The sequence below is a fragment of the Anser cygnoides genome, chromosome 3 (genome assembly GCF_040182565.1).
Source record: "Anser cygnoides isolate HZ-2024a breed goose chromosome 3, Taihu_goose_T2T_genome, whole genome shotgun sequence".
Taxonomy (NCBI): Eukaryota; Metazoa; Chordata; class Aves; order Anseriformes; family Anatidae; genus Anser; species Anser cygnoides.
In genome coordinates, this window is record NC_089875.1 from 116,477,190 (window position 1) to 116,621,368 (window position 144,179).

General features: G+C 40.1%; 2 protein-coding genes and 1 long non-coding RNA gene across 11 annotated transcripts; 1 reads left to right on the plus strand and 2 right to left on the minus strand.

The window, feature by feature from the left end:
* Positions 1 to 11,934: 11,934 nt before the first annotated feature.
* On the minus strand, positions 11,935 to 25,911 carry ADGRF4 (adhesion G protein-coupled receptor F4). Of its 4 annotated transcripts, none has more exons than XM_066995037.1 (9): positions 23,644 to 25,911; positions 21,139 to 21,240; positions 19,778 to 19,814; positions 19,478 to 19,638; positions 18,531 to 18,821; positions 16,399 to 17,763; positions 15,666 to 15,707; positions 15,507 to 15,566; positions 11,936 to 13,318 (listed from the first exon to the last, which is right to left on the minus strand). In XM_066995037.1, the coding sequence occupies exons 2-9, from the start codon at positions 21,214 to 21,216 to the stop codon at positions 13,313 to 13,315; spliced, it is 2,040 nt and encodes a 679-aa protein (XP_066851138.1). In that variant the 5' UTR covers positions 21,217 to 21,240; positions 23,644 to 25,911; the 3' UTR covers positions 11,936 to 13,312. The 4 variants fall into 4 exon arrangements, with proteins under 4 accessions (XP_066851140.1, XP_066851138.1, XP_066851139.1 ...); XM_066995038.1 differs by having other exon boundaries at positions 22,103 to 25,911; XM_066995040.1 differs by having other exon boundaries at positions 11,937 to 13,318; positions 19,778 to 20,399; positions 21,139 to 25,911.
* A 146-nt stretch (positions 25,912 to 26,057) lies between these two features.
* CD2AP (CD2 associated protein) lies at positions 26,058 to 101,929 on the minus strand. Of its 3 annotated transcripts, none has more exons than XM_066995041.1 (18): positions 101,761 to 101,929; positions 79,953 to 80,113; positions 62,070 to 62,223; positions 59,378 to 59,478; positions 54,683 to 54,803; positions 52,842 to 53,026; positions 49,554 to 49,662; positions 46,136 to 46,227; positions 45,302 to 45,406; positions 43,743 to 43,779; positions 43,295 to 43,354; positions 41,418 to 41,577; positions 39,113 to 39,255; positions 32,331 to 32,446; positions 31,467 to 31,556; positions 30,625 to 30,815; positions 29,459 to 29,522; positions 26,058 to 28,396 (listed from the first exon to the last, which is right to left on the minus strand). In XM_066995041.1, exons 1-18 carry the CDS (start codon positions 101,762 to 101,764, stop codon positions 28,355 to 28,357), a joined length of 1,935 nt encoding a protein of 644 aa, XP_066851142.1. In that variant the 5' UTR covers positions 101,765 to 101,929; the 3' UTR covers positions 26,058 to 28,354. The 3 variants fall into 3 exon arrangements, with proteins under 3 accessions (XP_066851142.1, XP_047921629.1, XP_066851143.1); XM_048065672.2 differs by lacking the exon at positions 101,761 to 101,929 and adding an exon at positions 80,792 to 80,807; XM_066995042.1 differs by lacking the exons at positions 79,953 to 80,113; positions 101,761 to 101,929 and adding an exon at positions 76,462 to 76,641.
* A 273-nt stretch (positions 101,930 to 102,202) lies between these two features.
* On the plus strand, positions 102,203 to 112,395 carry LOC106044488 (uncharacterized). Of its 4 annotated transcripts, XR_010830678.1 has the most exons (5): positions 102,203 to 102,823; positions 102,955 to 103,000; positions 106,271 to 106,359; positions 107,134 to 107,190; positions 109,828 to 110,234. It is a non-coding gene; the product is annotated as an uncharacterized lncRNA (long non-coding RNA). The 4 variants fall into 4 exon arrangements; XR_007163949.2 differs by lacking the exon at positions 102,955 to 103,000; XR_007163951.2 differs by lacking the exons at positions 102,955 to 103,000; positions 107,134 to 107,190; positions 109,828 to 110,234 and adding an exon at positions 112,079 to 112,395.
* Positions 112,396 to 144,179: the final 31,784 nt, after the last annotated feature.

Consider the following 144,179-nt stretch of genomic DNA (forward strand, 5'->3'; position numbering starts at 1 on the left):
AAGACAAGAATATTTAGCTGCTCTATTTTGGAAAATGATTGAAATGTCCATTACATTATGAAATACATTGCAATTTTCTATGCACAGCCCTTTTGTCCTCAGCTTGAGCTGGCAGCTTGGGGACAAACAACAAAATTTCCCTTGGGGCTGTGGTGCCCAGATTGGAGTAAAAGCAATCGAACACAATTCATGGGGAGGCACCACTACCCCTGCCTCTGTGTGCTAGCATGTGCCACAGTATACAAAAACACATGAAGGGTAAGGAAGTGGACCAACTTCCCTCAAACTTAGTGCTCCAGAAGTTAGGCATCCCGTCCAAGATAGTGCATAATCTCCATAGATAAGGTTGACACATAGGTACCTCCAGACTGAGGTTTAATACCAACTCAATAGGGAACTACACCAAGATATCCAAAGAGAGAGAGATTGTCCCAAGATTACAGTTCATAAATAAGGCACCATGACACAGGGGGCTTTTGGATGAGCTTGTAAGGAATGCAAACCATTTAAAATATGGAAATATTTTGCTTGTCGTGCAAATGCAATTCCTGCCTCACAAACTCATTAGCTAGGAGGTAGGAATTCATGCAACAATAATTACGTACAGGTACTTCACTGACCTTTTCTTAAATGTGCTTTGATGTGCTTTCTTAATTGTGATTTAATTAAAGACTCACAGACGTTGAAGAAAAATGTTATCTTCTTATAGCCCAAATTAATTTTGAAATTATTTAAGTAATAATTTACTATACTCAAGATAACATCCATTTAATTACAGGCTGCCTGCTTCCCATTTCAATCTCCTCGAGTTTTTTGGAGCCCTGAAATACAGATGAAATATTTCTACATTTCCAAGTCATTGTAGAGAATACTACAGAAGGTGGTATTTGTCTACACTCTTGTGATTGCACTTGGGTTTTCATGATTTTGCTAAACATAATTAAGGTTTGTTTAATTAACAATTTGCCAGCAAAATTAGTGCATGCCAAATTTATGCTAAAGTTCAAGATGATCAGTACATATGGATGATTTTTTGGAGAAAAGTTCACAGTCAGAAATGTTGCCTCGAGAATGTTAATTTAATCAAGTCACACTGACATTTTCCCCTAAAGAGAAATCAGATAATAATAGGAAAAGTCACATCACCTCATATTTCAAAAGAAAACAAATAAAACCCTTCTAATAAAACACTTCTAATACTTTTTAATATAAAAGACTTGGCTGCGCAATACCACCAACATAAAATGTTTAGATGATGCAGCGATTTTACACAACTGTAAAAGTGAAATCATGCATTAACTTGCTAAGACAAAAAGATGTTTCCATTATTCTCCCTGAAGAATTTCTTTAAACATTTTTCCTTAATATGCGATGACATCCTACACCAGAACAGACACCCCAATGAAAAAGGATTTCATAAAATCCCAAATAGCACAGAAAACCTAGGGAAAAAAAAAATAAGATGGGTGATTATCAGAGAGTATATTTATTCCCAGAGGCAAATCACCAAAATCATGTCTTGATGTAGAAAGAGAGGAGAATGTGACAAGTCTGGAGAGGAGGAACACTAAGGATTAATTAGGAAACATGCAAATTTGTTCAGCTTAGATACTTTGACTAATGCCTTCATTCAGATACAAAATTTTATGTGGGAAGGGTCTGGAACTAATATAGCTGTCTAGGAAAAAAATGGAACAAAAGAGGAACAGCTGATCAACTGGCTCTCTAAACATCTGTTCTCTGTCCATAACAGAGAACAAAAGAGGAGGTGATATTTTTTTTTCCACAAAAGATTGTTTCCATGAAACGGAGCAGGGTCTCAGTTTTATTCAGTCAACCTTTTTGTTCTGTCGGATTTTGAAATTTTAATTGTCAATGAACATATAGAAAGAAGACTCATTGGTCTGGTGTTGGACAACATCCACACCAAAAATGAATGAATCCATATGTGCCAACAGTGTACCTTCTTGTGCAAATGACCCAGGGCTTCCTTCCACTTCCCTCTCCCTGTCTATCATGCAGCGCACTCTGTGGTATCATCAGAGGTACACAGTGAGTATGAACGCCCATGGGAACAAACCGCAGCTACAGCCTGGAGCAAGACCAGGCTCGTTCCGGCAGTAGGACAAGACAGACATGCATTTTTTTTTCCAGGGCAACTGCATTTGGCTTGTATACTGCTGTACAATCACTCATACAGCTGAGGAAGGGAAAGAAGAGCCCTTGACAAAAGAGAGGAAAGCACTCAGCTGCAAATTTCTGCATTTCCTCCAAATTTCCCCATGGGAAAAGGTGATAGCCTTTATGAGAGAGTCCCAGGGAAGAGGATGGCGAGATGCAGAGTGGATTTTTTTTTTTTCTTGAGCTGGATGTGGCTTGGGTTTTCGTCTTGCAACCCCTGCTCTAAACAGTTCGGTCAATATTTACATAAATATGTAAACAAAAAGCCAATTTCAGGCATCAGAATTTTGTGGAAGTTGCCAGTAAAACACATCTAAATTTACACAATATACATTTCATACCAACAGTATCAAAATGCTGTATATGAAATTAAAAGTGATCGCCTGTACTTTTGGATAAGTTTGTTGTTTGTTTTTTGTTTTTTTTTTGGGTTTTTTTTTTTGTTTTTAATAAATTAATTGGAAGTTATGCTGAAGGGGTGACTATTAAAGACTTTGCAGTGATGAAAATCCTGACATCTTGGTTGAGGATTTGTTCAATAAAGAGGACAAGTTTGGGGAGGGAAGCAGCGTTATCCCTTCAAATATGTATTTTTGTAGCTTGGAAAAAGTACCTTTTGGATTTCCTCGATGCAGACGATAACTGAGGTGGGGGAGCTGCTTTGCAGGAGGGAGATCTCAGAGTTTGCACTACACATTCCCCATGGGTCTGTGCTAACACTGATGAAAAAAAGGGGAAAATCTATGACATTAAGATGACAGATTCCATTATATTTGCACCTTCAGTGGCTGTCTGGTCAGGAAAAAGAAAGTGTGAATGTGCTGAGCAAGATGACTTTGACTTTTAAAAATCGCTTTTATCAAGGTCATGCAAGCAGCCCAAACTTTTAATTACCACGGGGAAGGTTTCCATGCCTGTAGCTCAACACTGGTTTTACCTGGGAACGACACCAGAGCATTAGCAAGGTGCTCTCAACGTGATGGAGAGACAGGCTGGCCATTTCCAGAGGTGCTCAGCTCACAACCCAGCTGGGAAATCGTAGAATCAGAGAACGGTTTGGTCAGAAGGGACCTTAAAGTCCATCCAGTTCCAACCCCCTGCCATAGCCAGGGACGCCTTCCACCAGACCAGGTTGCTCAAAGCCCCATCCAACCTGGCCTTGGGCACTTCCAGTGTGTTTTATTAACATGATTTTTTGTAAGGAAAATGCTTTAGTTATTTGTTTTCTGTATTCTTTCCATATTTTCACCCTCCCATTTGGTTTCCATTTTAAAAATTCTTCAGTCGACCTTTGGGAACAAATTTCTGTCTTCATCTCGGCCTCTCTGAGAAGATACTGTCTGTTACTCTGATGACAAAAAATTAGAACACGGTAATTCATTTGCACATCTCCTCATCTTTCTCTCACACGAATGCAGGAAGCAAATAGCCTCATTAGTCTGCAGCCCCAGACATGCGTGCTCTAACAGATATCACAAATTTGCCACTGGCCACATATCGGTGAATTTTAATCCTACCAGAGATATTTCACTTCATTGGGTTGGTTGTTTATCTTTAATAGCTCTGTATACCTAGCGCCCTATAAAGCTGTTAAACAGTAGAACTTATTCTATGCATAGCCTCTACTGATATTGCATGGACAGATTTACCCTTTTTTTCCACATATAAAGGATATATAATGTATTTTGATACATGCACATACATATACTGTTCCTTAAGTCTGGTGATAAAGCCAATGACATACCTTTCATCCATAAATCAATCTAACACTTCCTATCGTTAGAGCATCTTTGTGAAAAAAAATTAAAGTTAACACATTGGGAAATGTGTTATTTGAGAAAATAAAATCATATGCTGTATCTGAAAGATGCTGCAAAGGTATGCAGCCAGGGACAGCATATTCAAGGTTACTCTTTGGGTGGGAAAAACCTAAACCAGTACTCAGTGAGTATTTCTGAGTGCCTAATCGAGTAGCCCTACAACATTGGCTCAGAAGCAAATGTCAATGTGCAGTCAGAACAACTCTGCCCAGGATACTTTGTGGGCCAAAACTTCCCCAAAACTAGCTAAAATGATGACTCTCAATTACCTTTCAATGGCAAAGCAACAGCACAGGAAAAAGGCTAAATCATTACATGGACATCAGCTCTGCAAGAAAGGCTCTAGGTTCACTGGGTAGCCCAGGAAAAGACTACAAAACAAGTTGAAATTCAGAAGGAACTTGCCTCAAATATTATTTTCCAAATCAATAATTTGTTACACTGAAATTGTCTTTGTTTTTAACTTACAGAGAAACTGGGTCGAACACACGCCAAGACAATCTCGATAATAAAAGCAAGATGACTGAAGTTTCAGACTTCAGCAGGGCAAAGAAAATATTCTACAAGTGCCCAAGTTTTTCCTTCAAATTTAGAGTTTTTATTTACTTATTAATATGATTGCAACTGTGTACAAATAAAAGAACTGAAGAAAGCCTGTTACTATTTTTTTCTATTTTTGATGTTTACTTGGTTAATATTCATTGCACCAATAAAATAACCTTGTTTTAAAAAACGCAGACAAGTACCACTGAACCCACTTTGTCCGACATTTGTAGACACACTGACGAAAACGAACTTCTTTTCTAGATGTTCACCCAAACATACCTCTCAGCAGTGCTACTTTTAGAAAGTCTTAGCAGTTCAGCCTTCTGGAGTCAGATCTCCAGACAATAATTCAAGAAAGAAAAAAAAAGACTTGCAGATACTAACTATATTTCAAATGTCTCCCTTTATGGTTCTCTACTGCTGTTAACATTTCTATTAGATTGTTGTTTTTTTTCTAAGTACATTGGAATTTTGGTGAATAGAAAATCTTGGAAAATCATTTCTGCTGTGAAATATGTTAAGGATGTTGATTTACAATGTATCTTCTTTCTAATGATGACAGGAATTTATTTTGGAAATCATGAGTTTACCCCTAAGAATTATCTCATTATCTCTGAGAATTAACTCATTTCATACTATCTGCTTTTATTTACATTGTCATAAGATCTGTCTCAGACCACATGACTTGTTTTAATACACTGGAAACAATGATTTAGTTATGTCAAATCTTATCGAGTTATCTTGAATTCAAGCCCAGATTTCACCAGTTGAAAATAATACAATTTTAACAAAGTTTCTTTCATAAAAATGCATGACTTCAGAGGCAAAAAATTGCCCTTTTCCCCTTGCATCAGCAAAATTAACACCTTCCTAAGAATTAAGAATTTTGGTAAATGATTGTTAATTACCTGATTTCCTGCAGTGAGAGATGACTACCTTATGGTACTAAACCGCATCACTTCTACTTAGAACCGCACAAGGCAAAGACTTTTTATTAGCAGGTACCTATCTGCAAATATGTTTGTCTTACCTGTCACCAACATATTTCAGAGTGTAATTTCATAAACACATGCATAACAAAATATTCAAGAGGAAGCCTTCAGTGTCACTGGCACTACTGTTATTCTGTTATTCACCTATTTTCTGGCATCTTGCAGGATCTTGAGCCATAGTCCAGGACTCCAGCATGCCGAGCTCTGTGCAGTAATAGCATGAAAGAAAAACGAATAGCTCATATTCTCAATATTCAAATTTGGTATTTAGGTCAGGGTTGTGTTGCACTGTTTCACCAAGGGAGAATTTAATCAAGGTCAGAAAAATATTGTTCCCAGTGTTGAGACTTTCAGGAAAGAAAAGGCAAGGTTAGGTATGGCATGCCTCAAGTAATCATCCACATCAGTGATTGGACCGACCAACTTTTATGAAAATCAAGTTATCACCAACTTTCACTAATGTAAAATATAAATAGCATGTGTGGATTTTATTTTCAACAGAAGAAAAACAAAATCAATCATATGTAAATGCCTCTAAAAAATACGTAGGTAGATACACACTTGAAAGCATCAATGTCTTGCTACAAAAACAATTAGATTAATTAAAACATTAAGAGTCTGAATGGAGTTAGTATGAGCGGTGGATTGTCCCAGCCCTGGTTGCATGGAGCCTGATGTGGCATTTTCACAATCAGTAAAATGTTTTGTCTTCTTTCCGAAACACTGCCTCCTGACCAGGTGGATACACAGCGTGACAGGACTTGCAGACCAGCATTGGACCTTCCCCATAGCAGTCTGTGGTTGTTGTTGTTTTATCTGCAATATTTTTAGAAAAGGAGGATTCAGGCTTATGTCCCACTCACTTCTTGGGGTGGCCCAAGAGAATTTACACATTGGGAGAAATTAGGACTGACTGACAGCAGTTCAGGTAACCTACGGGGAGAGCTGACTACTCCATCATTGGATCAATTACATTTGGGGCATATTTCAGCTGAAAGTCATGCTGATTGTACTTACAAAACTTTCCTGTATATTTTTCACCTCCCTACGAACTAGTCATAGAAGAGCTGGAAGGAACAACAGTGCTTCTCACACAACACATCTCCTTTCTCCCCTCTGGCTCAATTTCCATTTCCATTTCCATAAAGCACATTATTTTTAAGAATCTTGTGGTAGCTCACGTGATCAGGAACACATGCCAGCTATTTATTCAGCTTTGTAATTTATATATCCAGGCCTGCGTCCAGCAAGAAGGGCAACTAACATTCCTTTAGATGGAAGCGATCATGCATGCATCAGGCGCATCCTATCTTGCATATGCAAATGACACTTAATTGCAAAAATGCCCTCAAGGAAATAAATTCCATAATTCCTTGCAAACCCTCAGTGGTAAAGCGTCCTACAAACAGACTGCCTTCTGCTGCTGATAAACCGCAGAGCTCCAGATAACTGGGAGAGCAGCCTTTGGATATCTCATCAACTTCTGCTCCGAGTTTTTGGCAGCTGTTATCTCCCATTGCCACATACTAAACCCTAGATGTCGCAAATGCCTTGGGACAAAGACCATGTGAAGATCTCCATGGCAGTACTTGCTAATGGGCTTTCCACCCCCGCCCCACACCTTCACACCAGTGCAACCTCTGTAGGTCTCACCATAAAATGGGTCTGGCGCAGTAAGAACTGCAACGCTGTAGGAGGAACCACACGACACGACGTGGGTCAGAACAGCCCAACGGGGAGCTGCACGATGGCACGTACTCATGCGAAGCCGCCTGACGGCTAAAGCCTGGTGTCCAGCTACTATTTGGCTATTAGCAGGACCCAGGTGGGGCTTGAAGGGCTGGTTGCTGAACCACAAAGTCTTCAACGAGGTAGTAAATAAATAAATAATAGTTTTGCGGCCTTTTCTTTATCACCATCACAACTAAGTTGTCTTGTGTCTGTTTCAGATGACAGTCACTAATTTTTACGGATTTCCTTCCTGTATTTGCACCTTAATGCCCATTAACCAAAAGTCTTTTTCTTTTTTTTTGGTGGGTTTTCACACATGTTCATTAAAGGAAGCAGACCCAAATAACTATTAGTTCAACACAGCTTGTAACCTGACGGATGCATCCGTGTACTAAATTAGTTCTTCCACCTACTAGCAAGAAAAAAAAAAAAAGAAATCAATACAAATTTAATACTATGACTCCTCTTCTGAAAGGAAAAAGGCAGGTCAATCTATCTTGGTTGCACAAAAAAAGGTGGAAAGCTTATTTGATCACATCTGAGGGAAAGCTCTAGTCAGCCTCAACAGTTTCTTCTAGATTAAAAATATTAATAAAAGCTGATTTATATATATATATATATATATATATATATAAGTGAAACTTTTCCCAAGAACAGGTACTTCCAAGACATTTATTGCTTGGCAGCTCATTATAAGTCAGTGAGAATTTTACTACTAATGAGCACGCTGCCAAGTCAGCCTTCAAATCTTGTCTTCAGCAGATCTTTGGGCAGATCCTGACACATTATGCTCAAGTAGCTTGACAGCTTTTTGATAAAAAGGTCAAAATCCTCTGTTCTACTCTCCTATTCCTGTTATGCACAGCAGCACTTAGCTTGCAGTACAGGAGATAAAGGGAGATTTTCTGCCATATCTCTCTGACTGCCAGAGATTAACATAACATTTTGTAATAACGCAGAAGCTAAGCTGGAAATCCAGGCTGCCCCAGAACTCCCAAGCCAACCATCCCAGCAATGTGAGAGATTTTCAGCCACCCCACGACAGAAACGAAGGTTGCATGAGTAAGCATCATTAACTAGAAGAAATGAATCCTCAGTGGTGGAAATAGCAATTACTCAGAGACACTCATCAGTGTTACGGATCTAACATGATTTAGACAGGCGAGGGGTACCCCACCTCTGCTCTCTCGTACCATTGGGGGTCAGGATTAACTACTGACGTCAGGGGAGTATTTCTGGAAGGAAAACACTCCAAGATGTGATGCGGACCAAAGCTACTACTAACAAATAGCAGGGTTTATTAAGAAGGTTGGCACTGATATGAGTACATTGGTGCAATTATCCCACCTTATTTTTCGTAGGACTGCCATAAAGGTGCCAGCTAAAGCAGAGAGCTCTGCCTGGGGATACCTACAATACCAGGTATTCACATCTGGCTACTGATACCAATGCAAAGGAAAGAAAGGCCTAGGATGATTACCAAGCATTAAGGCCAGAAGGAACTGCTTTACAGGCTGGAGAGCTGCTTTTCACACCACTGTTCTTATCCCAATAATTAGAGTTTACCAAAAGCCTGATGTAGCAACACCAGAGAAAGGAAAATCCTCCGCTTCTCAAAATACTTTGTTCCACTACTAACTTACCCTTCTTACAGAAGACTAGTCGAAGCCAGATAAATTCAAGCTAAATATAGCTTGATCTTCCAAGAGCCCACTAATTGGAACAGTCTGCCTGTTCCCTGACCAGGGACACTGCAGCATGAATAAGAAGTAAATTATAAACCTCGACTTGCATTCCCAAGGGTTGGAATGGTCTTTCTGATCAACCCATTGTTCAACACAATCTTCAAAGAGCCCAAATAGATGACTTATTATTGGTCTCAACCTGAAACAAAAGTATCCAAAGGATACACATATATCTTTCATGGGGGCTGAAGGACTGTAATTAAACACTGATGCTTAAGCAAACAGGAGAGCACTTGGGCTTCTCAAGTTTAGCACTGCTGAAAATAAAAGTGAAAAATCCATTTACCAGCTGTAGCTAAGTAAATAAATTAGCAGATGACGACTTTTTCCAGTTGTGAAAGAGAATGACCACAGCACATGGCTGCAGCAATTAGCGACAGATGAGCTAGTTTTGTAGAATCAGAACAGAGCCGACCAAGCCCCAAGTGAGAAGGCGTTACTAAAGTTGGGCTGGGCTTCACATACAATGGGAGCTGGAAGGACCCAAAGGGGCACAGTGACCAACCAAATTTGACCTGCAATGAAGATTACACATAAACAAGCTTGCAAACCTTACACCATTAGAAAGTTTTTTCTTTGTTAAATAGAGATGGAAGCCATTAAAAACAAACAAAATCTTTAACTACAGAAAAACCACGGAAAGAGTTGATTATGTCAACAGATAAGAGAAAAGCTAAAATTATATACAACCCCAATGGCAAATCAATATTATTTATATCCTCCTTAAGAGAATGAATAAATAAAAAGCTGTCTGATAGTGCAGAATATATAGGAAATGGTAAACTAAATCAACTGATGCGATACTGCTTGCATCACTGCCTACAGGACACAAATGGGACATCTGACCTGGAAGCCAGGGAAAGGAAATACTGTCCTTTTTAGGATTTTGACCAGATCACAGACAGGCTGAAAACACATTCACAGGTGAGTATAGGAAAAGGAAAAAAAAAAAAAAAGGAAAAAGGGAAAAGGAAAAAGGAAAAAAAAAAAGAAAGAAAAGGAAAAAAGGAAAAAAAAGAAAGAAAAAAAGGAAAAGGAAAAAAGGAAAGAAAAAAAAAGAAAAAGGAAAAAAAGGAAAAAGGAAAAAGAATAAAGAGGTCTTAAGAAAAGTTCATTTTTATCAGATTCCCATCCAAAGTTGTAATACAAAGTGCGAAGGAAGGAGTTTTTCTGATTTCAGCATGACCCTCCCACCTGCGGGCAGTCTCTCTGATCCAAAAGACAAGAAGTCCGGACCTTGCGTTTGTGGATCTTTCCCCAGAAAAAAAGCAAATCTCGGCACACAAGCCTCGCTCCAGTATTTTTCTGTCATCTGTCCAGGGTGAGGCTGCAATTGCCATCATTGCAGCTACCTGCTGCCACACTGCACAAGGCAGAAGGTCACAAGGGGACCATGTCTCAGCCTTCAAAAAAATGGAAGATGGGCAGGAGCAAAAGACAGACAGACGGACAGTAGGAAAATGAAAGGGAAGAAAACCCAGAGAGATAGAAAGCGGCAAATTTTGCAGTGGAAAGAAGGTTGTGAGAGGAAACTCCAATCACTGGGAAGGTAAGAAAGAAAGAGTTGAAGAAATGTTGTGCATCCAAAACTGTGCTTCTTTCCATAGCCTGAAACATGAACTAACTTCAGGAAGGATATTATCCTACTACCCCTACTTGTCTAGCAAAACATACTGTTGACATAGAAATCCAAGCAAACCACAAGGCAGCATCTGAATGCTTCTTTGCCAAGTGACATTTCCACAATTAAATCACTTCCTGATGCCCTGCAGAGCATGACTGCCTAGATGCTTTTGTAGGCAGCAGAGGGACTTCTCCGCAATGTGGATAAATTAAGATTCTGCCCAATAACTTGTTTTGGCTTCGAGCTTGATGCAAGAGAATTCAATTTGACCTACCCAGCCAATGAGCTCTGATATTTGTCTACACTTGGCCGTGCAATCAACATTGCAGGTCCAGGGGAAACTATGGTTTGTCCTATTAATTGCAACACCTGGTGAAGAAGAACACTTCAGGTTTTCAAGTCTGACCACATTGGCAGGCCTGCTGGAACAGCTCCAAAACAAACTGCTGTACATTAATGGGTCTATCTCATAATAATTGGCACCGACATTAATCTGTTACAACAGAATTTCAACTCTAGTGATTTTTCTTCCCCCTCTAGCTAGGATTAAAACTTAGCCATCAGCTCACAACACTTACAAAAAATTACCATTTCACAATGCTTAGAGGACAGCTACAGCTTTCACCTCTCAAAAAACATTCATGAAATGTCCTTGGTCAGTTTAATTTGGGGGTATAAAAAATTAATCTTCAGTCCTTACCCTCCTCCTGTACCATTAACTGGTTCTCTATAAAACCTCAGCTATTCTTAATTAGCTAAAGGATAATAAAACCCAGGGCAAGATACTCTGGTTTGTGCCAGCTTCTGCAAATCCACAGCTATAAAGAACTGTGGTCTGACACACACCTGGATGTACATATGAGGGAAGGGCAAGGTGTTCGGTTGAGGCAAGTCCTGTTGTATTTGCAGGTACTATAAAAATCCCAATGTTTCATTAATAAAATTTCACTGTTAACAGGAAAACAAACAAGTGAAAACAAAACAACCAAAAAAAAATCTGAGTTAAATGCAGCCCTGGAAAGAAAGCCGACAGGAAAGAGAGGTGTTTTTAAATATATTGCACAACTCTATGACACATGCAACTTGCAGGGGGGGAAGAGGGGAGGTAGGCAAGGAGTAAGCTCTATAATTGCTTCAAGAAGAGAAATGTCAAGCACAGAAGATGCTGCTTGACACTAAGAAGTGGACTTTGGGGGCAATACTCTTTTTAAATTTACGTTACACAGGATCCCAATTTTATCTCCATTTAATCAAAGCTCTCCAGCACGCAGATACACTGTAAAAAAAAAAAAAAGGAGCAGGGGTAGCCTCTTATAATGAGTCTATGTACAGACAAGACAGGAGTGGAAAATGCAAAGCAGCAACTGATTCCTGGGGACAAGAGCAACCATCTCACGGCCCAGACCAGGGCTCTGCCCTACAGGTCACCATCTTCACTGTCCCAGCTTCTCTCTGTGATGTTAGCTGTGGGTTTGTCATAGTATTTTATCACATGCCCCACAACCCACAGTTCATCTGCCAGGATATTTTTCTCCCTCTTCAGTAAAAGGGTGCTGATGACATAAGCCACCAGTACGCTAATTAAATCAGCTATATTTCAAACGTATATGAAGAACTGTAGAAGCCAGAATACGAAGACACATTTTTGGTTTGAGTAATATTAGCTAATTATAAAGGGTGTTTGTCTACATCTTTTGATAGAGGAAGATAAGGACCACTTACTAGAAACAACGACAACATTTCAACTTTATTTCCATTTGAAAGCATCAACTTGTCCTGACAAGAGACAACATTTCCATCAGTCTTCATTATTAAAGGTTTCTTTCCAAGGACTTTTATTTCTTTCTAATAAAACCAGATATACAATCATCTATGGATGAACTGTTTCCTTGGTTAGTACACCACATGTGATATGGGAGATCTCCATCTACCTGATTCAACTCCGAATCATATTCAAAGCTTGCTTTCCCACATCTGAAGAGGGAAGCTAGATATTTGCAGAGGGCTTTTCCTTCTTCATCTGTCCATTTGTTGCAGGACTAGAAAAAGAATGAAAATTCTGTCCTGAAAGACTAAAAAAAAATGTTTTCTACATTTCCTCTGACATAGAGGTACTGAGATGGAGAACAGAGCTGTAACACAGAAACAGAGTTATGCTATCCCTCAGCCTGAGAGTACAGACATCGGATGAATACAGTGCCCACCTAACAGAACTACTTGTGGTCAAGGACAAACAAAAATAGCTATATAACACTCAAAGTTATTTCACTTTTAATGTGATGTACAAACGTTCGAACAGCCCCACATGCTGTACAGCTCCTTATTGCACTGATGTGGAGAAAAAACAAAACAGGAAGAACTTGAAGCACTGAAATGGCAAATGAGGACAAACTCTCCTCACAGCAGTTTTCACAAAGGTGAGAAACAACTTTTACATGTCACCGTGCTTTCTCTGAGGGTTGCAGCAACGCTGATGGTTTCTTGCTCCTGACAGCAGGTTCAGGACCTTTTCTCTTCTGGTTTTCACGATGCTTCCTGTGGTCATGCTCCAAGACAGTGCTGTCCACACTCTGAACTGGTCACCACTAAGGCTCATTTCAAACCAGAATTTCTCTGCAAGAGTTGCTCCTTGTCCTCTCACTGGTCAGATCCACTGAAGACAACCGTCCACTGCTAGGACTAGGAGAAAAATCAGCAGCTCAGATTAGATACATCTTCCATATAGGCAGAGGTTCCACTTCAAAAAGGAGGTGCCTTAAAATCCTCTGAGAAACACCACAGTTAGCTTAAAATCTGAACCAAAAGAAATGAAATGCTAGAAGACCTGAAGTAAGTCTGGGGTGCATCAAGCACAGCACTGCTAGTCGGCTGAGGGAAGTGACTAACTCACTCTACGCTGGTGTGGCCTCACCTCAAGTACTTTGTACAGTTCTGGGCACCGCAATAAAAGGAGGACATAAAACTATTAGGGAGTGTTCAAGGGAGGGCTATGAAGGTGGTGAAGGGTCTGGAGGGGAAGGCAGTTGAGGTGCAGCTGAGGCCCCTTGGTTTGTTCAGCCCAGAGCAGAGCAGGCCGAGGGGAGGCCTCATGGCGGCCTGCAGCTCCCTCACGAGGGGAGCGGAGGGGCAGGCGCTGAGCTCTGCTCTCTGGGGACAGCGACAGGACCCGAGGGAACGGCATGGAGCTGGGACAGGGGAGGGTCAGGCTGGGGGTTAGGGAACGGTTCTGCACCCAGAGGTGGTCGGGCACTGGGACAGGCTCCCCAGGGCAGTGGTCACAGTACTGAGCTGCTGGAGTTCAAGAAGCACTGGGACAATGCTCCCAGACATAGGGTCTGGTTTGGGGTGGTGCTGTGTGGAGCCAACAGTTGGACTCCATGGTCCTTGTGGGTCCCTTCCAACTTGCCATATTCTTTGTTTCTACAGGAGTCTGCATAACCCTAGACGTTTTAAATATTCACCACTAAGACTCCAGATATGTAGTCCCATTCTGAAGCTCTCTGAAGTGTCTTAGAAGAAAAAAAATATATAGAAAAATGTACCGTGACAAACTTTTCCAGCTTTGGTGAGTCAAGCTCCATATTCACAAACAACTTTACAAGTGAGTAACTAACATTTTCCACCCCTCTCTGTTATGCAATGGTAAATATTTACATGCGGTCTCTTCCACCAATGTGAGTGACAGCATCAAACCAAGTGCTTAGCCAAATGCAGTTACGGCTTCCACAACCAGTTTTGCTCACTGAGATAACACCTTTAGCAAGTGTTGCTTAGTCATGGGATTAGTGTTATTTCCACCTCTTTTTTCCAGAATATTGTTGGTGGTGACTTGAGTGGAATTTTAACTTTCAAACCTGACCTAAAGCCTCATAGGAGGATTTACATCATCAGTTATTCAGATCCTGGGACTGAAAAGCAGGAATTGTAATCTGAGTTTATTAAATAAGGAGCAAATCAGGCACTTCCCTTCTTTTTCTTGTTAGACAGGGAAATAGTTAACTTCAGCAGAACTATTTTATTTTTTCTTTTTAAAAGGGGACCTTCTGCACTGCATTTAAACTTAGCACGTAACAGCAAAGCTGGATGCAAGCGAAGACTACATTGCAGAGGAAGGATGCAGTGAAGTCCCAGGTTGCACAATCAGCTTTCTCTAACACCAAATGACCCAAAGCACACCAGCAACGCTAGTAGCATGAAGGAAGTATTATCTTTAGTGCCTCTAAAGCCTTCATAACGGAAGGTCTCTATTTAACAACAGACAAAAGTTTTCCAGCAGAGGTAGGAAATACTAACTCAATGATGTCAACACATCTATTCTGTCAACATTTTCTTAGGAAGCTACTGAAACACAGTTGTTTCCTTTGGGTTTAAACATTTCCTTTAAAGAAATTGCCTTGATACTAACAACATTAATTAGCACCAGATATGCTGGCTGAGCTCTGAGTGGTTTCCTGAACTGACATTCAGCTGGAAGCAGAACAACCTTCTTGACACGCTAGAGATGCTGTCATAGAGATATTTTTGTGAAGAAAGCAAACAGGTCGTTACATAAGGATTTTGGATTCCTAATTCTGTATCTTACTTTGTAACCTCAAGATAGATCCATTCTACTGAAGGGAAAAGTCATACATATTTTCTTTCTAAAGCACTTTGGTATCTACGTGTGAAGAGAGAAAACCAAAATACTACTTTTAATTTTGTAAAAACAACAGGAGGTTATGTAGAGGTCACAGATTGCCACATCTACTGTTTAATACCTTTACCTGCAAAATACCTTCCATGTACAAATGAGCAGGTGATATAAATTCTACTTATAGAATTGGCATAAATCCTAAATTAAGCCACTAAGGGGTGAAAAAAAAATTACCTTTGCTAGACTACACTTCCGCTTTGATGAAAGGCAGTTTTTCTTTAAGGCTTCTCTGGTCTGTAAATTAAAAACAACCCCCTAAAATTAGAGGTTACAGTTTCTAAGTGTAGAAAATATTCATATAATGCAGGATTAGAGTCGAAATGACCCAAGTACCTTTCTGTCCAGAAGTGTCCCAAACAACAGGATGAAGAATCCCTAAAAAAAATGGAGATAAAAAACAGTTACAAAACACCATAACCACATGAAGTTTCTTAAATACTTCTTCTAGCATAGATAAAATAATGCTTTTATCAGTGCAGAACATCTCATCACCTATGACAATGATAGCAATGCCCCAAATGAGTTTACCCACCCAGGTCACATGGACTATCCAGGAATGCCAAGAATGGATATATAATTCATGCTAATTCTCATTACAAACTGGACTGATGGGTTACATACCACAACTTTTTCAACATACTTAATAGAAGCATTAGCCAAGAAGAACCAAGGCAGTATGGATATACAATGGTATGTCAGGTAACATTGGACTTTGACACTGGTGAGTTAATCGAAACTATCCTTAATGGCAAGTAAGATTTTCTGGGTATTTGTTGGGTGATAGGGATTAGATATCTTTGCAGTTACTCGACATTAACCCATGTATTTTAATATAAATTCTTCCTCTTAATTTTTCATTAGACTCTGTATCAACTGGTTTGTTCTATTGCCCATCTGCATCCATGTCAACGCAGAATACCTAGTGCAGCTACTGCGTTAAATAGATAAGATGCAAGGAAAGCCTGCTTTTCAAGCACAGCACATGCTGCCAGCCCCTCTTCGATCTGCTACCTTTTCCCAAGGTCAAAGTTTGAGAGGGCACTATGCCCAGACTTGCTGGGTTTACCTGGAAGGCGTTCAGTAGTGCGAACGTAACATGGAATGCCAGAGAGTGACTATCAATGATTATTGCTAATCCAAACCCCCAGGTGAGGCCCAGAAGAGGTGTCAAAAGGGCAACGTTTTTGCTAATTCGGATCATGTTGCTCAAATCTTGTGACTTGCAGCCATCTCCAATAGAGGGTCTTCCCATCTTCACCACAACCACCATCACCACCGCCAAATTGACAACAATGATGCCCAGAGCAGGTACGACAAAGGCCAAAAGGGCTTTCGTCTCATACCAGTTGAGCCAGCAGGCTCCACTCCTTAAATATCCATTTTTAGGTTCAGTAATAGCAACAGTGAGGATAGATATGAGTAATGGACATCCATATCCAATAGAGAATGCTGTAGCTATGAACACAGATCTTGTTATCTTAAAAAAAACTAATAACAATCCATAGAGAATCAAAAGACCCAGGGTAAACATCCAAAAAAACAAGGCAAGATAGAAAAAGTGAAGGAAAAAAGTGGCTGCTACACACAGCCGATAGTTTAGGGCTGTGTTGTGCACAATAGCTGCTACGATGAATAAAATATCAGCAATAAGAAGTGACGTAGCTATGTTCACCAAACAAAAATGGCGCATGTAGGTTATCTCAGTTTTTGTAACGTGATGCCACACAACAGTCTCGATGGTAAGGCACAGAACCAAGCTGAAAATAGAAAGGCCTAACCCCACACATGTAACGTAATCCAACACCATGTTTCGCAGCATGGTGGGGGACATCAAAATGGAGAAGGATTTGAACGTCCGGCGGTGGTGCTTGCACATACAAACAACGCTGCTGATGTTGTCTGACTTCATTTTGCATGCCTTGCTATCCCATCTCCTCTCAGCAGAGTGCCATCCAACGCACTGAGCCTTGACGTTCTCCAGTTTATTCACCTTTTCAAAGGTGAGCAAAATATGCTGAAGCTCTTCTGGAAGAGACACAGATAAAACCATTCCGTTCACAAAAACAGGGTCCAAGCGGCTGGTTTCTATAATGGCTCCAAGTGTGGGAAATGCAATGCTGATTGCTTTGGAAGTCCTAGGCAACTTCAAAAGTTCTTCTTCTGGAATGGCCACGCGCCCACTTATATTGCTTGTCTTATTTAACTCCATAGAAAAATCAAAGCTCTTCCCTGAAGTATTTTTATATATGCTGTAGCCTTTAGTAGAGATGAAGTGTTCCTGTATACTTTCCGACCCATTCCTTAGAAGAAGTTTCCCAGCAAATAAGTTCACTGAGTCCAGTAATGTTGAACTGGCATTTCTGTCCCTGACAAAAGCCCAATTGGAAATGATGGAGCTGTTCAGAATATGGTTTGCTATCCTGCTATAACTCTGAAACAAAGAAGAAAAATAAGTTAATTTTCATGTTAAAAGAAAAGTTCTATTATTCCATTGGCAGTCTGCAAGAAAAAAAAAAGCTAATTTAAATTCAAGATTAATTTCTATAAAGTAAATATATGTCTTTGTCAATAAACAGGTTCACATGACCCATCTCAGTCAAGCCCACACATCTCACTGGCATGAGTCACCAACAGAATTGTACTATCCTCTTCACATCAAAGCTCAAAAGGTACTGAGAAGAACGGTAAAAAATAAAAAAATAAAAATAAATATGACACCACTTCTGTTTCAGATTTTGACCCGCAATGTGGCTCTGTTTACATCTCCCTCTGCACCGTTCTTCCCCCACCTCTCTGATTTCTGAGTTCGTCAGGGAAAGATTTCAGTTTTTATCGTGCAACATGTGAAAACGCAATCGTGATCAGCATCTCCAACACTGCTTTTTCTGCCATATAATACTTTAAAAATGAAGTCTTCCTTGTACTGCTCTCCCAAGTCTATAAAACTGTTGCTGCAAACATTTGCTTTTAAAGAAAACGAATTCCGCCAATGGGAACTGGAGGATTTCTGCCATACGTGAACAGGTGAAACATTTTCTCTGACAGCAAAACATGGCCCCCCTTTGGAAACTCGTTCCAGGTGATCTCCATGTGTGACTTGCAGCTACCACTTCTTTGGAGAGTGCCTGCAAAGTAAGAAACTGCACGGCTGCTCTGGCAAGCTCAGATCCAACTCTTCAAACCCATAAAAGTAAATACCTGCATTTTTCCTCTATTGACATTTTCTGACAACATCAGGGAAATATTCTTTAGCAGTTCCACTATATCAGCAATGTTTCCTGGAATTGCTGGTGAAGACAGGATATCTGGGATGATGCATGAAAAATCAGCTTGGCAGTTGCTATTCCCATGGTCATCAGCACCAAAATGTTTTGCTTCATCTCCTGGCTTCCCGTGCACTGGCTTTCCTCCTCCTACAAAGGGCAGGTGTCCTCCAGCAACACTAACATGTCCTCCAGAACTTGGAAGAGGTTCATGTTCAGAAATCCTCTAGAGGGAGAAAAATAAATTTTGGAGAATTAATGAACAGAATCAAAATGATGCTACTGCTACAACCTGCAAACTGTACAGTGCTGGTGTGTTTAACTAACATGCAGAAAGACCTGAAAACCAGGACCAAAGCTCCACTGAGAAAAGTTTCTTTCTTGCACAATGCATTTGGAGGAAGGGGCAAGAACTGAATATATTGCCTTACTCTTCAAGTGACTTGGAAAAAAAAAAAGTTTTTTATTTTGTAGTTGGGGAAGAATTTACTACAAATCATCTAATTACTACAGACCTTTGTAGTAATTAGAATTTGGAAGCGCTTTTGTACAGCTGTTCTCTCAAGTTCATCCTAGAGTATCATTGTCTTGGTTTAGATCTGTGTGAAAAAAAATTAATCAGGTGAAGAAGATAAGTTCATTTCTGAACTGTTTCAACATTGGAAGTGAATTTGGGAAATTCCTATTACTTAATTTAAGATGAAGTCAAAGCTTCACAGTAATTTGGTTTCTAGGATCCCATCTTCTTCTCACAGTAATTTGGTTTCTAGGATCCCATCTTCTTCCCTTTGCTCAAAATTTAAAGTTTGCGTGGGAGGGAAATGTGTCTTCACAACAAATTATGACCACAGGGGAAAGTAGATGCGTAACTGTTAATGTTACCTGAAAAAGTGACTGAACATCCAGATTTGCACAGGCATCTATGAACATTTGCCACTTTCTATCTTTGCAGACAAAACTCATCTCTCCATGGAAGGAGGGAGAACAAGGCTGAATACAGATAGCTCCGCTAACTTCACAGGGAATCAGATTTATACACCCATCTGGAAAAGAAATCAAGCAGATATTGTTCTAATGCGCATGACAGCATACTACGATCCATGAGGCGAGTATCGGGGGCGTAAATACTGATAATGGATAACATTTCAAAAAAATTACAAGACACGTAGCTATTCACTGTACCTTGCAGATTGCCAGTTTTTGACTCCTTGCTGAGAACCTGAAAAATAAGGTAAAGTGGAATGTATATTGAATGTGAAAATAAATAAAAGGCAACTACCTGGAACAAACTAGAAAGGTGACTTCAATGGTAGAGTAGTCCTTCTGAGGTCCAGAAGACTTTTTAAGATACAGAATAGATTGTTTATGGCCCATCAATCATACAGAACAATTCAGAACTCTCTATTAATGTTTTGTCTCTACATTAAGCCTTCACAGTTGTACTTTTCTACTAAAGTGACAATACCGAGCTAGTGGTGAAGATCATACATGCCTCCAGTAGTTATCTCTGAGTGAAAAAGCCTGTATTGATTTTAAGGTCTCCAGCATTCTCACACTGATGTACAAGGATCTGTGTGATTTGTGCCGTAAGATGCAGCTACAGCTGTACAGAATACCACCACCAACAAAGCCTCTTTGTTCCAGTCCTGATTGGAAAGCAACACCAAGGCAGACATGCCATGCTCAGCTTAAGGACGCTTGCTGGGACTGCGTGTTGTACAGGCAGACTCAATCCAGAGCAGTTGCTCAGATCTGGCTTTCACTTCTCGGTCAAACGGCTTATCTGCCATCAGCCAAACGCCGTCTGGAAAGAAACATTGGCTGTGTGATGCATTAGAAATCACACTGCTACTGCTATCTAATTTCTAACAGTCCCAGAGTTGTGCTGGGGGCTGCTTGGCACATTGAGTGTATTGAATATTGTAAAGTTTCCCTCCCAGACCTACTGATTTGACTAATTCTCTCACTGCAGGCATCTCTGCTTTGCCACCCTGAAAGCCAGCAAGGAACTTTTACCAGGAGAGCTCTCCAAGACCTTACAGCCTCTAGTCCTCAGGGAGAGGCATCTCTTGTCATCTCATGCTTTGAGGTCCCAAAGCAACAACCGTGTTCCTTGCCTACAGGTGTCTGTACAGAAAGAACAACCCGTAAAAAAAGTGGAGAGGAAGGTATTTTATGTTTCCATCAACTATCATAAATCCTTGGAAGAGATTTGTATCTCACTGGCTCAGATCTACTTTGAATAAGCACAGTACAACCAGACCAGAAAAATTCTGGATGCATTATCCAGACTGCCTAGTAGATCCATGGGAATTCTGGTGATAAATAAGATAAATATAAGCTGTAGCGTTCCTGATATGAAAGAAGAGATTTTTTCCTTTTACTGGTACGTAAAACTCAATTCTGAATAACTCAAGTGAATGGGTGATTCCCCCCCCCTGCCCCCCCATTAAAATCAAATGTTGCAGGTTTCTGTGCCAGAAAGCTCTGGAGTCCACGGCCTCTCACGGACGCAAGGTCACCAACTTCGCTCACCAACTCACCCTGGGAGCAACGCGTGGTGCAGCCGGGAAGAAGTGCACAGCCCAAAGGAGCAGGCAGTGGGCCACCCTCACATCCATTGCCTCGCATTTACTGCTTTTCTCCTGGAAGAAAGATATGCTGAAGATGGCAACATCTGTTTTCCCTTCTTGAACATAGTCCAGTTGCTAGTACGTGAGCAGCTAAACCCATTTCAAGCACTGTCCTCGCTGGGCATGCAAAGTGATTTTCAGACATTTATCAACTTTTTACTGAAAATGATTTGTGCACTTTTATTTAAAACAAACAAAAAAACCTGTTCAATATTAGAAGTTACTGCATTAATAATTTACTGTAAACTGCAAGGTGCAGAGCTTAAAGCATTTCAGCCTGTGGGTGCCTTTTGAAGCAGTTTCACGCAACCTCGTCTCTACGGAGTCTAACTTTTGCTACTCTCCTCGGGCAGTCCCTGATGAGAATTGCCATGTGAGATGGAAAACTCAAGCCCTTGGGCCTCAGATATCCAATTATAAGCACTGAGAGCAGATGCTGCCTTCAGCAGGCGCTACCGTTGATTCAGCACATGGCAAACTGTCCAGAGGTGGCAGCCAGCCTTGGCAGAGCACACAGCCTTTATCATCAACATCATAGGACGTTGAAATGTATATTGAACAGTTTTAAAGTTAGGTTTAAAGCTAGTGACTATTAGCTCTTCTAAGGACCAAAACTGATAAAGATAAGCGAACCACAAGACTCAGATCAACACTGCTGAGGAACAGGAGATGACCAGGAAACACCTAAAGATATTAGGTAAAGGATTGTACCAACTTCTTTTCAGATTTCTGCAGTCATTAAATAATATTTATTGCATGCTCTTAGCCCTAATTCCATTTCGCATTTGGGAATCCTTGAGTTCGTCATGTTTCGTTATTAGTTCATATCCACTTTGTATTTATACACTTATGGAACTCCACCTAGGGCTGTTACCTCTAGGTGATGTAACAGCCTGGGACAGCTCCAGGTATCTGAGGCTCATGGAGATATTGAGCTATGTTACCGGTGAAACACAGATCTCGTTCAGTCGCATTGCTTCACTCATCATGGAAACTACCCAGCCTCAGCACTGCAAGAACATGCCAAGGTTACTACTACACATCAACAGAAACATAAAGCAAGGCAAGTAATACAGCAAGAAGTCAGTCACTTTCGGGAAAGAATATGGACATGCTTATAGAAGTATACAGGCTTGCAGGTATCTCCTGCCCAACTCAGGAGATGGTCACCAGATGCTGTATCTCCTCCTCCAACTAATTCATTTGTTCATAGCACCCCAGGAGGGCAAAGGTCCCAGCAGAAGGAAAAGAAGAGTGAGGAATGAATGTCTGGACAACGGTTAAAATAAGAGGAAAAAAACTCTTAAAATAGTAGAAAAGGTAAACTGATAATCTATTTAAGAAGTAATTCAAATTTAAGGTAACCAGTTTATGAAGTCCTTATCTCTGATTTCTGCTAGTTTATAATGGAAGCATTCTGTAGAACCTACAAAACTTTCCCTCCTTACTCCATGCCCAACGACTCATCGCGAGGCAATCTGACCTTGCACGATCACAGCATTGGGAACTACACCCTCAGACTGGTGGACCCAAGGTTTCTGGCCAAAGGGTTCTCCATCACCTTAGGTTACAGCTTTCCCCACTCTGTTACCCCAGAAGTAGAACTAGAGAGACATACCTATTCCTTTATAGGAATTCCTCAATAGGAATATCCTTTATAGACATACCTATTCCTTTATAGGAATAGGTACCCAGCACAGAAATTCCAAGCACATATTGTGCAAAAAGACATTTTACATTAGGCTTGTCTATTCAGCTATACAACTTTATTTCCCCAAACGTTCACAGCAGACTTGTGCTACGTGTATGCAATATCTGAAAAAAAAAAAAATATTAAATCCTTAGTTATGGAACTGAATTCTTTTTTTAGGGCTTGAACGCCTACATGTTTATGTTAAAATCCTAGCGGTTCACAAGCCACCATATGATCACTCATACTGCTAACTGTTGCATGGTATGTTAAAAAGGCTACAGCAAGAGTCCTCAACGTGGTCATTTAAGGAAAAAAAAATAAGGCTCTTACTTATACAGAGGCTTGTTTGGTATTAATTACTTTTATAAAGGGACACAGTTGGAAAAGGTGAATTTAAATAAAGCAATTTAAGTAAAGCAAGTTCCAAGAGGAGAGTGATCTTTACAATAACTTCATAAGAAAATCTGAATTTTTCTGAGAAGTGACAACATGGTGACTAGAGACCAATCACAAAACTCCAAGCAAAAATCAGAGGTTAATTAAGATGTCTAATTACTTCCACAGACACAAGGAGCAAATATAAAACCGAGCAAACAAGTGCAAAGTTAAAATAGCCTAAAGCAGTTAGATTTCGTTTAGTCATCTGATTTCACAGATGACTTCAGTTCCCTCACTGATAGTTTTCGAACAGTTCTGGCAAAATGTTTCGTGATAGTACTCACCGTTTTCAGGAGTCTGGGTTAAACTGTAAGCAAAATTAACAGAGCCAGAGATCCTCCAGATATGACGGGTTAGCATCCAACCACTCATCTGCCGCCATCTTGCCCCAGTCTCGCTATTATGGCCTTACCCTGAGTTGCTTCTTTGCTCTGATTCATTCATCCCATGAGGAAATAACCTTTGGCATCGGCCTGCTTTTTTTCTCGTCTGACTGGATCAACGGCGAGGAACCTGCAGATGACGATACAGGTATTGCACTGAAAAATGCCAAAACAAGTTGCAAACGCCCACAAAACTGCTGGATTGCCACCTGTCAGGAGTCCTCACCAGTGAGTCATGCCTGTGTGGTTTGCACCTTCCATCCCAGAGGAGGAGGCACCGTCTGCTCTGCTGTATTTAACAGGTCTTCAGATCTTCAGTCTTCAAAGATGAAAAGAATTCACAATCAAAACTTAGCCAAGTTAACGCATTATGCTTCGTAAATCAAAAATGACACTACTGATAATACTCTGTGCAGCTAAAAAGCTGTGACCAAGTGATCTTTTCCTTATGGACTGCACAGAGAGGGGGCTACAGTTGCCTGCTGAAGTTTGTGCCATGTTCAGCGTTAGCTCTCTTAATATTGGCTCACCATCATTCCTGCTTTTCTGAGGATTGCCAACAGCCAGTAATGTACAGCATGCAGTTTCTCATAACAAAGACCACTTCCCACTGCTCTACCCACGGGACTGTTTCAGATGAACTTCGGCCAAAAAAAAAAAAAAGTTCTTGAATCCTGCAATATGTTTGTCATGAGTTTTTAGGGTTTCCAAGTCATTTTGTTTGCTACCACAACTTAAGCCAATCATCAGCCACAAGACAGGTCTTTTTAGCCCAGAGGTACGCATGATTTATTGTGCTGTTTTGATACAGACAGCATTGCATCTCGTGTTGGTATCAAGCGGGAATTAAGCCAAGCACAATTAAACAGCCAACATAACCGACCTGGGGACGTTAAATGATTTGCACTTGATACAGTACCGAGTAAAGAAGAATTAAAAGGTGGCTCCTTAGCTCGCCTTTAAGTCAAAAGTAAAGGGGTGAATACCAGATCACATCAAAGTATGGGCAAGTTTTTAAGACACTTTTTCTTGGTACCTGGAGTTATCCTTCTACACACACCCAGAACCTTTGCTGTGGTGACAACTGAACACCCCTCAATTCTCAACCCCCCTCAACCTAAGCATCTGTCCTCTGAAAGACACGAAGGCTGACATTTCAGCACAGACATACGTGCACACTTCTCCCAGAAACAAAGAGGTATAAGTCTGTGCTCCCTGGGGCTTAGAAAGACACTCAGATCATGACTTTCCACAACCAGGGCAAGTGCTCTGAACGTTGAATGAGCAGCACCAGTCTCACCCTTCACAAGTTGGTCGAGGCTGTTTGGATTTTCAAGATGGGAGGTATGTGCCTGGACATCCCAAAGGGAGTGGTTTGTCTTTTCAGCTCTTGCAAAACCCAATTTCCCAAGATAGATGAGCAGCTGTTTTGCAACTGCTCTGAGAAAGCGATCAGGAACATCTTAGAGAACTTTAGTAACAGACAAAAGTAAGGCAGCTACAAAAACCTGTTTTCATCATTTCCTTTGGAAAAAGATGGGAGACTTCTGCTAAATTATGACTTTAAATAAACGCCTTCTATTCATTAAAGTTCACCGTGTTTTTTACTTTGCTAAACAATTCAAAAATCAAACCTTGCATTACGTTAAAGCTTTTCACCAGACTTCATTCCTTTAAAGCAACATTCATGAAAAATGTTATCTTCATCATGATTATTTGAATAAAAAAAGCAGACATGGACCTGTAAGTTTTTCCAAAACTGTATGCAGACAAAAGCTTTTTACAGAATATGAAAATGGAATAAAATATTGCATTTTTAAAATGCTCTTCTGTTGTTCTGTTCTTCATTTGCCTTTTTCCTTCATCCATAACCCTTTTAAATGTTGTAATCTCAGTCTTTAGTTCTCCACTTTGTATTTAAGAAAAGACTCAAACATACATTTATCCATGTTACTGGGTGGCATCAGGATCTCAAAAATAAACTGAAGATGCACAGAAAGGTCAGTTTGGACCAACAAAAAATGAAAAAAGAAAGGAATAAGAGTTACTAAAAAGTTGAGGCTTCCAGTCACAATTAAAAACAAAACAAAACACCAACAGTAAGCTTTCCAACTGTTGGGATAACTATCCTGTAAGTCAGGAACCAGAGTATCCTAGTGAGTAAATTCAAATATGAAAGATGAAAGTCTCCAGGGGTGAGCTATATGAATGATAATGAATACACGTTTTCCACCCAATCTCCTTCTGCAAAGTTGTTTTGTTTGTTTTTTTTTAACGTATAATATGAAACATTTCTGAACATAACCGAGCAGACATTTCAACAGTTTTAAATTATTTTATTTACTGAGTTTGGATAGCATGCATCATTTTACAGCACCAGTAAACAAGTCAGAGAAGCATACTGCTTTTAGGAACTTGTACTGTGGAATGTCTTCAAAACCATTACTCTCTTCTCATTCACTCTAGTACGTAACACTAGCTGAAGACAAGACAGACATTTATTAGGGTAACTTCCTTATGGCTAAAAATACTAATAGCAGCGACTTTTAAAAGAGGGTTTTATTAAATCAAGTCATTGCACTTGGGTCATTTATTGCTATAGCGAACAAAGGCCATTAAATAATTAACACCTTTCATTTGTGGTTTTAACTGATTGTCTTGTTCTGTTTGTCTGCTACAAGCTTATATGCAGACTATTTCTGTAGAGCAATCCATTACAAGGTTTGCTTCATGCTCTAATCATGGTGAAGAGCTTGTATAATGAAATCTGCTATTCCATTAGGCTCAATTCTTGCTCTTCATCATCTGACTTAGAAGTATGAATTCTAAGTAAGAGCTTAGTGTCTGACAAAAAGCACTACTGCTGCACATTAGTCCTCAACATAAAGATCAGGTTCAAGTCTTCATTTGTGATGCATCTAGGCAATTAGAAGTTAAAAGCATTAATATCAAATCAGCTTATTAGTGATACGACTAGCAAATATTACCTAATACCTGCATAGTATATTAATGAAATCTTACAGAAACTTTGATCAGCAACCAAGAAACAGAATCCAATTGAATTTTTGACATTTGCTTTTTATGATGCATCAACTGTGGAGAAAGCATATTCTTAAGAATATATCTCACTTCCGTATCTCTTGCTCGAGTGACATAGTAAATAATTACTATATTTATGGCTATTCCCATGAATAGAAATTTAATTCTTTCTCTTATTGGTGAAGTTGTCAACTAATATGGTATGTTTTTGTCATTTAAATTCTAGTAGACCAAAAGGAGATAAGGTTGTTCCTAACAGAAGTAACACATTTGACTGGCTTTTTAAAACCGTTTTTCATTCTTTTATCAAGTGAATAGAGCAATAAGTAGAATTGTCTCCCACAACTTTGAATATTATTTGTATATTATTCTGGTGCACAGTGTTGAGCTCAGGGGTTAAAGATAATGGCAGTCCACAAGATTTCAACCGTTTTCTATAAAAAAAAGTGAAAGATGCTGTCTTAGATGCCAGCACAGTGCTGTCAAAGCAATCATTCCAATCACTCGTTAAATACAAAGATGTAATTAAATTTAGAAGTACACAATATACTGAGAAAGTTTATAGCATAAATATATAAATATTGAGACATTTTGAGAGTAGCAAAGTTCCAAAGTGATTTATTTGGAGCCATATTATGAACAAAAACTGACTATTGTAAAAACAGATCAAAATTCATACTTAACCAATAGAAAGAGTGATGACTTCAGTTTAGGTACACACAAGCACAGACACTGTGAGTTAAGGTTTACTTTTTCACGTTGTGTGCTGCAGTATTTTAGGCACAACAGGTTCAGTTAAGACTGGATTCTAGCCTTGTTTCTGTGTTTCTTGCATTTTGTAGTATTAAGAGTTACTTTTGTTGTAACTTTGTGATGCAGTCCTAAATCCCTTTTTAATCCAATAGTGCAAGTGACAAAATGTTCTGCTAAACTACTCTGATTAGGTCATCCTTTCTTACTACAATGCATAGGTGTGTCATCCGATTCACTGCATTAACAAATTCCTATCTCATTGCTCAACTTATAAACAGCATATTATTAGTATTCTCACTGCAGACAGGCACAACAGCATAACCCTGGGTAAGACTGCCAAAATTAAAAAATATACAAATATTCCCTTTTTGCATGTAGGGGAAAAATAGTGACTACAATTATGACACAGCTATTCCGTCCCTCCCAATAGATTATTTTACAGATTACTTGTAAAGATAGATCACCCTATTTATAGTATAGATCTCTTTAAAAATTAAGCTACAGGTATTCAATAAAAATCTATTAAGAATTCCCTCTCCTTTTTATACAGATTCAGTAGTATTTTCAAGCAAACCAAAAAATAAAGGTCTGCAATTCCAGCACAGTAAGAAATAAGGCCTCTTTTATATTGGCAAAAAAATTACACCATTATTCTCTTTTGTTTTCTTATCTCTGAATAAAAGACTATATTCCTCTGTTACTATATTTTTCTTTAAGACTGTAGAACACCAGCATTCATTATTACAAAATAAAAGAGTCAGTTCTGCTTGTGTTCAGCTTGAATTCCTGGCAAGTTAAAGATAGCAAGTCCATGGGTGGCTCATGTAGACATCACTGCTTTCTTCAATTTTTCTATTTCAACCTGGAAAACAGATATTTTGAAAAGTCAGTAGAGTAGCAATAATCTAAAGTTTCCAGAGCTTTCACCAAAATTATAACCTTGAAATCTCAGATGTTTAAGCAAAAAAATGGAAGCATTTGACAGCTCAATATTTACAGCTGATTTTATGTTAGTATGTTGCTTAATAAACAAGAATTTATTAGATAATCTCACTCTGAATAGTCATTTAACAAAACTGAGTTGAGGAATCATTTAACAAGTCTCTGCATAACAATGCATCATCTCAGACTAACTTCCTGAGGCAGCCCTCATGCAAAATATTATGACATGATTAATCTTTATTTCTTCAAATGGATTTTGAAGATACTAGGAAGTACTTTTCATTCCCAGCACATATTCCAGGCAACTTCATAGATTGCTTTAGAGATGCCTTAAAAAGAGAACTTGCCAGAAGTTGTTCTCAAGTTTTTAAAGTAGCTTTGAAGTCAGTAAAAAGTACTCTTTCACAAATATAATGCACTTTTGTATCCAACTGGAATATTTTTCTATAATGAGTTCAACTTATTAACCACTTAACAGCATTATACAATAATGCAGGTAGCCTTCATGAAGAAACTAAGGGGGTGGCTTTCATCGTGAAGAAAACTTCAGATGCGTTCTATTCTTTTTGACTTTATTTAGACAGATCATAGAGAATTAAAGAAAGATGACTTTCTTCCTATTTTTCTTTTGATTACAAAAACTAAATTTGTCCTTTAAAATCCACAAAAGCAAAATATTCATCATCTCTCGGAGTAAATCCTGTTGTGACATATTTCTAGTACAACGCAGAATCTAGCAACACTAAACTGACATCCCAACACACATATAACTAAAAATAATTATTTTGCAGGTAAACAGAACTGAACTAAGATGAACTGTGAATATTCTTAATACTTGCCTTATGAGGCATTCATTCAACTACACAAAGCAGTACAAAAAAGATTGAGTATGTCCATTAAGACTTTCCTTTAACATCAAGTTCTTGAACACTATATATATATGCTTCTAATTTTTTTTCTCCTTGTAAGTTGCTAATATTACCTCCAGAATACTTCGCTTCAGCTTTTCTTCTTCCAAATCCTTTCTTATTTTTTCCAGTTCTCTCCTGACAGTTGTTAAGATAGCAGAAATCCAAGTTAGAGAAGAAAAAAATATTACTGAGAACAGGAAGCATAGGCCTTCTTTAAATTTTACAAGAGGGATGAACGTAAATCTAATACTACATCTTATAAAGAAAACATAAAATTACAGGCCCACTAGCGGACTGGTATTTAAATTTGTTGGACCAGAAGCTTCCAACAACTCTCAACACCTCTTAGCAATCACCATGCAACTATCCCTAACTTTTAATCACAATTTTTAGTAGTGTAGTTAAGAAATGTTTTTACAGTTATCCTCTACTTGGAGAGAGAAATTCAAAGTAACCCAGCAACTTCTATGTATAGAACAAATTCTTTAGAATAGGAATTTCCTATTCTGTTTTACTTCCTAACTGGGGTCAGATAAGAAAATATTAAGAATGATCATCATGTCACTGAAAAATTAATACATTAATCTCCTGAACTCATAATTTACTAGTTTACTGTGGAAGCCAACTGATCCAGATGCTTTACAGCCTCTCACCTGGTTTAGCTAGCACCAGACATCATTCAAATAGTACAAGAATGAATGCCTGTGCTCTACAACTAAAGACAGAAAAATACAATTTCTGCAGATTGGTCTTTACTGTGTTTAGGCAAATACCAATTTTCTTTTACATCTGCCAAACACAATCCTGCCCACATGCACACATGATGGGGACATCATGACTGAATTTAAAAGGCTCAGTAATCTTTTCCCTCCTACCAGTCATGTCAGTGCTGCAGTGCAGTTATTACAGTGCAGTTATTACACAATGCCAGCACATGTACTTACACTACATACCACAAGAATTATCTAATTTTCCTTACAATGATAGTACCAACTGCTTAAGAAATATTTTCAAAAAGCAGTAATGAACGAAGGAGCACAAGGTAGAATAGAAAAAGGGTTACAAATTCCAAAAATACTTTGACATCAAATCGGTATATATTTAGGTCATTTAGTTGGATCAACTTCTAGAGGAAGAAGTTCTGAACGCTAGTATTAATACACGATAGCTTTATCTTTGTTTGTCATTAAAGATGTTAGTGTATATCCATTTGCAGATTGAGAAGAAAAATATTTACCCATGTTCTTTTTTCAGTGCGTCTACTAAACTCATCAAATCATGAATCTGAGTCCTGAGCTCTTCCACAGAAGTTTGTATTTGTGTATTCTCTGTTTCTCCTTTAAGTTGGACTTCTCCCGGAAAAAAGTTGAGTATAACAGAACTTGGTCTCTGAGATGAAGATGGAATCGGTGGACTCAACACAGATGGCTGAAAAAGTAAGTCAGTAGAAGGCTAAGAAATGCAATCTTTATGAACCGACCACTTACAGTATACAAGTTGTACTGGTGTAGTATCTTCTTGTATATGCTTTTTAGCTATTAACATTTAACTATACATATACAACTTTCCTTTATTTTCTACCCCAAAGATTAAAAGGAATGTCCAGTTCAAATGGACTACTGTAGTATGTAAGATACAGTTATTTTCAAAGCTGTTCATTTAGCACTGCACTGAGGTTCCTGTAGCCATTAAAAGAAACACACTGCAGTTCTCTACACTTTAAAAAAACACTTTGATTTAATCAAAAACCTTAGTTCACTATAAACAATCATTCACGTGCCCTTCTGATCTGTTATTTTACATGTCAGAAGATTATTAATCAGACGTTAAACTTATGTGAGAAATGATACCATAGTTTCGTGCTACCTGATTATCAGAACTGAAAAACAAAACTTTATACTGAGGTATAAATGAACTTTACATTACAAATTCTAATATGAACTCTATACCAAATAACATGGCTCACTTGCATTTAAATACAATCAGTTGTATTTAGATGGTTGCATCAATCTAAACTGGAAATACAAGCAAGATGAACAGAAAACTAGCTGCCTGGTACCCAGCTCCTTGGTGACATACCTTTTTCGTTTCAACTGGCTTTGGTTTGGCACTTTCTTCTTCTTCCTTCTGCACCTTCAGTTTTTTTTCTGCACCGTCATTTTCACTTAACTGGTAAATAAACAATTCAAAAATACCAAAAACAAAAAGGGTTTTCAGAACAAGGAAGAAAAAAAGTTACGTATTTCTAAAAACGTGATAGATAAAAGCTTGAACTGCTAGACTACTATGGGTTTCTTTCCTTGCTACTCAGAACTTTCCTTCCCTATGATATTCATTTATCTGAATTTAAATCAGATAGGAAGTTTGGGCAGGATTTGCCATCATCTCTACAGTACTTAATAGAACAAATACTTGATGCTTTTGGGAACCTGTAGGTACATCCATAATACAAGGCAGTAACAGTATATAGTAGCTGACATGACTGAACTATAAAACACATGATTATATATTTATATACATATAATATATATTTATATGTAAAATAAACAAGGATTCTGCACTACCTTGTTCTGTCTCATGCCTTGGCACATATGATCACTTCCCAAAACGTAACATTAAATTACAACTTTGTTGAAGTGAAAGACTACATACCATTAGTATATGATTGGTGCTACTGGAAGATTTGGGGATTTATCACAGTAATACCCCACAGAGCAGGAAGACTCCCTCGGCTGCAATACAGTTGTGTTGTTTTTCTTACGTACACTTTCTTCTACTTGCAAACAGATATCCCTATAGATAATCTATACAAACTGAACCTCTGGGAATTTTGCATTTCACTCTCTGATAAATGGTTCATAAGACTGCTTCTGAGTGCAACTCTGTTTCCTGGGAATTTAGTTCTTAGTTCACATCTGCAAAAAAACACACCGATATACTCACAGAAATACCACCACTGAAACGTGCAGGCAGCCTTCTACCAGGCATCTTGGGTCGACTTGCAGTAGGGTGTGATAGATTATCTGAGGTAGCTATTACATCATCAAAGCTTAATAGATCTAGGGAAAGATGAAAACAGACCACCATCAAAACCAGAAGGTTTTGCTATGCTCCTTTTTATCAATTTTTTTCATAAAATGGAAAAAAAATAGTAATTTTCAGAATTCTTAGTGTTTCAAAGATTTTTCAGCATATACGACAACAAGCCATGTAAACTACATGACTTTGACCCATCTGGGAAGTCACATCTTCCCCCTTGAAAAAACTACGACTTGATTCAACTAGCATTTGAATTCAAGTTCTCAACAGAAGTGGTGTCAACATGGCAGCATAAGAGACCTAGTGTGTTTGGAGAAAAAATGCATCTTTAACTGTTTTCTGAGACGACTTAAAATCATTTTTGAGATTTGCTGTCTTAAATAGTTGAAAACGGCTTTTTTTTTTTTTTTACTGCTCAACTCATGAAAAACATCAAAATCCAAGTTTACCAACTGAGAGAAAAATAAATATGGTAAAGTGTGTCCAGAGGTTTATGTATGTTAACAATACATTAACCGCAAATATTTTTGTACAGTGCAGTTTTTCATATGCAATACTTTTTGTCTGCAGAAAATACATGACTGCATCAAGTCTATAATAAAACATTTTAGAATTTAGAACCCTATTTGCATACTTTAAGGCACACTGATCTCTTTGCTGATTATTCTCTTTATGCTCTTAGATCTAGGTAAACCCTCCTAGATGAAGTGTTGCTTTATTCCACAAAATATTTCCTCCTTATGACCCCTGATCAGTAGAAATTCTTTACACCCCATGCGAAGATACAACCTTATGAAAAATCTATTAATGTGTAGAGCATAACATCAGTAATTCATCTAGTTAACGACTGGGTTTCTTATCACAAAAAAAAAAAAATACTTACCTGCCAACAGTTATACAATGTAATTTATTTATTTCTCTTATTTAAGCAGTGACATAAGATTACGGATATTACATACGGTTTTACAACACAAAATCATTAATTTGTTCTTTAGACTCTAAATGTTTAACTAAAATGCCAGAAAGCATTACTATGGACACCAGAAGTAACATTCAAACTTGGGGGGTTTGGTTTGTTGGTTTTGTTTGTTTGTTTTGCAACCTCTCAGTTTTACATTGCATCATGATTTATCAAGCAGAAACCATAACACTTCTTTCCCTACTTTCTCACTCATTTTGACACTACAGCAAGAGGTCAGTATAGGAAAAAGCCATAGGAATACTGGGCCAGACCATTCATACCACTTCAAAGTTAATATGAATTAAAATCATCTGATTAATTCAAGTTTTATTCATTCATTGTCAAAGTTAATTTATACCTGTAGGAATAAATTCAGTAGAAGCTTTCTACTGAAAGTTTTAACTAATTTTAATGTCTACTACTGTACAATACTGTCTTTTAAGTCCTTAAAATATTCACATCTTTCAAAGCTATCTGGACTTACGTACTTCATTATCTGTTGCCGTGTTGAAATACAAGCATTTGCAACACTATCAGTTACCAATCAGTTCTGCTGCTTTTCACTTTTATTAAAGAAAATGTAAAGATGGTCTTTCGTAAATATGTAACCATATTTGCAATTTAACAAAAAGCAGGGAAGAACAAAGTAGGAAGAAACAGAAGAGTGATGAATGGCAAGGGGCTGACGGAAGAGAGGATGACGGGGAAATGACTATTAAGGGTATTTATCTTACAGTCTTTGCCAATAAAGCATTTAGCTTGTTAGAAATCATGCAGCAGTGATCTAGGAGTGTATATTAATGTTTTTTACTCAATCTTCAGTAAGCTCAGAGCACTAACCAAAGTCCTGATTCACATTTTGACGTATGTTGGTTAGGTATTTAATATAAAGCTAACAAGAAGGCAGGAAAAATTCAGACATATTTCCTCCCCCATCACAACAATTTTTGCATTTCTGTGATCCTCCTTCTGCAGGAACAACAAAAATTTAAATAAGAATCATAAATTGAATTACTATTACAATTGCAATGCTAGCCCTGTCTCCATGAGCAAAGTAAACATCAGTAACTGACACCTTAAGGGATAACACGTACCTCCAGAACTTCACAGAGCTTGAGCACATAGATAAAATTCAAGGCTGTAGCAGTTTATGATTTAAAATATAGTGGGATGGCACAAAAGCCTGGTTTCCCTGACCCCTTAAGTAGCTCTTACCAATAGAAACTGGTACACCTCACTCAACAGCTCAGCCCTAAAATATTACCAGTACATTACAGCCATAAGGGGTGGAAGCGGGTGACTATTTATTATTATTTTTTTAAAACAACTTTCCTAGGTATCTTAGGAGAAATCTTGGCCCCACTGAAACCAATATGGATACTGATGAAACACACCACAATTTCACAATTTACACCCACTTCAGTGAATTAACTTTATTAAGGACAGTTGCAAATAATCATTACAGGGAACCCCCTCACTGTGATAGAAGAGCAATACCATACATCTGGAGATAATTTGAGTCCAGAAGTTATTTTAAGGCTGAGATAGAACAAGTTTTTCATGAGGAAGATAAGCTAACCTGGAACAGTTACTTAGGACAGACTACTAGAAACATCTCTTCTGCAAGCTTAACCTGGATAAACACATTATAGAATTGTTAGGAGCTATAAGAGATATAGTTAGGTGAGAGGCTTTGTTAAAATTTGTGAATGTTTTAGTGTGTTCGTATCAGTTTCTCTTAAAAAGCCTTCACAAAAAGAAGCAAAGCTGAAGGGGTTCATATACCTCATCTCGCTGGGATTTAAAAACCCATGGTACAAGCGAAATGTACCCAGTATTTCAGAAGACAAGACCTCATGTTAATCTGCAGAGTGAAAAAGCTGGCAGACCTTTTTCCTATTACTCATTCTGCAGAGATTGAACCGCAAAACTTCGGGGAAAGATGTAAGCTTTAAAATATTGAAGTTTGAAGTCAAGCAATGATAAAATATTTGCTATAATTAAGCATTTATTTGCCAAATATGTAACTTTCATAAATGCTATTTTACAAGACTCACAATAATAAATAGCCAACACTAGAGAATTCAGTGCCAAAAAAGTTCACGGTAACATAATGTGTGTGCGCACAGAAAGATAAAGACATTCAACCTAAATCTAAGTGCTATAAATATTGAATACATCATACTATAAATACTATGCTTGGCTTATCAGTAGCTAAACCGAGAAAAGGGTGTGGTTTTGGTTGTGTTTTTTTTTTTTTGTCTTTTTTGTTCCTTCCCTACCTGTACATGCCCCTAATTGTAAAATATATTTAAAGTAACTTCTTGTTTAACAGCTAAGGAAAACAAGCATTCAAATAAACAAAAAAGCATTTTAAATTGAAACCCAAATAACTGCAACTGAAAATTATGCTTATGAAGTTAAGAAGAGGCTATGTGTATGGCATAAAGCATTTGGATTTCCTTATAGATTGTTATCTTACCAAAATGGAGAAGGGTAGGCTAATTTCCTGACACGTAAGAAGGGAAACATGGCAAACAGGATAGGAAACAAAATCTGGAAAGAAAAGTCAAGGAGAGGAATGTCTAGAAAAAGATTCTGAACAAAAAAATTATTTTTACAAAGCAGGAAAAAGAAACATTTGTAGAAGAAACAGAATCGCTTTAAATGTTCAGCATGCTAGTATTACAGCTTTAGGTCTTTTACAGAATGTCAATTCTAATAAAACAAAGAAACATTTATGCAATTTTTGAAATTAAGCTTCAAGAGAAGGAATTTCAACATGATCAATGTTTCAAATATTTTAGAGTATTTGTCCCTTCCTATCTGATGGTTGGAACCTAGGTTATTTGTTGTCTTTTTATTGTCTTTTTTTTCCCCCCACATGTTCCCTCCTCTCCTAAATATAGAGAATATCTACAGCTACTCCTTAACCTAAATTTGAAGTGACCGAACAAACTTCATTGTCAAACTAACCTGCAAAAAAAACATACTTAAAAAACTGGTCTACTAAAAATTCACCCATTTCAGATGAAAAAGAAAGCCTGTTAGTAACTTCTACATCTTCAACAATATCCAAAATTGCCAACGCCAGCCATATGTTTTCCCCCATATTTTAATATCTGTTTAATCTTACAAGAACTAGAAGTCTTAAATTTAATATCCCAAATACCTTCAGAGCTTTGCATGCCATTAGCTGCTGCATTGAGTATTATGTCTTTAGCAGCAGAGCGGATGCAGAGACAAAGCATGAGGTTCCTTATGTTTTACTGACAGGAGCTTAGTCCCTTTTCACAAGAGCAGTAAAACCTAAACCAACTTAAGCAGATCATTTTAAACAAGGGTGGTTTTACTTTTGAAACTTTCCTCAAATAGCAGCTCCTTGACTTTGCCTGTGCTGCATCCCCAGGTGGGCTGCCCGAACCTCCTGTGCTCGCTCTGCACCAACCAAGGAGTGCAACAGACTCACCCATCTGCTTCAAGCAAACTGAACATATCTGTAGGTCTTTCCTAGAACATACAAATTGCAGGGAATTATCACTACTTCAGATAAACTTCACCAGTAATCACACAAGCAAGCCCTGTTACTTGCTGCTCTGCAAGTAATCCCTTGCCAGAATATCAGTCTGCACAGAGGCTGCCACAGGACTGGTGCTGCAAACTCTCCCCAGCATCTCTGGGTTTTGAAAGATTCTGTCTTCCATCCTTGCTAAATGCTGCAAGCTAGTCTGATAGTAAAGCCTTTAACATTCACTGTCATTTATCCCAGATCTGGAATTAACCCGTTTTGGATTTAAACTTCTCAGATTATTAGAAACAGTGCTGATGACTGCAAATGACAGGCTACGTTCTGTCAGCCACTGTATGCTGTGGTTCTTTTTTTTCCTCTTCTATCTAGGCATTTAAATATTAAATTTCTCTTTGAGCTTGTAAAATCTTATGTCAGCAAATAAGATCAAATAGTTTTGTGTTTTGTTTTGCCCCCCACCCCTTTTTTAAAAAAAAAATCTGTAAAAAAAATTTTGCTTTTCTATATATGAATACCTAGCATGACAGCTACTACATTGCCAATCCGGTTATTAAAGGTGTTAAGATAATTGCACCTGGTGAAAAAAGACATTCCATCTTTTTTCACAGAGCTTTCTCCTGGGGATAAATGGTACTGTGCAACATGGTAATACAGCTAGCATAATCCTAGGGCTAAACCTCTGAGCAACAGGACAAAGCTTATGTTTTTAAGGCTAGGTGAGGCATCAATCTTTCATCTCAAAGCTTACTGTGGCCTGAAAGTGTTTCCTCTATACCCTCACTCAAACTCCATGTTTGAATGACAGAGGCAGTAATTAAACTGCCAATTAAAAACCTCTAAAACAAGGTATAGCATAATATTTGTATGTTTGACTAGGGAATAAACAAAGGACCTTATAAATACTTTAGGGAACATTCAGTGGTAATACTGATATATATATATGTATATATATACCATACATACACACTGAAATCCAACTTTCTGTGGCTCAGGAAAATATAGCTTCATTTTTAATTAATGAAATATGTTTTAATTAATACATTATTAATCATTATTCATGTGGGGTCAACCCATAGCAATTAAAAGCATACTTGAATTAGCCTTTCCTCATACAGAGCACTTCAGCTTGGAAACATATTTTAAATGCCACGAGTCTTAATGAACAAGTCAGAAAAACTCCTTCCTATTCATAAATTGCTTCATTTGTTTGATGAATGATTTATTTCATGGGTGAACTTAATTATCATTTAGGTCAAGCTATTCTACATCCTGGATATTGTAATTGTCCTTAGAAGATCAACTTACACTAAAATTTCAAAATGTATTATTAATAAAACCTCTTTTTTTTTTTGATAAGAAAGGTTGTATTGAGATATACGAGCCATACACTGCAGGTACAATACAATAAAGCTTCTTCTGCAGTGCCTAATCACACAATCAAAACAATTCAGAGCTTAAAAAAATTATGCCCACAGCAGACACTCTGCACAAGATGGACACAGATGAGAGAAATCAGTTGTACTGTCAGAAAAGGACATGATACAACTATATTACGATCAGGCTATGTGAATTATTAATGTTGGTACTCTAACTGCTATCAATGTTTTTACTAGATAAATTTAGATTTAAAAAGATACCAGATTTGGTTCAAGATGCATTACACAAAACCGTAAATATGAAATTCAAACATAGAATATACCACTCGGGCCCAAACGTAAGGTATGATAAAGGTGTAATCTATTGTAGCTATGAATTTAATTACAGAATGCTGAAGTTAATGGCATTACTGAAAATAGGCAAGTTAGCTAAAAATGCAAAAGTTACCTAAAATGCAAGAGCAGAAGAACAGAACCAGTCGGTAAGGGAAACAATTTCATAAAAACGCAAGATAAAAGTGATAGCAAAAAAAACATGCTTTCAAATTGGAAGAACAAGCCATTACCTATGTTCCTTCCTATCAGCTATTATAACACTGAGCTTAACCACTTCCAAATACCCTACTGGCACCTGTACACCATTTGCTAACTCTTACCCTGAGCTACCTACAGCTACTCTTAAAAAAAATTATATATTTTCTACTCAACAGGCATAATTACACTGTGGTATTTTGTGTAAATTAAAGACCTTATTCTAACCCTGTAAAATACCACAATCCGAACAGAAAGACCCAGAAAAAATTTTTTGTTCCTTTCTTACCTGATTCTCGAGAGCTCTTTACCACAAGTGAATCTACCTCTACTGATTTTGGTCTAAGTGGTAACTGTTCAGAGTCTAACTTTGGTTTTGCTACTGGCTCAATTTCAGATTTTGGTCGAAGAGAAATGACTTCTCCGTTAGATCTGTAACAAGAAAAGTGGCAAAAATATACCTAGTAATACATAGTAACATTAAACAGTTTGCATATTAACATTAAATAGTTTACCAAAAAACAAAACACATCAAGAATAAGAATTAAAAGGAAAAAGACCCCCCCCTCCCCCGAAACAGCTTTTACTGTTTTTTAAATCCTTGCTTAAAAGTTTTTCAGAGAGAAATTCTAGTATTATAAAAGTCAGCTCATTTGTTGCAGCTTTTGTAGAGCTGTCAGACATGTACAATCCCCTTGGAAAAGTATCCAAAATTTTTAGTGCATTTACTACAGAGCATATTTTGGCACTTAACCTAAAATATCACACTTCACTGCAAGAGAAAACAAGATAGCTGAATAGCACCTTCTGTAATCTCTCCTGAAATATTCAGAAACAAATACTCAGATTCCTTCACATCAAAATTGTTCTGTAAAGAAAAAAGCTATCAAGAACAAATGATTTTTTTCTGGGTACAGGATAAAGTGTCTTGTACGTCTGGTATGTCTGGCTGTGCTTCTACCATGCATCCTTCATGCCTAGTCACATCATTCAAGGACCAAAAAAAACGAAGAGATGACCTTTTCCCTTACAATTTGTGCCATCATTTGTCACTGTAAAAAGACACAGTATGTAGACAGACCAGTTGTCAGCTTCAGTGTGTCCCTTTCATAAACTCATCGCCCATATTCTTTTTTCAAAATTCATTACAGCAGAAAAAGCACTAACAGCCTAATCTCCCTAGAGCAATGTTAAACTTTCAGACGTTTAAACCTATTTTAAAAACCCTCTATATTTTTAAAGTTTGCAATTATTAAAGGACTACAGTTTACTACAGCCTCTGTTTTAGCTGCACACACGTACCCCTTCATATCCTTAACTATGCGGGAGGGAGAACACTGTTTTGGTTAAAGATCAGAAAATCTCTACATGGGAAACATTCCAAAATGTCAAGTGATAAAACATGATTACAAACTGGAAACCTAACCAGAAAGAAAACTGCAACAGTCTAACCCTTCAGTCAAGCACCCAAAGTTTCCAGGGCTGTGCAGGGTGTGATGAGAGATAGCTGCCTAGATTGTCCTCTGGTAGCTGGCTGTTGGGAGTCACCCTCCAAAGTCTGCACCTTTCCTCACTGCCCTCCTGTTTTCTCCCTTTACTCCTTTTGGCTTACGATATACAGGACTTGCTGGAGGAAAAAGATAAAACTCAAAGAATGTTTGATGCCACCCTGTATATTTGCAGGTATTTAGGGTGCAAGCTCTTTGAGGTAGCAGCTGTCTGCTCTTTTATTGGTAGAAGGCCAAGTTCATCATGATCTCACTTTCTCGTGGTTCTTTCAAGTCAGCTGAACATCCCACAGGGACAGTTACTTGTCAACATGGATCTGCAGTTGTCGGTAAGAATCTGGCAAACTGTTGGATGGAGGCAGAAAGGAGGGAAACCGCAGCATGGGTTGGGTACAAGGAGGGATTGTATTGATGCAAAGTTGGTGAAACACTAAAAAAATTTCACACTTGTGAGAAAGAAAAAACTTTAGAGAACTGAACCTAACAGTGAGTAACTGCTTGCTATCCTTTTTCCTACTTGTCCAGTAAACTCAACTGAGAATACTCGAGACAGATCCAAGAACCACCTCCAGTCTCTGCACGAAGTGTTTTCTTCCCCATGAAAGAGGACATGAGCCATGCTGAGTACCTTTAGCATGGATACTAACTATGCTCAACTCTTCCTCTTCTTCTGGTTTACTCTGAAACACTGAACTTTGACTCTACTCAAATCTTTTCCAACACAATAACATTTTCTCAAGTACAACATCCAGAGATTCTTTTATACCATATTGCTACTTTAACTAGAACTTCTTCATTTTGGGGGCAGGTTTAAAGCAAAGCGGACTAGACTCATAACTTAATCTGCTTTATGGTTACCCTGTAATACTTTCTCCGAAATGGATTCAGCATCTTAAAGAATTAGGAAGTTTTAAGTTCATATTGATAATACCTGAAGAAAAGAAAAACTGGTAGGTGCAGTGCAAAGCTTATCCTTATATCCTCTTTGCCTTTCAAACATACGTCTTTTCCCACCTCAGTCGTGAAGGAAGATAGAAAAACAAGCCATATAAAATATTTGTTAAATACGATTAAAGGTATACTGACTTGGATGCAGATGATGGCAAAGCAGGTTTTTCTGGACGTTTTGGGTGCTGAAACCCTGCTCTCAAAAAGCTGTTAGTCTTGCTTGGAGGAATGGGCTTCTTGGGTGGTACTTGAGGAGCTTGTGGCTTCAAAGGCTTCTGATCCAAAGCTCCTTTTTCATCTGATAAAGTAAGTCACCAAAACATTAAAAAACACATTGTCTAGGTTTCCTTCAATGCTAATCAATTAGAAAGCAACTGCTGTCAGAAACACTTTCTCTGAAGTTCAGATAACAGTGAAAAATAGGTATGTTAAGCGATACATTATAAAAACATACAAGCTATTTAACTGAACTTAAAAAACATTACATTAAAGCAAACGGAAGTTCTTTCTATTGACATTAAATACTAGTAAGAAATTCTGGATTGACGTTATTGCACTGCGAGTAACACCTAACAAACAAGAATCTCTCTGTACTGCTACTGCTTTGCCCTTACTGTGAATTCACCATAACTCCTTTCAAAAAGTCAGGGGGCTTTTGTTTTAAATACTGCCTGTATATGGCTAACTCCCTTTGGAGAAGTTCAGCAACCCTTGTGTGTCACCTCCCCCACTGTAAAATGGGGAAATCCTGATTTTCTTTCCCAGGAATACTCTGAAAAACAGATCATAGAGGTTTCAACAAAAAAGCATCATCCAGGACGGAATCGTATTCTTGCTTTGGGACCTTTGAATGTTAGGACGTGCACACAAAACCAAAACAAAGTAGTTGGCATTCCTTTGCAGTCTTTCTTAATACAGTGTTAAAAAATGAATAAATACAGCTCTGAAGTAGCAGGACAGTACATGATTTTGCCGCTTGGTGGTGCTGACTGTCCTGTGTAAAACACCCTGTTCACGGGGCTCGCTTCTCCTGTCTACTGATCCTATATATAAGATTTAAATTCTTAAATGCTCAGTGGTAGTGTTACTGAAGATCAGTTGCCTACATTTTAGTGCAAAAAGAATTCAAGAATCATGCATTTTTACTTGTAAGAAGTTGCAAGTTCATAAGTAGGACAAAAAATGCTGCCATCAAATTGTATTCCTGAATTATCATCAGTCAGGTTTCTCTTCAATTGCTCCCACTCAAAATCTGAATATAAAAACTGTCCACAGTTAAGTGGATGAATGTAATACTAAAGGCCAAGATTCCTGATGAGGACAGAAATCAGCCATTTCTGCTATACAAAATGGCATGGCACTTTTTTGGCTTTTATAACACAATGAAATAAGGGTAGACTCAAAACGAGCGCAGAGTAAATGTAATAAAAATACCAGCCTTAGCCACTGATATTGGACAAAATTACTACATGATATCAACAAGTGCCCTTCACTGTAAATACAGAAATAGTTATAGGAGCATTGCTTTTACCTTTTGATCAGTCAATTTTTGATTGCAATTAAAGGCAAGATTAATATGTATAAAAAATTACATGCTTGGATAGGTTGAGATTAGAGCTGCTCAATTATTGAATTAAAAAAATAATTATATTAAAATTTCTTACTTAATCAGTTTGATTGCTAGTAACAACAAGGTTATCGTTCACCAGTAAAACACTGCACTGATAGATGGCCATTTTTTCTAGTAAAACACTACTGCTATCTAAATAAGTAACTGTTAAGGCCAGAAGAGACCACATATAATTAATTATTCAGCCTGACCTTCAACAGAATACAAGAGAAAGTTTTCCTGCATTATTTCTTCTACCACAGAAAAGGACTGTTCTTTATCACACTTAATTTTTCAGAAGCTTTCATGTTCCTAAGCATGGTACCTATTACGTAGAGCAGCTAAACTTCTTAACTTACTTTTAGGAATATATTCTGAAATTCACTATAAAGTAAACGGGTCTCACCTTTTTCTTCAGACCTCAAAGGGAATTTCTTCTCTCCAGTTGGCAATTCAGGTTTAGGAGCTGCGTGTAAAACCAAATCATAGGTATTTCTGAAAGAGCTTTAATTATCATAGTCACTATCTAAAAATATGATATACAACAATTTGTGTTTGTATATTTTTTTTCCTTTGCGAGGAGTGTAATGCCATTTATAAACATTTATTTGAGCCCAGCAAACTGTAAGCCCGTATTAAGATGTGTCCAAAGTAGTCTCCATCATAATCTGGGAAAATATATAGCAGCAGCAAAATACATAAGGCATAAAAAAGTAACCCCTAACTAAGGGCGGCTGCATTGCTAGGAAATACAAAGCTACTTCTGAATTTTACTTTTATTTTTTTGAAGACATGCACTGTTTCTGAAGTTCAATACTTCCTCAGACACCTATCAGCAGGCATATCTTACATACCTGGACTTTTTACTGGAGGTGGAGGTTTCTTTGGCTTCTGTAAGATAAGAACATAAACAAAACAGATTATCAAAACACAAACATATTTGCTTTCTGTTTTGCATAGGGTAGTGTCCAGCTTATTTATAGCTCATTTCAAAGCATTTCATAAAGGAGGCAATCAATTCACACAGACAGGAAACAAAGAGACATAGAACTGGAAGAATTCATCTGATACTTCCCAGCCAACCCGCTACAAAAACATGAACAAAATGCAAGGTTTCTTCAAATCTCAGATCAGCATTTCAGCAGCAAGCATAAGCAGTAGAGGTGCAAACAAAAATTAAGAATTACATCTTTTCTAGTCCAAGGAATTGCTCCAGTCACACCCATTTTAATTTCAGTTTCAGTAAGTAAACCTCAATCTTTGTTAGTACAACAGAAGTATCAAAAAGTAATCATGTAAACATTTCAATTAAAAAAAGATCACTTTCACTGAACAAGGATTCTAAACTAAATATCATGAAGCTATTTAACTTCGCAACAAACACTTCATTTATACGAAAAACATTGGTCTGAGTTTCTTCATCTTATATTGAAGTGGAGAAAGATGAGTGAACTACTCTAGCCATTAAAAACTTACACAATATTTGTCACAGGTTGTACATTGAAAATAAGACAACTGTATGAGGCAACCACTTTCTTACTACTTTCCTAGAACTGTTAAAAATGAGTTTGAATTTCCCCCATCATGGAGTTCTGGCTTACCTCAAAGCACACATCTCAAACCACCTCATCCTCAGAGTCCAAGTAATGAAAATGCTCTAGGACACCCATCTTTGTGGTTGTACCAAGGACAATGCTCACTAATAAAATGGTCACAAAAACCTACTAACCCACAGATGTTTATAAAAACATTGCTGAAGTTGTATGGGCTCAGTCCAACGCACTCCCACTAGAGTACATGTGTTAACTTGACCATCTTTGCTACACAAACTTGTCAGAACCAAAACATCATACTAATCTTGTCAAAACATGGACTAAGAATTACAAGAACAAGTAGTACCACATGAAAATATGGATTTCTTTAAGTCAACACAAGAGACAATAGAAAAAAAAAAGCTATTTCTAAATCCCATCCAAAGATTACACACTGCAACCTACTGGCAAGTCCTAACACAGAAAAATCCCAGTCGGTCCCACAGGGGTCATCAGCATTTTGTTCTTATATTTACTTACAGGACTACAGATGGAACAGGACTGACTGCTTGCCTCCTTTCAAAACGTTTAGGGTTTAATTTAGTCACCAGTTACACATATCACCACAATATCAGAACGATATCTTTTTCTATGTGACCTAATCATCCTCATTAATTACGGTTAATCTGAAATGGCAGGTTTCAATTAAATATTTAAAAAAGAAGTTTAACCTTTAGATCTTTCTTCTTGGTTATCAAGACAGAGTTAAAAGCTGACAATTGTATTAATATTTTAAGAAGCAGTATGTGCTGAAGTCTTTTATTCCTTGCATTTCTGTCAATTCATTTTTGTGACACTAGGTGAAATACATAGGAACTTACAGGGAAGTCTTTATCATGTTCTTGTATTTGAACAGCAAAATTATCAGGGAAGACTCCTTCTTTACCATTGAGTTCTCCTCTCCACCAGCCTGGCTCTCCAGTATCCTAAAACAAACAGTAAGATATTTCAATTAATCTTTACTTTTTTTTCCCCAGAATTTTTTCCCAGATAGAGTGAAAGTGCTGTTTCTGTAGCTGTTTCTCACAATATAATTGTTTTTCCAAAACTATTTTCCTTAGAAGAAAAGCTAAAGGGGAAACAGCTAAAGATCAGAATAGGTTTGGTCACTTTGTTTTCTAAAATACAGGATATGAAATTATATTTCCTCATTTATACAAGGCTAACATCTGCAAATGGGAGAGAAATACATAAAACCAACTATGATCCAATGCACAATATTTAATGTTCGCAACTTCCTCCACTAGATTTAATGTTCTCAGCTTCCTCAACCAGAAACACATTCAGTAAATACTTTCTGTAGTTGGAATAACACCATTCTACTAAATGAAAGTGATTCTGATGTGACTGATCAGGCTCACTAGTCTGAAAAGCATGAAGTAAGAGAGAATACACTTCTGAGGAAAAAATAACCAAGTTAAGACATAAGGAAAAAAACAAAGAATTAATTCTGTATCATAGAAATCCATCACATGATCTAACTGGATAGAAACTTTAGTTTGTCTATAACAGAAGTATGTGTATTAACATACTAAATCATTTAAATATTTTAGCAAATATTTTATTCAACCCAGTAAACTCTCCTGTCTATATTCTACTTACCTGTGCACAACTTACAAAAGCTACAAATGTTCCAAGCGGACTGAACATCTTACCTTAGTGATAATTTGAATAATCTCGCCTTCTTTAAAACTCAGTTCATCATTTGTGCCTTCATAGGGAAATACTGTCCTGCAATATTCCTTGGCTGGAACGACACAGCATAATTACTACACTTGCATACCATGGGTAGTAAAGTACATAAAAGCTTACTTGTGCTATCCAAAAGGAGAGCTCAGAAATTAATACTATAATCATCCTTCCCTTCTGGACCAGCCATCTGACACTGCTTTACAAAGCGTTCACTATGTCATTCACATCATGAGAAAATCAAGTTCATAGCAATATTTACAGAGCAAGGGAGATAAATCTTCATGGAGTCAGGAGATAATGCCCTAAAATATTTTTATCCACAGCAGACTGCTCACTTAAAATTGTAACAGCTTATCTAACGTATCTAATCCCCACTGCCTCATATATTCAGTTCTGCTGCTTTAGACGAAAGAGTGATTCATGATTTTTATTGCAAGTTTATATGAGATTTTTAAAATAAGCCTAATTTAATATACACAATTGTTTCACGGTGACTTATAGTTACAGGAACTTCAAATACCCGAGCAGCACATTTGCTGAAATTCTGCAATGAAAACAAGTGATTGAAGCAAAGGAAGTCCTTGGCTATTACCTGAAACCACAGCTCGAATGAATGACTAACTGACAGTCACAGCCTCTTCTGTAAAAGCAGAAAGAATAATTCCTTTCTTCCTATTTGGTACAGGGCAATAACATTTAAAATTGTGAGAATTGTTTCAGTTGAAAAAGATGGAGGATTTGTTTTCCTTTCCCACTCTAGAATAAAAACAACATGAGAAAGGCCAAAATATGTTAGTGTAGAAGTCTTAATTGGAAAGCATTTCTCACATCTTTTTTAAACACAGCACACCTAAAATTTATTTAGCAGCTAAAAAGGCTAGGTTTCTGTATCTGACAGATCAAGGAAGCCAAAGAAAATAGAAAGGACTCCATCATGCTGCCACAACATACCAGGACTTGGACAACACACACAGGTGAGCAGCTGCAGAAACCCCTGCTCGGAGGGCAGCACAGCATTAAGCCATCTCCTGTATACATCCCGATTCTGTAACAAGGCACGCATTTCCTCACTGCTGGGAGTCGGTCAGCACAGCTGAACTACACACGCCTTTGTTCCTTTCCTTCCCCATGCACTTCTCCTGCCCTGGATATACCAAGTCCCACAGCACACAAAAACCACATCAGGAACGACTTTCCTCTGCACCAGCTGCTAGGAAGAGAGGAGACAGCAAGTGCTGCACCCCGCAGACTGTATCCATCTGCCCATCCTGGAGGCAGCTCCACCCAAAAAATCTACCCACCTACGTTAAGGGCGCATACAATTTGCCACTTCACCATCTTACTTTGTGAGCCTGATATTCTCTAAGTCATTAAGATAAAGAAGTCCAGTTTCACTTTCTAACACTTTCATACGGTGCTTACAAAGTAATAAATCTGAACTTTGAACTACCTCTTATTAAAACATTTACTAAATTTTATCCTTTCCAAGGACTCGGGGGTGACCGTGCAGTAGCAGGAATCACAGATGATGTCCTCTAACATAATGGGGGAAGGAGAGGCCAAATAGTGATTTCTATTTTATTTTTTAAACAAAATATTTTTTAAATATTTGCACCAGAGCCAAAACAAGCTTCCCAGAAATAGCTGAGGCATGCCAAAATAAGGAACACAAGCCTAAATATTTTAGGAGACCTCTATTTATTTCTTAACATACTGAACACAGATTATTTTAAACTCTCAAAACTGAGGATTCATAAACAGTGCAGTCTATATTAAAATAAAAACATTAAGAAAGAAAACCAAAACCTAGCTCTTTCAAAAGTTACAAGATACTTTAAAAGTGATTTCTATAGGTATTAACTACTAATAATCTCCTACAATTTTATATCTACCAAACTTAATTTCCTTTCAGATGTATTTATCTGGGGAGCAGAAACTCAGCATGGCTAACTAGATTAGCCCAATTTCTATACTTTTAGCATGAAAAGCACTTGAAATTATGAAAGGAGCTACATACTGAATGCTTTGAATGTTTGGTATTGAATACTCAGATTTTTCAGACAGACTTGGGTTAATTTTTATGCAAAGTTTAAGACAAGCCAAATTTCGCAATGCTCCAGGCTGCACACTGTCTTGCTGGCTCTGCAAGAAAAGCACTTCCAGCAATAGCACTGGAACAGTTTAAAAGCTGAAAATTTTAATTTACTAAAACTAAAATCTCTAATAGACCTCAAAATCAGGACAAAGTTCAAGTAAGCATCGATTTCCAAGCATCATACATAAACTTATTTCGACATATGCTTTGGAATGGCAAAACTTAAGTGTTAACTACTCTTACCCCACTACATTAAACACTCCTAAACTGGAATCAGCTATTTTCTAAAGATGGCCATGCATACATCTATCCAACGAAATAAAGCAACGTATGGCTCAAGTGGCACAGATGCCCTATTTGCTGTTATAGCTACAGCCAAATCAGGGCTTTGGCTAACAAACCCACCATTCCAAGTGCTCTGTTCTGCTAGATTACACAACCCCTACAGACAGGCAAAAAGCCAGCTGTTTGTTGAAGTTTTCGTAATTCTGCAAATGCAGAACGCACTCCATGTAAAATAACCCATTTATGCCAAAATAAGTGATTTCTGCATAAAAGAAAAGTATACTTGAAATTCCAATACAGGAGCTGAAAAAGCATTGTTTCTGGAACTAGGCAAAATGAGCTGTCCACACATCAGTTAATTTTTTTATGGGGTTGGCACTCCCAAAAGAAGTTTTGAGTTGGCTTTAAAAAAAATCTCTCTAGATAAAGCCAGGCAATTTAGTAGTTAAAGTCATAAACTGTCAGAGAAAAAAAAAATCTTTTTTTTTTTCTTTTTTATTACTATAAGTGGAACCAGGCTACCTGGAGAACAGATTTCAAGAGAACAGTAACTTTCTGATGCAAGAAACCCAGCATACAACCATGGACAGCATGCACACGAGCAACTCCAGATGAAATACAGCATCATTCCTATCACCCAGGAACAGAAACTGAGCTGGGGGGCTGCTCTGCAACAACAGATTTCCAGCTGACCACTAAAAGCCAGGCAGAATGAAAGCCAATTTAAGCACATCAACACGAATTAACACAAACTTAATACCCCTGCCTTATTTGCTTCTGGGAGACAACCCTACAATTGATTTCTGACTGAAATGCAAACAAAAACTCTTTCAGACACTTTTGCATTTGAATAACTCCTCAAAGATAAAGAACATTATGCACAAAAAGCAGTGTGCACAGAAGTATAATACCAACAAGGGGAAAACAAATCAGTTTTGACAACCAAATACTTCTCCACAGAGGATTATCAAGCAACAGAAGCATATTTCCATTAGCCTTACCTTTTGGTTTACTTTCACCTTCTGATTTTGTTCCTTCTGACGAGTTTTCCATTTTTGTTACGCAAGGAAAATGGATTGGCTTTGCTCCAGGGGGATGGTGAGGTGAGGACTACAGAAAGGAAAGAGAACTTTGTTAACAGAAAATTGTGTTTTCAGTAGCTGAGATGATGTGAAATTATCATCTCCAAGAGATTCACTGAATTTTTTTTAAGCACTTAACTTACTGTAGTTACTTCATTATGGCCACCACAACAAAAATTTTGTGACTAAAGACGAAGCACACAGCTTTATATCTGGCAATGTCCAGCTCGATTTTTGCAATCGTATTTCAATCTTCCCAAGCGTTACTGTTCCATTACCCTGAAATTGCCTTCTCTGGCACAGAAGTGGTCATTTAACAGCTCTGCTGAAAGTAACTCTGACCATATTTACCCAGCACTGGAATAACACAGGAATATTCAGTGACCATAAACCATCTCAGCTGAAGAGGTAATCAGTTTTTCATTACTTAGGCAAACATAAAAGCATGTGAAAGCCTGTCCCAGCTTCTCTTTGCTCTTGGCGATTCAAACAGAACAGAACCCAAACAGACACTTGCTCACCAGACACTTTCTCCTGCACCAAAAAAACCATGGAGGCATCACAAGTGGTATACAGAGTTAACATTAACCAAAATAATTGCTCCAGTTTTCATTTCAAGACATTTATTGAGCTGTCAGGAAGACTGAGACAGCTTCAGCTGCATTCATTTCTTCGCAGTCATAAGAGCTACAAACGTTAGTCAGTGCTTACCTGAGCAACCCTAGCAGTGTTACTGACGAGAAAAATCCCGTTGCTTTTACTTATTCTGTTCATTTCCCTTTACAACTAGACTTCGCAGACCTACTGATGCCACAGAAACCAGCCTTAGTCTCTTTAAGAACGGATGGTGTCTGTGGGCTGGTGTTTGGTACCTCTAACATACCATAGAGGAAGCTATGGTCATTTGGGATGTTCTCAGAGTGCATATGCAATTTAACTCACTCCAGAACGCTACATAAAGGAAGCACTAAAATAACCCACCTAGGAGATTAAAGAAGTCCGGTATGGAAAGTTTTCTACATTCTCTCCTTCCAAAAAAAGATGCAATTAGAAGTGCGAGAGGAAGTTTAGGCATGCAGGGTATAAACAATCTGAACCCATGCAGGATGCTGGAGCTGACTGAAATCTATCTTACAAAAGCAAATAAACATTTGAATTGCTCACGAGTCTAAGTGCTCAGTCTTCCTGTGCTGAGCAGTCCTTGAATTCCCAGAGGGAAAAAAAAAAGCCCTCTCTGCTCTAGAGCTTCCTGAGGACAGCTTTTATTTCTTTACCAGCGTAAGGATGGAGAATGCCCTTCCAGCATCCCTCCATTTAAATCCGAAGTGAGTTGAGCCCATATCTGAAGAACTATCTGTTTTAGCAAAACCTTCATAAGAATTTTCTCCATAGGGATCTTCATGTTGTTCTCTAAGCCTATCTGCCTTTGGGATGACTTTGGCAATAAGCACAAGTGGAATATTAAATGCAAACCTCAACTGTTTATTTCATTGTCTTCAAACTATGAGAAGCTTGTTTTCTCACTTCATTTCCCATCTTGCTGAGAAGCTGCCTACAACAACTTAGCAGGCTAGCCAACAAACAAAATACAGCGCCAACATATCTTAGTATTTGTGCACAAAGAACAGTTCGAAATGACTGAGCAGACTTCCTATCAACTCAATACATTTCAGACAGGATCCTACCACTCCCAAGTTATAAGAGGGAAAGTGGGGAAGCATGCCTTTGAACAAACAATCTCATAACAAGAAGGCAAATTGAAGAAAGCTAGCTCCTGAAAGCCTCCTCTGACAGCATTGACACAAAGATGCAGTGGCTCCCATGAACTCCTGCACTGAGGGATAAACCTGGAGAGAACAGAGGGAAACGCATGTGCCCTCCCTGGGACTTTACAATCAATACCCCAGCTACAAACAACAACACTTTGATAACTTTGGTTTTCTGATTCATCTGAAGTTTTGATCGAATCAGGAAAAAAAAAAAAAAAGGATGCACACAACATCTACAGTTGGATAAGCATCTCTCAGCTTTGCTACTGGGGTGGGGGAGAACCAACACATTAAAAGAAGTGTCTGTCCCTGCCCTCTTCCTGAGGACTCACTCCTTCCTGCCCTCATGTCACTTTTTGCCCTGCACCAGCACAATTACTTCTGGACAGGCACAGGAAAGCAAAATCAGTCAGAATTGCCTTTTCCAAAAACAGTCATAACCACAGCCCCCCCCCCCCCCCCACACAAAAAATTAATTTGGACAAAGATTGAAAAGCTTTCTTGAATCGATCTATTGTATAAAAAAATGAAACACTGAATTACCTCAGCTGTCAAAAACTGGAAAGACATACAAAAGTTCTTGGTATACACTATGCATAATTTCAAGATAAATGCATTGATGTTGTACTTATGAGGGGTAAGAGCTTCCTTGACTTCAGATCACACCAGAACCAAATTAAAGTAAGTAAATAATGTGATGTTCTCTAATATCTCCTAACTTTTAAGTTAGATTTGGAGAACAAGAGTACCCCTTTCACCATTGACTCAAACAAAAGGGGAGAATGAAAGAGGATGCAAAACTGTTAAATGGTACTTTTTAGACTTGTACAATCTGCAGGTTATGGAGACACCACTGAAGCCAAAAGCTTGGCAGAATTCACTGAAGGACATTCCCATTAGTAATGAAGCCTGACATCCAGTACAGCAATCTCAACATCCACCAAAACATGAAGGGAAAAAAAAAAAAAAAAGCAAAACCCAAAATATTCCTTGATTTAAAGGCTACACTCAACTAGACTCAACAGTCCTGCCCCAGATTAGATACAAAGTCTGTTACAGAAAAAAGAACTACCAGAAACTACAGTAGGTATGTATCCTACTATATCTTAAACCCCCTGGCTTTTGAAAGGATAATTTTCATGTTAGGTTGATTTTCCCTCTTTTAAAGAAAAAAAGTCAAAGCATTTGACTAGACCTTTTGGCATCCATGGTAGATAACTTACTGTGAAAGAAGTTTGAGGGGTTTTGCTTTGTTTTATAGGCAAGACCCTCTTCTTGCCTTGTCTTTGGTATCCGATGAGATGATTACAGCCTGATTACTGAACAACACTGACAAATTTTATAAACTGCCAGCATCTATAAGATTACGTTTTCAGTTTCCACACTTTCTTTTTTAAATACAGGAAACCCCAGGATAACAACACAAACCCCTACATACCTTATCTTGCTTTTTATCTTCTGGTTCACCACTGGATAATCTTGTCTTAAGTTTAACCGAGCCTTCTTTAAAGATATCTCCAAAACCAACACCTCGTATTTTCTTTGGCTGTGCTGGTCCAGATCCAGGTTCAGCTCCATTCCCTGGAGAAGCCACAGGTGAGGTAGGACCACTGAAAACAGACTCTGAAAGTGAAAAGAAAAAAAACAGTTGTTTTAATAGCTGAAATTATTTCTTTGCTCTTCAGAGGAAAAAAAAATGGAAGAGACAGAGCTGAGTGCATTGCTCTTACAAACGGCTTATTGCAGCTACAATACCTCCCATTTTGTTCTAGCTGTATGGTTAACATAAGATCATTTGAAACAACTCTGGCAACTAAGTCATTAGATCATTAGTATTTCTTGCCATTTCAAACATCATCCAGGCTCCACAGTCTGTTATCATCAGCATCATGTTCTACGTTAGATTTTATGAAGCATTGCTTAAGTAGTATAAAGCCATGGGTTTTGTCCAACATTTAAAAGCTTGTCACATGCAGCAGAGCTATAGCTGCCAAAGGCTATAATCAATAAAGGGCCATCATGACCCCAAAATGAGTGCACTTGTTTCAACAGCCACAACAAAGAAAACTGTGGTGCAGCAGCAGAGATTGGTGTCTCTCAAGGCATCAAGTGAAGTTTTTCTATGGCTCAAAGTACCAAAAAATACCTGAAAACAGTTTCTTGTGAATTTATTTATGTTTTGGTAACACTGTGAAGTTGCGTTGCTACTTCAGTTTCTGAACTATATTACTCTTCACTCAGTTGTTTTCCTTTTAGTTCTCTAAACTGATAGCTACACATTTCATTGACGAGAAAATTACAAAAGACCACAGCTCAGTGAACAGAGAATTTACTTGTTCTCAGGAGTAAAGAAATATAGCAGATACTTGAGACCTTGACTGTGAAAGTAGTGAGCATTAAATATAACCCTCAGGCAGGAGAGCGAGTGGTGGTGTGCTGCTGAAAATCATAACTTGTTAGATACTGACAGAAAATACAATCACTTCAGATTACTGTTGTTCAGTCTCTCTGGATCTCAGTATTCCTGAAATAAGATGGACACACAACCATTTGTACACTCATCTCACCAGATACCACTAATATCAGCAAAACTGAACTCTAAACAGCTGTTGAAATATTTGGGACTGCTCAAATCAAACAACTCTTGGCTTACACTACTGAAATTATTTCCAGAATTTACAAAAAAAACAATTATTTTTTTCTTTCCCATCTCTGAGCAAACCCTTATTAGGAACAATTTCTACAGAACATCTTGCAAATGTGGACGCACATTACTGAAAAAAATTTAAAGAAGCTTTTTAGCCTTGAATATTACAATAGACTTCTTTAAGCACTGACTAACTCCCTTCAGGGCACTGCTCCCAGAGAATGCTCCCATTTCAGCAATATCATATCAAAGTTCCCCAGTCTTCAAACAAGTCTTCAAAAACATAAGACCTCAGAAATACAGTTTCAAGGCAACAGACTAAATAATTGCCTGTAAAACATGAACCTGCCTGGAACCCCTCAGCATTTAAACTCCTGTTCAGCTACAGTCTGCTTCTGTCTTAGCTACACAGCCAGAGCCACAAAGGAGTGGCTAAATTTAAAAACTGCCTTAAAAACAACCCAAGGAATATATGTTTGATCTAGTGTCCATTTTAGTATTTGTTAGACAGCACATGAAAAATATTTTATTCTTAGAATCAAATATAATAAGATGGTAGTACAACCACAATGTTCCGAATTATGAGATTTAAAATGATTTTGCTAAGTGCTTACAACAAAACAGAATACCACCTGCGTCATCCAGAGCGTCCTGTGTTTCTCCATCATCCGTCGATTCCAATTCTTTCACAAAGTTAGAAGGAAACAGCCCTGACTTGCCATTTAGTGTTCCACTCCACCAGCCTTCTTCTACCTGTACAGAAGTATTTTGCACGTTACTAATTAAGCAAAAAGGAAACTAAAATACAACACCTGTTGCAACATTTAAATACAGCAATCTAAGCAATTTAAGAAATTTAAAAAGTTTATATCTATTGAATTCATTTTTAAAACTCTACGAACAATTTTGCGAAAGCTCAAATGAACAGTTTCCCTTTAAAGAAACTACCAAAGACATGGAAACAGTAGGCAAAAAGAACAAGAAAATCATTTATTGTCACTTCCACCTCCACAGCAATGATCCCAGAACATTAAGTCTTATGCCACTTAACCAAGAGCAGCAAAACGTCCATCAACTTTCTCAAGAGAAGAGGGAATAACAAGCATCAGCTATTTAATAGAAGAAAATATTAACTTGTTTATGAAATAAAGACAATTTTCAGCCTAGCTTTCTAAGGCAATCTGTTGTTGCCAAACTGTCCTGTCCGGTTTCCACCAGTCACACTTCCATTAGTCCTGTATCTATTGACCAACTTCAACCAATTTTGAAACTGGTGTCTTCTGATCAAAGATAATTTCTACAGATGACGTTGAGTAGAAAAGAGAAAAGTCCTTAGGGACATCACAGCTTAGTTTTCCATGAGTCTGTTATCCATTCCTTCTGTCAGGAAACAGCTGGCTGAAGAGCAGATGCCTAGCTCTAGGTCAGCTAGAAGATATGGAAACTTTCCCATCTGAGTTGGCTGACCAACGAAGGTAGCCAAGATGCCTGAGTTTTGTGGTCCTAAGGGTACAAGTCTGTTGGATGATAAATTGTTAGCTTTGCTATTCACAAACCAACTCACTTTTGTACTAGAAATAAAGCCGTTCAGGTTTGTTTTAAGGACTCTGTGATGCTCTGTTAAGTGCTTGGATGCCTGGTGTTATTCACTCTAAAATATTTAATGAAAGGCTCATTGGGAATACGACACTATTCAAAACACAGGGAAAAGCTGGGCGCACGTAGATGATGGTGTAAAAATACGATGTCAGAAGACTGAATAATAGTGGGGTTTTTTGTTTTTTGTTTTTTTTTTTTATGAACATATTTGAAGATATCTGGAATGATGTGAAGGTAATTTGCCCAATGAGCAATATTTAAAATTGAGACAAAATCAACTGAAATGAAATATTTTGAAATTTTTCTGCTTTAAGGCTGGAAAGCTGTTTTTAGAACAGAAAGAAAAGCAACAGAATAAAACAGCAGCTGTTTACGTAATCTTTTTATAGCCTTGCTTTGTAGGACACTACGCCTGACACACAGACATAATTTTTAAACCCTAGCTTACCTCCAGGCAGGCAGAATGCATGCAAAGCCTGGCAGCTACAGAGACAGACAGGCAGTGGAAAAAAACGTTTTTCTTTTTAAAGACATCCTAGCTATCAAATATAGCTTCGTTGTGGATGGTTTAAATATGGAGACTGGTCCAGCAAATCAAATTTCAAGCATAGATTCCTGACAGATGCTGATCAGGCTCCAGCACCTCATGCTTTACATAATACATGACAAAAAAACTAAAATTAAGATGCTCTGAATCACACATACTACCAAAGAGCCATGAGAAAGGGTCTTTTCATGCTTGTGATACAGAAAGAGATTGAAGCATCCCTTTATTTTCTGCCATGAGAAAAGGTCAGCAAAGCACTTTACAGACTTGCAAGGCAAAGCAATGCCAGTTCAGAGACAAGCTGGAATAGATTAAACGTTTTCTGAGCGTATGTCAGTCTCCTCACCATGCTGTCCTTAAAAAAGTGATGACATACAAGCCAGTGTTACCAGCGAATGCATCTTTAATCGACATTAAAGAACAGATGAAGAAAATAAAAAGGTTCTATGTGGCTTGGTGAAGAGCAACTGTGTATTTCTGAATGCTAACACTAATGATGACAATTTCAGGACATCTTCCATTTCAAAACCCTACTACAGGATACAATTTCCACAAGAGGGAGATACAGCTCTGGTACAGCATCGGTACTTTTTTTGAATTCCATCTAGTTGCTGCTATAAAAAGATGAACACTCAGACTTCTGAGCAAAGGGGGAAAAAATGACTGAAACGAACTCTTTTACCAGTCTGAACTATAAAAAAAAATCAGTTGTTGAGCCTCATGAACTTAGATTATGCAATACAAATACAATACTATTTAAAAAAAAGCATTTTTTGAACTGGTATTTAGTTCTGCATCTGACAGGAATATGGAAAAAGATATGAAGGAGAAACAAAAGGTTTAGAGAAATTATACAGTTATGTGCACTCTGTGTATCCTGTATGCATAACCCACAAGTTCTGTAAACAAAAGGCCCTGATGATTCAACCACGTAGCACAAAGGCCTTCTTCCCTGTTGCTGAACCTTGTAACCTGCTCTCTTCAAAATTAGTCATTTATCTTCTGAAGCCATGACCTCCACTTTTAATTTCACGATCATTCCTGTAAATGACTAACTATTCAATTTAGGAAAACAATTGCAAGTGCTACAACTGATAACACTGCTCTGTTATCAGGCGTAACTGGTAGAACTTATTCCTCTGAGCAGGTGATTTTGCTTTATTATTTTCTCCAAAGAAATGACCAAGTGCTCTCTCAAAGTAATAATCCTAAATTATCTGTAAATTTAAGTTACCTGTTATATAAATAGCACCTTTTATATATAAATGAAAGCAAGAATCACTTCACAGCAATGAAGACAAGTTATCCACAACTGATAGTATTTTCTATGATTCTTCACATTTCTGGCCATAGAATCACAGAATGGTTTGGGTTTGAAGGCACCTTAAAGCCCATTCAGTTCCAGCCTGGAACTACAAATACTACAAATACATATTTTCATATCATTGTTTTTGTTGTCCTTGTTGTTTTTAAACAAAGATGTGTTCCTTGCACCCATTCTGAGAGATTACTGCACAAAACTGTCCTAGGCCACCTGTTTTCACAAAGTTCTGTGGAAACACACCAATTTCAAGAAGTTTACTTTTTTTCTGAAAGCCAGGTGAGGTATATGAAAGGAAGGAGCTCAGGCACAGAAATAACATGAGAACAGAAACAACAAACCATGTCCCCAAAAAAATCGTTTCTATCTAGGAAACCAGATGAATAATTGCCTTGATCTTTTTGTTTTGATTAGCTATTTGGTCTTCTCTGATACATCATACTGAGCACCCCTCCCAAAATAATTCTGAAAGTTAACATGTGAGACTCAAAACAGCAGCTCCCAAAGCAGTTTACTGCTTGAATGGTATCCAGTGATATCATTCTGCCTATTGACTGGTGCAATGTAAGCATTTATGAAGCCAGGACTGCTGCATACAGGTGCTATCCACAAATTAAATTGATGAATGAGGTTACCCAGGAGTACTCCTTTAAAAAAAACGCTCTCACACAATGAAATCTGAGACTGATTTTGGTGAGCAGGTTTAACAAGTCACTTGGTTTTATTCAAAGCTAACAGAACAAATTCTACCATTCATTAGTTCAACTGCATCTGAAAGCATAATTATCTGGAAGTATAATTATTTCCTTGCTATGAGAATGGAAAAATCATTCCTGGCAAGTATCAGAATCCTGGAGAGTTAGCACTCTCTTCAAATGAAGTTATCCGAGTAAAAGATGCAATCTCAAAGCTACTTTAAGAGCACCAACAGACACATGGCTAGAAAGAAATATTAAATCTTTTTCCTTTCTTGGATTCTCAAGGAAACAGCAAGGAGGGGCTGTACCAATGGAGGCCAGAGTATGCTGTGCAGAAGTTTTTCATCCAGTTCTGAAAGGATCCTTCCATGATCGCTCTGGTCTTTTCCACAGGTTCTCTGACAGATTTAGCTCTTGTAAGAGATACTCTTCCCACATATTCAAGCCTCCCACAACACAAGTTGCTATTGAATGGAACAGGTATCAAGGAGGTGTATAGTTAGGAAAAAGAAAATAACTCCCCCACAAAGCCCCTCTCAGATGCACAGGGTGATTGCCATCGAGTTCTGAACATCAATACCAAGCTTTAATTGTATTCTTACTCAGTGGAAAACTAAATGGAAATAACACATTGCCAACTGCATTTGTAAGTTGCCTATTTTTGTGCAAGTTGTTAGAAGTATATCATACAACAGGCACAGTTTGTTGTACTGAATGCTGTTACTATTAGTTCAAAGTTTAAATGATGAAAGACTTTGTACAAAAGCACCAAACTGGAAAATCAGGTCAAATAGCATTTTTCACCTAAACCAAGTTAGGGTATGTCATGTTAAAGGCAAATGGTCAAAGAATTTTAGTACAAGCATCCTAAAAGCAAGGATCACATTGACAGAGCCAAGGAACTGTGGAAGTCTTTTGAAAAAGAAATCAGTGTACTGAATTACAATTTATTGCTGTGAAGATGAAATACTTCCCCTAGTATTTGTTGATTTAGGGTAAGAACGTGGGAGAAAGAACTCCTAAACTATTAGCTTTACCCTCTGATATACCAACTCCTTTGCTATTTTCCAAAATTCTTTTATTTCAAACATTACAAAATAAATTTAAAAAAGAGTCACTTTTGACCACATGAAGACACAACCAGCTCTGTGAAATGGCTTACCTCTTCACTGATGTCGATCACATCCCCCACCTTGAGTTCCAGCTCATCCTCATTCTGCGGGACGTATTCAAAGAGCACTTTACATTGCCTCTTCTTGGACTCTGATACAAAGGAAATGGAAAAAAAAATATTTTAAAATGAAAACTCGTTTTTCCTTAGCTTCCAAGTATCAAATCTGACCAGAACACCTGTAAACCACCCCAAAAAGCTATGTAAGCTTCTGCTTCTGTTTTTCCAGTTCGTTTGTGTCACTTCAGCCTAACACGTTATACCTTAAATGTAACTTGAAAGCCATCAAGTGTCTCACACTATGAGTTACAAATAAGCAAACACTAGACAGACAATTACTAACTGCTATAAAAAAAAGACATGTTGACTCAAGCAAGTCCCCAGTACAATGATTTTCAAGCTATTTCCTGACTGAAATCTGCAAAGATGACAATAGCTGCCAGCTGCAGTGTTAGCACCTGCTTGGAAGAAAATCTGCAAGTTTTAGCCTCCAGTCTTTAAGCAATCCTGCCCCTGTTGAAGCAAAAACATGTATCAAAGGCTTGATATACATCACACTGTTTTCTTAGAGTGTTAAGTCTTACAGGAGCTATTCTCCTGTGATTTCTGTACTCCCTCTTACATTTTGCACTCCGTCCATACTCAAGCTTCAACAGATAAGATTAGCTGCGTAAAAATAATGCAAACATAGGTACAGATTGATCCTTGTCTTCTTACAGCAGTGTTGAAATTCCGAAGTCAGAAGTTTAGAAGATGGCCACACCCAGCATCCTCAGTACAGAACAAGCCAGACATTTGAGTAATACGTAACATCTAAAATTTCTGAGAGGGATCACTAAATTAAGACTTTTCTACGTGCTGCTATATGGCCTCTGCTTTGGAAAGCTTAAAGTCAAGAAGCAGAAACATGAAGCTCTACAGGTTATTTCTAATAACGTGTAATAGTTCACATAATACACTCTTCTTTCAAGTCAACAGAAGTTTATACAGCAGCCAAGAAGGACTATTATGTAAACAGTAATTGAAATAAACAGTTCACTGGCCTCTACTACTGCCTACAATGCTTTTGGAGTTCCTCCTTTGAATAAGATATATACCAAAAAGAATAAACTAAGGAGTCACTTGGTCACTTGGTATACATCTGATTTCAGCTTTCCTTTTCATAATGTAGTTCTCTCTAAAATAGGGTAAAAAAAAAACAGATTCATTTTGCATCTAGAACTCTCCCTCCCCTGCAAGCTGTTTTCAGTGGTATCTACTTTATAAAGATCCAGTTTTGAAAATCCCTAGATTAACCGAAGAAGATAACTGATCGGTTCAGAAAACAATACTGCAGCCTCACGCAATACCAGGACTGCTGGGCTGGCAGCTGCCAGGCAGTTCTGTCCTTTTCCAAAAAAAAACTTGTCTCTCATTACATTTTGTTTTCTACAGAGTAAACTAAATTTAGCCCTTTGTTACACAATTTAGTACACCTCCTGTATTTTCATCTTCCTGAATAAACGCAGCAATCTAACTGATAGGAATATCGCCTGTAGCTTTTCCCACCTGATAGAAAATACACGTGTTCAGTGTGAGCTACATGAGACCAACACATGGGGCTTTCTAGACAGAGAAAACCTACCTTGTCACACACGGGAAACTTGCTACTAGTTTTAAAAAGCTTAACTTTTATTTTTGATGTTGTAAACCTCATTTTGCCAGGTTAGGAACTAGAAACTGAAAGATGACTAAATGCTCCAAAAACCTTCTGAAGAGAGTGAGTGATTGACCAGGCAAAGGCAAAAGAAAACAGCAAACAGAATCTGCAGAAGCTGTTTAAACAGCCTTCCCAGAAAGAGGGAACAGCAAGCAAAATGGAAATGCAGACACTGCCCTTATGCCAAGTAAACATTTGTGTGCTTCAAGGAAGGTTCCTGAACACCGTTTTGTACTAGAAAAATGAGTCTAGCCATAGCACTGGTAATTTTGAGATCAAATTGTATGCACCATACTGATCATGGCTACACAGCAATCAGCATGAGGCAAAGAGCCCTGCTGAACACAGGATTATTCCAAGATTACAGACATCAGAACAGGTAGCTGATATCTGAACTGGTATCAGAGGAAGTTGTTTCCCTTTTAGGGCCTGGTTGTGTTAATCTAGGAAAAAAGACTAACCTTCTGGACTAGATTTTCAAAGGCTTGATAATGAAAGCACCTAATGGGCACACATGCTGTTGTCAGGAACTGTATTCAGATTCAGTGATTCAAAAGTCATTTTGAGAATAATATCATTAGTTGTCTAGAAAGCAAAACTTTTCTAGATGGAAGAAGTGACCGCAGGAAAATTTTTGATTACCATGAACAGGCCTGCAGTTCTCATTCAGGTACTTTGCAATACAAGCAGAGCTCACACAAAATTAAACAGCAACAGTTCCTTTCCATTGCCTTCTACGCTGATCAAAAAAGCAAGGCAATATTCTCCAGAATCGGGGTCTAAATTCTGCTCCCATCTGAATTCATCCCTACTGCTGCTAACTGTATCATCCAGGAGCATGGTTTGGCTTAGAACAAAAAGTTTTGGCTCCTCTATCTCTAGTTTTCTGTACATCCTTAAAACTGACAGGCATTAGATAATTAATGTTTATTAAAATGCTCAACAGCAGTTTATGCAAGTGAAAGAATTGTAAATGCTACGTACTCTTCTTGAAGCTTTTGGGTGGTGGATGGGGCTGAAATCCTCCTGCTGGAAGCCCACAGATATTCATACGCTGAACGAGGCTTGCTACATTGCCAGATTTCTCCTTCTTGGCTGGTAGGGCATCATCCTTGGGCTCTACATCCTTCTTAACTTCCTGAAACAAGAGGTTAAATTACCTGAGAGGTCAGTGTTGTTAACAAGGCACTGTACAGGCTAATAGATTTGGGATACTTACCATTTGGTTTGTAATTATGTACTATACTCAAAAAACATGGCCTTCTGCATCTAAACTTACTAAAGGCCTTTATAAACGTGACCCTTCCATAAAATTAGAAGTCAGGTGAGCTGATGTGCCAAGAAAACTCAGAAACAAGGGCAGTATTTTAGGCATCTATTCAAACTCTATGAAAAGTAGCTTCAAGGCCGGAGAAGTCCCATATAACAAGTCTTAAGCTCATATTGAAAACCCAACCAAAATATGAGACAAATAAATAATGACAGAACCATAGTGCAGGACACTAAAGAAAATCAACATTCAAGTATAAGAAGCTGTGTTAGGTGATCATCTCAACCTTACAGCTCAAAAGTTGCTTACAGACAAGATGGAATGGTATTGCTGAAAAAAAACAAATGGAAAAGAAAGCAAGATACTGAGAGTAACTGAGAGTATTTTGCCAATAACATGGAATTGATGGGAAGGCAGACAACAGTTAACACCTTAATTTAGGAAAGATTTGCCAACTGAAATAAAGAAACCTATAAACAAGAAAGAATCTGCTGCTGATGGAAGAAGCCGTGTATTTAAGCAGTTACTCCACTGCGACAGCTCATTTAATGAGACTCTACCTGAGAATGAATACTCTGAGACAAGAAGACAATCATTCAACGTAAAAAGAAACCCATAAGGTGTGGTCAGCAGTCCCTCTCGTGCAGAACACAGCTCACAACAGCAGCAATCCAGAGCTAGCACCCAACCCTGGGCAATTTCTGCTGTCTGATCTCCCACATTCCCTGATCAGCCATCAGGTTTCATTAGGAAGGTACATTCCCCCAGTCCCTTTGATGTCTGCAGATCAATTTGTCTAATTCCTTTCCGAATCCAGGATCCTGCCTGACACTGCTTCCTTGGTGATAAATACCAGATACTTTTTGCTAATGCAAAGAAGCCCCCTTGTCTCTCTCTCATCTACTTTAACCTGGCACCTTCACACTCCCAGTACTTGCTCCTACAATCACATTTACCACTGCCTTCACGCTCATGTAAACCTTGAGCATATCCCCTCAGCTGGAGCCCCAGTCTTGTCAGCCCCCATGTCACAGGGCAGCTGCTCCATCCCCTTGACCACCTGCCTAGCTGCCTTTCCCCATCCTGCTCAGCAGCTTTCCCGATGAGCCCCGGCACCCTGTTGGTGTTTTGGCTGTCGCTGCCCCCAGAGCTGAGGATTTTGGAGAACTCAGAGTGACACCACCAAATATTCCCGAGCTGATGATCATCTCAGCTGGCATTTTCGCATCACCACAGTACAGATTACATTTTTTTTTTTTTTTAAATACAGACATGACTTGACATTTACCTACTGCCAAGCTCAGCTGCCACCTTTTTCACTGCTCAACTCCACACCATCAGCACAACATTTAAAAACTAACAGCTCTTGCAAAATGGGAGTTCCCACTATTAGGTCCCCTCTCCCCATAGCTGGAGATGCTGAATAAAGCTGGTATCACAACCAGCTCCTAGGAGATCCCTCTGACACACCACCCTGGCAAGTCACCAGTAAGTTCTTGGCTTCTTATTCTTTAACCAACTTTCAGTCCATAAAAGAATTTTTCCTCCAGTATCAGAGCAGCTGCATTTCTTCAATAACTTGATGCAAAAATGTTTTCCAAGATTCTCTGAAAATCTAAATATGTTGCATCCACTGGGTCTTATTCACCTGTGTACTTAGCAAGAGCCTCAAAGCTCCTCAGCACTGCCACTGTCTGCTCCTTTTCTGGGGAATGCAAACATCCACAAGTAATTTGCAGCTTTTTGTGACCCACTTGTTATTTCAGCTACAATTGCAATAGAACATTAAATATATGAAAACAATGGTTTCACTACATTTATACTTATGATTTGAGGACTTAAAAAGAGCTTTAAGGCAGTAAAACCCACGCATGGATAAAACAACAAAAAAAAAGTATGAGAAATGTATTTACTAGGATATATCTGGTGCTTTTTGGAACATTAAAGCTCTTAAAGCTACTTACTGCAGCTGTCCAGCTGGAAAACTAAACAGGTCTGGAAAGCTCCTGATGCTTTCAAACATGCCACGAACCTCAAGTAAAACAGTTCAAGGCACCTTCCTATTTCCCCAACGGACAGAGGAAGTAGAATAAGCAAGACTACAGACAGCACAATTTTTCCTCCCACTCATTTCCATTACATAAAGAGGCTTTTCAGCAAACAGGCAAGCCATTCTTGCTTTTACTCTCCTTCATCCACAGGGAATTCAGCCCTGGAGATCTTGAGCTCTGCAGAGATCCTATGTTCCAAGCCAAAAAAAAAAAAAAAGAGGGCTCCAGAAAAGCAAAGCATCGTGACCATCTCCTCCCTATAAGTAGGCATTCCAAAGACATTGCCATTTTCAGTCTATCAACAGTTTTTTGGCCAGTCACTGGCGAGTCTGATAAACCATAAGGAATCCAAGTTGGCCATAGCTAAATAGTTTGCCACCCCCAAAAACCTGTCTCTAGTTGCCTTCCTGACAAGGGCACTCTGCTCAACAAAGAAACATGCTGGCACTTGAAAATTTGCCTATTGCAGATATACCCCTGGATTTTAAAATAAGTCTTTTACTACTTAACTTTTACAACCTCCAACGCTGCCAGCTGCCCTAGGAACGAACACTTCTCCAGGTAAGCTGTTTCTCACCCATAACACTACTCCCCACTGAGGAGTCAGCTGCAGGCTCACTCTCCAGGCTTGCACTAATGCTGCACCTTGCGCAGAGCTTCAGAAGCAGCAGGGATTTTGTGAAATGCACCGAGATGAGAAAGAGAAGTGGGGAAGACACACACAGGCAGCCTGTGTATATGGGCAAAAGTAAGACCAGCTACTTCTAAGAAACAAAATTTAAAACTACAGACACAGAACCATTTCCAAATTTTAAGGTAGGCACCAGCTTTATCAGTAATCGAAGGTAAATAGACAACATGCTTTTAAGCCAAAAGGTAGCATAACAGGCAGCAAAGTAATTGATAGATTACAAACAAGAGAAAGATGGAGACAAAAGCAGTGACCACAACAGAAAACCAAGAACTCTAAAACGAAAGGAGGAACACTTGAGAGACTTTCTTGCCTGGGCTGAGTCAGTAATTGATATGGTCACAGGCAGGAAATACTCAAAGTCTAACACAAAACCAGCAATGGCATATTTAACAGAAAATCTAGCAGAATGAGATTTATTTTTTTTAAAATAAGATCTAAAATAATTACACGAGCAACAGTTGCACAAAGAAAAAGCTTGAAGCCAGTTTCAAAGGCTGCAAGTTTGTTGAAGAAGAGTTCCTTCAGCAGAAACCAGGAAGAATGATCCGGCACGTACAGACTGGTACCATGGGACCTTCCTAACGTGACCAAGCTCTGCAAGTAGAATACTTGAGCATGCAGTTCAAACACTTCCTCATCTAAGGCAGATAAAAGAAGGTGCTAGGAGAAGACCAAAAAGACTACAGAGTAAAAACAAGAGCAGAGTGGTATGAAACAATCAGAAAAGATTTGCAAGGAATAGATGGAAGTAAAATACTGATGTCGGTGACATGTGAATCCAAGAGTGGGTAGTGACGTGTCTGTGTATCAGGAAGCACGCTGTAAACACAGCATCATCTAAAGCTGCTTTGCATGAAGGGGAGGAACAATAACCACACAGGGGCCTACCACTACAGCAGCTACTGATAATCTAGTTCAGACAAAAAAACAACAACAGAAGGGGCTAGTAAGCAGCCCGTGGATAAGCCAACAACTGCTTTCTCAGTATTTTACCTACTAACCTTTAGAACATCCTTGTAAAGCAAGGACTTGGTTGTTGGCAGTGACAAGGAACTGAAGCATTAATTATCCTTCCCCAGGGCATTAAAGACACACTAAAATCAAACCAAGGTAAAGCAAGTTCTGGAATACCTGGCTTCCACACCTGCGTGCAGTCCACCATACCACAAACCTGTATTTCCTATGACTCCTACAGCAGGAAACTGCTCTAGATCCATTTTCAAAAGCACGCTGGGATCCTCTCCCACCTACCACTCACCACTTCCAGCAACTTCATCCCGAATATAAATCGTTATGACTCTGACCTTTGGGACGTATGAAGATTTTACAAAGGAAAATTCCTAACCACGACACACACCAATGCAGACCACTGAAAACTGACAGTAATTGATTCAAGCACTAATAAATGCCCCTGTGAAATCTGCAATACTTACATCTCCACCAAAACAACTGGCCCAAGCTTCAGTGGTCAGAAAACAATACTGCATGCAGGTCTGATCTCTGCACCCAAAGCAAAATAAAACATCCCAGTTACTGTTATATCTAACCTGAACATGCCCAACACTCCTAATCAGTGGCTTCAGAGCAAGTAAGGGTTTTTGCTTTGTTTTTGCTGTTGCTTTTTTAAGTCAGACCTGTATATTTAAATAGGGTCTGTATTAGGACAATACCAACAAAAACTTTCCAGGACACTTCAGTTTGTTCTGAGATGAGGCCACCAATCGTTGCCAGCCAGCAAAAAAAAAAAAAAAATACAAAATCAGAGTCAGACATTAACTGCAGCTGGAAATTTTAATATTTTTATTATGCCAGTCCACTACAGTTCGAGCCTTGTCAGTGTTTCCATTAGCAACACATATTTTATGCATTTATGACTTGGCAGTGCAAGTTCAGTACAGACTCTCTTGGCATAAAACGCTCAACTTGGAAGCAACCACCCACTCTTTCTGGTGCAAACCACAGCCCTAGTCATAAAGGTTTTAGGTTTTTATAATCTCTGTTAAACACATATGTCACATCACTTACAAACTGCTGATATCACTACAGGCTGAAATGTGAAACTGTGTACAAGTCTAACTCAATAGCAAAAAAGATCAGGGTAATCCTAAGAGGGTTTTGTTTTCATTGCACCTGTCATGGTTTAACAATTCCTTAGGGGAAAAAAAAAAAAAGATATTTTATATAAGTAAAATAGTATCAAAGTCATCTGGGTACATCAACGTGTGAAACAAATTATTCTGCTTTATACACGGACAGAAATCCAACATGTCTGAATTTCCCTGCAGCCTCCATGATGCCCATGCAAATGAGCAAACAACCAGGCGGTTTTGACCTACTTTTAAGCAAGTAAGCAGCCTTCCCACTATCAGCTGCTTAACCACACATTGCTCAAGCAAAGACGGCAGGATCCTCCCCAGTTCCATCACCAGAAGCAGACAGCACTACAGTCACCGGGGCACTGACGACAGAGAAGCCAGGTCAGAACATCTGAAGGGACATTAGGGATGGATGGTTATAAATTTGAAGTCTATTCCTGAATAGCAAGACAAAGAGAAGTTCATTATCCAACGAACCTAAAATCTTAGCTAGATCCTTCAAGCATAAACATTAGAATATTTTTATACCCCGTCTCCTTCTATACATGCCATTATACCAAGAACAACTATCTTTTGTATTGTTTCCATTGTAAACTAAGAAACATCAGCTTGTGCAAAAGCCTCGTGCATTTCTGTTCTTGGCTGGGTGTATTTTCCAAGTGAGAGCTTAAGCAGCAGCAAATGGTCTCAGCATCTAAAAAGAGAGAGATGAAAAGTACACAAACCTAGAAATCTGAGCCTCCACAGAGGATTGTCTCAGCCTTTTTCTTCCCCATCAGAACAGCAATAATGGTATTGTCTATTGATATTCTTGCAAATTAAGTTTGGTTCTTATTTTACTGAGCAGAAAATAAGGAGATGAGAGTCAAACCTGCCGCTCATTTTATGGAAGAGGGAGGAACTGGAAGCTTACGGTAAACCTAAAGGCAATAGTTTTGTAACACAAGCTTATCTCTTTGCCATACAGCCTGCAAAACTCCTTCACTGAAGAATAATGCATACATACACATGTGACTGTGTACGTATATAAACATATATAAGATATAGAGCTGGAATAGTCAGCCAAAATCTCTGTTCAAGTACCATGAAACGTGATAATTTCTAGAATACAGAAAGTTTCACATACCTAACTAATATCCCATTACCTCTTGCATTTATAGTCTTAGTTACAGCAGCAGACAGGCAGGCGCAGGGCAGCTGTGACACCTTCAGCCTCTTAAATCAAAGATATCCCAGGTCCTTTCATTTGGTCAGCCACTGTCTCCTCCTTGAATAAGGAACATGTTTTCTCATCCTAAATGCAGGCGCCCACAGAACAGCAGAGGTGGATGAATAATCTACCCCATTCTTCCATCATACTTGCCATGAACTAAAAGGACAGATCTAGACAATTTATGAACCAAAATAGCGGAGAAGCTGCCTGAACTCTGTCCCTGGAGCAATTACCATCACCCAGCAGAGGAGCTCAACTGGCAGATGTCACAAGCAGCCCCGCAACTCTCCAGGGAATTAAAAGTTATTCCTGAAAATAGAAACCAACCACTTTAAAGATGAAAGTGGTTACAGTCCCCTGAAGCACTGAGGAATGCACAAAGTCGATAACCTTTGTTTTCTCAGACAAATTACCTCATGGGCAGTTTAATGTGTGTCACTGGTGTAGATTTTTTTCCCTTTTTATGGCTGAAGCGGGAACTGTTTAACACTTTAAATACTGACCCAAGATTAGGCTGAACCACCTGTAAGGCAGCGTCAACTCTTCATCTTCATCTCTTCCAAAGCTGAAATGGCTTCGTATTCTGACATCTGTACACCCCTGTCAACGCATTTCAGTTCAAGACTGAAATTAGAAGAAAAGTTTCTAGCTGACACTAATCTCCAATGACTTTTACAATAGTTACAGAAACACGTGAGCAAACAGTGCTGTAGGTTCTCAACTCCAGTGCGTGCCGATTTCCTAGCACGCAGCAAACTGCTTATTTAAAGGCCATTATCACCTGGGCATGGCTCTGGAAAGTCCCATTTCTTACAGCAAGTTTACACAGAGCTATCCGCTTACATCTAAAGCTTCCCTGTGCTTCAAAGAAGACAGTACAGGAAGAAAGGTTACAAAGTCCTGGTAGAGAAACGTATCCACTGTCAAGTGATGCCAGAACACATTTGTAGACTCTCTCTGTGTAGCAGTTTCACAAAATGGTTTGAGAAGTATTTTCAGAAAGCTGAATTATTATATTTTGTGCTCGCTGCAGATTCAGATTACAATTTGCAACTTTTTCCCCAAGAATAAAATATAACTAGCTGCAGAGGTGACTCAGTGAGGACAGGCTCACACCTCTGCAGTTTTCAAACAGAACCCCGAGATTTCCTTCTACCGAGACACACCTGTATCAAGCCACTGAGCATCAATTTTAAGATTACATCAATGTTTTTGCATCTGCTATAATCTGTGCTAAATATAGACTGTGCAGTCAGAGTGCCTCCCTGCTAGGAAGAAAGGGAGCATTAATCAGGAAAGGTATCGCTTCTTTCTCACAACACCTGACACGTAGAACAAGCAGGATCTCTGGAAAGCATAAAAAATTACTGAGTCACTGGGAGCAGCTGAATAAATTCAACGTTTGAAACTGAAGAACAGGCAAATATCTGGACTTTCCTAAATAAGGAAAGCTCACCTCTAGAGGGAGTACAGAAGTAGGCTTGGAGTTTCATATATAGATGCATTGATCTATATATGCGTCAAAAACTGGACTATACTATTTTGGAGAACTGGATGTCTAAAGTATGCACAAAACATACATGTCAGAACGGATTCTGATCTGAGGTCTTCTTAATATTTGCAAAGTACAAGAGACCTAAACATTTGTCATGTCTTAGCATAGGTTTTTATGGGTGTTAAAACAGCTTCAGCCGCTTTCAAAGACCAAAGACATACCCAGAGAAGCACGGCAGCACAATGCCAGCACAATGGCCAGCCCTCACAATAGCAGAATAGAGAACCCAAACTAATAGGAATAATTAGAGGAAGCACAGATGTTTACATTAATTTCCCAACCATTTAATTAAAAAAAAAATAACCGTAAAATATTATTTTAGGTATTAGATATAGAAGTATTTTATGGCGTTGCCACATTGACAGCCAAATAAAAACATCTTCAAACGTTAACTGAATTTCTTTTCTATTCCACTTGCTTATGCAGACGAAAATTTAATTGTATTTCTTGTAATTGCTCTCACAGACTAACAGCTAATGTCCCGTAAACCACCAGCCACGGAATAGGGCTTTAGATAATGAAACCAGGAATCACACGTGGCAAGTCCTGGATCTGGCTTCCACAGAACTCGGTGTTTTATCAGGCTCCCCAGGAGGGAAGACAGGAAGACACATTTCTTTTCCTTGCCCGGATTAAGTGCCTGAATTGCTGGCCCAGGGCAATGTGCGATCCATTAACCACCACAGGGCCACTTTGATGTTTAACTGGGAACATCCTTTGTTCCTTCTCACCATCACCCAGGCTTCCTGTACCTGTTAGCAGTACCGTTGTCTTCTTCCGTGCATCCCTTTTCCAAAGCACCCAGCTCTTCCCATTCCCTGTAAAACTTTCAGCACTTCACTTGGGGTCGCTTCCTCAAAGGTTACAAAAAAGCTAACAAACAACACCACCTTTAAGTCCCACCACAACTGCTGCCCATGACACAAACCTGAACATGTGCTGAATCAGGACTAAAAAATGTAAATCCCAAAATTCCAGAGATATTAAAAGGTGTTGAAGATTACATTTTAACCAAAGTTCCACAGATTAATCAAGATTTTTAATTTAAAATGACTCTTGCTTTCTGCTTCTTTTTCACGAGTGGTTAGAGATGACAGGATGCTTAATCAGCATTGTCATCAGTTCCTGGCAGTTTGAAAGCTTATTACACCAAGTAAAAACTAATGAACACACATACACCAAAATCAGATTTTTAGGAATTGAAAAGTATCCAAAATGATTGTTAAGCCTAGAAAACACCACATTAATTTTGAGATCATTTCCTATCATTAGACAGAACTCAAGGAAGAACTCAAGTGCTCAAGGAAGCAAAATGCATACAAAAAAAAAAAAGTAATGCTGAAAACACTACAGCAGAGCACAGCTAACTGCCTGTCCAAAATGACTATATATCCAAAAAAATTCACAAGTGCTCTAAACATTACAAGATGACAGTTGGGTGTATACACACCTTGATTTATTAGACATGTGACAAAGTCCTAAAAATACAGTTCTGGGATGCATATCCAGAGTCTCCCAGGATATAACAAGCATTACGTACATTATCTGGACATTATCTCTTTCGTGTCATTACATACGATAATTGCAGAGTACATATTTATGGCAGTAATAATGAAAAGGTCTAAACTTAACCTAAGTTTTCTGTACACGTCCTGTCAATTATTTCTGACCAAGACAGGGGATATATTTTGCGGAGTTTCCTTAATTACAGTTGCAGTCACCACCTGATGCAACCTACTCTGCAAACTTCCAGTGAGAGAACTGTTACCCTTCTCCACTGCCTGGAAAGGAAGTTACGAAATTCTGCACAATGAAGTTTAAAAACTAAATAAGGAAGGGCAAAAGTGCAGAGTGCTTCACGTGGCTACAGGAGTAACTATTTGTAGATACTGGTTTTCCTTTCTGGACTCTGTTGAGCAACAAACAGCTACACTTGAGTGGAGCAGCACTACAGATATCCTGGAGTACGTGGTTGCAACAGAATAACACTGCAAGCAGATAGACCTTTTAGGAAAGCAAGCCAGGCAGAATAATTGGCAGCTTTAGCAGTATTCAAGTCAACAATCACATTTTCTCCTGCCATCCTTGGGAACAATACCCCAATATCCTTTCCACAGCAGTACTGCTACTGGTGCAAAATTTAGGAGCTCTCTCCATTTCCTCACATGCTCAAGCAGTGCTTTGAAATACTAAATATTTACATCCAGCCACGGAAAACTTCACGATCCTAAAGATTCACTCTTAGAATGGAACAACAACCTGCAAATGTAAACTGAAACCTTCTTGAGAGGTGATTCCCTGCCCCCCAAAAAAATTTAGAGCATGAGTGCTTGTCTAGAACGGGGGAGTTGTCAACTCGTTCCACCAAATCTTCTGCACTTGAATAGTGCAGAATGTTTGAGGAAAGCATCTGTGACATTTCAGATCTATAAATTACTTTTATTTACCGTGACAGAATACTACAGTCATAGAAATTTCTCATCCTGTATCTGTGCAGTCAGCATAGCTACACTGCATTGCAATGTGAAATAATTCACACATCTTCGGCTGATACCGATAAGGCAATAAAATCCCAGTGTGGACACAGCGATGGTGTTAAGAGACAACATCTGCCGAGCTTCTCCCACTCAGGATCAGAGCACAAGAGCTCCCGCAGATATCCTGCTAGCACACATAGCCCACAAGCAGAAGTGCTGGCATAGCTCAGGCTGCAGCAGGCTGAAACTGCACTGCGGAGCTCCCATCTGTAAATCCAAACCAACCTCAAGACTCTTTTTCACTCCACATCAGACAGGTTAGTTTACAGAGGGAACTTGTGAGGTTAAGACCCTATTGGTATAAACCCAAGCAGTTAACTCAGTGATTCCACTTTAATATATCTCCACAGAAACAAGAATAATCAAAGATAAGCTCTAAATCCTAGGATAAACTACTACACGACTACGTAAGAATGTCATTGGCATTATCTGTCAATGTTTTCAGATTTTTAATTCATTTTATGAAACAAAGGTTGCCTCCCCTCATAAGCAAGGTGCACCCGAGCTATTTATCCTGACATTCGGGTTGGAAGAAACCCGTTTCACTGTTTGTTCAGGCAGGACAAAATAGCTGGATAGTCGAGAACTCTCTCTCACCCCATAAACGTGGAAATCGCTATCACCTTTCCCATGCTGATAGAGGGGATTAATGAGAACAGCTTGGGCAACCACACATGGGCACTCCCCAAGAACAAATAACAGCACTGCTGACCAGGCTCACTTGTGAAGGGTGCCCTCTGCAGCGGCACCATTTACTCTAAAAGCCAGAAGAAAATCAGCAGGGACGATGGATTGCACCATGGTATCAGCATGAACTCTCAGCTCCACTTCTTCTCAGGACAAAAAGAGTCAGCTTCTACCCATCACTGTTCTCATACACATAACAGGGCTTTCAGTTTTACCTATTCCCTTAATTTCTGAAAAAAAAAAATGGGAAGTGTCAGCTTCAAAGCAAGAATTGCTTTCCTATCAGAAGGGCTGACTTACTGGGAAGCTAAAGAAACCTCCATGCTCCAAAGTCCCTCATCCCCTAGCAAACCACTTCTCTGAAAATTTCCTCCAAACAACCAGAAAAGAACCAGAAAAGAAAGGAAGAAGCCACAAAAAAAATAAATATCCGTTGACTGATAGGATTGATTTATAGCTAATTTTCTCCAAGCATTATGTGAATGCAAAGAATTCGGACAGAACAGGTGTCAAAACACACAGCCTGGTACAACACCTCGCAGAAGAGCAAATCTGAAGACTCTGGAAATAGACAGGCATTTTATTCCGTTACATAAATGAAGACATACCTGCTTCCTAATAACCAGTACGGCTTATCATGGGACTATAAGCTTTGATACTTTATGGTTATTAATCTGTTTTTTCAATTGTTACTACACTAATTGTAACTGAGTTAGGATTTGAAATGAGCCAGCAGAGAGCAAGCCGATCTCGCCTGCAGTCCCCTCCCGACACCACAATTCCTGTTTAGAGTTCTGGGCGAAGTCAATTTGCTATTTTTGAAGAGGAATTACAGAAGATGCTACGTTTGAAAGAGCTTCAGCCAAAGTTTCTCTCATCGGTTCACAGCATGCTCAGGACTCAACATCACATGAGCAAGAAACGGAGGAAGGAGGCAGCAGGAATACAGCTGGAAAGAACTAGGTCAGCTGTGCTAATACTGCAACTTTTTCAATGAAAAAGTTTTGGTCTGGGGTGCTTTTATGGGAAGGAAAGGGGCTCAGGTTTTGTTTTCTTTACATTGACAAACACACAGACCAGGAAGTTGAACTTGAAAGTAACCCCTAAAACCGAATCACCCTGGTTTAAAAGAAATCCTTCACACAAGCACTGTAGCTGACTAAAATTCCTACCTGCCTCCACACAAAGAAGAAGTTAACATAAATCAAAACCAAATAATTTTGTTATACAAACAGCTCTAAGACCAAGAATTTACAAAGTATATTAACTAAAATCAAAAAAATCATACAGCAACCACAACTTTTTAAAGTTGCCGTTCCGTTCACGTTCATTACCCCGAAACACAAAGTCAGTTTACAACACAATGTTTGATTTTAAGAACGGACAGAAAATAAAGCAAGCTTACCACTTCCACGGACATATCTGCTTGAACACACCCTGTGTTGTGCTTTTTTTTTTTTTATTTAAGGGGAGGAAGAAAAAAACGTCGTAGCGAGCAAAGTTCACGAGCTAACCTGAAAAGGATTCTGGCTCAGTGCTAAGCAAAGCAGGAGCAGCTGCACACACCTGTGCAGGCAAAAAGTTTTCTCTGAACCAGCTCTATGACAGAGAGAGCTTCTGCTGAGCAAGCGACTGAGGTGGTGCGTATCCAAAATGTGCTTTTTGAATGCCCCGAAGATCATCAGCAAGCCCTTAACTGATGAAAAGTCCTAATTAATCTATCTGCTGCTCCTCCCTCCTCTGACTTACTGCCTGTAGTTTATGATAGAACTAGTTTTACTACCATGAAAAGCAGGCTCACAGCCTAGCACGTTACAAAGCTAAGATAGAAATAACTGAAATAATAGTAATAGCTGAGCAACCTGTAAGATCCTAAATACTAGCTATACCTTTAGCTATGCATGGAGAAAAAAAACTTTCTAAAACAAGCAGAATGAATATAAATCATCACTTTCAGCTGTCACGATAGTTGGTCGGAAAGTGAATAGAACTAATAAAAAAGATAAAAACACACAAAGCACACCACACACTGCAAATGTTACTATCTCAAAACACACAGGTGCAATTATTCAATTTAGCAGCATTACACACTGCTCTAACCCATTGTGGTTATGAATGGCTGTGTGCACATTTCACACTGATAAATTTTAGAAAGGATAAGACACTGTCAAGGAAAACAATACAAGTCTGCTAGATTTCCACTAACTCCTTTCAGGAATTTACGAAGTTGTTTATTTTAAATTGTCCATATAGGAAGAAGGAAGAGAAATGATGTCAGGAACAAGACCTCCAATTCAAATACTACAGACTCACTAAAAGAGTATATGCACACAGTCCAAGCTGGAATTTTAAATCAGGATTTGTTGATTAAATTGGAAACCCACGTGCCTGCAGAACTATACAACGTCAAGAGAAAAAGGCAGTTTATTCTAACAAAGAATGTATAAACCATGAGTAAGAAACAAAACTGAAAATATACATTTTGTTATCGGGCAAGCAGGAAAACCAAACTTCATTCTCAAAGCACTCTAAAATCCAACACTGCAATATAGACAGGACGTTTTTCAAAAGACCTATTACTGAAAAATTAATTCAAGGATATTAGCTTCACAAGCAAGCAATATAATTGTTTATACCTTTTATAGACATTTGCTTGCAACTATACACTCACTGCAAGCTCCTCCACCAGCTCTGAGTTCTCATTTCAGGACTGCTTTGGACAAACCCAACCACCCCCGACTTCCCTCCCAACCTTTACAGTTACCTTCCACTTCCCGTTCAAACACTTGCCAACTCTATCACCCGAGGACACCATGCAGGCTTTACAGACTCTGCTGAAGAGAGCCAGGTGCCCTACTCTTCTCTTAACGCAAAATCCCGAGGCTTTAAGTCAGCATGAAGAACTGTATCGTTAGACACAGTGCCTCAGACTGCAGTTTGACCTGTTGAGCAGTTGTCATGCAAAAAAATGCCCTGTCCCATCTGGTACCAGGAGCCAGGCACCACCAGCCTCCAATTCTTCTATGGATGCTACATAAACATGCAAAAAAATGTGTAGAAGCCAAAAAAAAACAAGCAAGCAAGCAAAAACAGCATTTGGCAACATTTAGAAGATTGTCTTCGTTTTATCTCAAGTGAAAAATGTTTTCCTGCAAGACTTATCATAACTCAAAATGAAGCTGACAGGACTCAGTCATGCTCTCAGAGAAGATGCATTTGTCCCATGCACAAGTCAAAGCCTGAGGAGTGGCATAAAACGTCAGTAAATCCTACATATTGGCAAAGCTCAGCAGCAGGGAACAAAACAGGACTGGGATCCACTTGAGCTGTGATGGTGCAGTCTGGATCTGGGGCACCCAACACACCGACAAGGCAGGCAGTCCTACTACTCCTACTGACATTTGGGTTGTCCTTCAAACAGGCTAGAGGCAGTTGCATGCTGCCTGGCAGCCAAGGACACTTTGCAGCTGCCACCTGGCAACAAGCTTTTCAGCAGTCAGACACGATTAAGAAGAAAAGAGCAAAACTAGCAAAAAACAAATGAGCTGGAGTTACCGCCTTCCCCCCTCAACACTCTTGCAGTTGTCTGACAAAAATCCAAGGCTTCTTTTAAAGAGCTAACTTATCTTCTCAGAAAACATCTAGGATTTGAAATCAAAGAATGTGCACCTACTTTTGCATAATTTAAACTATAATGTATTTATTATGCTTTAAAATATTTTATATGGGACAAGACCAGGCAAATCTAGTTGATAACGTGTACGCTTTCAATTTCAAATGCTAGTGCTATTCAGGTGAGCAGAGACTGACACCCAAACTCTGCACAGAGAGGTTATACATCAGCTTCAATTAAATTCTTAACAAATCAGAATAGACAGACATAGATATTACACAAAAGCACAATAAATTAGGCATATGATGAGTTTGAGCCAAATCCCTACCTAATGCATGGCAGGAAAAGACAGAGATTCTTTCAGAAAGGAATAAAAATTCAAGTTCAGAGCCCCAGAATCTCACATTAAAATGTGCAAAACTTGATATAAGTCTTAGTCCTGTCCACACTGATCTGTTCCCTCCAGTTGTGCTTTCCACTGACCTGATACGGTAGATCCACCTCATACTCTCTCGTCCTCGCACAGAGGGAAAGACACTTGGGCACCTGGACCAGGTGCATCCCAGGTCCCCCAATCCTCCTAGCCTGGCTTCCTACCAGCTGTTTCCTGCTCACTGTGTCACTCACAGCTTCACTCTCCTCTCTCTTTCACACAGGCAATGAGTAGTTAGCAATAGATGGCCCTCTCCAGCATCCCTCTTGTCATTACCCCATCCCACCAACTCGTTACACCTCTCCACTGTCAGCCCCAGACCCTCTTGCAGGCACTGTAGGGTGCTCCTGCTCAGAGCAGTAACACGCCCCTTTCCATAGGAAGCCCAGAGGACACACTAGCCACCGCCTCATTTAGAGTTTGAACAGCTGATGGGTGAGGTGGCAAATGAGCAAACTCATTTCTCAAAGGACCTTCCTTGTTCACGAGGCCAAAGTACAGCCCTACTTCAGCTCATTTCCACCTCCCTCTTGCAGTTCATCAACCCCTTAATGTGTCACACCTGCCCAAGCTGTCAAGCTGGATCCTTCAAGTCTAATTTTTAGGCCTGACGTTTGTAGTGGTCTGGTCACAACAGCATTTCACAGATCTTGCACTATCAAGTAGCCCACAGCAGCAGCAAATGCAATCTGGGAGAGCTGAGGTGAAGAGGGGAGGGAGGAAAAAAAAAAAGCCTTTCTGCACCAACAAAATTCTCTCTTGAACTACCACTACCTGTGCGTTAAGATTACATTTTTAAGAAGGAACTATAATCATCAAAAGGGAAATGAAAAAAAACATGACCTAATACTTTTTTTTAATGCTTTCCCATCATCTAATCAATGCAAGACACGTTTTTCAACCTGTGCAGTCTTTACAAAAAAATTAATCATGAAATCAACCTCATAACTGAACTCCTCAAACAACTTGTCCCCGTTAACATTCACCAAACATTAAACCAAAGAGGGTTTTCTTCTACAGTTTCCTTTTCAATTCTCCAAATTCTTATGGTTTCTAGGAAATAGGTCCTGTAATCCAGAGTATCCAACCACACCATACACATGCTAAACAGCTGTACAATTACAAGTAATTGGAGCTGAGATGCAAAAAGATGAAAGCAATTTAAATCAAAGTTTGTAAAAAGTCCTCCTGCAGCTGCAGGCAGGCAAAAAAATATCCAAAAAAAATAGTTTTTAATGTACAAACAAGTCAATTCTGACCCCTCTGTGCTGTTCAGTGAAAATATGATCTTGGTGACCCACCATCTGGAGAACCACTGTGTCTGACACTTTCTTCCTACGTGGCACTTAAGTGCTAGACAAATCAGTATAATCATCATCAAAACAACACTTAATTTTACCTTAAGTTATTAGTCATACAGGGGCCTAAACCTGAAATGGATTTTTGCACTGAACTACAAACAAGTTAAAAATATTAGACAAGTGAAAGGCAATCTTACAAACTTTTCCTTGGTAGCAGGCCTTCACTAGGAAGCAACTGGATTATTTCCACCAGTATTAAAAGATATATTGTTGAATGATTTAGGTATCTATAAAAATGAATGATTTCACTTTTTCATAAAGTGAAACAGAAATATTGTCAAATTTAACGTAAGCAAGTGTAAAATGTCTATAACACTGGACAAATTCCCTCTTACGGCTTACCAATACGAAAATATCACAGTAAGATATATTAGAGAATTTCTGTTTTGCAAAGAATAATTTTACTTCAGAAAGACAGGAATATCTAAATTCTCTTTGATTATACTTATGGTATGGAAGTTACAAGGAATCTTTGGAAGTTATTCAAAAGGAGAAGAAAGCATAAAGAAGCTAAGTATATAACATCTCAGTAACAGATTAGTAGTTTAGATGAGAAAGTATCTGGCAGCTCAGCAAACTCTTCAGATGTGACACACGGAACAGCACAGCTAGATTCTCTGCAGGTTTCTTCATTGTAAGTGATTAATAGATAGCTGCATACTCAGTACTAGATTTAGAAAGCTTCCAGAGAAAACAGAAAGCACATCTGCTTTGTAAGCAGATGTTTTCAGAGAAAAGTAGGACACAAACACAGTAAATACAAAAAGTTGTATGATTTCACAGTTTCAGTTACCCTTCAGCAGGACCCATCTCTGTCCTGGCCCTTTGCACAGCCACAAAAAGGCAGTACCAGAAGGAGGGAGTTCAGGGTAGCAAGTGCAGGAGCATCCTTCGAACAGAACAGCTGTAATCCAGGCTGAAGCATCCACATAACCACAGCCTGAGGATGCAGTTTTTCATTACAGCTGAGCTGACTGGGCCATGACCCTAATTTCCCAAGTCTCTCTTGACCTGATGTCTTCTGTAAGGGTAGATTTTGATTTTAAAGTCAACCTGTCTCACTAAAGCAGGTCACCAACACTGCAGACAACTGCTCATGCACCGAAGCAGTAGCAAGGAGACAGGATACACAGTGCAAGGGCACAGATCAATGCTGAACTGAGCAAGAACAGAAGCAGAACTTACTAAGAAGATAAAAACTTTCAAAAACATACTAAAATATTTTAATCAGCTGAAAGGTCTTGCAATTAAAAATTCATTCCATTATAAATATAACTGGTATGAAACTCTTAACATTTCGGTAATAACTAGGCTGCTCTATGATCACAGCAGAAACAATTCAATGGAGAAAACTCACCTTCACAAAGTTGTCAGGGAACATGCCCCTCTTGCCATTTAGCTCCCCTTCTAGCCATCCTTCTTCTTCCAGTTTTTTCACATTCCTGATTATTTCCCCAACTTGAATCGTTAACTCGTCGTCATGCACTGCGTCATAGTCATACTCCACGATATAGTCCACTGAAGGAAAAAAAAAAAACCACAGTGAGTGCAACTCAGAAATGCAGAAATGAAACTTTAAAGCCATGCATGAACAAAAAGGCAGACCTAACAACAAATGCTTGTTTGTGAGTTGTAGTGTCCCCATCCATTTTAGAAAGGAAAAATAGAAGCGTCACTTATTCGAGGAAAACCAGGAATATGGCATATTTTGGTGGCGGTGGTTTTTGTTGTGTGCACATGTGGTAAAAGGGGCTAAGGGGGAGCTGTCCAAAATCCGAGTCCCAGCCTAAGACTTAACAGCCATCAACCACTGCCCACAGGGAAGGCATTTGTTATTCAATGCATATTTGGGGGTCAAATAGAAGGTTTCACATTGTGCAGGTATGGTAATGCTTTCTTAATTTTCATACTTATATCTGCTATTATGCCTACAAAAGAAAAAGATTCAATACTTTTGCAAGTTTGAGCCAAGAAATTTAAAACAAGCAAGCCAGAAAGAGCATGAGTAACAGTATCAAACAACTTAATATGCACAGATATTTAAAAGACACCCTCCTTCAGAATCATCTGGTTTTGTACAAAGATGAATAAGCAAGCAAGCTTTAATTTTGACATAATTAAGTTTACTCAGAGGAGCCTAGCAGTATATTTATGTACTTGTCCATCTGTTGCACAAGATCCACTGGAGTTGCTTACTGGCAGCTGAAGGCTTGTTTGGCAATAAGAGCTCGTTTGTTCATCGAGAAATTCTGTTTATGCCAGGACTTTCCACAAACCTGCAGTAATCAAATAATTTTCCCTCTCACAAATCCAGTGAGGACAATCAGGTGCTACAAGACATAACGCTACGCTCACCAAAACCTCCCTCTAATCTACAGATCACAACATACACGTGCAAAGACAAGACCACAGGAGTGTTGAAAAGACAGAAATCTTGAATAGCTGTAGAGGTTTTTTTGTCTTTTTTTTTTTTTTTTAACCCAGATTAGCCCTTATTTTATCAATGCATGATAATGTACAAGAATTACTTCATAATTAAGGAATCAAACTGGCAAAAGTCACATCATGTGTCCCGTCCCCACCCCAGCATTGAACTTACAGCTCCATTAAATCCATTAAATTAATGCACAGTTCTTATCCATGGGCAGTTTTGTTTTTTTTTTTTTTTTAATCAGGAGTGCTGCTGCATGTTTTGAAATGCAACTTTTATCCCTCTGCTGCCTACAGATGAAGTCAGAAAACCAGCCTGGTAAAAATCAAAACTACAGGATTGTACCACAAATCCACGAGAAGCTAGGATGATCTGTCTGGCAAACTCTGTTCTGAATAGACCAACTAACAAAGGAGACAGCTGAAAATAAATCATGGATCATAAAGACAACAGCTATTCATCACCTGCAGCTTGGAAATCAAAATGTCACGTTCCAACCAACTCAACTCAGCCACTGGGGAAACCAAGATACATAAAAACGTAAGAAATAGCCGTGTTATGTATTTGTCTTGGGACAAACTCGATTTTGAAGCACATCAGCAGCTATTATATCTCAAAATATACAATATAGGACCAGGTTGCGAAGTTAAATATGGAAAATGGATCAGAACACAAAGTCAGTCATTGTAACTGCATAAAACATCACTCTCTGTGACTCGACCTGCCGAACACCTGGGCCTTTTTCCCCAGGACAGTCTGAAGTAGGCAATCACAGCCACGCTATGTCAATATGAACTAATTCTTTTGAAAGCCTCTTTATTTCCTTGGGGGAATTTTCTGTATTTGCTCTTGAAATACACGGCACATTCATTTTGGTCACCTCCCCAGACTGTAAAACATGGACATGGTTGTGCCAACAGCTGAAGTTGGACCTCGAGAACCTCCCAGTCATCATCCAAGAGTTCCAAAGAAAAATTGCAGCAAACACAAATATCAGCTTTTTATTCTTGGAATTTACACGTTGAATTTCCTCTTGTATCTGTCAATGATGTTTAATGCCATCCTCTTTCTCATATGTAGACAAGCCAGATCTAAATTCTACTACCCTGCCTGGAAAGTAGGAGGGATGACATGGGGAATGTCAAGATGGTTTCATCCCATGTATTTTTCATGTGATGACACAAACAAGTTACAAATCTCTTTACTGCTTAGTCTTCATGAGGAAGATTTACCAGTTTTGCTTTTCAACATCAGCAAGTAGCATTAGTTGAACTGTTCAGGTGGTTCAGACCGCAGCCCAACGGGCAGGAAATCTTTCGACTGCCAAAAGAGCCCAGTTACTGGAAGACACAAGCTGCTGAAAGCTCTTGGAATTATTCTATTTTCCCAAGCAAAACACTGCTCAGTAGTGACAGAAAATGTTTTAAGAAATCGCAGCTCCTTAGAATAATGAGGAGTTGTGTCAGTCCATGGAATGTACTTCTAAATATTTCAAACACTGCGCTCTCATTTAAAAGCTTTACTCAAGAACAGACCTGATACTGAAAGTGTCAGCAACAAGTGTAGTAATAGAAGCTGGTCAAAGCTTTCAGAAAAAAAAAAAAAACAAAAACTGAGTGCCAACCAGCAGAATATCTCAGCAGCATAAACCATCAAAAAATATCTATTTCACCTGCCTTTTGCTTTTTACACAGCTTTCTCATTTCAAACTCAACTCAAATTGACGATCTGTAGCTTAAGAGTCCACAGTGACCAACTCTTTGACTCGAAATAATCTCAAGCTGTAGCACGAACACTGTGAGGTTTAACACACTTTTTTTGTGCAACCAGCAGGACCAAAGCTCCCCAAGAAGGGAGACAATATTCTGCTGAAGGAACAAGAAGCGATGGGCACCACCCGAAGCCAAACAAATCCCCCTTAAACCTATACATACACGTACACCACCCGCCATGAGGGTGATCAACCTCTCTGGGAAGCAGTGGTGTCTCCTTGGAGGTGCTCAGGGCCCAGCTGGATGTGGCCGTGTGCTGAAGCTGAGCAGGTGTGAGCTGGACCAGACAACCAGAGGTGCCTTCCAGCCTCAGATGTTCTATGATTGATCTGAGGGAAAGTTTCACCTTCGTCGGCAGCTTTCGGTCATCCAACCACATCATCGAACCATGACAGCTTTCAATGTCACTGCAGAACCTTCCCAGAGAGTGTTGAGGGGTCTGACCTGATTTTGGGTCAAAATTAAATCAATGGTGCTAAGTGAAAAAAAAAATAATAATCAACTGGACATCTTTTGGGGAAACGTGGTTATAGTAGGCTTTGTGGGACTTGTCTGTTCAGGTCTTCGTTTCCAGTAAGATGACAGCTTATTAATAAAATAGACCAAATATGTCAAAGCCAGTCAGCCCCATCAACAACCACTGACTGCATTATTTCCCCATGGCAGATGGGAAAAGCGTCCTATTTAACAGCACTGCCTCTTGGATAAAATAGTGAGCATTACTGGCCAACACAGCTACGTTACCCAAACAAATCATCCCAATTCTGCTGGCAGAGGTGACCCCTTCACTTCTCTAAAACTTACACAATCAGTTCTTCTGTGTTGGCACAGGGACGTGGCAGAAGGCAAGCCTCCTGATAAGCACAACTGCCTAACGCCCATCTTCACTGCTTTTAAACAAAGGGAGCCTTCAGCTGCACAGGCTCTTCCTGGAGTCACCTGTTACAGAAGCCTACAGTACAGGTCCCTCTGGGAACCTAAAAATATCAACAAATAAATAATGGGAAAGACTGGAAAATATACTGACATTCAAGCCTGTCTGTGTCTTGAGTAGAAATAGCCAATGTCACACACACACACAGGGCAAAAAGCACATTTTCACATTCCTGGTCCCTTGTTTAGGATATTACAGTACCATCAGAATTTGGAGACCTTTCTGTAGTAGCCAGAAGACGACAGAAACCAGACAAAGTAAGTCCCTCGCAAAACACATATAATAGCTTATAAAAGAACAACAACAGCAACATTGGTGGGATAACTGAAATCCTCTCGAGCTATTCAGGAAGCCTTGCTGAAAGCTGCTGCAGGCCTGGAGGGGCAAGCCCGGCACTGAGCCGCAAGAACTCGAGTTGTGTGCCACGCTCCATCGAGGTCTCCTCAGGCAGGGTTTAGGTCAGTCCAGCTGAAAAGTCATTTATTGGAACCTCGAGCCTGGAAAGTTGTCTGGCCTCCAGAAGCGCCTTGCCAGAAAAGCTGCAGTTAAGTCAGAACAGAGAGTTGCTAGAAGCCTGAAATAAACCTCGTTAGCTGTGTAAGTGCTGTTTATCCTGACAATCTCAGAAAACAAAGTTTAGGCTCTTATAAAATTAAGCTAACTCTTTGGTCATTATGTGTGAATACAAACACACAATGCTACAAAGGTGCTCACTTTTATCACAGACAAAGCTTAGGTTAGAGACAAAAGATAAACCACAATCCTATCCTTTTACTATGCCACATTTCTTCACAGCTATCCCAAAATCAGGTGTTAATCTGAAGGAGAACGTTCCTTTACAGTTGTTTTTCCCCAGAAACATTCCTACAGTTTCTAAGATGACTACAACGAGTTGAAGCCCTTCGAGTCCAAAGAAAAAAACAAAGCTGGTGAAGGGTCTAGGAAACAAGTATGGCAATACCATAGCATATGATCAGCCACCAAAGACAGATCTTTACACTGAAAGAAGCTCTTCAGATGCTGGACACTGAAAACCCACCCATAAATGCTAAACATAAGCAGTGCTATAAGAGCCTTTTTCCCCACCTCAGCATCACATAATTCACTGTCACGCTGACTTGAGTCACCCATGACTATCCATATGCTCAACTAAAGAGACCTGGTAGACTCTCCATTGCCCATGAAGTTCTAGCCCCTGCTTCCAAAACTTATTAATTTTGTCCAACAAAGCTCTCCTGGTAAGACACATGCACAAAGTGAGCACCTGGCTTTGGACAGCCCCAGCCAAAAGCCTCAGCCAGGCTCCCCTCTTCTGTGCTCTGCACCTGCCCCCATGATTCACTCTCCTCTTTAAACAGTGACCCTAAAAGACCACGATAACCAGTTCCCCAAAGGTTAAAGTATCCTCTTGGGGTACAGACGTGGGTTCAGTCTTCCTCACGCTGAGCAGGTAAGCAGCCCAAATTTCCCACTGTCGGGGAGATGTCTCTGCCCACTGATCCTGTTCAAGGAGGCAGGTACTTCCTTTCCTTTCACGCTCCAGTAAGCGTGACAGACTGAAGCTTGGAGAGATGGAAACACAGAATTTCCTTCTTTCCTTCTCATGGTGCCCAAGATAGCTACATCATTAATGGAAAGAGGGGAAACTGCAAATCTGTGCTTTCAAGACAACTCAATGCAGGGATGCTGTGATCCCATGCTCATCTGCATGGTCCCTTCCTCCTGCTTAGTGCTGAAATCAGTACTTGTTGTACTTCTGGTAAATCAGATAAAGAAAATAGCCCAAGCAAAGACTGCCAACTTTCCACAAGTTAATCTCCTTAAGATGACTCACTGCAGGGTCAGAGGAGCAAGACTGCATCACAGCCAACTTAGACCCACGTCTGTATCATTGCTGCAGTCCAGATCAGGGGCACGCTCCTCAGTGAAACTCCAACCCCCTCACTGATCGTGCCTCAGCTCACAGCGTGGAGCCATCTCACAGCAGGCAAGTCAGATGTCTTCTCACTGAAACTAAATCGGAGACAGGCATCCCAGGACTGCATCCCTCATTGCACATTAATCACTAATAAGCACTAAGTCCGTGGGGTGAGACTAAAACCAGGACGATATGGAAGTGTCGAAAGCATGCAGGTCCCTAAAACCAGGGGTTTTCCCCCACAAGTCCACTTTCCTTGCCCCTCCCCACATACTGCTTCACACGTTGCCAAAAGCTGCCCTAAAACCACACCTTAGCATAATGCACAAATGAGCAAAGCCACTGGATTCCTGTCAACTCTCACCTTAGGGACGTGGCTCCGAGCTGGTAAGAATTGAACATGGAAAGAGCACATTTGGCTAAGAGACCACGCAGCCTACCCACACTTTACAGTCCCGCTCATCACAGCCTTCGAGAAGCCAACGGGTTTACGTGATGGCACAAGGAACAGCGGCTGGTCCCACCGAGCTCAGCTGTGCAGCCGCTGCATTCACGCTCCACGTGAAGGACTTGCAAAACAGCTGTGTCACCGCAACTTACCTCAACACTAACCATCACAAGCGAGATCCCCAGCCTTCATTCCAGCCCAGAAGGAAGGTGGGTGCCTTGTGTACAGCCTCAGAAGCGCCAGTGACATAGCAGAGCCATTGCAACACATGCCTGCTCCCAGAGGAGCTATCCCAGCCACGCCAGCTTCATTCCCCATCAGCATCCCTACACCGAGGCAGTCACACTGCTTCCTGCTGCTGCAGCTCTCCTCACCCACACGTACCCACCACAAGGAAAGGATGGGGCAGACGAGATAGTATTCAGCTTAAGGTGATGCTGGCCTCATATTTAAAATACTTCAAGTTTTGTTTAAAGCAAAGTGCTCTCAGCTATCAGGATTCTTTACTAATTTATAATAAAAACCACCATGCCAATGGAATTGAAAGATTTTTGTGCCACTCTATACACATTTTCTTTTAAGCATATACTGAAAATCTGAATCCCAATTAGCTGTCAAAGGATTATTCCAGTTGTGACTTATTTCCTAGGTAGAGAACCTACATCTGTAGGATTTATTAGCCCCTATGCTGGACAAGTAAATACTGCTTTCCAGCAGGAGAGGTCCCCTCCATACAAACAACTACACACTGTTGGATCCAAACAGATTCTATGTAACACCAGCTCAGCCACGTCCACCCAGACTCTGGAAGCACCACAACGACCATGGTGCCATCCGCCAGGGACTGGGTTTTGATCCTGACAGGGTCTGCTCCATTTGGAGAGACAGCCTTTTGTACTCACTCCAACACAGCCCGCAGCTCGGCAGGCTAATTAGGTTCGGCGCAACATTAGACGAGCACGGAGCCGCCACGCTGCAGGGCCAGGCCAAATTCTCAACAAGCCCCAGGAGATCCTCCAGCGTAGGAGCTCAGACAGAGCACAGCCCCAGCCTGAGCTCCCGTTCACACAGTACGGTGCCTGGACACCTCAGCCTTCCAGTGCTGTCCCTCCTTCCATCAGATTAAGAAAAAAAGTCTTTAATTTAGAGAGGAATTTAAAAATCAAGTCCTTCCAATCAAAAAACATAATAATTGTTGTAAAAAATGTATCATTTTTCAGGTATACAAAACATCTTTTTTCTATCACAAGCCATTAATGTATGTGACGGTTTGCAAGACCAGTTAGAAACTCAATGAGTACTTTTCAGTGCTAACAGTAAGGGTATTTTATACTGGTCTACTGTTTTTAGAATGAAAATAAATTAAAATAAGCACACACACATACAAAAGTTTTAAAACATATTCTGCAAGTCTCACATTATCCAGTATCACCCCTGGGCCTTTATTTGTCCCGATCTCAGCATCAGCTGTCCAGTTACTGTCAGCTTACCATTTCAATTAAATACTTCAAGCTTCAAGGCAAAAAAATTAAAAGAGGGGAAGGAAAAAGCCAGACTAAAAAGTAGTTCTGTTCTTTTTCTGAAGCATGGAGTCCCAAAACATTTCACTCTTTCTAACGATAAACACACAAAATTTTTATAATGCAATTTTACCCGAATGTATATCTAATTGCAGATATATACAAAGAGAAATACGTATCAGCAACTGGCTTTAACACGCCTTCTTTCAGAGACATCCTGTGGCTGATAGGTGACCCACAAGATCTCTCAGAGCCCTTAATCAAGTTTCTCACGCTCCCAATTTCACTTCTACAACCGATGTGCCACTCTGCAGAAGTTGGCCAAGCTGAATGTAAATCGACTTCTACCAGGGGACAGTTCTCCAAAAAATACCTTCCCAGTGCTACGCCACTGACACCCCAGTCCCTATCTCTAGACGACATGATTCCCAGCCAGCTCTAGTCTCTGCTGAAACCATTGACAAAGCAAAATTTGAGTAAAGTTCTGCTTTTTCCTTCTTCTTTCCTTTCCACACGGGCCCCCGCAAGCATCTGATAGTCTTCATTACACTCCGCAACTTGTCCTACGCCGCACCACCACCACCAAAAACACTTTGTGTAGACCAGTAATCCTGCTACTGCAATACCTTCCCTAAAAAAACAGGAAAATCAAACCAGCAGTCTACCTGTGAGACAGCTGAAAGCCAGGAGCCTTGGTTCTGCCTGTACAGAGCTGCTCCATCTAGAAGGCACCCTGGATTCACCTGGCATTTGGCACAGGTCTGGTAAGTCAATGGTAGGTTCCTCAAGAAATGACTCAACACATATTTACATGAGATTCTATCTAATTTTACAGACGGTGAATGCTGAAGGAATTAGGAAAACGCACAGCTGAAAACTACGGAAAACGGTAACAAGAAGTTCATTTGCATTCTAACAGTAAATCTCAAATGACGGCTTCTCAAGCTGGCTCCAGTACAATTAGCAAGAAACTTTGTGAAGGAAATTAAACACAAACACTGCAGCAGAAATCCTGCCTAGCAGCCTGCCCCGAAGCACCAAAGATGCAAACACCACACGCCTCATTTTCCTACTCTATTCTCCCTTAGCTTTCTGGAGTGTCTACCACTGCATATGAGCAGATAGAACACGCTTTAAAAATAAGAGTATGGTTTTGTATGTTTGTTTCCCCCTCAATTCCCCTAAGCTCTCTGAGCAAGAATTACCAGGCTCTCCCCACCCCTCATTACAAGAATGTGTCAAGAGGAGACAGGAAGCATCAGAGGAAAACCAGTACTAACTGCAGTTATCGCAGACTAACTGTGAGAACACACAAGGTCAATTTTTTCTCAGGTAAAACACTTTATGTTGAACAGAAAGTGATGTTTTATGTTACTTGCTGTTTCTTTCACTGTGTCCGAGTAGAGCTCACTGTAAGAAACCAGCATGGAAATGAGCGAGGTGACACCTGCAGGAAAGGCAGCAAACGTCTTCACAAGTACAGCTGAAGAATTGCTGCTAAGCTGATAAGCACAGAAAACCACGGATCTCAAAGGGCACAGGGGAATGTGCTGAGAAATAAAAAATCCTCAAGCCATGACTCAGATACCGTTCTGTATATAGACTTGCACCTCTTCCTCTATCCCTTCCCTTAATTTTATAACATCTATTTAGTAAAATATTCAACATCCAAGGTGAGTCACAAAACATCTGCCTACAAAAAAAAAAACTGCCAAGAAGCTCTGAGCAAGAAAATAAGCATATCTCTTTTGACTCAAATCCAAAGCACCAAATAAGCAGAAGCACCACAGGGTCAGCAAAGGGGTCAGGCCGCATTTACAGGTTCGTTAGCATTTTTCCCTCCAAACCTCCACTAGATAATTAGCAGACAGAAATACATGTGAAGGCTCTGTTGTTTATCTTAGCCAGAAATCTTTTTACAAAGTTACCAAAAAATATCTGTATTTGAGTTACACAAAGGTTTCCTTCCTTCTGTACCAGGGCTCCACATTGCTACAAAAGCTTCAGCTCCTCCTGCAGACTGTTGTGAGGACTCCTGTAGCCAAAAAGGACGGAATGATCAGAGCTCCAGGTTACGAATACATAAATGACAAAAACAAGAAAGTCTCTGAAAGCTTTCTGAGTTTAAACCAAAAGAAAACTCCTTTTGCACTACCCAAAAAAATGCAAAAATGCTTTGATATATAGCCCACAACTTGGCACGTATCTCATTCAGAATGACAATTTGTATTTCTGCAAACATGGCAAGAAGCTGGCTTTGAAATAAATTTATGGAAACTTAAAAGCATCATTAGGAGCATGCACAAAGTGTTCTCTTCAGCTTTAAAAACAGAAATGATGCAATAGGCTGAGTGGTCCCAGACTGGGATCTTTCAAAAACCACAAAATATGCTTAGCATTAGAACAGAGGCAAGTGCTCCTATCTGACTTCACACTGTCAGGATGGCCCACACTAATTATTGCATTAATGAAGTTAATTTACTTTCTAGTGCAGACACTTCAGTCAATGCAAAAATTGAACTGTTGACTGAAAAGCACAGTTAGAGATCCTTATGCAATGGATTTTTACAAAAGCCAGTCAAAACCACAAACGCTCAAGGGCACCCTGCAACCCCAATCAGATATTTTTAAAGGAGATGAAGTTGCTTCGTTAGCTCAATTAGGTTCTAAAATTCAGGAAATCAAGTCCTTTAAACATTCGTTTGTAACCTCAATTTTGAAGGGATTTAACCATATCTTATTAAGAGTATGATTTAAGTCAGCGTGGCTTGCAACACTTGGAATCACAGGGGGAATTAAAAGGTTTGAAAGGACCTCTGGAAGGCGCTTACTCCAAACTGGTCACAGCAAGGCTGACCTCAGAGTCAAAACAAGTCACTCGAGGCGTTGTCCAGCTCAATCTTGAGACTTCAAAGGACGGAGGTAACACAAACACGCCCAGGTGCCTTTCTGAGATGAGTCTGTTGGCATCCCTCTTGCATTTGAGAGGAAAGGGGACCAAAACTGGACACGGTATTTTAGATACAGCTTTGCAAGTGCCAGGTAATAGAATCAGCGAGGTTGGAAAAGACCTCTATGATCATGACATCCAAGCACCAACTTGAACCTCCAAGTCCCGCCACGAACTGGTGTCCCTTAGCGCCCCAAGCACGATTAGCAGGGACTTCCAGCTACTCCCCTGTAAAAGCCACCTGCCATGCAGCGAGGCCGGTCCCCATCGGTACTGGATTTTCTCTTTCACTCATTTCTAGGACTTACAGGAGGCTCCTGTTGGCCCAGTGCCCCTGCAGCACGCCAGCCATCCCCTCCTCGCTCAGTGTGCGGGGAGGACGCACCGTCCCATCGTCTGGGCGGCTGGATATCATCACGAGCCCCGTACCAGCCCCAGGAACACCTCGTCGACCGCTGCCAGTTTGGCCTTGAACCGTTGACTGGTTGGCTTGGGTTCCAGCCTCCCTCCCACCTTGCAGTCTACCCACCTAGCCTATTTCTCCTCCCTTTGGCAAAATGCCACGGGCAGCAATGTCAAAAGCCTTGCCTGTATATAAGAGCTCATTCTCCCCTTGTCCACAGAACTGGTCGGGTTATCATAGAAAGCAACCACGCTATTTAAGTCATTTGTTCTCTGGAAACCCATGCTGGCTGCCCTGTCACCTCCTTGCCCTTTGCGTACCTTGAAGCAGTTTTCCGAAGGTCTGCTCCCTCACTTTGCCAAGGAGCGAGGTGAGGCTGACTGCCCATACCCCCGGGTCCTCCTCCTCACCTCTGATCAAGAAAGGAGGAGTAACCCCAGGATGTAACGAAGACGTAACATTGAACTAGAAAGCAAATATAAGATCTTGCTAGGTATCCACAGGGTGTGTTTTGCAGAACACAAGTTTCATCTTGCTCTTATATCCAGTCTTCTGCTAGCACTCAGAATGGAGAAGCTATGACTGCCCCCCGTCCTTCTGTACTTGAATATGATCTCGCACACCTTGGAGAAAACCAAGCTCATGTGAACATGCCTCTCAGCCTGTTTCCCCACTCTACTCTAATTTTCCCCCTGTACACCCATTCGGTTGAAACATGTCAGATTAATGTCTCTAAGTAAGTGTTATACCTTTTTTTTTTTTTCCCCTACCCTAACACTCCTACTCCTTTAACCTGCTGGTTGGCTAACCGTCAAATATGCAGCCTGGAAACAGCTACAGCATGTGCTGTGTCTTGCGTAGCTAATTGATAGTAACACAGAACTGCAGGTATTTAAGGAATTTAGGGAGGGAACAGAGACATTACAGAAGGTTATGAAAAACTGTCTGGGGCTCAGGATAGTGCTCATTGCAGACAGGAGAGAACTGAACACAAGTTCATAGAAAGCTCACCATCATCTCCACTCTTCTCACCACATTCTCTTGAAGAAGCAGTTCCGATTCCAAAAACCACAGGAAATCCCTTTAGTCTGTCCCCGTGTATTTCATAACTACCGAGCACAACCCTGGTGACCCAATTACACACACAGACAATAAATAATAATAATAATAATAATACACGTATACACGTGGAGAGAATGAACAATATAACTTCGGCTTTTTTTTTTTTTTTTTAAAATTAGGTCAGGATTTACCACTTCAGCCACTACACAGAACTGCAAAACAGCAAGACACAACTCAGCCTGGGTAGGAAATCAGTATGGGCTTCTTGCCACATGGGCACGGCAGATGGTCTTACTCTGACAGCACGTTTTGTGTTTTATAAATAGATTTACTTCACCTGCTATTCATCAAGCCAGAGTCTTCCTGCTACTAGTTATCTACTAAGATATGTTTTCCTCTAATACATACATTACAAGCCATTTACATTACATCCATGTATTTCATGATTTTATTTCATAAAAATACAGTATTAAGATTGAAAGATCTTTCCACTTCACAGACTCTCGTTCTCTGTGCTGAAGGAGGCAGTGTATTTTCAGAACCACGTGTAATTTGGCTCAAGCATATAAAGCACTGTATTTGCTTTTTGAGAGCAAGAGAACATAGTTTATAATAATTTATGCTTCATAAAAATACTTTATTCTGCTGTTTGCAAACACTTTTGGAGAAGATCTGCTGTCTCCTTATCTACCATACCTATGACAGTATGGGATTAACACACTCATCTTCTTCCTAATGTCTCCTTACTCCCTTCAGCATTTCTACTGCCCCTATTTCCAAACAGAATCTCATTTTACCTCACTTCAGAAAAGCTCTAATTCACTTGGGACACTGAAGTTCCCAAAGAAGAACCTATGTCCCACTCTCCCAATGATTATCTGGAACTGTAGACGCTCCCAGGCAACTTGTAAATACAGCTAAATTTATGAAGTTTCACGTAAAAATCCCTGAACAAGAGAATTAACCACTTACAAGACCAAACACATGGGGGTCTGCTTTTCAGGAACAGTTGCTTCAGTCATTTTTCAGAGAGCATAATTTCTTACAACTAGACCAACGATATTTGATGATGAAGGAGTGACCCTGCATGTTTTCTGTCCCTACTTCTCACACCGCTGACTCTCCCCTTGCACTGGTCTCACGCTGTTGGAGGGTATGCCGGCTTGATTTGCTGCCAAACCAGCCAGTTGGTTCTCTTCCAGTTGGATTCAACTCTGGCCAGTTTCTTCTACTAAATCGTCCCAGGGACACATGATCACTAAAATCTGCCAGAAGGGAAGATTAAAGAATGCTGATAAAGTCATCAGGCAGGGAATGACCATATCTAGAAATGATGGATCCAGCACTTCCCTTGGCAATGTGTTCTAGTAGTTAATAGCTTCACTGATAGAAACATTTGGATGGTAAGATAAAACGTGTGCAAACAGCAGTATAATTTAAGTCTTAGGTGGGCTTACTCAAGTTAATATTACATTTATCCATTTATGACAGCACTAAATAAGCCAACTTCCAGAAAAGCATTCAAATAATGGGGATGTTCAAACAATGGGAGTTCAAAAAAACGTTCAAATAATGGGAGTTCGGCCCAGCTGAGGAGATTCAAAATACAAAAGGACAGAGGTATACTGTCACAAACCATACTCGGGCTGCTTCTCAATACAGACAGACTACTGAGGACAACAAAAACCAAACGCACAGAAACACAAAAAACACCTCAACAATGAGGTCCAGCTGCTTATGAAGTATTTTCCCTTTAAAGCCATCACAAAGTCGATAAAGCCACAGGCATAGCTTAAAAATGGCTAACATGGATGGAGGAAGACGACAAGAAGTTTTAGAACAGCCTTCTAAAAATCAAGTACAAGAGAGCTATGAAATAATCAGTCTGCTGGATCACGGACATTACAGAGAGTGATTAAGATAGACTCTGAGGAGAAATTAAAAGTTTCAGCTTGAATCAAGTGCAAAGTAACCACAGGCTAAACTGTACAAGGTGAGATTCTCTCCCTTCCCTGGCCCCCTGAAATGCATTCCCACCCCCTCTCTCGCACAGGAGGTAACGACTGCGCAGTCGGAGCAAGGCCATTCGGCCTGCCAGCAGGGCGGTAAACCAGGCAGAGCAGTTTCCCCCACATCAGGCAGCTTATCAGCTCTCACCACAGCCTCATAACCTCCAGAGCCAAAGCAAGACAGGGAGAGTAACCGCAAAGCTTCGGCCCTTTGTGGCAGCAGCCTGAAGTTATCTCCAACGAGGCACAGAGCGAAACTGTACCCACAGGATGACTTTCAGAGCAAGTCAGATTACATGCCAGTCAGCCCTACAACAAAGCCTTTCCCAACTAGAGATACAACTTCAGAGTTAAATGATGTGATTCGCCTTTACCAAGAGTGAAAGCTTTATGAAACTAGTGGTTTCATTTCTCAGAGCAGCAAAGATGAAGACTTTTCTCTCCCCGGTCCCAAAAACACATTGCATGGGAATGACTCAAACCATTCTGACAAGTTTGCTCATTGTTCTATTTTTGCATTTTTCCTGAAAAAAAAAAAAAAAAAAGCAGAAACAATGCAGCTTAGGAAAAAGAAAAATGGGCTAAGTTAAGGTATACCAGTACATGTCCAATAAATCCAACTGAACTAAAGTTGTAAGAATCCTTTCCACCAGGCTTTATTTCAGCTAATGCTCTAAATGCACTCCAACTGACGCTGCTTTAAGTAACAACCTCACCTTCCTCTTGCTTCCATCCCATTTTTTTCCAGCCATGAGCTTCCTCTCAATTCCTGCAGAGCCAGCCTGGCTGAAAGCTATTTCAGGAAGACAGGGAAGTTTCAGATGATTCAGCTTGTATAAACAAGGAAAGAGGACAACAATCACTGGCCAGAGCTAAGTGAAGGGTGAGACTTAATTTCAGCACCAGCTTAAAACGCTCAAGCTTCATATACAGTCAAAAACATGTGACTAAGGCTGACCACTTAATAATTTTCTCCAAAAGGTAAAAATTGATGACTTAGAGTCTTCTTTAGATGGTAAGTCAGGCAAATTTCCAGGAACTCTGGAAAAACTGCTTTCTTAATTTTAAAAAAATAATAATTCCAGTCCAGAAAAAATCTATTTACAGTCGCTAAGATGTGGCTGCTGCAGAAGCAGCAACAAAAAGAATAAAGAGAGCGCTCGGTGCTGCTTCATTCCAAAGCCATTTGCATATTTCTCTGCTATCAGAAAGTATCACATTCATGGTGATTTCAGTCCTATTCAGAAAACAGCATGAGCTTAAGCTATTCAAATAACTTAAAATAATACTTTACCTGGTTGAACCAACAAAGGTGATAACACTGATTCTGAATTTCTTAAACAGTAATGTCAAATTTAAACTCTAAAGTTCTACATTCACAAAGCTATTCTGTGCTAAGACATGTGAGCATACAGATCGCTGCTTCGTCCTCCAGTCAGAGCTCCAGCTGCAAGCTTCTCCTGTAACATCACAAGTCAGTGCTGTCCAAACTGATTAAATGACAGCAAAATGCCTTATTTTGGTTTTGAACATTCTCAAGCCAAAGATTTTTTAGCAACAACAACAGAAAAAAATAATATATCATTTTTCAAATATCAGGTTGCAGAGGTTTTTAATATTTCAAAATTAATATTAGACTCAAAGTTATTGCACTGAAAGCAATCCTGACTAACAGCTTGTTATACCTTGATTGTTTTATATGTAATAGACGTTCCTTTAAGAAAAGTTAACTTAATATTCTAGGTGACCTTGCATGATATTCACTTCAGTGCATATCATCCAGGAGTGGAAAGATTGAACTCATTTGGAAGACACATACTGTGACGCTTCCTTCAGTCTGATTTAGGACTCTGGCAGTAGCACGCCCTAACTATTTCAGGAAATGCAGATATGCTGCTCAAAAATGTCTACAATCCTTTGTTTTAGTCGTTCAGGTTTCCTGAAAAAGCAACATTTCCTATTGACTTTATATGAAATCAATTCTGCATATGGCTGGAGCAATAAAACTGAATCCAAGCCCAAAACAGTTGTTGCTATTAGTCAGAGAAAGTAAATATTTGTGCTGGCCTCACAACATTATTCAAATAAATTAAAGTTTATGCCAAGAATCACAGAAAAAATTAGGCTGACATGAACCTATGGAGGTCACCTAGGTGAATATCCTGCTCAAAACAAGGCTGGCTTCGAAATTATGGTACACTTTTATTTAACATAGCAAGCAATCACTCTAGAAAGTAGGTGACTGAACAGATAGTTTTAGTACTTCAGCCCTGCTAAAAATCCTTGCGACAAGAAGCTGAGGGCAATGCAGGAGCAGGTTTAAGCTCACACCATCACAGGGACAAAGCTGCATGGAGCTATTTCTCATCACTGCATGGCTAGGGAGACTGCAAAGGCACAAAGTTAACCTTCGTGGAGCGTGTGGAACTTTTTAGATCACTCACGATCTGACAACTTGGAGTAGAAGAGAAAAAGCAATGCTTACAGACCGGAAAGAAAAAGCTGAATATAATTTAACTACACTGCAGGAGGCTATTTCAAATCTTTTAAAAAGGAACAGAGACAGCTCAGGCAGTGTTTTAAGTGCCCAGGTTGCAAACACGGATCAGACACCCTCTATTAGCTACAGGTCAGCCACTCTCAGCCACCAGCTTTCTGCTAAAAACAGCTACACACCAGAACCACTAGCAAAAAATATATATATATCATTCGATCATCATACCTACTTCTGTCAAGTTGACCTGAGTCACTTTAGGCACTTCTATTGCTCTTCTTTCCTAATAAGTCACTTTTATGAAACTGGGTTAGGGAACTACTGTGCAAGCAGTCACATGCGATAGCGTATCTGCGGAAATAGAACTGACAGACGAGCTCAGCACCAACGGCCAGACAGGGACGGACTGGGGCAATCACCCAGCTTAGCCCCAGACAGCACGGCATACCCAACCACGCATTTTGTGTGCGCATGCAACCAAAAGACACTAAAAAGCTAAAGCAGGGAGACCACAGAGCGAAGGAGGTCAGCAAAGGTGAAGAGGCTTCAAAGGCAAGATGCTATCTAACTGAAACAAAACACTAAGAACTGCTGGGAAAACAAAAGAAAACCGAGGCAGCAAATATAATTACATCCCTGTGTGGAGTTAGTCTTGAACAAAACATCTCTAACGACTCTTCACAACAAGATTAAAGTGGCATCAAAACTTAAAAATAAAAATTAAAATTAAAAAACACACAAAGATGACCAGCACGTGGAATGGCTCACACACGAGGAAAGTAAACACATGAAGATTTCTCAGTCTGAAAGACAAACGGCTACAGGAGATCAAAACGAAACCTGCAAGGTAATAACTACAAGGAAGTCAGCAAGTAAAAAATCTGCAATTTCTAAGAAATACAGAGACATCAGGCTGAGCAAGCAGCTTTAGGGGAGAGAGGGAAAATGCACACAGACAGGAAGCATTCCCTCACACACACACCCCATTCATGTTAAATGCTCTCACTGCCACAGGAAGCTGTGGAGGGCACGAGCCGCATTCCTCCCAGCCCCACTTGTACAAGTCCCTGACGGTCTGTCACTGTCGATTAAAAGATTCAGTCAAACTCCAAACACCTTTCAAAAAGTCCCAAAGTTACCGATTGCTTGCAAACACCTTAGAGAAAGTCCATAAATTACTAATTGCCCGGCAATGGGTGATGAGAGAAAATAGAGACGATCCCATGGCTGACCTGCTTTACATATCCTTTTCATAAACCTACCACGGACAGTGCATCAGCTCTTTCGTTTTCTTTCTTTTGGGGGATAGGGGGAAGCAAGCATGAACCAAGCTGACAGCCTTCAGCATGCTTTCACAGGATTTCTCCTCCACCTTGACCCAAACCCAGTATCCACCAACTCCTTCCAGCCACAGGGCTGTAGTAGCTTAGGCACTGCTCTTCCAAAGGTCAACTTTCCCTCATTTTCCCTTATAGTTTTGTCTAGAATACAAAAAATGATAAGAAAGCACTTTGCTCAACATTGCCAGCCAGCCTGTCAACGTTATGTGCAGCAACAACCCTAATACAGACGAGCTGCTTCATTTAGCAATATCTTGGACTTCTGATTAAGTCATTTTATTCTTCAGTAGCTTACTGTAAATAAAGTTCAACTGCACACTGCATCTGACATATTTCTCGGTAAAAAGGACTCGTATGAAGTCCTTCTCGCTGAAGGACTCGTATTCTTTTTTCTTGACCAGTTACAAGAACAAGCGTTGTAGTAACGTTTCATTAATTCTTGTAATGCTACTAGTGAATATTCAACCTCTCACTGTCCCTGTGATAACACATTAAAAGCATTCAGTCTACTTAAAAAAAAAAAAAAAAAGACTTCTAGATTTTTTTTTGTTGCAACAGGAAGGTGAAGAAAGCAAAAGACTTCATGCAAGTTTAATGCTCAATGAAATTATAAATATATTTGGTCTACAGAAATTGTTTCATATTTGTACTCATTCTGTTAGCAGAGAAGAAGCGTGTCCAGCCTCTTAAAGTATTACACAATTTTTTCCAAAGATGAAACATACCAAATTCAGATACATTAACTCTTGGGAACCACAAATCTGTCAGCACTGATTTTTGCAAATGAAGTAAAGGAAAAAAAGGGTAAAACAGCATGTAGAAAGAGTCCATGAAATTTCAATGTATCACTGTGGTAGTGTATCATCTGTTGCTATAGTATTTCATTCTTAGTTGTGAAGAGACACAAAAATTATTTGTACACTGCAAATTCAGCTCAATCTCCTTGATAATGCCCAAGTTAAACAATCACATCGTTTCTCAACTATAATTAGGAAAATTGCCTGCTATGCAGCTATAAAAATAAACAGGAAAGATGTCATAATGCAACTCTACCTCCCTCTAAATGGTTATCAACCCCGGGTAGCAAACAGAAGATTCAATCAATAAAAACATCTTTCCCCAGAACGTCTGAATGTGTTTTTCCCTTAGATTCATCTACTTTCCATCTATTTGTAGAACCACATATCGAATCCCCATGATTAATGCAGTACAGAAGGCAAAGAATTATAATGACAGCATAATCACATAACAGGGCATCATCAGTGACTTTACACGGTCTGTGTTTGTCACCACCGATAACTTCCTCCTCCTCACCATTGTTCACGTGCTCCTGCAACATTCATTTCCAACATTATAAGAACATAAAAGTCCCTGTTCCGAGGCACTTGGTATTTCTGTCCTTCCACTTTTGGTTCCCCCCGAATCATATTGCCCCTCTGGTACTTCCCCATGAATCTTAGAAATCCATGCATTTGTCAAGTACCTCCACAATTTCCTCCAAGCCATCCCTGACATACAAAACCTCCTTCAGAGGCTGGCATAAAAGACAAACAATCTCTTATCAAGAGCTAGCTCTACCATGACGTCAGTAATAAAGTAATTAAATAACGGCTTCTCAGAATAAACGCAAAGCCATCATTAAATATAGCTAGCGTAGTGCCAACTGAAGTTAGGTCTTTTTCACTCTTATCTTTAGAGACGTTTTACTGTATATTCTTCCCCACTTTTCAGTCGGAAGAACGTAAGGCTTGAAAATTTGAATAAAGGATGAGACCTTGATAGAAAACCCTATTTAAAAGGCTCTGGGATCCTGCTATAATCATTTGCAGACATTTGCCAGCGTTCTGGCAGAAGCACTTCTAACGTAATTGCACAGGCACACAAATTGTTATGGTTATAATAACCCACTCAGTAACAATACTTGACACAGTTTATGGACCCACTCAATTCAGCCACCTATGGAGCAGTAATAACATGCTCACTACTGTAATCAGTAAAGACAGAGAAAGACGACTTACTTAAGGAAGAGTAAAGAAAAAAACTACATCAAACAAGGTTGTACAGTGATCATAGTCAGCCTGGAAACCAGACCAAGACCTTTATTAAAAGGTCTTGGACAATATTCCTAACTGCATACTAATACTTTTAATAATTCAGACCTACTCTATGGAAACCCCCAGGTATTTCACATTTCACCATTACACGGGGTTCAAAACGTTTAATTAGCATACTAAATCTTTACATTATAGGCAGTGTCACCACTGGCCACCGCAATGACCAACGTAAACACTTCTTGCAAGTATGACAACGCAGCTCAGAAAGTACAAAATAGTAATTTCTACCTATTCTGAACCATCAAAAAGTGATTTATTAAAGCTCTGTTTATGTCAGAGCCTGTGATAACGATCTCATTTTACATTTTCAGACCTCATTTTAAGCATGCTTTGAATACTAGATTACTTTGCATTAAAAAAATAAATCACTTCCTTATAATCCCAAGAAACGCAGGTCAGGAGGAGCGCGTATCACTTCACTAACCGCACATTTGATTTGCACGCCATGCGCTTCTTCCCCTCTTTTTATGCATAAGGAGGAGGAAGAAAAGCTACACAAAAACAAGTTTGCTTCCACTTAAAAAGCTTAAACCGTGCTCGTCAATGTGGCAGACTTTTACGCACAGCAGCAGACAAACACACACGCCTCTGGCACAGAACAAGCAAGCTACCACTGTGCACCACCACCCCCCCCCAAGTACATTCAGTGGCTAAAATCATACAGGGCAGTGCAATGAGCAATTAATGTCACACAAGTGAGGGTAACCGAGACAGAGAGGATGGGCAATGGCAACTGGGGGGTGTTGGAATAAAAATACGGGAGTCTGATGAGCAGCATTTAAATCACCCCTTCATTTGTCCCTGTGCAAACACTCCTAAGTTACGGGTTCAGCTGAGCGCAACCGATTGTTTCCAGCACAAACCTGAGCTGGCACATGACAAAAATACATACATCTCAAGCAGCTGCACCTTTTTTTTTTTAAATGAACACCTTGGTGGAAAAATGGGTGAAGTTGAAACCTAGCTAGGGGGAAAAAAAAAACAACAAAACCCTACCACCTCGGAGGGGCTGGATTTGACCAGAGCCGCTTTTACTCTTCGCCTGCTTCCTCCACCGAGCAGCCGGTGGCAGTGCAGGGCTCTGCGGCTCCACAGCCCCCCATAAACTTCAGGAAACCCCCATTTCTCTCAGGACTCCCCCATTTCCCTCATGAACTCCCCAGGGTCCCTCCCTTCCCCTCAAGGTCCCCTCGGGACCTCCCCGTTCCCCTCAGAGACCCTACAGGACCCCAGGCTCCCCTCAGGGCCACTCACTCCCCTCAAAGGCTCCCCCCGTTCCCCTCAGGACCCCTTCAGGACCCCCAGGACCCCCTGCTCCCCTAGGGCCGTCCCTGCTCCCCTCAGGGCTCCCCCAGGACCCCAGACTCCCCTCAGGGCCCCCCCCAAGACGCCTCACGACGCCCCCATTCCCCTCAGGGTCCCCTCAGGGCCCCTCCAGGACCCCCCGCTCCCCTCAGCCCCTCCCCCAGGACCCCTCAGGACCCCCCTGTTCCCCTCACGGCCCCCCCAGGACCCCCTCAGAGCCCCCCCAGCCCAAAAGCCGCTCATTCTCCCACCTGCCGCCGACCCAGCCCCACACAAACCCACCTCTCCGCGGGCATTCCCCCGCCCCAACACGGAGCCGAGCTCCGCTTCCACCTCACCGACCCCCAGCTAGCTCCTCTCCCCTTTTTTTTTGGGGGGGGGGGGAAATCCCAACGCCTCCCCAGACAAAGCGAGGCAGGGAGCAGGCACCCGGTTCGTGTCCCCCCCCTCCCCCGCCGCGCTCACCCATGCTGCGCCCGCCCGCCCGCCCGGCGGGGCTCGGCGGCTGCGGGTCCCGCCGTACTCGCTCAAACCGGGCACGACGGCTCCATGCGGGCCGCTGAGGGCGCTGTGGGGCTGCTGCGGGGCCGGGGGGGGCGGATCGGACCCGTCCCGTCCCGTCCCGTCGCCGCCTTCGCCCCCCCCCCCTTCCCCGCCGCCCGCCTCAGGCGAGCTCCGCCACCGGCGGCACCGCCCCCCTCCCTCCCCGCCCACCCTCGACGGGAGGGGGGGGGGCGCGCCAAATCTCGCGAGAACTCCTCCCCGCGCCGTGCTGCGGTTGCCGGGCAGGATGACGTCACCGCCGCCCTCCCCGCTGTTGCCAGGCGGGGTGACGTCACCGCCGCTGTCCCCTCCACAGGGGCTGCCCCCCCCCCCCCCCCCCCCCCCCCCCCCCCCCCCCCCAGTTCTTACCCCAAAAAACAGCGGTTTTGGGCAACCCACACACACAGCGAGGGGCAGGCTGTGAGGTCGTAGGGTTGAGGTCTTTCCTCCAGGCCCCCTGGGGGTACAGCCCGCTCCCATCCCAGGCTGCCCCTCGCTTTTTGGGGGTGAACGTCCCCTTTCTTAGCTTGGAGTGTGTGTGGGTTCGGGCATTGGTTTCGAGTGGTTTAGGGTGGTTTGTTTTTAGTAAGATGTATTTGTAGAAAGGAGGGAAGAAGATGTATTTCTAGAAAGAAGTATTCAAAGCGGCATCAGGCTGCCACTGTTTAGGGTTTGTTTTTTTGTGGGAAGCGCAGGAAGGGTGAAAACAACTACTTAGAGCTGAGCCGATTTAAAGAAAAACCAGTGACCCCAAGGCCGAAAGGACAAGTAAACACGGTGTGGTTTTGGTGAAAATCAGGGAGTAGAATGCAGCAGGGCTCTCCGAAATGGATATTCTCCATCTTCCCTGCCGCAGACATCCTTGTGTGAATGGCTCAAGAGCCCTTGGAGCCAAGCTGGTGCCAAAATTAGCCTAAAAAGAATGCCAAGTATTTCCAGGAGTCAGCCCTTGCTTAGCATCTCCCTCATGGAATACAACCAGAAAGTGAGTCAGATGAGTACTGAAGCGCAATGTGAAGCATACGGGTGTAAACAAGCCTGTACCGTATCGTAGTGGGATGTTTTATCTCCTTCACTGTGTTTTGATGCAGACTGTGCTTCCATTTCTTCCAACAGCAGAAATCGAAATGTACAAGTGATGGTGAGATTTTCCCTCATGCAGGTACAGTGTTTAAGTCTGATACATGGTTGCATCATGCTCCCTTTAAAAGCAGAATCTGTTTTCCAATCAAAATATAACTCTTCTTTCCCCTGTAGATTTCTGATAGTAACAGCAAGAGGAGAATTGGGACAGGAAGGAAATGTCATCCTTAGAGTCTGACATCACTTCCAACAAAAATTTAGAAACTTCATGGGGGTGAATTATCCTCATCTGTCTTCTCTTTAGGTCGTTGGTTTTTTTGTTTTGTTTTGTTTTGTTTGTTTTTTTCCACTTCTGAAGAATCACATGCTAAAGAAGGATAAAGGACAAGATGAATTGTAAATTTGATCCCATATAGCAATCTTTAACTTTTTGAGACCCACCTCAAGGCTCAGTGTGACTGTACAAGAGGTGATAAATAAAATATTCATTACATACACTGTTTCAGAGAGTTGAAGAAGCTCTGTGTACTCTTCTTTCTGGAAGCTCTTTCCAATTAATTTAAGGTTCACTTTTCCCTTTGGATCAGCCCTGAATACTCACGCTGATATAATGCCACCTTTGCCCTTCTCACTTCAGCCTAGAACATGCTGTGAGGTGAAAGCACTGGTTTTCAGTCCATGCTCTGTGGACAAGCAGGATGCTGGCTTTCTGAAGTTCTCTTTATTTATGTGTCCATGTCTTGATTACTGTGGCCAGGGCTGGCTTAAAGCTTTTTAGCTGCTTGATTGCAAAACTGAAATTTATTCAGTGCCCAGCTACTCTGACCATAGCGCACCAGCATCCAGCCAGCCCTATGTTTCTAGACTCATCTTCTTTCCAGTAGCCCTGAGAAGGAAAAGGGATGGCTGCTGAAGGAGCCGCTGTGTTTGCTGAGCCCAAAAGTCTCCTTTTCTGCCCAGTCCATCATCTGCAACCCAGCGCAGTTTTCTGTTTTAGCAGTGCCTACATACAGCCAGCGCTTCGCTGTGGCAGTAGTCCTGAGTTACGTGGTGCTGAACGGTTGTGTCTGGTCATGCTTCGTTGAGTTTGTCAAGACTTTATTGTTGCTAGTTTTGCAAAAAACACAAGAATTTGCTCATGTGTAACTTCAAACAGCGTCAGGGGCCTATATTTAGTGTTCCTATATGAGTTGGCAATTATAGTACATATAAGGAAAATACATCTGTGCTAGGCTAGTAACTGCTATCACAGCTCAACCGTTAAGCAATACTTATTTACCAATAATTACCTTCTAATTCACCTACACTGAATTTTTTTCCTCACTTTCCACTTCTATAAAGGCTGAAAGCATATAACTAGCCATTTTCACTGGATATTATGGAATGATTGGTATTTATGCTGTCCTTTGAAAATACAGTCTTGGTGTTAAATTGATAGACCTAGAGCTCGTTCTTCCTTTTTATTCAGTCGTTTCTTTCAGTTCAAGAAGAATGTAGAGCCCCGGTATTCTGACTCTGGGGAATTCAATATACATAAAAACGTATTTGTTTCAGATTATTTTCCAATGCAATAAGGTTCCCCAAAATAACTTTGATTATTTTCTTCCTAGGTGGAATTTATTCAACAAAACTTTTGAAACAAATGAAGGAACAGCATTTTAAATTCTTTGTGGTTGAGTTTAGTGGAATATCAGAACATATTGCTTGAATTTGAAAGAGGAATTGTTGTGACATTCACAGATCAAGAAAATATTTATTTACGTACATAGTAACTACCATAATTTTATTTTACAAGAGAGATTATTGCATAGAGGTTGTTATGTAAACTTATGAAATAAAATAAGAATGATACAGTCTGTCATCACTAGAAATGTTTAGTTTTTCCCTTAAAAAAGAAAAAAACCTAGGAATATATAACGATAGGCTCTCTTCCTAGTGCCACAGTGAACGTTTCACTTGAAATATTTTTTGCCACTGTGGGAATCCTAAAATTACTCCATTGCTTCCAGATTAAGAAACCTGAACTTGGAACTTTCAAAACTTCTCCCTAAAGGGCAAGGAATTACAGGAACTGTTTTTTTTGTTTGTTTGTTTGTTTGTTTGTGAACAAAATCATGTCAGTTGCTATCAAGTTAATGTCCTATGCCCATCTGAATAGCACATGTACTGCAATAGTTTTGCACTCCCCTTTAACCAAATAGTTTGTTCCCGAACAGTCCAGATTGGTCAATTTTTTATGCTTTTAACACCATTGCATTTTTCATGACAACAACGTCTTGCATAACTATACCCATAAAAATTGCATGGGAGCATACAGCCTGTAGCACTAAGGAGTTAAACAGTCTTGACTGTAAAATTTCACCTTTCATCTTCTGTAACAGTTTTTATGAGGTAAGATAACATTACTAAAAAAAAAAAAAAACAGTTTTCTGTTTCAGAAGTTAAAAAATTATTTAGATGAGAAAACTCCCTCTGCTGGTTTGAAGAAGAAGCAGACGCATTTCATTTCCAAAAATACAGATTGTGGGAAAATATTCATTCAGCATGCACACAGTATTTTTCATTCATTTCATAATCATTAGAGATTGAACCTGCCTGTTCAATCTGCCTGTTTTGAAGGAGAGAAAGAAAGAAAAAGAACGAGAGGGAGAACGAGAGAAGAAAGAGAGAGAAAAAAGGAAAGGAAAGGAAAGGAAAGGAAAGGAAAGGAAAGGAAAGGAAAGGAAAGGAAAGGAAAGGAAAGGAAAGGAAAGGAAAGGAAAGGAAAGGAAAGGAAAGGAAAGGAAAGGAAAGGAAAGGAAAGGAAAGGAAAGGAAAGGAAAGGAAAGGAAAGGAAAGGAAAGGAAAGGAAAGGAAAGGAAAGGAAAGGAAAGGAAAGGAAAGGAAAGGAAAGGAAAGGAAAGGAAAGGAAAGGAAAGGAAAGGAAAGGAAAGGAAAGGAAAGGAAGAAGAGAAGAGAAGAGAAGAGAAGAGAAGAGAAGAGAAGAGAAGAGAAGAGAAGAGAAGAGAAGAGAAGAGAAGAGAAGAGAAAAGAAAAGAAAAGAAAAGAAAAGAAAAGAAAAGAAAAGAAAAGAAAAGAAAAGAAAAGAAAAGAAAAGAAAAGAAAAGAAAAGAAAAGAAAAGAAAAGAAAAGAAAAGAAAAGAAAAAAAAAGAAAAACAGAGCATTTGCTTTGTACATAAAAACTGTAACAATTTCTATTTTCAAAGAGGGGAAAAATTAAGGTTGCACAATAACATTCAAGCCTATTAATTCTATTATTTCATTTACCTTTGCGTGTGTGTGTTTCTCTTTTTTCATTAAAGAAGCAAAGCCAACTTTCTCTTTCTTTTCTTCTTACCCCCCTAACAGATACTCCCTTATGTGGAATCTTAGCAGTTACGCAGGGCCCCTAGAAAGGCTGGAACCTTTGCAGCTATGGCACAGCTCCCTCCATCCAGGTAAAGAGCAACTAGTCATGGTCTATCTTGTGTGGAACATTGCTAAGGGTGGAGAAGAATACTGTGTTACTGCAAATAGCTGGTGATATTAAGGAATTGTGGGTGGCATTTCCCCCACAATCAAGATAATTATTCAGTAGAACTGTATTTTTCAAACCATGTGGATCACTGATGATCTATGAGAACTCAGGAACTGGTCTGGAAAATAACTGAAAATGGCTTTGTGAGCTATCTGCCACCACATCACCACACACTGAACAAGCAAGCAACCAAACCGGAGGAAATAACATGACCACTGGAAGATTATCCTAATTCTAATTGTCTATAAGTGGAAGTTGTTGTGGCAATACCGCAAAAATGGTTTGTTGGTTATTGGTCAAATTCTTGGTTGGAAAAGGCTGAGGAACATCAGAAGGTGTAAACAAACTCTTCTGTCCTCGGTTTGAAATTTAACTTCTTTTAACCTATTTCCTCCATTATCATTAACATTGTGAGTCAATCCCATTCTCTTCTCTATAATCGGTTCTAGTCTTGACTAGTAAGTACTGTTTTAAACTGTCTTATTCATTTGCCTCATGGCAAATATTCCTATGCCTTGCTCCACTTTGCTGGGCTAAGCACAAGGCAGGGAGCCTGGACAAGTTTCAGTTTTGTGGCCTCAATTTGTCGGTGCAAAAATGCTTCCTACAAACTGATTTGTTGTAGATGACAGCTTGTTCAGGTACTAAATACTTTTAAAATTCTGAATTAAGAAATGTCACTTTTGTTTAACAGGTATGAAGTAAAATACTTGTAACTGTGAAATCTTGAAGGAAGAGAATTAGGGCGAAGGTATACTTGAAATTCAGGCTAAGTATGGGCAACAATTAATCATGTTTCTGCCACAAGGCCATTATAACAGTAAACTGAAAGACTAGATACCCTGATGGTAGCTACATTTTTCTTCCATATCTCTTTGGAGGATTTGATTCATTTACATTGGGCAATTGCAACCAATTAATACAAAGCTGCAAACAGCAGGGAGTTTCTGGAGAGGCTCCATCTCCAGTCATCCTGATAAAAACCATTACACATGGACACATAGTCATAAACAGTGTAACCATGTGTATAACCATTCATGTAGTTTCAAAGATATTCTTTTTGATTTAAATACAGGGGAGTTTTCATCTCCGCAGTTCGGTTGTAGTGCATCACACTGTACTTAAAAAGTTGGGGGGGGGGGGGGGGGGGAAGCTGTGCTTTTTTTTCACTTTTTTTTTTTCCTCTAATAAGCAGCCACTTCCCTCCTTCCCTTTCAGGTACATTTGGCATTTTGCATTTGTATTAAGTTCCTTTGGCAGGCACTGCTTGCAATTTCCTTATATTAACATCTAGCACAAAGAAATCTCATCTTCAGGGTTCAACGGGCTAATGGTTTCCTTAGGCATTTGAATAAATCAACAGCTGTGGCCTTCAGCCATTTTGTCTTACCAAAATAAAAGTAGCTGAAAAACGGCTTGTTATTGTGGCAGTTCTCACATGAGCTCCGAGAGAGGGATAAAGAAGCCTTTTCTCTGCAGAGAATGCTTCACACACAACATAGAGTATTACAGACGTAATTCTTTCACTCCATTGGTAGTAGCAATGTAGTTCTAATTGCAGTGATATGAAGAAAGTGTGCTCAGGAGGTAGTAAGTTTTATTAAACCATTTGAAACATCATAATGAAGACTTGTATCACTGTAATTCACACATTATTATTAAATATTATTAATATTATTATTAAATATCATGCATAATATATTAAAGTACATTTCTGTGCCACAGATAAGACAGAGAATGTCAACAGAAAGTGTTCATGTATTCAAATACAAATACAGTGATATGTACACGACCCCTTTGTGCTATAAGCATGGTGCCAAGAGCAGCTGGGTTGAACAGCTCGCTGCCACCGTAAATGGCAAGTGTCACTCCTTGACATGAAACTTCTGCTCCTGTCCCTCTTGCTCTTGTGCTACTTCTGGTGCTTTCTGAGGTTTTTACTCAGCCAGTTCAGCTTGCAAACCCAGCAGGAAACTTTTAAGGCAGTGATTTGTTCAGTCTTCAGAGCAGGTTGAACTTGCAATTAAACTGTGTTCAACTATAATTTTAACAATTACAAATCAAACCAGCCTATCACCAACAAGACTGATCAGGTGCAGAAACTCTGCACGTGTTACTTGTATTAGGGGAACTATTTCCAATATGATTGTCTTGTTCTCTTGTTGTTGTTTTATTTTTGTTTTCTTTTTAATGGAAGTGCAGAAAAGCTCCACCCTGCAAGCTCCAGGACATGAAAACAATATTCTCTATAGTGATCTGCTATAGAGGACTCCAGGGAGCCTTTTGGAGAAAGGGATGTGGAATTATCTGTATGTTTACATTTTCCGTATTGATTTTTCTAAGCTGACAATGCAATGAGTAGTGCATTTTCATCAATACCACAATCTGTGACAGAGAGGTCAGGACAAAGGAGTGCAAACATAATTGTCTATTGCTTCGTGTTTAAGCTTAACTCAGTGCCTCTTCTCTCTTCATCAGCAAACAATGTAAGATTATCATTAATTTTCGTGAAAGTGACAAGCCTTTTTGTGAGTGCTCTTCAGCCTCTTTTGAGTTTATAAATAGCATTCCCAAGGGACAGCTGTGAAATGACCCAAACTGGCCAAACACACGGTGTTTAGAAAATTCTATACTAAAATACCACTTCCCCTGACAATTACACATCCTCGCCTTATTACACTAAATGAACTCTGGGTTGTGCTCTTATAATCAGTAGATGTTTTTGTAAGAGTCTATAACTATTTCCAGAATGCTAAGAAATTTCACAAAAAAAAGTTTCCTGCATTTTTTGGTTCTGAAAGTTATCGACTAAACTGCAATTGACAAAACCATTGGGCATTAACATGGAAATAATGACCATGTCAAGAAAGGACACATATTTCCCCATCCCCAGACAAGCCAAAACATATCAAACAAAGGGTCGAAAACCAAACAAACGGTCAAATAAAAACAGAATTCTGGCTAGATCTAAAAACTATGAAATATTTTCAGTTAGCTCTTCTCTTAGTGAGGTACTTGTGGCTGTGAAGATCTTTATTTTGTGGGGTTCCCTTGTTAGAGCTTTGGAGGGTTTCACTGTTTCATTTATTTATTTATTTATTTATTAAGTTGTCATGCAGAGTAGGAACTTAGATATTTATCTACATTCCTGCAGGCTTGTATATCCTCTCCCCTGGGACACTGGTGCCTGCTGCCAACAATGCACATCAGGTTTTCTAGTGAGACAGCAAGCTCTGCCTAACAGACTGAGCACTTCAGAAGCACCTTATTGCTTTATATCTTCCCTCCTAATAAGCATTGGGGATTATTCGTTTTAACAGAAAATGGGTTTTCTGCTTCACTCGCTTGCTGCAAGTGGAAAATGTTGACTCTATTTCTGTTTTAACAGTTATCAACGTTTCAGCCCAAAGGAGAAAAAACAGCCCCATTCTGCTTTCAGAGACAGTGAAGTTGCAGAAGCAAAGAGTTTGGATTTATGTCTTGACAAGTACAATGATTTTCAGTTCCAATTTTAGTGGGACCATGAACTGAGATTTTTTTCTGCTTTTCCCAATTAAAACGTGAAGAATTGTAGGCTTTATGTGTACAGTCATAGAAAAATATTTATATATATATATATAAAAAAAGAATTATAAGGAGTAATTTTTGTTGTATTGTTTGAAATTGCCCTTGCTCATCAGAAGATGTGGAAGGGGAAGTGTGACAGAAATTGGGAGTATTCTCAAGCCACAATATCTCAGTCACCAAAAATGTATCACCAGATATACTTACAAAACTGATTATTATTATTTTATCCCCAAGGAAACATTTAACTAACTAATCGGCCAATTTGCGAGTCAATTACTCATAGATAGGGCTGAGGATAATTCACACTCTTCCCACCAAAAATTGAATCCTTTAGCTGGCACCCTCCCAAAAACACCCACTCAGAGAACAGGCTGCAGACACGATGTTTTCTATTCTTTCTCACTTCCCCGTCTGTTTTATTTCCAGCCCAGACTACTTGAAAGTCAGCGTACCTTCCTGAATCTAATTAATCCTTCTGTCTTGGCCCTTCCCATCAAATTCCTTCCTTTTTAGAAATTCCAGTTTTAATTTGTTCCAGAGCTCCTCCTGTTCTCAGGAACTCCCAATCCCTCTTCATGACCTTGTGTGACAAACAAGCACAAAAACAATAGTATTGTTTAGCCCCACCAATCTGCTAAAAGACCATATTTTTTCAGCGTGAGGTGTTACACAACAGGATCGGTCTGATATAAGGACAGATGGTAATGTAGGATTGGCCAGAGGCAATTTCCCACCTCAGAGGGCCATTTTCGACATCAGTTAATCAGATCTCTCTCTTGTAGGAAATCAGAATTCCCAAACTTACTCTTGTTCCTGCTTGAAATTACAGCAACGTTTGTAAGGAACATTCTGGAAAACACGTGCTTCTGGAAAAAAAAAAAAAAAAAAAAAGTTTCAAATGCCCTATGTTTTTCTATCAGTGCTGAAATTTGTCTCATGGCATGAGTTATATTAGAGCTGGTGGTCAAATGGATGCAGGAACATCCATGTATGAAATCCACTCTTGTTGTAATTGTCAGAAAAGTGCTAATATCTATGCAGAAATTTCAGAAAAGTGCAGCATGTTATCCTTCGTGTACCCAGCCATTTCAGTCACTGACGGGAATATTGTTTGGAATTTTGAAACACAGCAAATAAAGGCTCATTTCACCTGATTTTAACTGTATGCTTTGGGGCTAATCTGCTCATGTGGTTCCATTTGATAATCCATGGTAAGGAAGAAGCAGGCACTGATAGGAAACACTTCACTGGATCCTAAAATAAGTGCCTAAAACATGAGTGATACATTGTCCTGGAGAGGTGCCAGCATCACTCTGGCAGTTGTATAGGGAACCCACACAACTAGCTCAGACTTAAATGACTGAAGTTTGACAAAATGAATGCCATTATTAGAGCAGATGGATACATATTCCTCTTACGTCATCTCTGTATTATTTTTGCCTTATTCTGTTAATAAAATATTTTCTGTGCAAACAAAATCAGTACTGCATTTTGGACAATTTAGACTTAGATTTAGTTCAAGTTTTTGGAGGTTGCTTCATGTACCCACAAGTGAGACAAGACCTAGACACAGCTGCTTAAAGAGGAAGTCTTAAAGTGGAAAGAACACAATAAAATACTGGCCTAATCCAACCACTCTCATACTATTTTAAGCTTCTTGGTGTGACAGTGAATAGTTTGAAGTGCACGGTCCTGCACCGGTCCTGCATTTAAGCCAATGGTGAGAATTTACTAGTTTGAAATAATAAATAATGAGAAGAAAAATCTGAGAGATGTGATTGGTATATCCACTAATATAATGCAGCCACCAAAATGACAAATATAGTTTATGTACAGTTACAGGCTGATCTTTTTCTTTATACTTCACGGGCTTCTCTATCACATTTGCCTTTGACAAATGAATCCAAATATTCAGGAGTGACTGCAATATAGCACAAAGATGCCTGAGCAACCTTAACATTTCCAAATCTGAGTATTGGTGGCAGCAGCGTAAAGATCAGAATGAGCTAGATAACTGCTGTCTCCAACGGTTTCTCATCATCCCACTTTCACCCTGTTCCTCTCCTTTTCAGGAAGGACAGTCTTCAGACTGTCAGAAGGGCATCCCTAAAGAGGCAGGTAGAGGTGCAGACCAGTGTTAAGGAGTGAAGCTCTTTTTCCCTAAAGCAAAAAGAAAAAAGAAAAGAAAAGAAAAGAAAAGAAAAGAAAAGAAAAGAAAAGAAAAGAAAAGAAAAGAAAAGAAAAGAAAAGAAAAGAAAAGAAAAGAAAAGAAAAGAAAAGAAAAGAAAAGAAAAGAAAAGAAAAGAAAAGAAAAGAAAAGAAAAGAAAAGAAAAGAAAAGAAAAGAAAAGAAAAGAAAAGAAAAGAAAAGAAAAGAAAAAAAAAAAAAAAGGAAAAGAAAAAAAGAAAATTAAAAAAAAAAAGGAAGAAAAAAAAAAAGAAATAAAGAAATGAAATCTTGTATCAGCTTTGGCTGTATTCCCATGATATGAACCAGGCGAATTACCACCCCAGCTCAGAAGAAATGCTTGAACAGTGCTATTTGACAGCTGCTGATTAACCTGTGTGGTCTAGCAGCAAAGTGATAGGTGCCATACAGAAGCCAGACACTTGAACTGTCACCACTTGTGCAGGCTGGTGGCCTGGAGTATCTGTTTCTGTGGGGCTGCCAATCCAGCATCTGTCAGTAGCATGTAGTTCATAGAGGAAACAAAGGGAAGTCCCAGTGACACATCGTCCAGCTGCAGTCCCAAAGAAGTGTCATAGGAGGGCAAGAGAATGCCTCTTCTGTAATGAAAAAGTGGGTATTATTACAAGGCACATAAAATATGCACGGGGCTGAATTTCACCTCTACCAAAGACAGCGGACACTGTATATATATATATGTAACTGAAGGAAGCTCTGGAGTTTTGCTCTGCAAGTCTCGTGAAGAAAGCAGTAGTAGGATAAGTGCCACGGATGCATGTCATAACAGCACTGTAGCTTCATTAGAAACGATGATGCATTAGATGTAGTAATCTCATTCTTTTCCACTCCCAGGCTGTGTTTGCTATCTCCAGGGAGGGAGATAGGAAAAACACGAGCCGTGATGTCATTTTTGTGTGATAACTTCTTGTCTTAGAACAGGAGAAGCTCCTTGTTCCTTCCATTTCCTTATCTCTGTAATTACAACAGCACTGCCTTATACAGTCTTCCATTTCTTATTCCTGAACTTCATCTCTATGTCTCTTGTCATGTGTTCGATGTTTTTGTAAACAGATCTTATTCTCTGTCAGCTCATGCCACATTCTCTCCTCCTCTTCATTTCCACATACACTATTTGATTTTGTTTAAATTTTGTAATCATTTTATTAACTCCATAAAATCGTTCAAAGGGATCAGTTTGCCAAAGAGACGGTATTTAATCCACAGGATTTTTCTGTGTGGCTTGCCTATTTGTAGGGGATGACAATAACCTTTGTAAAATGTCTTAAGTTGTTATTTGGTTTTGAAGGACTGGTTTTACACCTCTTGCTTTAAAAACCCACTGAAGTAATTTCCCTGAAGAGGTTATAACAGTCACAAATATAGCTTAGTAGCCTCTGGTTTTGGCCACCTAACTGGTTACTTTATAAATCACCTGGTTTTCATATCCTAACTTCAGCAGCCTACTTCAGATATTGCAGATATTGGATCCGATCACTGCAGTAGAGGGGCAGTACCAGAGTAGAAGAGTAGAAAGTCCATGGTCTGCGACGAGAAAGGAGCTCCAGGCACAAAGGGAAACCTGTGAGAACGTGAAAAGACAGGTCAGAAGAAGGAGAAGGCTGTTAAGGAGTTATAGCCAATACAGCAAGCACAAGGCAGGCAAAAAAAATGTCTTTTCCAGGAAATGAGCACAAGTATTCAAGAGGAAACTTACCCCACACATGGTCTTTGTACCAGTTAGATCTGACATAAGGCACTGATCCATAACCCTGATGCGTGAGGCTTAAAGAAGAAGGGGAACCCTGTTTCCTTGCAGTGAAATCAGATAGGAAGACTTTAAATTGTTTGACTTTGTTTATTGTTTGACTTTGGGAAAGGTACGCCCAGTTATTACATGCTACTCTGTTTTTCTTTTCTTCTCCACCTTTAATAAGTTACTATCCCCTTCAACACTGTGATTCATTATTGTGACGGGAAAGGAAATATTCCCAGGTGTCTGGGCTGGAGCTCAAACTGAGCCTCAGAGATCATCAAAGCCAGACCTTATGGCTGCCACTTAGGTCGTTCCAGAAGCATTGCAGACAAGCTGATAATACTTTTATACCTTGTATTTACTTGGGTGTAGGCAAATGCTGCAAGCTGTGCTAAACACTGTGAAAGCAACACCTCTCCCTCCAAAACTTTGTGTCCAAATAGTGGGAAATGGCATGGGGCAGCAATTCTTCATTCCAAGAAGTACAACAAACCAGTCCTAATTCAGCCCAGGTACAGAACGCAAAGGAGTTTATGAAAAAGAGGGAGCCAGCCACAGACATAGTTTAGAAAAGCAGAGGAGTTTAGCCCACTAGGATCTAGAGGCTGTAATTTCCTCCTTCAAAGCACAAAACAACAGCCCCAGAGTGTAGTTTATCTGCAAAGTCTAGTAACATTATTTCCCTGTGACAAAACATATCATTGTTATACTGACAAAGTTTCTTTTGTGCCCCTGTGTTTTTTCTACAACAGATATTTATAGAAATTATAGCCGCAAAGCTGCCAAAAGCACTTCCTTTAAATTACGTAATTTGCCTATCTCCCTTCCAGTATCACGAGGACCTACTCACACGCTTCCCATTCCTTTTGAGACCTTTATTTCACAAGTTAGAAGAGCTCTGTTACCATACGCTGCACATGTGCTCAAAGAAAACATTGCAGTTGCGAGAAGACTGGCACAGAAACTAACAGACAGAGATTAATTAAAATGATAACTGTGATTCACATCATCAAGGGTGTTGTGTTTTTTTTTTTCAGATCTTTAAAATGTTTTCTTGTGCACGTTTGTCTCCTAACAATGTCACGAGCATGCATGTTCTGTGCTATAGGTTTGTCACATGGCAGAAGTGTACGTGACTGTAGCCTCTCTTTACAAAATGGTTTATGCACCCACCTCACGCAACATTTTCACGTTAAAGCAGCTGTGCAGTTTTCCCATTTAGGCCTGGGTTATGCTCACCCTTACTGATGAGGCAAAGCAGCCAGGAGGTCTGGGTGTATTCCCAGCAAAATTAGCTAGTTCAGAATACACATCACTCTGAAATAAAGCTAATTTGCCAGAGTGAATTTTATATCCAACTAAGCATGAAGTGGTTGATTACAGTACTCAAGAGGAAAACCTGTGAGATAAAAAGTTGTTCTAATCTGCATTGTAGTTATTAAGAAAACATCCACTCATTTTAGGGGGAATGGGTTTAGCACTTAAGTGTGCACGTTGTCTGGAGTCCAAAGGAAATTGAGATACAAGCAAAAGGTAAAAAAAAAATGTGGAGAGCATGTTATATAGTAAGCAATCTCAGGAGCTCCTGCTGTGCCCTTTCCTTGCCTGCCTTTGATGTTGGATCTTCCATTTTATTTGTACAGACTTGATCCCGCTGCCATTGAATTCAGTGGAAAACTTCTCATTGACTTTGATATTGCAAGAACTGACTTTATGTTATTACATGGCCTTTTGGAAGCAGTTTGATACTTCTGTTGTGTGATAGGATCTCGAGGCTCTTCCAGTGAAGGAAGAAAACAGAACCAGGACCGTGTTACTTGCGCTAGCTTTCTGCTCCAGGCAGGTGCAGGGACAGGAGGGGAGCTGCACTCCCATTTCCCTTTTGATGTCCTTTCTCCTCTTTCCACCAAAATGCCAAAAAAGATTAGAACAATGGTGGCTTTAACACATCCCACATTCTGCTAGCCTGCAGCCTACTCTGCCTGGTCCCGAGTCCCCTTTGGGAGTCTGAGTCACCGGCAGGGGGATGTTAATGAGAGAGAGGAACCCAAAATCACACTGGCCCACATATTTAACGCGGTCACAGAGTATGGCAGTAGCACAGTATTTTTGATGGGGAAAGGGGTAGTGCCTCACAAAGTTCAGGCAATATCACCCGTTGCACATATAAGGCAGCATCCTGCCACTTCGCAAAGAGGTGATATTACTTCTTGTGCAGATAGCCACAGACAAAAGATATGACACATGATTTGCAATTTATAATTGCTAGAGAAGAAACTTGTCACCATTCTTCCCCCCAGTAAGGAAGAAAAAACCACCAGCCATCAGCCTGGGGGAAAAAAATAAATAATAATAGTAATAATTTATTATGTCCAGCTTGCATGATCCTCAGCTCTCACAAAGAAAAGAACAACCTTCCTTGAATTTGGTGGACAGTGGTGGCCTACAGGGGTGGCCTCCCCAGAATGAACCATCACATCACCGTCATTAGAGCCCAGGGTGGTGATTAACCGAGGACTGAGTCCTGCTGAGTCCACTCACAAAAGCAAAGTGAGATTTGGCCCTAATCTGTACAGCTATTTCCTGAGTGAGGTTTACAGAGCTATAGCAAGGACTGGAAGTGCCAGCGGAGCCTGGCATGTCCCAGCCCCAGCTGTGGCTGCTGCCATCGCTGTCCCACAGGGGACAGAAAGCTGTTAAAAACATCCAGTTGTGGCTTTGGGACTTTCTAGCAACATCAAACACTTCTAATTTAACTTGGAACTGAGGTGATTTCCCAACACAAATATTCTGGGCTTGAAACCTCTCCCTTAATTCCTCTTTCGTTAATTCATTATCAAATTAGGGTGTTTTTTGTAGCAGATGAAGCAGCTTACATTCACAACTGCAAAACACCGATTTAAAAATAGTAAGAAGAAATGTGATAGCCTGAATACAGGGTGTCTGCTTGGAGAATAAACATGTCTCCAGTGTTAGCTCAGCTTTTAAAACAAACTAATAATTGCTTCCAGAGATAAAATATTTGCAAGCTATTATTCCAGCACTGTTTCATTAAAGAGAAGGAAACACAGCTGTCTCTGGAGCAGGCAGATGGCAACGTAGAAAGTTGTGCTCCATAATTAGGCTTCAAGAACTGTCAGGTACCTGCTTCCCCTCTGACAGCTCAATATGAAAACCACATCAGCTGGGCATTCATCCATGCTGCTGTTGCCCAAGCCATCCAAAAGGGGATGTGAATTCGGTAATTAATTTCTGAGAAACACCCTGCTTCTGTCTCTGAAAGTGAATAACCTGGAGAGACAGAGTGTCTTGGATGGAGAACACAAGCTTGCAAGTTATTTAATTTTATATATTTATATTTGAATATTGTGCCTTCTTCAAGAGAAGCTGAAGGGGAGGGACAGTGTTTCCTAGCTCATGTCCTTACGCAGGGCCTTGGTACTTCTTGAAAGCGGTTGCATCTCTTCAAAGCACCTGGTCCTGTAGCTGCTAAAATTACAGCCAGTGGAGCTGCTTCAACCCAGGACAGGTCCTTGACTGGGGACTATCTGAAGATAGGAGTTAGCACGTTGCTTTCTAGAGACTTCTCTAGGATTATGCAATACAACATATTACTGACCCTTGCTGTCTACAGAAACAGCCCTCACACACAGCAGCATTTCCAGTCGTGGTTTTAGTCCAGTTTCTCCTGTTCTCAACATAATTTGGAACAATTTCACACTAAAAATAACCTGGCAGGAAAAAATAACCAAAACAAAGAACTCAAGCAAGTCATAAATCTACATCGTTTCCCTCCCGAGGGATAGTAATATTGTGATATGGCAACAGGCCGCAGCAGTCAATTGCCTCACGTCTACAATGCAAACACACCACATCCGAAGGGCACTTGTGTTCACAGTGGCACAGTCGAAAGTTGCCTACCAGAGCTCCATGCCAGAGCAAGCTGGGCAAAAATTACGTTTAAAAAATGAGCAGCTTCGTGGCCCTGAAGGGGACAGCAGAAGCACGCGGCCTGCTTCTCCGTGTTTCATGTTTTCAGTGGCAACCTGGTGCATGTGATCCCAGGATTACTCACACACTTCACAATAAGCTCTTGTCTGGATTAAACCTCTAGGCACCTAATTTTTCACCAAGGGCTTATTTGGAATTTAGGAAATAAGCAACCTTGGCAGGGCCAATTCTCTACGTCCATGTAACATAATGACAATGCTGTGTTCCCCTTAGGACACATACAAAGGCAATGTCTGCCTTTTGTAAGAACCCCACTGCCCAGATCTCGTGCCCAAAAGGAACATGTCATATTCCAGGTGCAGCTTTTTCCTGAAACGCTCTGAATTCCCACCTCACCCTGCCATCAAGTAGATCATCTCAACAGAGACTCCTCCACCACCTCTGTTAAACTAAGGCCCTTATGCACGCATGTATGCACCATGCATGCATCTGGCAAGACAACAGGCAGAAAGGGAGAGAGAGAGAGAGAGAGAGAGAGAGAGGAGAGAGAGAGAGAGAGAGAGAGAGAGAGAATCATAAAATCATTCAGGTTGGAAAAGACCTCCAAAATCATCTGGTCCAACCATCCCCCTACCACCAATGTCACCCACTAAACCATGCCCCTAAGCACCACGTCCAACCTTTCCTTGAACACCCCCAGGGATGGTGACTCCACCACCTCCCTGGGCAACCCGTCCCAGTGCCTGACTGCTCTTTCTGAGAAGAAATGTCTCCTCATTTCCAACCTGAACCTCCCCTGGCGCAACTTGAGGCCTTTCCCTCTAGTCTTATCACTGGTTACCTGTGAGAAGAGGCCGACCCCCTAGCTCCCCACACCTTCCTTTCAGGCAGTTGCAGAGAGCAATAAGGTCTCCCCTGAGCCTCCTCTTCTCCAGACCAAACGCCCCCGGTGCCCTCAGCCGCTCCTCACAGGACTTGTGCTCCAGGCCCTTCACCAGCTTCGTAGCCCTGCTCTGGACATGCTCCAGGGCCTCAATGTCCTTCTTGTACTGAGGGGACCAAAACTGAACACAGTACATGTGCGGCCTCACCAGAGCAGAATACAAGGGGACGATCATCTCCCTGGTCCATTTAAAGGGATGGTCCTTACTGGTGGTCTTAGGAGCCTGTCTGCTGTGTTTTATGTGAATCCATAAAGCCATCACTTGGTAAAGAGCAAAGAGGCCTTCAGGCAGCTCTTATACTTATTGTGAGTCCTGCTGGTGGTTACCATCCCAGCGTTGATCTGGAACCTTCCCCATGTTGGACGAGGCTCTGGGCAACCTGGTCTAGTGGGTGGCATCCCTGTCCATAGCAGGGGGTTGGAATTGGATGGGCTTTAAGGTCCCTTCCAACCCAAACCATTCTGTGATACTATGATTCTATGATCTAGCACGCAGATAATTTGGGCATTGTGAATTCCGCTCCTAAAACATCAGTTGCTGCAACTTGCTTTTCCAGATGTGTCTTAGGAACTTGCAGTGGAACGCAAGCCAAGTCCTTTAGATTCCTAAACTACTGCCTTACCCCTGTTCCTGCCGTCTTGTACCCTCTCATACACAGGCTCAAAGAAAATAGCTTTTCTGCAGACGGTGGAGTGCTGGAATAAATGTGTTCACCAGGAGCAATATGGATGGTTGTCCTGGTTCTGTACCCCTCCTTGTTGTTCAGGAGGAGCCTTTGTACAGTGGAAGGAAGTTTTTTAATGATTGTCTGCAAGGAATTCAGCAATCAGAACTCGTGATCTGCAGGGATTATTTGTAGTTTATTGTGACCATGGTCTCATTTGTTCTCCTAAAGAGGAAGCTCAGTGGCTCACCGTTTGAAGGATAACATAATGATTTTTGCCAGATAAACTTCCAAGAAAGGAGAACTTTTAGCGTAAACAAATCAGTTATTGTAGAACAGGTCTTTGGCTAATTTTTAATGTGAAATAGGACGGGATTTAGTACACTGAACACAAACTGAAATGGTTCGGTCACTTGGAACTTCAAAGCATGACTGCAAGTATAATTTCTGTAATTGAGGTTGATTGTTTTATTCCCCTTTGTACTGTACAGGAAAAATAGTTATTTTCCTCTTTCCAGAAGTCTTTTAAAGTATATAAAGGCTGTTATCATCTTACCCACCAGTTCTCTTTTCTAGCCTTGCCTGGAATTTTCTAGAAATGAATGAATTGTTATGAGAAAAATCCCAATAACTTTTTTCAGACAGGGTCTTCTGTGAAGCTATTTTATTTGTGATTGCAATGGTGGGCATCCTGCAAGCAGGAGCACACAGTAAAAGTTTATTATAACTTTATATTCCCTATTACCCAACACGTGATTTCTCCTGTTTCCTCATTGACTGAGTACTACAGGTTCACAACCTACTCAACGCACTTCTATACCATATATGTACGATTTGATTTGACCAACCATTAATTTCTCCTTTTCCTTTTTTTTTCTTCTTCTCTCGTGACTAGAGGGCCCATGATTTTTGTTTTTACTGATTTCATACTGCTCATCCTGTTTTCCTTAGCTATCCTCCTTATTTTGGGACAGTGGGACCTTCCCCTTATCTGCTTAACATACTCCCCACTGCTATGCTGCACAATCACTTTTGAATATGCAAGGTTAGTGGAATTTTCCACTGCAAAAACACCTTCTATTGCAAAAACACAACTTTGTTTCTCCCATCAAACCAGCTGTGCTCTGTTTCTAGCCAAAGAGCAGATAGTGTTCAGTGAATCTTAATTCTTTCCAGCTTCTAATTTACTGAATAAATTCACACTGTGAAAGCATCACTAATGATATCTACAACCAAAGAGTGTATGCAGCCTCATATTTGCTTTTCTATAATATCAGTATCTGTGGCCCAGCAGCAGAACAAAGGTGTCTTTTTTTTTTTTTTTTTTCTGGATGTACTTAATAAAACGTAATGTAATTTAAAGTAATTACTATGGTTATGTTCTGTAAGTACTATGTATTTTTATTGCATGAAGGGTAACACAGTTTATGCAAAGCTCAAGAGTGTTCTTATTTCCACCTGTTTTCTAGTGCCTTTGTGTCAAGTTCAGTCCTGATGTAAGTGTGACACAGCTCTGAAAAATATTCTCTTACACTTACATCAATGAGTGGCTCTTGTCATAATATATCACAATTTCATTTTGCACTGTTTGTATTTGGTCCCAAATTGATCAATGCTAGTTCCCCAATCGAAAGCTAAATGACTGCACAACTTCTGCATTGGAGAATATGCTGTTTGCTCAATTCCATCTCTATCTGTTGGAGCATTCAGCAGGAGAGCTAATTAAATGGCAGTCATTTTCCGCTAAAGTGGACTCACAAACAAGTGCAAATTGAATGTTTGCTTCAAGCAGATAGCCTTTCATTGCCCTGTATTCTCCGATTTTATGTGCAGATGAATTCAAAAGTGATGACTTCTACTGACTTTAAACTACCTCTGCATTCTAGGCTTATATGGTTTGGATTTGGTAGAATGAATTCTGATTTATTTATTTTTTTTAAAGTTATGTTCTACCTTAGAGCAGTTCCAGGTTCAGCGTATTCATGACTTTTCTGCTGTTTCCTTTACCTATTCAAAGATTTAGTGTTTATTCAACAGTGAGGTATCTCTGTAATATCATAGTTCACAATTCATTCTGAAGTAAAGTTTCTGTGTTATGTATGTTATGAGGGGATAATAAAAGCTTTTAAAAATAAATGAGGAGATTATATGAATATTTTTGAAGATTAAATCAATTTTTCAAATAAAAAGTTTTTCATGTGTCAAAAAAGTATTCATTCTTCAGAATATTTATCTAATGCTCATATCTATCATTCTGTCTGAAAGCACAGCACACTTCTCTGTATTTCCTAACACTGCATTATGTCTCTTAAGTTTGTCTTCAGTTATAGCGTGGTGTATCATGAATAAGTCTGTGGAGGTCAATAAAAATAATTTAATTTGAATCTGCTTTATAAGAACCATGTTATTACACTTGTGTTTTAATGGGAAAAAAGTGAGAATACGCTAATTATTAAGAAACATTTGTAATGGTCACTCAATTTACTAACTATTCCTATGTTAATCTTGGAGTGAATATCTGCATAAATGCTTCATTTGCACAAAGGATTCAGATTAATAATATTTGTTGGTGTTGTGGAACTGAAAAACCTTCATCAATAACCATTCATCTCACCTACTATGAGATTTGTGCAATGTGAATCTGCAGTCTCACCCTGTCATCCTATGTTTCTTTTTTAATCAATGGAGAGAGTCGGGAACTTTTATGGAATGGTGCATGTGACCTATTTTCAACATATTCGGTAAGATGCAATTAATTTCTTGTCTTAAATTCTACTGTCAATATTTACTAGAGATTCGTTGCATGTGTTCTTCTAAATGGGCAAAAAAAGAGTATCTCATCTACTTCTGTCAGATTCACTAGTCATTCAAGTGAGTTATCAGAGAACAAAGGAACAATTGTTCAAAGGAACAATGACATGCTACAATACTACTAATAAAAAAAGTTTTATATGGGTTCCAATAAGTACACACCTTATATGTAAAGCTAAGAATTTATCAGTAGCATAACTGAAGTCTTAACAATCTAAGGCAATAATTCTTAGTAGTTGAGATCTAGTTATCACAGAAAAAAGAAAGGATACTTCTATACGAATAATTTTCAATAGCAGTAATAATACAATTAAAATTGTTATGCACACTAATTTTCTAACCCTCTTCCTGATGTTCTGCATGCCCTTTTGCTGCTCCTCTAGTCCTGTGGTCATTTCCTTCTGGTGATGGTGGTGGGAGGTATCATGGAAAGGTGTCAGCATCTGTTGTACTTTGCTAGGAGGAATATGATGCAGGTGTTGATGTTCTTCACGTTTTAGATCCATTTATGGTCTTTTTTAAGTGTTTGTTATCACGCTGTTATACCTTTGTTCTGCATTGATATGCAGCTCCACGTTACATGAAAATGTATCATATTTAGTGCCTTTTGCATATAAAATATTCTTTGTTCTCTTTCTTACTACTAAAATTTGCTTTTCTCTAGTTGCAGCTCTGCTTTTCTTTAACTGACTATTGGTGAGCAGCTTATAGCCATGGAGTTGCCACTGACAAGCCTGTCCCCTCTACTCTTGTACTATTCTGTGCCTGTATCCTACTAAGCTACCTCCTGGGTCTCCATTTCTCAAAGCCTTTGTTACTGTCCCAAGCCTGTATTTCTCTATACTACATCATGATAGCAAACACAGAGACAAAGACAAGTAAAACCTCAAATAATCATAGCCAGCTGGCCACTGCTGTCACAGCCATACCAAGTAAAGCAGTTGCAGGGAAGTCAAAACTCTTCAGACAAAACAAACCTATCAAGCTCCTATCTTGAGGCCCTTCTGGCTTGACACACAGCCCGTGGCATGTTGCTAGCAATGACAGTACTGTATCACAGGGCTAAATGGCTACCCAAGCAAAAAAAGGCAGGAGGGAGCAGATGGGAAAAGATCCGTAGATTAAAGATGGTGCATTTTAGGGTGTTTAAAAAACAGGGTTTGTTTTTCACAGCTTTCCAATATAATTGGTGATTTTGTGACTCGAATGTAAGGAAGCAAAGGAGCAAGGGAAAGAAATTGAAAGGGTGCAAGTGACAGAGAAGTCATGGAATTTCAAGAACAATTCACAAAGAAACTGATATTTTTAAGACACAACTCATCACATGGTGAAACAGATGCTGGGAACACATCAGATGAAACATACTCAAAACTTTTCAATACATTATATTAAGTATAGAGAGAGTATAGAATATATTTTATCTGCTAGCATCTACACTGTAGATGTTTAACGGAAAGGATATGCCCATACAAATTATTCTAAATTTGATTTAAAGGATGAACAAAATATATTTTTGATGCAATACATCATTGAAATATATATGTTGTATAAATAGAGAGGTTCAAACACACTATGAGGGAAAGGACTCTTATGGCAAAGTTTTGAATGGCCTGAAGTGAGAAGATGCATCATTAAGACTCTTTCATCTAAACCAATGAGACTCTTTCAGAGAGACTCTTCTCATTCATTGATTTATTTTACTAGCATTTATCCTCTTTGGGGATCATTCTGTAAGTGTCAAGTTACTTTTTGGATGAACAAATGGTATTTCTGTGTCTGTGTCATTGTTTTTCCTTTTAAAATCAGATTAATTACTATAGCCATATGAAAAGTGTGAGATGGGGTTGAGATCATAGGTGAGATCCAAGTTAACTGTACGGTGTACAGTTTGGGTTACTCATACTCAAGAAACAAAAGTCAACATGTAATTTACAAACACAGAAAAGAGGTTTGAGGATGGTTTGCATATGTAGAAAACTTGTCTTAGAAAATATGCACTGGATAGATCTGATCTGCCTAATTTAGCTATTTAATATGCACCTAGGCTTTGGATAACTAATGAGTTAGTTACAAAGTGCCCTGAGACAGTGTGTGTATATAAAATATACGTATATTATATATGTGTATTTATATATACGTGTATATATATTAATATACGTGCGTATATTTTCTTAAAAGCAGTTTTGCTTTTCAAACCATGCAACAAGATCAGTTTAGTTGTGTGATGACATTAAATTTCAGAGCAGTTATGGTCAGAAGCTTGCAAAATTTCACAAATGCTGCATAAAAATACTTTTTCAAAAGATGTCATGTTCATTCCCATGAACCAAAGCATGTGTCGTGTTTGTTTTTTTTTCTGGGTAGGGTTAATCTTCTTCTAAGAGACTCATATGATACTGTGTTCTGGATTTTTGATGAAAGTAGCTGTGATGACACACCAGTATTTTAGTTGCTGCAGAGCAGTGCTCCACAGAGCCGAGGCCTTTTCTGTTCTTTATGCTGCCCTGCCAGCAAGGAGGCTGGGGGTGCACCATAAACTGGGAGGGGACACAGCCAGTACAGGTGGCCCAGGCTGACCAAAGGGATATCCTATATCCCTCTGTCATCCCATCATCATTGTCAGCAATAAAAGCTGGGGTAAAGCAGGGATTCCTTTAAGTAGGTCCCTGAAGAGGCCAAAGTTAGTTCTTCTGAAGTCTAGGATTGTGAGCCTGCTTCTTGCCCTGCTTCCTCCTCACAGGATCCTGAACTCCACCATCGCATTGTCACTGCAGCCAAGGCTGCCCCTGACCCTCACATCTCCAACCAGCCCTTCTCTGCAAGCACAAGATCCAGCAGCATACCTCTCCTCATTGGCTCCTCGACCACCTCTGTCAAAAAGTTATCAAAAATGCTCTGAAGGAAGCACCTGGCCTGTTTGCGCCTAGCTGTATAGTCTTTCCAGCAGACATCAGGGTGATTGAAACCCCCCATGAGCACAAGGGCCTGTGATTGTGAGGCTACTTCCAGATAAGGCTTCATCTACTTCCTCTACCTGATAAGGTGGCCTGTAGCAAACACCCACAACGGTGTCAGCCATGGTAGCCTTCCCTTTAATCCTTACCCATAAGCTCTCAACTTGCTCTTCATCCAACCCCAAGGCAGAGCTCGATCCGTTTGAGAAGCTCATATCCTCCTGGAAGACATGTTAAGGCATGCACGAGATAAAGAGGTAATCCGAGACAGCCAGCATGGCTTCATCAAAGGCAGATCTTGCCTAACCAATCTGGTGGCCTTCTGTGATGGAGTGACGGTATCGGTGGACAAAGGAGGGGCAACGAATATCATCTACCTGGACTTGAGGAAAGCCTTTTATATGGTCCCTCACCACATTCTTCTCTAAATCGGAGAGGTATGGATTTGAAGGATGGACTGTTAGGTGGATAAAGAGTTGGGTGGCTGATCGCAGCCAAAGGGTTGTGGTCTACAGTTCGATGTCTGGGTGGAGGCTGGTCACAAGTGGTGTCTCTCAGGGGTCGGTCCTGGGACCGGTTGTCTTCAAAATCTTTATCAATGACATAGACAATGGAATCGAGTGCACCCTCAGCAAGTTTGCAGATGACACCAAGCTGAGCGGTGCAGTCGATACAATAGAGGGAAGGGATGCCATCCAGAGGGATCTGGAGAGGCTGGAGAAGTGGGCCCATGAGAACCTAATGAGGTTCAACAAGGCCAAGTGCAAGGTATTCCACTTGAGCTGGGGCAATCCCAGGTATTTATATGGACTGGGTGAAGAAGAACTTGAGAGCAGCCCTGAGGAGAAGGACTTGGGGGTCCTGATGGATGAGAAGCTGGACGTGAGCCGGCAGTGAGCGCTTGCAGCCTGGAAGGCCCAACTATGTCCTGGGCTGCATCAAAACAGGGGTGGCCAGCAGGGAGAGGGAGGTGATTGTCCCCTTCTGCTCTTGTGAGACCCCCACCTGGAATACTGTTTGCAAGCCTGGGGCCCCCAGCACAAGAATCTGTATCTGTACATATGAGGTAAGCTTTGAGAAACATATTTTTGTGCGTGCCTTTTTTTTAATAGAATTGATGAATTTTTGGCTAGACTAATATAAAATTACTTTGGACTGGGAGAATGCTGTATAGCTGCCAGAATATCTCATAGCATGCTGTTCATGTTTTCAGTCTTTTAAGACTATTCTTTATACATGTACATGTATCTGAAGTGAGATACATGAAAAAGAAAGGATTTTTTTTTTTAATGAACTCCAATTCTGGCGTAAGAACAAATAGGCAATGTTAATTCATGAAAATTAATCATAGATATACTTAGTTTGGAATTTGGAAAAAAAAGAAGTGGAGTTGTGGGGCAACCTCCCAGAAAAAAAAAAAAAAAAAAAAGCCATGGCAAAACCTGAAAGTAGTGTTATGAAAGTCCTGACTGTGTTAATAACATCATACAGCATTCAGAGGTGAAGCTTTTTTCCATGCATGCGTTTTATATGCCGTGCTTCATTTGTCTTGTTTCTGATATGCCTGTTTTTCCCTTCCTTTGCCTACTTTTGGGCAAGTAATGTATAGAAGGTGATGTATGGAAGAGGTTTGGGCTGTAGTTTTGAAGAGAAACTCAACAGAACTGAACTACACCTCCTGTGAGGGTTTTTGTTTGTTGGTTTGCTTTGCTGGGGGGGGCGGGTGGCAGTTGTTTCTTTTTGCAGGTAACTAGCCATCCTGTTTGGTACTGCTATTCTTTTGTTTTTGTGAGGATTTCTTCCATTTTTCATAGGAAGCGGGAATCTGTAATTTAACTGTGTCTGGCAAAATTCCGAGGGTTTTTTGTTCAGTCTTTAAAACCCACATCTGACAGGCACACATGCTGTCTCAGCATCACACCTGAAGAAGAATCTTGAAAATAAGTTTATGTTTATAAACTTTAAAAGAAGTTTATATTTGTAATCATCTGCATAGCCTCCCCAAACACCTCTCTTTTTTCACTAAGTCGAAAATATTCAAAGCAAAATTCATGGTTTCTGTCTTCACAACATTTTGTAAGTTAGTGATAGTCATTTTAATTCTCTACGTGGATGGGAACTTATTAGAATAACATTTTCAACTAAATTGCAAGTACAGGTTCAAATAACTGATTGGTATGGGTTTGAAGCCACAACTGGAAACTACTGAATAAACATGTAAGTTTTGGATAGTACCAAGAACTCAAGGTGTGTGAACATGGAGAGTGTGGGTGAACTGCAGTTCTGCTTCCTCGCACTGTTTGTGTTTCCCATAGTGCTGCAGGAAGGTATCTGATGCACACTGTTTTGTTCAGCGGTACAATTCTCTGATTAGCTAAACCTGTGTTAAATCATTTAACCTATATGCGTTTAATTTTGCAATGCCTGACAAGAACTGACATACTTGCACAGTATATAGACATCCTTAACCTCTTAGTTGCTTTATGTCAAAATAACCAATTTTAAAATGAATAACATATATGAATTCTTTTTACTAAGTTAGAAGAACTAGAAGAGCTGTGTGTCTCTTTCCCAACTCTTCTGTTGGTCTTTAGGTTGCCTGGTGCGTCACTGCATGCTTTTTCATAGAGCTTGTATATTCAAGCAGCAAGCAATGTGGAAGCCTCCAAGTCCCATTGCCACATCTCTGAAGCCACTCATCCCTCAAGCATTTAGTAAACATCACGTTAAGAAAAAGTAGATGCCCATGATTCTCTTCTGCAAAGTACACAAAGCTTCAAACAAAACAAGACCTGAAATTATTATTTTTTTGGTCTCTTTAGTACAATACTATAAACTCTCATGCTTGCTTTATTATTTTTCTTAATACAGAAAAAGCTAAAGAGGGAAAAAGTACTTGTTATAAGTGTCCCAGAATATATTTTTTATGAAACTTGTATTTTATCTGGCATGGATTGCGTCTTTAAAACAAAAGTGTCATAGGCACCAATAATTCTGAAATGTTATTAAAAAGTGTCTGGGTTTGTTCCCAGTTGTGCCTCTGAGCTTTTATTTGAGCTTTGACACTTTACCTGCTCTGTGATACCTTTTTCAGGACATTCTGATTCTCAAATTAATTTATGGAAGATTTGATTTGATTATTTCTTTTATATGTGTTCATTTTGTGGGGTTTTATTAGTAAATCACCTTCAAAAGCAATGCATAGACATACCGAAATTGAAGTTGCCTAAGCTTTTATTCTTTTAAAATGAAAACATATATTTTTACTCCAGGTTCTCTAAGCAACCTTATCAGCTTTGAAGATGAAGCAGCGCAAAATATTTATCTCCTGTCTTCATGATGAACAAAGAAACCTCATCTTTTAAATACAAAACAATTCATTCCCTTCTTTCTCTCATTAATTAATATATGTATACTATTTATTTTTATTACTACATATAAGAAATCACAGGAAATCTAAATGGGCAGAAGAGTGTTGTTTTTCTTCTTCCCACCCTTTATACAAAAGAGCTATAGAAAGCTATGAAATTCCTTTTGGAAACTTCATATTAGAATAAAAGTTTAAACTTAATTTATTCAAGGTGGGTTTTTTTGTCTGTTTTTTTAAAAAAGGAGAAATTCAGCTTTCCATACACCAGGATCAAGGATCTGTATAATCAACGAAGACCAACAACCTGAAAAGTTTCAAATCTCGCCTTACTAAAGAGGGTGGCTGCATACAGACTAACTACTGATGTCGATCTACTGAATGGGAGAATGCTACTTGGACTGGTCGAGCACTTGCTGGTGATCAGCCTCACAATTTAACTGTCCATTTGATGTAATTCCAGTGCTTGGAGTCCTCCTCTGAGGAGCCCTTCTTCTAAGATTTGTGTAGACAAAATATCTCTGCAGTTCTACAAGCCACAAATTCCATCCACCTACTCTCTCATAGTTACAGCTTGTAGGTGGACAGGTAAAAATTCTCTAGTTTCTGAATTTGAAAAACATTATCTCAGAGTATGTGACTCAGAGACACCAGCATATAATAGTTGATTCAGATTCACTCCATGAAAAAAAAAAAAGAGGAAAAAGAAAATAAGAAAAAGAAAAAGAAAGAAAAAAAAAAGAAAAAGAAGATAAAAAAGGAAAAGAAGAAAGAAAAAAAGAAAGAGAAAAAGAAAAAAAAGAGAAAAAGAAAAAGAAAAAAAGAAAAAGAAAAAAAAGAAAAAGAAAAAAAAGAAAAAGAAAAAAAAGAAAAAGAAAAAGAAAAAGAAAAAGAAAAAGAAAAAGAAAAAGAAAAAGAAAAAGAAAAAGAAAAAGAAAAAGAAAAAGAAAAAGAAAAAGAAAAAGAAAAAGAAAAAGAAAAAGAAAAAGAAAAAGAAAAAGAAAAAGAAAAAGAAAAAGAAAAAGAAAAAGAAAAAGAAAAAGAAAAAGAAAAAGAAAAAGAAAAAGAAAAAGAAAAAGAAAAAGAAAAAGAAAAAGAAAAAGAAAAAGAAAAAGAGAAAAATTAGGTTTTTTTTCCCTTCCCTTCCCTTCCCTTCCCTTCCCTTCCCTTCCCTTCCCTTCCCTTCCCTTCCCTTCCCTTCCCTTCCCTTCCCTTCCCTTCCCTTCCCTTCCCTTCCCTTCCCTTCCCTTCCCTTCCCTTCCCTTCCCTTCCCTTCCCTTCCCTTCCCTTCCCTTCCCTTCCCTTCCCTTCCCTTCCCTTCCCTTCCCTTCCCTTCCCTTCCCTTCCCCCTTCCCTTCCCTTCCCTTCCCTTCCCTTCCCTTCCCTTCCCTTCCCTCTCCCTCTCCCTCTCCCTCTCCCTCTCCCTCTCCCTCTCCCTCTCCCTCTCCCTCTCCCTCTCCCTCTCCCTCTCCCTCTCCCTCTCCCTCTCCCTTTCCTTCCCTCCCTCCTTCCTTCCTCGCTCCTTCCTCTTATGTTTAATAGGAAGAGAAACAATAAATGAGGAGGGAAGGAAAATTAAAGAGAAAGAAAAAGACAAAGAGAAGGAGAAGGAGAAAATGAAAGAAAAAGAAAAAAAAAAAGAAAAGAAAAATTATTATTTGTTTAAACTCTATTTATGTTACTAAAAGTTTAGTAAATGTTCACATTGTTCCCCTGAATAGTTTTTGAAGATTGTCTGTGAAGTTAGTTGGGAGAAACTTTACTTTGTCTATGAGATGACACATCTGTGCTGTCTGTATAGTACAATGTACTTTTTAGTAGCCCCACATATACATTTAAGACTGCAGAGAATATTAGAAAAAAAACTATGGTAGAGTACAATGCACTTATTTGTTTTGAAATGGTTTCTCCATTCTTTAATTCTTTCAATGAGGCTGTGTATCTGTTATACATACAGGTGAACATAGAGATTCCCAGTTAAGGTTTGCAAAGTCTAAAAAAACTGGATGCATTTTCAGTGCCTAAATGACAATAAAAGGTATGAATTTTGTAAGAAAGCTCTTGCTTGTACAAATCTTTTTGACACATTTTAAGCTGATAAGAAAACAGATACTAACATACTGTGTATGATGCCTACCAGTAAAACAAACAAACAAAAAAAGAACAACAAACCAGCAGCTTACTTAGAACTGTAAGACTATGAGAGCTTTCACAGGGTTAATTTCTTCTCTGACATGTAAATTGTAAATTAACATACCCCTAAAACACTTAGGTATAGTAAAACATATCGTAATGGCAGATCTATTGTCCAGGAATGAAGGAGTAAGATGAAATTTTATTTAAGCTGATTTATTCAGAGAGCAGTAGACTACACTGAAGGCTCTTTAAACGTGACATGTTAATGTTTCGTTCGCATTTTCACAAACAGGCAGTGCCAGTTAAAACTGGAATACAGAGAGTCTCCTTGAATTGAAAGGAAATCGATGGGGTTGAGGGAAGAGTACTAGAGAATGTTTAGACATTTCATTTGTACTCGGTAATGACTTGTTAACCTCCGGGCTTATCTGGGGGCTTTCTGAAGAACAACACTCTGGAAAAAAAAAAAAAAAAAAAAAACTGCTGAGTTGATGCTTTGGTTTTGCTCAGATAAAGGTTGTTATTTTCATCCTGAGTTTAAAGTGGATTCAAGGGTACGTAACAAATAGCTGGTGCTTTTATTTCCACTGAGATAGCAAGTTCAAATGAAATGGTGTGTGCCTACAGCCTCTTTGGATGACTGCAAAGTTTGGAACTCCTAGAAGCTGGGCTATGTTTGCTACCTACAAAGGTCAGTTTGAAGAAGTATTCTTGTCAAGCATTGGAAGAAGACGTTTGCTAGCCTTCTAAGAATGCTAGTGGAAACAAGACAGATGGTAGAGAGAAGACTAATAATCTAAAGTAATGGTATACTGTTAGCATTTACGATGCTAAATACTTCCAATTAGTCATGGGCAAAGATGGGATGCTGGTCTCATCTGTTACTGCATCTCAGCACCTACAGCCTTATATACAGTACAAGGAACTGTCTCCCTCCCACGTGTAGGTGAACTTCAGTGAACTTCTGCAGCCTCAGTTCTCTCAAAATCAGTTCCCAGCTCCCATTGAAATCTAGTTTGATGTCTTTATGAATATCCCATTAGCACTTCCTAAGTTCCCAAACACTTTTCTACCAGATAATACATGAACAGAACAACAGCAAAGTGCTTTAGGAGGAACAAACTCTTGATGTTACAATTTCCCAAGAAATAAGCTGAAAGAGATCTTACACTGCTGCATCTCTCATTGGAGCAAGGCCAGCCTTCAGACCCTTTTTATTAAATTTCCCCTCCCCTGCTTTTCATTAAATGTAAGATTTAATGGTAAGGTCTCTTCCATGCCGACAACCTGAAGAACTTAGGGGAGATGAAAGTTCATTAGCAAGTGAACACGACAAAAAGGGCAGGAGGGATGAAAATACTGAAAATTTTGAAATGGCAAGGTTGCTCTAGTACCTTTTTCTGCTATGCAGTCTTGTCTAGCATTGTTATACTGGCACGAGTTTGGTGCAAACAGGCATCATCAGGGTGTAAACGCAAATCCAAATGTTTGAAAAGAAGCTTATATCATTTACTCCTTTTGGTCTCTGCCTCAAAACTGAATTCCCTAATTTAGAAGGAAAAAAAAAAAAAGAGAGAGAGAGAGAGAGAGAGAACTCTTCTGGCCTACTCAGAGAATCTATATATACTTAAAGCAAGTTTGCGATACACATAATTTGTCTTTAAATTGATTTTGGTATTTATACTTCCAGTATAGGCAAAGCTTGCATACTGTTGGATACTGTCTGGAATATTGAGCTAAAAGCTGGGTGGAAGGGTTATCAGACTGGAATGAGTACGTAAAGTTCAAAAAGAGGAAAGCTAGGACTTGATACAGCACCTGCTAGACCTGATTCTGTTCCCAGACAACATTCTGTCAAGCATTGTAAATGCATGTGGATTATGTCTGCCTTTTACCAAATATAGGCAATATTTTTTTCCCTTTGCCTATTCAGTTGCAAAATATGTAGTATACAGTAGAGACAGGTTTTCAGCATCATGTAGAAACCATGTAGCTCAATCCCTGCTTTTCCCTGGTAATAATAACAATTTAAATTTTAATGGTTTATATAGAACAGTTAAATCAGAAACTAGATTGTGTGCCCTACTAAACAAGTTTTGGTTGGTTTGCTTTTCTCTAGGACATACTAAAAATTAAGCATCAGGATTTAAATATCAGCCCTGAAAATAAGTAGTTTAAATGCTAAAATATGATTATTATTTTTTTTAATGCTGCTTGAATGGACTTTACGTTCACCAAATGAACAATGTTTGAAAATACATAAATAACTGAAATGAAATTATTTTTATGAATCTGAAGGTCCATAAACTTATAAAATTTACATTTTTACCTCAGTACAATGTATCCTTATGCTATTTTTATTATACGAAATCAGGAAATTAGAGCTCTGATGAAACTCACAGTTCTGTAAAGGGGAACATCAAAACTCTGCAGTTTCCACCCATGGAGACCATCAGCTATATCATTGCAACGAGCAACTAGTTAATCTGGAGTAAGTTCTTTGCTATCAACAAAACCTTACTGCTTGGGCATTGCAATTTTTAATCCAAGTAAATACTTGTGTATTTCTGAAATGGAATAGATAAGAAATCATCCTTAATAAGACAGGAAAATAGGAATACAATTTTCTGAGAACTTTGGTAGTTGAATTCTCATCCCATGCTTGCTAATAAGGTAACAGTGAGACATTTCCAAATGTTTTAGGTAGGCCTTTGTGGAACAAAGACAGGAAAAGAAAGAAATTTTTACTCCCCAAAATGACCAATCTGGAATTAAAAACAAACACAGAGCAAGGGGCTTAAATATGAATCCTACCTGTCCTTTTTTTTTTTTTTGTTCCTTTAAATCAAAATTCTACTTTCAATGGGATCCTGGCTTGCATAAAAAAATATAAGACTCAAGGTTAATTTGCAATGGTGAAAATAGTACTTTGCTCCAGGATTATTAATGAACTTGAGAGAGGAACATTTTGGCCATTTAAAGCACATTTTGAATTTCTTAGAATACCTGAAGCCTAACAGTACAATTGAACCACTGCTCTGGTTAAGGCTGGGTAAACCCAAACCCCAGTGCCTGCCAGTTTGAAACACCAACCAGGAAGCAGGAATTTAAAAGTTCTGAAGTATTTCCTTAATACTGCTTTTCTCTGTTACTTTTCAATTGTACTGTATAAAAGTTTTTATTTGAACAGAATTGAGAGTTTGGACAGTTATTTTTGTAACGTTTCTGTAAGCACAAGTCAAAACACAAAGGGAGCCTGTTCTAAAATATTTTTACTGATGAGCTGAAATGTAAAAAGCCCAGATGCTTGGCTGCCTGTGTGAACCGAGGGCAAAGTCTGAGCCACCTGGTATTTACCCACGACAATTTTCATGCTGCATACTTCCCATCTTCAATATCCTCTTCAATAATTAACTGGTTTCTCACAGGTCAGCAGTGCAGGTAGATTTCTTTCTTTGCGTTTCCCAGGCAATAAAACAAGGCAAAGTGATGCAGCGAGTTCAGGAGCCACAGAGAGTCGTCATCAGTGCCCCATTTGGAACATGATTTAATTGCCCTTTACATCATGGCAAGAATTGCTGCTTCCTCCCTTTCACTAAATGTGTCATCTGTCTCTTTCACATTTTCTCATCTATATCACACATCTTTCTTCCCCGGCTTGTTACAAAAGAAATTCTGTCTTTTTGTTTTCCTTCTGCATAGTCTCTTCTTCCCCTGTGAAAGCTCTGGCCGAGGGAAAAGGATCCTGTGTCTTGCTTTTGGTTAATCTCTTCATTTCTTGGCAGACAGTCAGGTGGAAAGCAAAGTACAGAGCTCTGGCACAAGACAGAGGCTGAATGTTTGGTTGTTTGGGAAATTTTCTTATTGTTTTTAGGGGATTTTTTTTCCCTCTCTTCTTGGGAATGTTTCACTTCGGCTGCCCTTTAGTCTTGGGAGAGAATAGAAACCCATTATTTTAAAGGCCGAGGTTTGATATTACAGCTATTAGCAGGAAAGTGGTACTTTCCTTTTATTGTTCACAACAAACATTTTCCTTTATGAGAAGCATAACAGAAAGGCAGATCTGAAGTCAGGGAAAAAGGTGTTTTGCCTAATTCAAATCAGATATAAACTGCTTGTGAAGTTTTACAAGTAAGCATATTGTTTCGCACAAAAGAACACCAGCTGAGGCTTCCTTTTCTTTTTGGATGCACCAGTCCAAAGTAAATATGGGAAAAGAGAAAGCGTAAGTATTTTGGGTTTCATTGAAAACTCCCGTTAAAAACAGCATGGTCTGGTGGCACCAGGTCTCTGCCCCGCAGGTGAGCGGGTCTGTTCCTGAGTCCACAACACCTCCTCGTGGACTGCGCCAGGAAAAGGGTTTCCTGCACTCTGGCCATCACTGGCCAGCATTTCCCACCTGCCTGAAGGCTCTGGAATGAAACATCTCACAGGTGTCCATGCTAACTGTCATATTTCCATCGTCTGATGGAAATAAACCCCTGGGAGTTTTGGAATCATCGTGGCAGTGGGGGCTCCATCCATCGCCGCGGTGCAGCCCGTCCTTGAATCTCAGCACGTAGAGGTATGGCTGCTCATCCTGACGCTGCAAACCACTGCAAGACAGAGAAATGGGGCAGAAGGAGCAGGAAAATCCTGGGTTTCATGTTCCTCTACTCTGTTCCCAGCTCCTTCTTCACCTGTTCTTCAGGACAGCCCAGGAGAGCAGCGGAGTTTTGTTTTCTAGCCGCAGCTACTCAGTGCACATCGGGATGACCAAACCAATGTCTCCAGCAAGATGCCATCCAGGCTCAGGGTACAGAGGTGGTATGCCCCATGATTTTCCTATCTCATGGCTAGCTGATAGCAGTAGGCATTGTATTTGAGGGGGAAAAGGACTGTTCGGTCAATCTAGCAATTGGTCCTACATATTGAGGCTCTCAAGCACGCACACGCACAAATGCACACACGTTAAGGATGCTGCGTGGAGCTGTTCCTCCTTTCTGCCAGAAGCCGCATCCCTGCATGATGCTCGTACAGGACGTGCAACATTTGGAGCTTACAGTATTCCTGAGCTTTAACTGACTGATGCCAAATCCCTCGGCAATAGCACTGATCCGGATGGTCTTTAAAGTCTCAGCTATTCAGTTACCATTTTTGTAAAGTAGATTATTTTTTACATTATACAAGGCGAGTGTGCTCTCTTCTTCTACGTGCCCCATGTCTGTGCACACAAAGCACAGGGTACATTTTTTTCAGCAAATCTTGTGTTTTGTGTGGATAAAAGCTTACTCTGAAAGAATTACAGCAATATTCTTACCCACTCCTTAGCACTTCAGGGGAAAGTCCATGAATGAACATTTATTTCAGAGTAAACTGGCGTGTGAGCAAACGCAAGGAATAACCCACATGGGGATGATGGTAGAGGAGGAGAATAAAGCTGATTTAATTGTGGAAGCTACAGAAAAGTAAAACTTGGAGGTGTGCAAAGCCATGTTAGCGCCTGTATTTGTGGGAAACCACTCTCTGTACTGGAGCAAGGTTCATGGGGAATTATACAACCAACGACTGAATGAAATGTGGAAGAGGACAGAAATAATAAGGGAGGAAATGACCCTGTGTGTGCATGGGGAACTAAAACTAGTCAGTGCTCAGATTAAGCCAGTTTTGAAATATGCTCACTTCAGTCCCCTGTGTTTCCAGAGGAGATGCTGGCAGGTGTGAATTCTGGTACATTTCAGCAGCACGAGTTTATTGCGTAACTGCAGAAGTGAGGAAAATAATTTCCAAAACAATACACCGTACCAAATCTTGGCCTTGTTTTCCCCCCACTAAGTAATTTCACGAGATTCATCATTTGAAAAAAAAAATTAAAAAATATCTGTGTAATATTTTGGAAAAAGTCTGCGCAAATTTGTTCTACAGCCAAATATTTGACATTTCTGTCATAGGGGATGACACACTAGTAAAATCTCTGATTTAGGGATCAGGTGATATGAAAAATAAACTTCTATTATTCATATCATACATCTACATATGCCACTGTTGTGGAGAGATTTGAGCAATGCTGACAGCTGATGGTAAAGTTTGCATCAAATATCTTTTTAGTGTAATTGCTGACGTGTACAAATGCACTACTAGAAATCCAATATAACAAGTTCATTATTTTTCTAATATATATCTTCTGGTATAATTTTAGTCAATCAAAATTGAAGACTGAATCTCAAAAGAGCATGAAAAACTTTTTTTTTTCTTTTAATCAAATTTATTACAAAATTTTTACCACTCAGAACCATTTAATAAGCTCATACCAAAGATTAAAGTTCACAGAGAACATTTATTTGTGAAATTAAACCTTTTTAGCTACCGTCCAGCAAAGTATAACTAACACTGACATGCACAACTCCTAGCAAACTGCAACATTTTTCAGATACTGATGTTTTCCATGGGACATTTCTAGTGGGAATATTGAATTTACTCTGATATATGAAAGATCATGAAGAAAACAGCTTTATTAAGGAAATACATGAACAATTCACCTTCCAGAGTGGTTCTCTACAGAGACGTGTTTTTCTGTGTGCTTTCTTTCCTACGTGTAAATATTGGGAAAACTCTCCAAGCAAAACTGGATGCACTGAGTTAGCCTTATGCCAAATCTTCTTCATGTGATCAAAGACCTTATGACAAAGATGCTTTAATGATTTTTTCACATCCATCAGACCCAGCAGGAGGGTTGGTCCACAAAGCCTGGCCAGGTCATTACCCAAGATTATGCAACATCATTTCAAAAACACATCCAAAAAAAAAAAAAAAACCAAACAAACAAGACCTCAAAAGGACATCCTTAAGGAGGGAAGCATTTAGCAAAAAAAAATCAAATAAAATAAAAATTGAAAATAATTTGCAGTTCAAACCAAACTGATGAAAAGCAGGTTGAGAGGGCTGGCTCAGCTCAGAGGGATCTGCTGCCTGGCTTGCTCCAGTGTTTTTCTCACGCTAGCTCTTTACCAGCTCCATCTTCTCCTGAGCTATTCAGGTCCTCCCAGAAGGGGATTATCAAGAGTTATCACCCAGCAAAACAAGGTACCTCCTCCCTGTCTGCAGCATCACCTTCCTTTGGGTGCCTCCTGCTGGGAGCAGGCAGAGAACAGCACTGTTGCAGTGGGACAGTTGTTAGGTGGTGCTGGCGGATGTCTGCGAATTGTAACTGGGCTTTAACATGACACCAGATAGATAGAAAGCTCTTGGTGGGCAGATGGTGCGAGAGAAACAGAGGGGTCACTTACATCAGTCAGGCAAATAAGGCACTCCAGGCCTTAACTAAAATATCCTAGAGATACCACATTTCGGCCCAGGTTTGTTATGGAACTATAAAATAAAGCTCTGAAAACAAGCAAATCAAAAGTTATTACCTAAGCATACATAGATAAGAATATATTCTTGTAATTCTTATACAATTTGATGAGAAGGTGCATTTCTATCTGATGGGCAGAGCTGAGGCTCTTTTGAGGCTGCTGTTTTTGGAGAGAGAGAGAATTTGCATGCTTATTGTTTATGTAATGTATAAGACCTGGTTGTTCCTATCGGGGCTCCTGTGTTTGCACTGTACTAACACAGAACTGAAATATTTATTTGCTTTATACGAGTCGGCCCCTGCCCATGCATGCTAATATGAACGCCAGTTTCCATGAACTATCAACAGGGCCAGATTAGATTATTTCCAGCATCCCTTCTGCTCTGAAGTTAACTGGGTGGCCTCTGGACAGAGAGATTCTCCCTACAGTGTTAAAGGCAGCTGAATATCAATACCGATAGTGAAGGAAACCCTAAGAAGCAGTGCTGCCCACGTTAGAGTTCCTGTTTTTTCCCTCCCTGCCCTTAACCTCAGATTTCTTCCAAGCAAGCCCAGGAGAAGAGGTCAGATGTGTGCTCTGTGCCTCGGGCAGCCTTTGAGGCAGGGATGCCACGATCCCATGAGCTAGCAAGCACGCAGCGCTCTGCCGCCCTGCCCCACTCTGAAAGCCGAAAGCAGCACGAGGATCCAGCTCTCTCAGCTGCCTTCCTTCTAAAAGCTTTCCTCTTCTCCCCCGATCCTCAGGGAATGCCCATCACGGCCATTAACTTCTTGGGCCCGGTTGCTCTTTGTTCCATCTTCATTTCTGACATCATTTCACCTCTGCCAGAGCATCACAACCCAAATCCCCAGCGGTTCTCCATGCTGCGAAGCCCAGGCCCTGCCAGGAAGGAGGCTTTTAGGTGCAGGTGGACACGGGGGGGGCAGCAGGAGGCAGCTGGGAGCAGCAGGAGCAGGGATGAGACGGGCGGCCCGCAGACAGTCCTGCCGGGGCAGGGCTGGGGCAGTCACCAGGGTGGCAGCCATCGCCTCTCAAACCATCGGCTAATGAGGGCAGCCGCATTTTCCCACCAAAGGAGGCCAAGGGAATAGATAATGAAACTCAGCTGTGGTCAGAAGCTCCATTTTCTGAAGGTCTTTGCATCCTGAGGTTTGGCCTTGTTCACTATCTCCGGTATTCCTGCAGGGAGAAAAAATTCCCTGCTTTCAGGTACTGCCAAGCCATGCAGGTCATTCTGCTTTTGCCTTGCTCTGAGACAGAAAACCAAATCAAATGTTTTGGGGAAATATAGTTTTCTCTACCACTAGTGAGGTATGGTAGGAATTTATTTCCAGATCGCTGAAAACTCTGCTTTCCACAAAACTTCAGCTCTGCAGACCTGAGAATTTCAGCATCTGTTAATATTTTCAAAGAAAAGGTGTGTTTCCACCCCAAAGGCATGGAGCGCTTTGAGAACAGGAATTGTACCTAACCTAAACATGTGTGCCCAAACAAACAAGTGGGTGCTGCTGTAGAATAAGCACAGCCCGTTTTGCAGGTTCATGTCAGGCAGAAGCTGTGTGTTCACATCCCCACAAACTCTAGCTTAAAACCGAAGTGTTGGGGCTTGGACGTGTTTCCAGCTGCCTGTGCAGGGTCTGACCCGGCACAGTATCACCTGCACAGAAGGAAACGTTGCTCCAAGAAACCTCGCCATTGCATGGACAAGGTTGGGAAAAACTCCACTTTAGGGGAAAAAAAAAAAAGGAAAAAAAAAAAGAATCCCTTGTCCTGCATCTCTCTGTCAGTAGATGGCTCTGCAAGCCAAGGTGTTGCCTGGTTAACCATTGCATCGTGGGGAGAGCTGGGGTGGAGATGGTGGGAGCCTGCTTGTGTCTCCTTCTGCTTGGGGAAGTTTAGGGTGCTCCGAACGCACAAAATACCCCAGGTTTTGCCTAAGCCTTGTTCTTCCCGACATCTTTCCCACCGCGACCTTGGTTCTTCGCAGACATCCTACCCATCCACTCCTCCCTGGCCATGCAGCATGCAACCAGCATGGCGTCGCCCCGCCATATCCCACCTCCTCAGCGCTCAGATGCCTTCATCCGACTGCCGATGGCACCAGCAGGGCACCACTAACTCAGCAGCCCTGCAGCCCTCCCCTCCTGCCCACCCCATGCCCTCCGGCTCCGGCCGCACCGCAGCGGGGACCCCGCACCGCCGGGCACCGCACGGGTTAAGGCAGCGGCTGCCCTCTGACATGCTGCAGAAAATACAGCACAGAAAAGAGTGTTTTATCATCTCTTCTCCACGGCTGATGCCGGAAGCCTCTAGAGGTCCAATCTGTTTGATTATTATTTTTTTTTCCCCCTAATCTCGCAGCCGGCGTTTGTCTCTCTTGTGCCCGCGCACGGTCGAAAAGAGCATCTCATTTTGTAGATGATACATTTAGCTTGAGGATGCACGTCGATCTAAAAGGCACGCTTATGGAAATCTGAACTTGGAATCACCAGGGCTATATGGAAAAAGGAGCATCCTTTCCAGCTACTGCCTTCTGCAGCAGATTGCTATGGAGATATCGGGGAAATCTGTCACGGGTGGCAAGCCTGGGGACCTGGGGAGTTTAAATCACGTAATCGGTTCGTTACCTACACAGGAACATCCAGGCTGGACATGAGGGGTTGCAGCTTTACCTGATATCTAGAAAAATGGCCTTGTTCTCTAATATCATGGTACTTTGCCTGTAACAGTGCTTCGTGTCCTCTCCCTTACAGCTCAGGGTATCATTAAAATGATTTGTGTAGTTGTGTGGGATGGCACCATTCCTTCACCGTCTTGTCCTGAAGAGACCTGGAAAAAATATTTCTTACTGGCCTGACCTGCAGGGAGCTGCCCTTTGCACAGCCCCTGAGTGGGGAGCTCGGCCACAGCAGCAGACCTGGGCTAAAAGCTCTCCCTATCCCATACCCAGCCCCTTCGGAGCCCTTCCCTCCCCACAGGACACACATAGCTCTGCCTGTGTGGGCATTTCCACACCTGAAATGGTGCTACAACACCGCCACTGTCATGTTTTGCTGAATTTCTTGAAATGCTGCTGTCTTTGCTCCCAGTAGTTCCACCCTCCTATTTATTTTCCGTATGACTGAGTGCTTGCGTTTATGAAAATAAAGCCGTCAAGAATTGAATCAAGAGATTTTTCCTGCTTGAATTTCCACACACAGATACCCCCTCGCCCTTGAGCTGTCCTCACAGACACTTGGTGGCAGGGTGCCCGCTGCTGGGGGGGGAACCCTTATGCACCAGGGCAGTGCCGGGCTCAGCGGTCACTGTGTAGCACCATCCAGGAGGGGAAGGTAAAGGGCTGCAGCCTACCTACCTGGAAAATAAATAAATAAATAAATAAATAAATAAATAAATAAATAAATAGCTGCATCAATCTACAGGGTCCCTGCCTTGTTTTACAGCTCAGCCCCACGCTCTCGGTGGAGGGTGCAGCTCCTCGGATGGATCTGGCCATCCACACCTTGGCCAGACTGCGGGATGGGCATCTCAGTGCCAACCTGCCTTCGTGGGCAAGTTCGGTTGAAATATTAGGCTGTGAACTGGAGCAAGAAGGACACCAGGTGCCTTTCCATCTGCCCTTTCTGCTCTGCTTTTGCAGGAGGCACCATGGCTGGATCGGGCAGAGAGCGTGTCACGGATGAAATTTTAACACGTTTGATTTAGCAGCAAGTTAAGATTTAGTAACACCTTTATGGTAAATCACAAATTAAATTGGGTGTTTTTTTTCCTCAGCAGCACTTAATCATCAGTTAATCATTAGCCTACTTAACACAATAATTCAATAGTGTTTTCTACAATCAGAACAGCAAATTCATTAAAAATTTGTAAACGGCAAGGATTTACTGCAAGGTGTTGGGGATTTCTACACAGAAAGGTACTGGGGATTTCTGCACTCACTTAGGACTGGTATTTATAGGACCGTGAGATGATTGGCTTTAGATCAGTAGTTTTCCATCCTGGCCATAATTCAGGCTGGTGATTCTTGCGTTGCCCACCACCCATACAGCTCCAGCACCTCCCAGATGGCACGGTGTTGGCATGCAGGAGGGCCAGGTGCAGCTAGGGAGTGCCTGCAGTCCCATCTCACTGCCCCTAAAACAACAGCAAGCCTGAGATCCCACGGCTCGTGTGCCACAGGAGCCCAGCTTGCAGGGGGACATCTCATGAGATCCAGCTCCTCACCACGGTCCGTGTCATTTGGGTATCGCCCACAGCACCGACCACCAGGAGACTCTGTGGCTACTCAGATTTGTAGGTTTTACCAAGCAATAGCAACACCTTCAGGCCTTTAGGGTCCCTCTTGAGGAGCTCTGAAAGGGCCCCCCAGGCAACGTCCAGCTTCCTGCTGCAGGGCTGCCCAGGGCTGTCAGCACAGGGCCAGCTCTGGGGGGCTAAAAGCTTTGGAGGAGGAATCTCCTAAGGACGCCCTGGTCACCCTTGGCAAAAAGAAGGGGTTTTGCTCCCAGTAACTGGTTAAACAGGGACCACACAGCCACGTTTACTGCTGGGGGTAGCCCCGACAGCCTCAGATTAGCATCAGGATGCAACAACAAGGGCTCGGGGGTGGAAGGGCTGCTGCTGGGGTGGAGCTGGGATTTGGGTCTGTGCACACGTGTTGGATGGTGGGAACGAGGTGGGACCGCAGCAAGAAGGGGAACAATGCGGGTGTGAGGTTTCTGGCTGCCGGGTGGTACAGGCTGCCTGTCCATGAGTGTAGGAATGAAAGGGAAAAGCTGCATCTGAAAGAAATGTTTGTTCAGCCATTGGCAGTCTCATTCTCAGCCTTATTTATACCTATGTGCCCTGCCAGGCTCCTGGCAACTTGAGGTGGGCTTCATGCATCCTGGGCTTCATCCGTCCATCCAATTCATACCATCCCCCTGGACGGTATGACATCAGTTATTCCTTCCCCTTTTCCCCTCCCTATGACCTCCATCATTGACCTCCTTCAAAATTTGATGTCAAATTCAGAGGCTCGAACATGTCACTATAATAAATAACAAAACCCAGCAGCAGTCTGCACTTACCTATTGTACTGAGCAGAGACGTCTGCAATGCTCCATCCCGGCAGCTCCCCCTCCCCTGCAGAGCCCTGAAATCATTGAGAATCCAGTTACTTTTAATCCAAATGCTGCCAGGTATCTTGGAAACCAGATTTGTCTTCAAAAAGCTGCCGTGTTTCCAAAACAAAACTGTGCAAGATTTTGGTTCCATTCATGGTGTTTGAGATTTCCTTCCAGATCTGCATGAAAATAACTCTGCAGATGCCAGCCTAATATGAAGAAAATTGGGCTGCTCTGGCATTGTCAGCCCTCTCACCTCCTGTCTGTCGCATCTCTGGTTGCTGAGACATGGAGGAACCTCTGTGCCAGCTTTAGGAAACATTACGCCCGTTTTCCAGAAGAAGCAAGGTTGTAGTTGAGGACAGCAAGGCCTCATGCTAAGCCAGAGCTCAAGACTTTTCATATACTTCTGTTGCATTGCTCCCAGCACCTTCTATAAAAGAAAAAATGGGATCTTTTTAAGGTCTTCCTATGGAGGAACCAAACAGGGGAGCAGCACACAGCATCTGAGCCTCATGGGGTATAGGGTAAACCAGGCTGCCCCAAAAGGAATGTCCCGTGCAACACCTGCTTAGCCTGAAATGGTGCAAATAGCTCCAGGCAAACAAATATCCCCTTTCCTTAAGTGACAGGGCTATAACTGATGACAGTCAAAAAACTTTTGTAGGTTTTGTGAAACATCATGGCATCCTTTGAGAGGGCAGTTTTCCTGACAGAGGTGACTACCTTGGGGCTGTGAGCTGATGTTTTCTGTAGGGCATTTCTCTCTGCGGCAGGGAGATGCTCACCCTACAGCAGCAGAAGACACGGATCCAGGTCAGCAGAGAGCAGATGAAGGTCACCACTTCACAGGGTCCCTAGGAGGGCGCTGGGGGCAGAGCTGCTAACTCCAGCACCAACCGATTTTACCACTGGTTTGAGAGCAAAAATAAATATCGTTGCTGGTGAAAGCTGAAATTGCAGAAAG

What these genes read in the sequence shown, in the direction of transcription:
- ADGRF4 (XM_066995037.1), bottom strand. Translation starts at nt 21,216, where the DNA reads ATGGATGTGAGGGTGGCCCACTGCCTGCTCCTTTGGGCTGTGCACTTC. An exon ending in ATGTTCAGTCACTTTTTCAG is followed by an intron (nt 18,822 to 19,477) that starts GTAACATTAACA and finishes TTCTCCCTCTAG; the next exon opens with AGGATTTCTGAACATGAACC. An exon ending in CACTACTGAACGCCTTCCAG is followed by an intron (nt 15,708 to 16,398) that starts GTAAACCCAGCA and finishes CATTTTTTTTAG; the next exon opens with GGATTCTTCATCCTGTTGTT.
- CD2AP (XM_066995041.1), bottom strand. An exon ending in TCCCTGACAACTTTGTGAAG is followed by an intron (nt 62,224 to 79,952) that starts GTGAGTTTTCTC and finishes CTCTTGTTTCAG; the next exon opens with GAAGTTAAGAAGGATGTAGA. An exon ending in AGGTGAAAGTAAACCAAAAG is followed by an intron (nt 46,228 to 49,553) that starts GTAAGGCTAATG and finishes GTGTCGTTCCAG; the next exon opens with CCAAGGAATATTGCAGGACA.